The following is a 127,419-nucleotide window of genomic DNA, read 5'->3' as shown; positions in this document are numbered from 1 at the left end:
TTCTGTCTGCTTTCTACCCGTCACCTGGGAGATTAATTCACCTTTCAGCAGGACAATAACCTAAAAAAACAAGGCCAAATCTACACTGGAGTTGTTTACCAAGAAGACCGGGAATGTTCCTGCATTAGAAAACCTCCCTGGTCTTTGTGGTTGAATCTGTGTTTGAAATTCACTGCTCGACTGAGGGAACGTACGTATTTGTGGGGTCCAGAGGTGAGGTAATCACTCTATTATTGCACACAGAGTGAGTCCATGCAACTTATTATGTGACTGGTTAAACTTATTGAGGCTTGCCATAACAAAGGGGTTGAATACTTATTGACTCAAGACCTTTCAGCTTTTCATAATTCACTTGTAAAAATGTTTTGAAAAACATAATTCCACTTTGACATTATGGGGTATTGTGTGTAGGACAGTGACAAAAAAAATATTGATTTAATCGATTTAAAATTCATGCTTTAACACAACAAATGTGGAAAAAACTCAAGAGGTTTGAATACTTTCTGAAGGCACTGTAGCATTCTGGAATGAAACTTCAAATATGACTGTCAGATAAATTAGAATAGTATAAGAGATTGTGTGTGCTCTATTCCTTCTATTTCTATCTTCAACATGCAGTTTCAGATACAGCCCTGCCATTTGATGAAGGCAGCCAATCCAAAAGTTTCCGAAAAGTAGTCACTTCACGAGAAATGTAATCAAATGTTTTTTTTTTAAGTAGTTGCTTTCTCAAATCTGTTTTCAAATTGCTTACAAAAGTAGTTACCTTCTGAGATCTGTACTCAAATAGTTGTAGTCACCTCAAAATAAACTATTTGTTCCCCCGGAAAAATAGTTACTTTCCACAAAGCATAGTTAGAACTATAGTTATCCTATGACTCTAATAGCAACATATATCCATTATTTTTGTTTTTAAAAAATGCAGCACTATTCAAACCTTGTCTCAAACCTTATTGTATTAATTTGGAAAATGTTCTGTAATTCTCTTTCACTTTGAAAATGGGATGTATGTTGTGTAGATCTGTAGGAAAAAAAATCTAATTTAATCCCTTTTTAGATTTAATTTTAAGGCAGTAAAATGTGAAGACAAGTGCACTATGCACTGTATACAGTTGAAGTCGGAAGTTTACAGACACTTAGGTTGGAGTCATTAAAACTCGTTTTTCAACCACTCCACAAATTTCTTGTTCACAAACTATAGATTTGGCAAGACGGTTAGGACATCTACTTTGTGCATGACAAGTCATTTTTCCAACAATTGTTTACAGACAGATAATTTCAATTATAATTCACTGTATCACAATTCCAGTGGGTCAGAGGTTTACATACACTAAGTTGACTGTGCCTTTAAACAGCTTGGAAAATTCCAGAAAATTATGTCATGGCTTTAGAAGCTTCTGATAGGCTAATAGACCCCCACAAGTTTGGTTCATCCTTGGGAGCAATTTCCAAACGCCTGAAGGTACCAACTTCATCTGTACAAACAACAGTACGCAAGTATAAACACCATGGGACCACGCAGCCGTCATACCGCTCAGGAAGGAAATGCATTCTGTCTCCTAGAAATGAACGTACTTTGGTGCGAAAAGTGCAAATCAATCCCAGAACAACAGCAAAGGACCTTGTGAAGATGCTTGAGGAAACAGGTACGAAAGTATCTATTTCCACAATAAAATGAGTCCTACATAGACATAACCTGAAAGGGAGCTCAGCAAGGAAGAAGCCACTGCGCCAAAACCGCCATAAAAAAGCCAGTTTGCAACTGCACATGGGGACAAAGAGAATACTTTTTGGATAAATGTCCTCTGGTCTGATGAAACACAAATTGAATTGTTTGGCCATAATGACCATCGTTATGTTTGTAGGAAAAAGGAGGAGGCTTGCAAGTCAAAGAACACCATCCCAACTGTGAAGCACTAAAAATAAATCATTCTCTCTACTATTATTCTGACATTTCACATTCTTAAAGTAAAGTGGTGATCCTAACTGACCTAAGACAGGGAATTTTTACTAGGATTAAATGTCAGGAATTGTGAAAAATTGAGTTGAAATGTATTTGGCTAAAGTGTATGTAAACTTCCGACTTCAACTGTATATGCAGTAGATGGACGCAACGACAACATTCTCAATGATCTTTTCCTATTTCTGTCTCCCTTCCACCTTTTCCTCCATCCCCTCAACCCTCCCTCCGTCCACCCCACCCGACCCCTGACAAGAATGTCTCTCCACACCCGCGACACAATCCTCTGTTTGAAGTCAGACGAACACAACCCTTCCAGCGATCTCCCAATCTCTCCCTGTTGTCCGTCCGTCACATGTTTTTCAGTTTTCTTTTTGTTGCCCCTTTGTATCAAAGTGACATGCAATAACAGTAAATGGACTGACTGATCTGTTTATTATTTTGGGATGTTAAATGCTTGTGCATGCGTTTCGATGTTTTTAAAAACGTTTATTTTTTATACCATTTGTTTATTTCTGTGTTTACGTGACTAATGCTAATACTTTTTGGATTTATTTTTTTATTTTTTCCGTCATACATACATACATTCCAGACCATGAAATGCAATGCTTGAATTTATCATTTTAAAAATGTGTCCGTCCGTCCGTCCGTCACCCCGAAAATAAAAGCTCCCTTCAAGTAGAGAGAGAGAGATTGAGAGAGAGAGAGAGGGGAGAGAGAGCGAGAGAGAGAGGGGAGAGAGAGAGAGGACAGAGAGAGGAGAGGTAGGATCCTCATATACATCAACTTGTCCTGAAGGTGGCAGGGCGTTACAAGTACTGTGCCACAAACTTCTGCCTTTTCTACATTAGATGCTGTCTCCTGCCCTTGTCTCTGTCTGTCGTTTTAGAACACCTACTCATTCAAGTGTTTTTCCTTTGCTTTGACAAATTTGACGTCCGTCCGTCCGTCCGTCCGTCCGTCCGTCCGTCAAAAGTGATTCAACTCAAGTTTAAAACAATTCACGAATACAAATTATTACCAAGTGCTAAAACAATAGTCAACTAAAAGGATCTGTAAAAAAAAAAAAAGACTGTCTAACCGCAGGCACTATTACGACACTATTGGCCTAAAACAAGTGATTTGAAAGCATAGTGGAAATTCACCTGATAGCTTGAGGTTTTTGATAGAGGTGTGAATTGGTGTGAGCCTGTTCCTTCCACGGGCAAATCCCTCCCATCTGCTCTGCAATTTAAACTAGGAACAAATATGTAATGTTTTTTATTTTCGTTTATTTTCGAAATACAGTATATCATTAATTATTTGTTCACATTGTTCACCGATTTGTAATGTTTTTGTAATGTTACCCGTAATGTTCTCCTGAAGTTTGAGTGTCCAGTTTTCTGTCATTCTGGGAACATTCAATGTATTTTAGCAACTATTTATCATGTTTTGGCACTAGAGTTAGAACATTCCCTTAACGGCAAACAGAATTGACCCAGAATGTGGTTACCATGTTCCCAGAATACCCCATTGTTCTAGGCACTTTCATGGGATGTTGCATGAACATTCATGTGTCCAGTTTTCTGAGGGTTAGGAGAATATTCCATCAACGTCACAGAGTACAGAGGCCTAACGCACTTGATGTGTGGATCTCTTCCCTTATTGTGTGTGTGTGTGTGTGTGTGCGTGTGTGTGCGCATGCGTGACAGAGAGGTGTGTGTGTATGTGTGTGTTCAGAAGGGTGTGTGTGTGTGCATGCGTGAAAGAGAGGGAGAGAGAGAAAGAGATTAGGAGAAGAGGGCTGCAGGTAAAATCAACATAATCAATCCCCAGCACGTCATGTTGCTCTTGCCCTCTGAATTCCCAATATTCATCAGTTCTGAGAAATAACCTACTTGCAATAGCCTAAGTTACATAACAACCACATGGTGCCCCTTACGCACGCACACACACCTATGCACACACCAGTGTTTCAGCTTTCACTGTTCGCCACATCAGGATACGGATCTGTTCGTAGATTCCGGTTTAGACAGAATTGTGCTCGACTTTGGCCAACAACTCAACCGCAGCCCTGGTGCGACCATCCACTAGAGGCTGAAGCAAGGCAGAGCCAGAACTCAAAAGAACATCTAACGAATCTGTTCCTTCTACCAGCCACATACAGTTGAAGTCGGAAGTTTACATACACCTTAGCCAAATACATTTAAATACATTGTTTTTTCACAATTCCTGACATTTAATCCAAGTAAAAATCCCTGTCATAGGTCAGTTATGATCACCACTTTATTTTAAGAATGTGAAATGTCAGAATAATAGTAGAGAGAATGATTTATTTCAGCTTTTATTTCTGTCATCACATTCCCAGTGGGTCAAACGTTTACATACACTCAATTAGTATTGAGTAATTGGTAGTTGTGATACATTGAATTATAAATTAAATCATCTGTAAACAATTGTTGGAAAAATGACTTGTGTCATGCACAAAGTAGAAGTCCTATCCGACTTGCCAAATCTATAGTTTTTTAGCAAGAAATTTGTGGAGTGGTTGAAAAACAAGTTAATGATTCCAACCTAAGTGTATGTAAACTTCCGACTTCAACTGTATCAACCAACCACACACAGTAAATTACACTAAGCTATTACAAGAAAACACTGTATACAGTAGTATAAAGTATACAGATGATACTCAACCTGGTGAAGGATACAATATCTGACAATCTTGTAACCAAGTTGCGATGTGATGGTGTCATTAGATTGTAAGAAGCATTACATTACCTCAGTCATTTTGTTTGACATAGCAAACAAGCGAGGGAAACTGTCTACTACAGTCTGTCTGCAGTAGTTTGTTGGTGTGAGAATGAGAGGGTCTCCCAGCCCTGCAGCTCCAAATCTCCACTGAAGCACAAACACTAACAAAAACGCCATTGTGGAGCCTTTTAACACCACAGAACATCAGTGCTAACAGACATTGTCTTTGCCTTCCTCCAATATGTATTTTCACAATGATTATTGTATGGCACATACAATAAGTTAATGTTATCATGGCAACCAGAATGAGTTTTGTTATTATGGCACAGGAAATGAACTAAGCCAACCTCTCATGACCCTAAAGGGAAAGCAGCGACCTTAGAATGACCTGTCTCATACCTCCTGTTTGTCCTACTCTCTGATTTGGAAGACTTAAGCAGGTCTCCACCCTCCTCCAGAGGTTTGGATCAACCTCCTGAGGCCTGGTGTGCACACCATGATACATCAGTGTTGGAAATTCATGCAAATTCCCAGAGTGTGGAGAGAGAAGGGAAATGTAATCAATGTCATTCAGTATGTGATATCTTTAAATGTACGGAGAATTCAACCCACCATTGCCCTCTTGCATACTCATTGACACATGAGCCATTATTTAAATGTCTTCATCATTAAACCAATTATTATTCTTGGTGATGAGGAACTTAAAATCAGCAAACCACATCTTCATAGATACTGTAGATAACATGGATTGTGCACATATTTGTATACATATTGAATTTAAAAAAAGTTAGGCTCAACTTTGTACTCTCACTTCCCAAAGTCAAAAGCTGAATGATTCAGTCACCAACAGAGGTGGGAAAATATATTGAGAGCAAGATTGCCCTCAGTTGGTGGAACTAGGTTACTTCCCTGAAGAGTTTCAAAGGTGTATCAATCATTTGGTTTTCACACTGCTGTCAGACAATGTTTCAACACATTTTATATATAAAAAAAAATAAAACAAATTTGTATTTTTTCCCAGATTTATTTCAAATTTGGTTATTTTTCCCCATTTAATTTACTACTGGTACAGGTTTACTTACGTTATCAACCAATGTCTTCGATTGGCACATACTCTTCCCCACACACATGGCCTGTCATGCATTTACTAATCAAAGAAAACATACCATTACAAAACAAGAAATCATACAAATGTTAGAAATTTTACAGAGGAAGAATTAGAAACTTAACATAAAGATAACGGTAAAGGTAACCCTTTGAATTGGGCTCCACACGGTTTCAGAGCTTCAACATTGTTCAAATATACAACATGTAATGGCCAGGGGGAAGGAGCAATTGTGGTTTGTAAATGCAAAGAATACGACAAAGACAATGAGAGATTGTTTGACTCACATGGACCCCGGCAATGATGACTACTTCCCCTTTAGAGGAGCACACAGGTTGGAAGGGCTCATGGGAGTATAGACATGGGACAGATGAGACATGTATGAGACAACCCTTACAGAGTAACTTGACTATCCATAGTAAAACAATTTATTGTTCATCTCCAAAAAAATCATACAAAAGGGTGAAAACTAAACAATACAAGAGGATTCCAAATTTAAACATGAAAATGCTGCATTTACTCTGAGCAACACTCTTCCGCGCAATTTAACTCACACTAGACTCTTCCACATAAGGTGTGACGCAAGCACTCACTGTGGTGTTAAGCATAATGCCGTCATGTTTTTAGCGGGGCACAAAGGCACGAGTGTTTGTATGCACCTACAGGTTACTTTGCGCGAGTGTGTTTATTTCGTGTCTGAGTCTCAGAGGATGGACATTGAGCTTTGAGAGTGAAAATGTCGATGTTCCTTATTATAAATGAGTGCAAGAGCGGTTCAACAGACGTGTAGCTGGGGCAGCACGTGTGTTTATGTGTGTGTGTGTGTATAGCATGTGTGTATACTGCACACCATCATGTGTGTATTGTGGCGTTTACAGGGTGTCCAGCAGACTGTCGATGCGCGTCACCAGCTCCAGTCTCTTGCTAGCTAGGGTCTTCTCGTTGTCGATGTAGGCCTCCTTCTTCACCTTGCCTGCCACCAGGCGCTCAGCCTCTTGACAGGAGCGACCCACCAGGTCCTTCACCTGGCCGTCCAGCTTCTGCACCTCACCCACCTGAAAAACACAGTGAAATGTAAGGCTCAGCAGTGTACACACACAGGTAGATACAAATACTGTACACGCAATTGAATACACACACCTTATCTGCGAGGTCGGAGCCCTCTGTTTTGAGGCGGGCCTGCAGGGAGCTGATGTCGTTGGTGAGGGTGCGGTGGTCGGCCTCCAGGGTCTTGCGGCCGCTGTTCAGGGCCCCCGTGTCTCGGGATTGCTTATAGCGATTAACCACCTCGTCCATGTGGCGGTACAGACCTAAACGCTTGTTGACCAGAGTCAGGACCTGCTCTGTGATGGAGGCCACCTTCATACGAACCTCTGCAGCAGGGTCCTTGATAAAAAGATGGAGAGAGAAGGGGAGTGTCAGGAAGTGCATACAGGGAAAAAAAATGAACTTAGAAGGGAGTAATGACAGGAGAGTTAAAGTGCTCCTCATAATAAGAGCAGCAGAGTATGTTGAGGATGGAGTACCTTAGTGATGGAGAAGTCCAGGCGCACGTAGATGATGACTGTGAAGAAGAGGATGTAGAAGGCCCCCACCACCAATAAAGGCTCCTGCAGCATCAGGATCTTATTGAAGGTATAATGCACCTGGGGGATGAGAGAGAGAGAGAGCGAGACACTGAGGAACTTGCAACATCAATGAGGGACCTAATCTTACATTGCATCTAAAACGTTTCTCTGCAAGGGTTTCAGATGTAAAGCATGCAGATGCTGGGCCCTAGTGGTGGTGTATCTCTGGAGCGACTGCTTATAACAATCCTGTCATAGTAATGGCATACTCTGGTTAACTCATACAAACAAACTGCCTTCCTTTCTACCCAGAACCTCCCCCTAAAGTCTCCAATTCCCTCTTCCACTAGGGCCTAGCAGCTCACCACTATATCCTGGATGTGCTGCTCCACCAGATTGTTCTTAGAAGCCACCAGCACAGGACGACCAAAGGTGTCCAGGTAGGTGTAGTGCAGCTGGTCTGGAATGCGGTCAATGGGGTAGGGGGTTTCCACATGGATGTTCCTGAGAGGAAAAGATGTGGATCATTAGAATGAAACAGGAGATCTGTCCATTTCCACAGACACTAAAGGAGTGTGCACATGAACATCATGCATGCTCACCTGGCGCCTTCTGGCAGTATGAGTTTAACAGTGAGGGAGTCGATGACTTGGTCATCATATACATGGTCAACCAGCCTCATCTTCAGAGCATACTGATCCCCTGAGAACCAACGGGATGAATTCAAGCATTAGCATATAATTTTTTAGCTTTCGGGCCATTTCTCTTTAAAGACTTCTGGTTATTAATAGTCATGGTAATTTAGCCAACTCAACTCACCCAGAGTGTAGAGGTACTCATAGCTGGGCAGATTGTAGCCGATAATGTAGTGGGTCTTCCAGCCACCAAACAGAGGGAAGCGGGGCCGAACCTCCACCTCCACAGATTCTTCCAGAATCTGTAGGTGGGAGGTGGATATGTTGCCGATCTCATCCCGGTAGTACACATCCTGGGCTGATGCAGGAAGGATGGTCTTCGGGAGAGTGAGGAGATGCAGTTATTATACAATCTTAAGAAGTCCTCCTGCGAGCATGATTTGAAAATGCCCCAAGATCCATGGAAATAAAGGAGTCTTTAAAAATCAACACACCTTAAAGGATTTAACTGATGAGATGCCACTGTCAGACTGACGCTGGTAGTCATAACGGGAGAAAGGCCCTTTCAGGAATGCACCTGTGTGCCTCATGTCAATGGTCTCTTCCACAGCAATGTTTCCCCAATGGGAGACTTCGATGATGCGGGTGATGCTGCTAATGGTGAGGAAGGGTGTGTTGTTCTCATAATGGACCTTCATGGCATCCTAAAAAGAACAAAAAAAACACATTTCTCCCTTTGCTTCTAAACCAAATATGACTCCACTAAGCCAATGTCCGCTATTCAGCTGGCCCAAAAGTGCTTAAACCATTCAAGGACATGGCCTAGCGGTCTCAGCCGGAGCCTCCAGCACACGTCTACACATGTGTATGGTTAGAATCCAGCCTTCTACCCTTTGACACAATGTCCATCTTTCACCACTGTCATCCTCTTTATCTATCTATTCAATAAAGTCAGAAAATATACATAAAAATTATATTAAATCCAGTCAGGGACTTCAGAGACACTTTACCTCGCTGAAAGGGGCGACATCACGGAAGGGGCCATACTCAATAGCTTCATCGCTCTTGCTGGGGTTGCCCAGCTTGGTGTAGCTCTCCACAGTCTTAGAGGCGAGGCGGACGCGGGTGGTCTGGCTGCGGGTGGGGTAGGGGGAGTACAGGTAGTGGTTACCCTGGAACACCACCAGCTGACGCTCAGCCTGGGTGATGTGGGTGGGGAAGGGCCTCAAGATGTGGCTCAGGACAGTCTCCACCTTCACCCGCAGCTTAGCACCCACACCCAGACTGGAGGGTAACTGCACCTTGTAAAACTCCCCACTGTAAGAGGATTGCAGATAGGAGAGGGGTCAGGTCACCAGCACCAACATATATGGTTCTAAAAACAAAGGGACAAACTAAAACAGTGAGAGAAACTCCACTGGAAAAAAGGGGTGAAGTTTAACATGGTGAAAATGTGCATATCTACAAACTTTACAGTCTAATGACATACAAGATCCATGATAATAATAATGCAATATAATCTTAGTGAACAGGGATGCACAATATATTATAAACTTCTCACCTTTGACCTTGGATTGTTGTTTGCTTGAGCTCAAGCATGGCATCCTCCTCTTCATCACCCTTCACCTAGCAAAGACACGTTTACATGTCTGTCCATTCTGCTACAATTCAACTACAACTGGACATGAGGTGTATTCATTTACAGGCAGGAATGAGTGAGTGAGTATGCAACGGTGTGAATGTAGAGTGTTCATTCCCCACGGGAAAACAATCATTGTGTAAACAATCACTGATAGTTGCTAGATAGACAATTATTTCCCCTACTATCTGACATAAATTAAGGTCCCAGGCAATTTAAAGATATTGCACACAAAAGGGGGCTGTTCAGATCAGACACGGAAGTAGCTACCCTCTCAGCGCATACGTGTCATTTAGCCACTGACGGAACAAGTTGTGTTGCGGAAGTGCACCCGCTAGCCCATTCAAACAGTTCCACACCACCGTCATATAAATGTACTTATTAAAATGTTTTTGCTACAGCCCTTCCACAGTTTGGTAGATCCACCATTTAACAAAAGTGGACATTTACTAGCGATTAAGTACTGTAGCATCCTTACCTTGACTGGGCGAACCTGGACAAAGATGTTCATGTTAGCTAACTAGCTAATGTTATCCGGCTAGCTAATGTTAGTTAGCCAACTAGCTATCTGGCAAAATGTGGTTTACAGCAAATTCATTCTGAAATCACTTACCGATGCACCGACATAAGCTAGGTGGGGGGCCAGGTCGGGCTCTACCGCCAAGATAAAGTTATGTACCGCCGAGTCTCCCTGATTTGACAGAAGAATCTCTGCTGTTATCTTAGCAAGGTGCGTGCTCAGGTCCACCGTTCGTTTCACCTCCTCGTTCACCAGCCCGTCCGCAGCCACTCGATAACACAGTACAGTGATAAGGAGCAGATAAATGGGTGCGGCGAAGAAGGGGATGTTTCGCGCCATGGTTATGAAATTAAACTTAAAGATAATTTGCTTAATTGTTAAGTTGAAGCTAGAGAGGAAGAAAGGCCACGCACCACTTCAGGACCAAAGCTGCAGCCTTAAGGATGACGTTTCATTCAGTCCTCACGTACTGACGTCATGCTGTTCCGAACAAATACGGCAGAGGGAGACGTCTCTACCCTGTTATCAAAACTAATAAAGGTCCTTGGCAATTCAAAATCTTGCACACAAAAGGAGCTGTGTAGATCAGACACAGAAGTAGCACCCCTCTCAGAACATACGTGTAATTTCGCCACTGACAGAAGGTGTTGTGTTGTGGAAGTGGTGGAAAAAGTACTCAATTGTCATACTTGAGTGAAAGTGAAGATACCTTAATAGAAAATAACTCAAGTAAAAGTCACCAGGTAAATACCACTTGAGTAAAAGTATTTGCTTTTAAAAATACTTCAGTATCAAAAGTAAGTGTAATTCCTAAAATATACTTAAATATCAAAAGTAAAATAATAAATAATGTCAAATTCCTTATATTAACCAAACCAGACCACACGATTTTCTTTTCTTTTTTACGGATAGCCAGATCACACTCCAACACTCAGCCATCATTTACAAATGAAACATTTGTGTTTAGTGAGTCAACCAGATCAGAGGCAGTAAGGATGACCAGGGATGTTCTCTTGATAAGTGTGTAAATTTGACCATTTTCATGTCCGGCAAAGCATTCAAAATGTAATGAGTACTTTCGGGTGTCAGGGAAAATGTATGTAAATATATTTTTTTAAAGTAAATTATTTTCTTTAAGAATGTAGTGGAGTAAAAGTAAAAGTTGTAAAAAAAAATGATAGTAAAGTACAGATACGCAAAAAAACGACTTAAGTAAGGAGGATACCTTGTCAGTTGAACAACTGAATGCATTCAACTGAAATGTGACTTGAGCATTTAACCTCTGAATCAGAGAGGTGCGGGGGCTGCCATAATCAACATCCACGTCTTCGGAGCCCAGGGAACACTGGGTTAATTGCCTTGCTCAAGGGCAGAACGACACATTTTTACCATGTCAGTTCGGGGATTTGATTTAGGTAACTGGCCCAACGCTCTAACCACTAGGCTACCAAGAAGTTCTTTAAAGTCGAGTCGGAAGAGACGGAGATATCGGAGATGAAGGTCTGGGTAACTTGTAAGTCCTATAAGCCAACGTACAATCAATGGATAATAAAATAGACGAACTACGATCACGTATATCTTACCCATGGGATATTAAAAACTATAATATCTAATGTTTCATCGAGTCGTGGCTGAACGACGACATGAATAACATACAGCTGGCGGGTTTTACACTTTTTCGGCAGGATAAGAACAGAGGCCTCTGGTAATACAAGGGGTGGCGGTCTATGTATATTTGTAAACAACAGCTGGTGCACGAAATCTAAGGAAATCTCAAGGTTTTGCTCGCCTAAGGTAGAGTATCTCATGATAAGCTGTAGACCACACTGTTAACCAAGAGAGTTTTCATCTATAATCTTCGTAGCTGTCTATTTACCACCACAAACCGATGCTGGCACTAAGACCGCACTCAATAGTTCCTGTGCCCCAAAACACTAAGGTAATCTGCCTAAATAACTACTGACCTATAGCACTCACATCTGTTGCCATGAAGTGCTTTGAAAGGCTGGTCATGGCTCACATCAACACTATTATCCATGAAACCCTAGACCCACTCCAATTTGCATACCACCCCAATAGATCCACAAATGATGCAATCTCTATTGCACTCAACACGGCCCTTTCCCACCAGGACAAAAGGAACACCTACGTATGTGAGAATGCTGTTCATTGACTACAGCTCAGCGTTCACCATAGTGTCCTCAAAGCTCATCACTAAGCTAAGGACCCTGAGATTAAACACCTCCCTCTGCAACTGGATCCTGGACTTCCTGACGGGCTGCCCCCAGGTAGTAAGGGTAGGTAACAACACATCTGCCACGCTGATCCTCAACACAGGGGCCCCTCAGAGGTGCGTGCTCTGTCCCCTCCTGTACTCCCTGTTCACTTATGACTGCATGGCCAGGCACGACTCCAGCACCATCATCTAGTTTGCCGATGACACAACAGTGGTAGACCTGATCACCTACAACGATGAGACAGCCTACAGGGAGGAGGTCAGAGACCTGGTTATGTGGTGCCAGGACAACAACCTCTCGCTCAACGTGATTAAGACAAAGGACATGATTGTGGACTACAGGAAAAGGAGGACCGAGCATGCCCCCATTCTCATTGACGGGGCTGTAGTGGAGCAGGTTGAGAGCTTCAAGTTCCTTGGTGTCCACATCACCAACAAACTATCATGGTCCAAACACACTAAGACAGTCGTGAAGAGGGCACGTCAAAGCCTATTCCCCCTCAGGAGACTGAAAATATTTGGCAAGGGTCCTCAGATCCTCAAAAGGTTCTACAGCTGTATCATCGAGAGCACCCTGACGGGTTGCATCACTGCTCGGCCTCCGACTTCAAGGCACTACAGAGGGTAGTGTGTACGGCCCAGTACATCACTGGGGCCAAGCTTCCTGTCATCCAGGACCTCTATACCAGGCGGTGTCTGAGGAAGGCCCTAAAATTTGTCAAAGACTCCAGCCACCCAAGTCATAGACTGTACTCTCTAAAGCACGGCAAGCGGTTCCGGAGTGCCAAGTCTAGGTCCAAAAGGCTTATTAACAGCTTCTTACAGGACGGACTACAGGACGGTAGTCATTTAGGCAGGTTATCCTCGCTTTCTTGGGCACAGGGACTATGGTGGTCTGCTTGAAACGTGTAGGTAATACAGACTCGGTCAGGGAGAGGTTGAAAATGTCAGTGAAGACACTTACCAGTTTGTCCACACATGCTCTGAGTACACATCCTGGTAATCCGTCTGGCATCGCGGCCTTGTGAATGTTGACCTGTTTAAAGGTCTTACTCACATCGGCTACAGAGAGTGTGATCACACGGTGGTCCGGAACAGCTGGTAATCTCATGCATGTTTCAGTGGTTGCTGTTCAGTGTTGCTTGCTACAGACCCGGGTTCGATACCAGGCTGTGTCATAACCGGTCATGACCGATGTCCCATTGGCTCATCGCGCTCTAGCGACTCCTTGTGGCAGGCTGGGTGCCTGCAGGCTGACTTCGGTCGTCAGTTGAACGGTGTTTCCTCTGACACATTGGTGCAGCTGGCTTCCAGGTTAAGCAGACGGGTGTCAAGAAGCGCGGTTTGGCGGGTCATGTTTCGGAGGACGCATGACTCGACCAAAACCAAAGCATCGACTGCTGTCATACCTTACAGTGTAAGGGTAACTGGTCATATAAAAGTGGGTCACCTTTTAGCCAGGTACATTTCTATGGTAATGAATCCTTCAGAACTAACCTGCTCTGGAGCAGGCTAACTCGAGGCTAACTCCATTTATCCTGAATGAAGTGCCACGAGTACCAATTAAATCAGATACCCTCCCTCTCACAAAGATTGTGGCCCTTGATTTGAGGAAGACGACTGATTAAGTATTAATACATAAATAAAAATGGTGTACATTTTAAAAAATGTTAAAATACCTAGCACATGACACATTTAGTTATGACAGATTTACCTTTTAGGTCTGTGTGTAGCTAGGTACAACTAACTTTAGTTGAAGACGACCAGAATAGAGATGGATTATCTCTCAAGCTTTATTGACCCATGTTTAAATCGGCCAGAGGATTTTCATTTGCCTGGCTACCCAGACTCCTTGCCAAACGCAACGCACCAACCATTGACTTTAGTTTCTTCTCTGCAATTTAAAGTATGTATACAAGTAAAGTATGAGCAGCAGAATACTTTAGTGTGAGTCGTTATGCTATGTTTTCATAGAGGTGAATAACAAAAAATACTACTGAAGAAAGTCAATCCATGAGTTAGCTGACTTTCTAGTTTAGACACATGGGCCAGCCAATTTCCCGGATGCAAATTAAGCCTACATATGACTCTTGGAACAAAACACTTTCAGTGAAGCTTCCATTGAGAATAGTGTTTCAGTGGACTTTGAACCACGAAGAGATATCAATCAGAGTAGAAGCCAAGCAGATCTCTTGTGCCATAAAGTTCCAGAACAATGAATACAGGGAGTGACAGGGAAAACATTATTCCCCCTCTCTTGAGAGGCGGACCATGCATAAACCCCACTATGAACAGATGCCCACTTCCAACAAAAGCCCAAGAGACTGCAGGATGATCCCATTTCTGACAAAGATTGAGGGGACAGAGCCAGTGCATTGCTAGAACCAGGCAGGCAGTGGCATAAATATACAGACCTCTTGGCAGATGCCTTCAGTACACAACATGATCAAATTCTAATTTTAATAACTTGCATAATGCCTATAGCTAGCTGTCTGAACAAATGTTGTTGTTGATGAAAATAATGGTCCGAGATCCTTGGGACGTCCCTAATCGAACCTCTACCCTACCCATTTTAAATTTCAACTTCAATGAGGGTAGGGACGTCCCAATGATACCTAATTGCACGGACCTGAAAATACATCCCAATGAACCCTAACTGCACCGACCTGAAAATAAACCAGAATACAAAGAGGGCCGGGTTTAGGGCGTGTCTTCACGAACATCTGATGTCAAAGATCGCTGACACAGTTGTTTTGGAGGAAGTGACAAGAGACTGAAAACGAAAGAAATAGGCCCTCTTCAAGTAAACAAGCAGGGATTCCTTTCGCTTAATAATTGCTCTTACTTTGGAAACACAAGTGGTCACCTAGTAGTATTGAAAGTATATTGCGTTATAATTAAAGAGACGTGCGTCCTGACTGCAACTAAACCACCACTGGTGGCACCAGCCAGTTTCCGTCCGATCTCGGCAACTAGCTAGCTATCCAGCTAGCCTAGGTTGGGGGGCAGACAGACGCAATTGAATTCATCTGTTTTTCATCCAGCACGACGAAAGGCCCATTTTGACATTCTTTAATATACCATCCATTGGTTCTGGTTGATCAAGGTAAGAATTGTAGCCGATATTCTTTTTGTGCAGTAATATTTGTTTTATGTTTACCAATTAGCCTGCTAGTAAGACGAGACCAAGTACTGAGCTAGCTAACGGGTCGATTGTCCCCGCGTTGGGCACTAAAGTTAGCCACTCACTGTGCACTGTTTAAAGTCAGCTAGGTAAAGAATGGTTCTCTACTCTATTGTGTGTCACTCAATCTAAAGTTCTGTCCCAATTCACTGTGCAGTTAGCCAGTAAGCTAACGTTAAGTTGCATGTCAAATGGCGTTGCTAGCTAGTTGGCTAATGTCTGCGTTAACAGTATGCGTCCAGAGCCATGTAACTGTTTTTAGTATTACGTTTCTAAATTCATGGCTCTGTACACGTATAGATAGCTAAGCTATGTTCTAGCTAGCAATAACTAATATTAGCCAGCTAACTTACTAGCTAGGCCCTCCAGGGGTGAAGTTAGCTGACTAAACTTACTCAACTCCGGTTGGTTGACAACGTCATGCGCGCGCATCAATGTGGCCGGAAATTGTGTTATGATGCTGAAGTGTTATGATTCAGATAGCTGTCAACAATGACAAAAAGCTGTCCCATTGTATCTTGTGATTGATACCATGTTTTGTTTTTAGGTGTTTGACTTTCGCTAGCTAGTTAACAACTGTAAATTTGAGACAGGCGCTCATTGTGCAAATGTATTTGTTTTCAATAAACATTTTGAGAGTAAACTAGTTTACATGTTGTCAACAATCTAAGCCAACCCTGTCTGTTTTGTCCAATAGTTGGGAACGTGTCAGTTTTGTTTCTTAAACCACCAACCCGTCTATAGAGATCCTATTAAATTAGAGTATTCTAATTATATGATACCGGCTATGTAATATAATAGTGAACGTTAGCATTAGCAAACAAGCAGACAGTTTAGCTAGAGCTGTCATGCTAGTCAATTTAGCTAACCTGGTTGGTAAAATAGCTAACGTTAGTGTTTTATGATGTGCTCATCTGTAATCATTAGGTAGATAACTAGCCTAGTACTATGACTGTGCTAGCAATGATTGCACGTTGGCTAGTAATATTGACGGTAACGGCAGCTTTCCTAGTTGCTTTCTGCGGGTCCGGACGAGGCATCCGACTCTTCTTCCTCTACGTCGTTTTTCTTTTGCGAATCATTGGGATGTCTGCCCTGTGGGGTGTTTGGAGAATATCGTGTGAGCGAAACGGGGAGGGACCTACCGGAATTTGTCCAATATAAATTGTTTTTGTTGCAAAACGTTTTCCATTTGAAGTAAACTGTTTCCGTTTTGCAACATACCAAATGTTTTGCTACGCAATCCGACTAATGAATAGTCTAAACGGGATCCTTGGGACGTCACCCCAATGAAGATTACATTTTAAAATGGTTAAGGGTTAGGTAAGGGTATGGCTGTCCCAATGATTCGGGTAGCACTAAGCAATAAATCATTCTTAGTGTTGTTTTCTAGATAACCATGTGACCCAACTCGCACGAATGTCATGGGTTGCAGCCAGCCAGACCACAGTCAGAGAACTGCCCTATAAATGTTAGAAATTGATTTTAAAAAAAAAATGTAATGCTTCATTTAATGGTTCAGACTGAGGTTATTCCTATTTTGCCTCCATGTATCCATCTTCCACCCTCATAATCGAGTGGTCTAATGGATCATTTGTGTAGGTCTAAATCCCAGGTCTGGGTTCCTAGATGCAAGGCCCTGTGGTGCAATTTACTGACAAATTGAAAAATTAGTTCAGTTTGACTTTGCTGTACTATATTACACCAAATAACCTTATTATACCCATTTTAGTCTGTGTTAATACTGTGCTCAGGAAAATATTCACATTAGAATGTAATTGTCTGACATGCTGCAGTATTTGTTTGTGTGCTCTGAGCAAATGTAAGATTCAGTACTCAAAGCTTAGCCTAATGCAAACTGCACGGTCCAGTGTTGGCTCCCTTTGCTTTCAATAGCCCCTGATTGAAATGAAAGAGCAGAGGTAGTGGACGTTGACTGTCTTTTAAAGGTGCAACCTTTTGTTTCTATTGAGGATAGTATGAGACACTGAGTAACTAACTGCTTGTGCAAGAACTGCAGCAATGAAAATGTCTGGCTTGTTTTGAAATTTAGGCTGCCTATGTCATCATGTTTCTGACCCCGCCTGATAGCTTGTTTCCTTATTCCATGATCTTAATCGACCAGTCAGTCGTAGGGAATCAATACTATCCTGGTGTTTTCCATGCTTGTCTGCAGATTTTTTTGGAACCAACACCATTTTACTGTGAAACCAATAATGGAACTGATACTGTATGTCGTTGCTTTTAAGGATCGGAATATAGTGATGAGGAGGAGTTCCGTGGACCCTTCGTGTCCAGAAATAATTTAGCCATTCATTGTCAATTAACTTGTGACTCTGCTTGATTACTCATAAATAAAGTCATATTTAGGAAGGTTAAGGGTACAAGACTGTGTGCTCAGCTGGCTTTGTTGGCAAAATCACTACATTTTCGACGCCAGTGGATCTCAAAACTGAACTTGGATCCACGTTAAGTAGCAATGATATCCTATTCAATAAAACAATCATTTGTTTCTTTCCAGCAATTTTCTTAATTACATGATTGTACAACTAGCAAAGGAGTTTTGAAGTTGAGGGTGCAGTATTTATAAAGTTTAGCAATCTTAATGATTGATTAGTAATGCCTGACGAGTTCCTATAAATTGGTGTCTGTTACGTGAACTGATTTAAGATGGTTTTTACATTCTGAGAATAAAGTCACATTTTATGAGCTCCTGTATGCTGCTTCTGTCTAGTCTGAACTTTCCTTACACTTGATGTTCCACCCTCTGAACGGCACATTATATTACCGTCAATGCAGAATTCTTAAGAGGGCCCTCATTGTCACGTTGTGTTGCTTGAAATAAATTGAAGTTGAAATGAAGGTTGCTTCGTTTCAATGCTAGTGTAACCATTAAGGGTGAGGCTCCTTGACAGAGAGAAGCAGTGCTAATGGTGGCTCTGCACGGCAGCCTTACTGAGCCTAAATGTTGTGAATTTGTTATTTGGGGTAGATCTGGTGATGCTGTTAAGAGAATGTTGGTCAGTGAGAGCAAGAGATGCTTTATCAAGAAGAATAGTGTATTCCACTCTCGCTGTCTGTGGCTCAAGTCTCATAACTGGCCTTCACATGTTGAATCGTCTTCTGGTTTACGTTAAGCCTACATTCCTCTCCCAAACCTGCGTCCTATACAAGTGAAAATAGAGGAACATGTTGGAGGGGAAGGCAGAGTTTTAAAAACTAGTCTGTTTGTTGTTTCTTACTTAGTGAGGGACAAACTGTACTTGGTTACATTCCCAGAACTGTTCCTACTCCGAGCATTTCAACACACACTGTGCCAGATGCCAATCGCAACTTTTTAACGGGCCGTGGTTTCACATTTGATTGACAGACAGGTGGTATAACGTTTGACCTTTGGTCTGCTGTTATGCGTGTTGATGTGTATAGCCTACACGTGTTCCTGAATGTCTCTGTGTGCGGTCATGCCAGTGTCTTGTGTGTCGTAATCCCCACGACTGGACAACTAGCTTTGGACCACATGACTACGGTGAGGGTGAGCTGGCAGCTGGTCAAAGTATTCCATGGCACGAAGACGTGTTATAGTATTTACAGTAGTTGCCTATTATAATATTGCCTGCGTCATAGAGCATAAACAGCATTGCTTTTTAACCCTGGGGGGGGCGCAAAGGCCTGTGTGCCTGTGTTTATAGGCTGCTTCTATACTGTGTTTATCATGCTAACAATGAGGATGACCGTATGATGGTCATGTTAGCCATGCTACATGGTCAGTCCACCATTCTAATTGAGTGCGCCTTATATTTCCCCAGCTGTGGCACAATGACGTCTAGGAAGAAAGTACTACTTAAAGTCATCATCCTGGGAGACTCTGGGTGAGTGTCCTGTACCTTGCACAGCCACTTACACTTCTTCTCTGTTATCATAGGAGGTTACAAAATGTATGTGTTTACCAGTCATTCTGTCATATCTGTTGCTGACCTGAATCTATCTCGTCAGAGTTGGGAAGACCTCCCTGATGAACCAGTATGTGAATAAGAAGTTTAGTAACCAGTACAAAGCCACAATTGGAGCTGATTTCCTGACGAAAGAAGTGATGGTGGACGACAGGCTTGTCACCATGCAGGTACTGGGGAAGGGGTACTATCAAGTTGCATTACAAGTGCTGTGCTGAAGTACAGGTCAATGGGTAGGCCTATATTGTATTGTTCTTCATAAACATGTATGTTCCTCCCCTGTGCTCTGTCACAGATCTGGGACACAGCGGGGCAGGAGAGGTTCCAGTCTCTGGGCGTGGCGTTTTACCGCGGGGCAGACTGTTGCGTGCTGGTGTTTGACGTGACCGCCCCCAACACCTTCAAGACCCTAGACAGCTGGAGGGACGAATTCCTCATACAGGCCAGCCCCCGAGACCCCGAGAACTTCCCCTTCGTGGTGCTAGGCAACAAGATTGACCTGGAGAACAGACAGGTGGATCCAGATGTAGCGTTTGAGACCAGAGCATCTGACAGTAAGTAGCTTGTGTGTCCCTTCAGAGAATGACGGCTGTTTTTTGTCTGTATCTGACAGGTGACGACTAAACGAGCACAGGCCTGGTGTCAGAGCAAGAACAACATCCCCTACTTCGAGACCAGCGCAAAGGAGGCCATCAACGTTGAACAGGCTTTCCAGACTATTGCACGCAATGCTCTTAAACAGGTAGGGGGTCAGAAGGGAGCTTATGAGAGCTTAGCTGAATGCCGTGTGTGTATTGACAGTATTTTTATACTTTGTTTTTATTGAGGAACACAGGACCAATAAAGTAAAATAGAAGAACAACAAAAAATAACTGGCAGTTACAGTGAACATCATACCTTCATCATATTAGTTACATTGATGTCTTTGAATTAGACCTACAAAACCCATTTTTCCCAATATTCCTGACCTCTCCTCTTGTGTTCTTAAAGCAAAGGTCATACATTCCATGTGGTGTATTTCTTTTACAATGTCTATCCATTGTGTCACTGTGGGAGGGTCTTTTTGTAGCCATTTCCTAGTGACAGTAGGACCTTCAAGAGGTACTTTTCTCTATTGTGTAAGTTATCAGGTGTTTCACCCAAGTACAAAGAAATTAATGTTTGTTCTATGTCAAATCCTGTTATTTTTCCAATGTTAGATCTTATTTCTCCACAGTAAGTTTCGATTGCGGGGCAGGTCCAAAAGATATGAGTGATCCACCCTCAATAGACCGCATTCTCTCCAACAAGGATGTCGGGGGCCAGTCTATTTTGACTTCAGTTTAGGTGTTATGAAGAAACGTATAACATTCTTCCAACAGAATTCTCTCCATGACCTTGAGTTGGTGGAGCTTTGTTGAGTCTCTAATATGTTCAACCATGTTTCATCAGTTATTTCAATGTAAAGTTCCTCCCATTTCTTTTTAATATAGTTTGTAGAATGTTTCTTTGAGGATTGAATACCCAAGTAGATTTGAAATAGTTTTTTTGTTACTCCCCAAGTTGTTGTATTGACGTCTTGATTTCCATGCACGTTGGAAGCCACACAAAAAGCTTAACGTCATCTCGTCTTTTTCTCCCTTTAGGAGACAGAGGTGGAGTTGTACAATGAGTTCCCTGAACCGATAAAGTTGGACAGGAACGAACGTTCCAAGCCATCAGCGGAGGCCTGCAGCTGCTGAGGTCCTAGCAGACTTACTTTCGGCCCTGCTACCCTGTCTTGCCTTGTCTAACCCCTATGCCTCACTGTGTGCTCCCCTTTGCCCAATATTATCACTGGCCTTCGTAGATGCGAGTTCCCGCTCGAAAAGTATACTTTACACATCACACACTTACTCTCAAGATAAGTCTCCAAGCCCAAAGAACACCCAGATGGATAGTAGAGCATTTATTAACCTGATATCTGCTTAGTATTTCCCCCTTAACTGTCTCATGACAATACCTTTTTTTATAGACACCATTGTTTCCATGGCACCACCCAACCTCACACACATGCATACATACAGAAATAAAATCCTATGACATTTTAAAGGGGGGGGGTTAGTTCCAGTGGTAAAGGAGGTTGTGAAGGATCAGAATGATGAATTTATATATATATATATATATATATATATGTATGTATGTGTGTGTGTGTGTCATGCCAATGTACTGCCCAAAGATACATGTGTTAATTGTCTTGGAAGTGAACTAGCAAGTCCAACATACGAGTGTGTTGTTCAAGGCATTTTTTTTGCACTTTGTCATGTAGACTTATTAAAATCCTGTTTGACACCTCATTTTGGAGCCACAATAAAAAACACACATTTTATGTCGAGGCTGAAGAGGCAGTGTGGATTTTAACTCTACTGTCCCCTATCTGCCCGACACATGCTTTGTTTCTCAATTGGAAAAGTCGAGCAGCAAATTGTCAACATTCTGCGACCTGACACAAGGGGTAGAGAATCAAAGGGAGGACGTCCTATCGGATACAGCTGGGGGAGGGGACAGATATTTTTCAAGCATATAAATATGAGTCATTATTAGTTATTGCCTCATTTTTACACTGGCAACTGTTGCAAGACTTTATGTGCAAATCTTTAAGTCTGTCAATTGTTTTGCGTAGGCAAAAACCCTGCATGTTGTCAGTTTCCATGTCTGCTGATAGCTCAGGTGCTTGATATTTCTTTTAACTGATCAGATCTGTCTGTATATTGTTATTACTATGTTTAGAATTTGAATTGCATCAGAGGACCGAGAACACAACTTTTTATTTAAATTATACAAAAAATACAGGGGAAATCGGTTAGCATTAATCATATTAATGAAATGGCTTCATCTACATTGTTTGAAAATGGTTTTGGATTTCAAGGAACTGATAAGTCATTGAATAAAGAATGTGTGTGTTTCTGCAAGGAGAACATGTAAAGCATAGGTGACTATCAAGGCTCATACTGAACAAAAATATAAACGCAACATGTAAAGTGTTGGTCCAATGTTTAATGAGCTGAAATAAAAGATCCCAGAAATTTTCCATATGTAGAAAAAGCTTATTTCTCTCAATTGTTGTACACAAATTTGTTTTCATCCCTGTTAGTGAGCATTTCTCCTTTGCCAAGATTGTTTTATTTCATTTAACCAGGCAAATCGGTTCACAAATTATTTAAAATGGCCAAATCTGGACCAATTGTGCGCCACCCTACAGGACTCCCCATCACGGCCGGATGTGAAAGAGCCTGGCTAATCCATCGACCTGACAGGTGTGGCATATCAAGAAGCTGATTAAACAGCATGATCATTACCCAGGTGCACGTTGTGCTGGGGACAATAAAAGGCCACAAAAATATGCAGATTTTTCACACAATGTCAGATGTCTCAAGTTGAGTGCGTGCAATTGGCATGCTGACTGCAGGAATGTCCAACAGAGCTGTTGCCAGAGATTGACATTTTAGTTTCTCTACCATAAGCCACCTTAAATGTCATTTTAGAGAACATGGCAGTACATCCAACTGGCCTCACAACCACAGACCAAGTGAAACCATGCCAGCCCAGGACCGCCACTTCCAGCTTCTTCACCTGCCCGATCGTTTGAGGGTGCTGAAGAGTATTTCTGTCTGTAATAAGTCCCTTTTGTGGGGAAATGCTCCTTCTGATTGGGTGGACCTACACCTTTCCAGGCCCATCCAGGGCTGTGCCCCTACCCAGTCATGTGAAATCCATAGATTTGCACCTAATTAATTAATTTAAATGGACTGATTTCCTTCTATGATCTGTAACTCAGTAGAATCTTTGAAATGGTTGCATGTTGGATTTATATTTTTGTTCAGTATATAAATCAATAGTATACTCTTGGGGATACATTGACAGTTTTAGTTTTGCATGGGGGCACTCTGTATTTCTATTCTTCGGTTTACTGCTCGTACATAAAATGTCAAAATTGGTCACTTTCGAAGGCGGACACATGACAGAACCATCAAAATCTGATTTTTTTTTAATAACTATCTTTAACCATTACCAGACAGACATAACAATAATCAGAAACCATTTCCTCTCTTCCACATCAATCAACACACCGCAATATCAAGACAATGAGGTCTACATTTTTCAATCTGTTCCCTTCTCTCTTCAGTCAGTCAATGTTTCTGTCCCACTCAGTTGGTCCTGGGCTTCTTATTGGCTCCCTGCAGCCACTGTTGGAGAGGCCCTGCAGTCTTCATCTGCTTCTCAGGCCTGGTCTCTCTTGTGTGCCCCTCCTGTTTGACTTCCCCAGTGTCTGGCTCTTTCCTCTTTGGGTGCGTGCTGCTCTTCAGCCAGCCCATCATCATCTTACTGCTGGCTGAAGGCTTGGGCTCCTGGGGAAGGTGATGAGGGGGTAAGTGGAGGCAGGAAGGAACAAGTAGTATTGTATGGAGCTATTTATACATTTTCTCTTTAGGTTTTAAATCTAGATTTTTAGTAAATATGTGAAGTGTTCAGTCTGGGACCACCTTTCTAATGATCATGAGATATTCAATGGTTGGAACACATCATCAGACATCTCAAATATGGGTATGTAGTGAGGCCAAGCTGTTGTACCTTAGCTTGAAGATCCACTGGCTGCAGGCACTCAGGGGAGTTGTTTCGAGAGTTGTTGACAAATGAGGAGACAGGGTGAAAGGTCAGTGTATTTTTGGACTGAAGCAATTTAAGGGCATCTAATGACTTGACCTCACCAAAATCCAGCCATCTTCTGACCTCCTCTTCTCCATCGAGAATCGCTGGCATCCTGTATGTCAATCACAATCATTGGTAATTCTACATCATACACAAACTCTCATATACACAGAACATACTCTCTTTGAGTAAATTGAGTAATGCTTGAGACTGAGGCCCTTACCGGTCATGGATGCCTTGAAGATTAGGGGATGCATCCATAGTGATCACAGTGTAGGTGTAGAGGGGATCTCCACCACTAGGGGGAGTCCAGCAGTCAAACAGTCCTGCAATGGTCAGCAACCGCCATCCTCTCCACTCATGGTCTCCTTTGTCCTCCTACACAAGACAGACACACAGATAAGCAAGGTATATATGCTCAAAAGGCAATGCTCACATTATTTCATTACTGTAGACTAAAAACAGAGAAAGATCACAAATGGGTCAATGGAGTCAAAAAGGGTGTTTTTGAGGGGGGGAGAAATGGCAGCGGATGAGGGATATCATCAGTGTATTCAGACTCAAGCATCTTACTCTGAATGTTGTCAGTTTTCTGTGTTTGCTCAGTGATGCATGGTCCATGTGTGTCAGCAGCTCACCTCTTTCTGGTCTACAGAGCCTTCCTCAGAACTGCATGTCTGTAGATCCTCCTTACAGGGTGTTCCCTCATCCTGGTCCTCTGTTTTCACATGAACGGGTCCTTGAGTCTGGGGGAAATAGATGAAGAAGGGCTGCTTGTCTTTCTCCTGCCTCCTCCATTCATAAAAGCCATCAGCCAGGATGACACAGCGCTGTCCTTTCAACAGCGGATCCTGAAATGAAATAGTACACAAACATTCACTAATACACATGGAAACCGTTTGAGGATGCACGTTGTCCCTGTTGACAATGAGTTATGTGCATTCATGTGGAGATTAATCAAACTCACTCCACACCTTGTAGGACTTCTTCTCTAGCAGGCTCTCACTGCGACAGTTGTTGGTGCTATACTGCATCTTGTTTGGGTCATTCTCCTTGAACCAGGCAGGCACCAGGCCCCAACGCATCACTGCCAGCACACATTCATCCACTGGGGCATTCTGAGAGAAAAGGGTTGGATGGAGACCATCTGGTTAATACACACATCTTTTCCTCCAGGAAAGGTGCAAATGACACCCCCCAAAAGAAACATCCAGCCCTCCTGGCCAGGATCAGTTGATCTGCTTCAGTTGCACAACTTTACTTACCTTAACAAAATGTCTTTGGGACAACAAGACTGGGCTCAAAGACTGGGGGCTCTTGTTGTAGGAAGGTTGGTACTTAACAGAATCTCCGTCTTTCCACCTTGGCTGTCGACGCTGCCCTCCTCGGTCTCTGTACTGGGAGGCGCGGCTGACTTCATCTGCCGCCAGGGTGCATGCAGTCCTCCCGCACATCCTCAGCCCAGTCTGATGGAATAACAACAACATGAAGTCATGAAATGCATGCATTGGGTTTGCCAGTAGATACCGACCCTACCATTGCGCTTGTTTACACTGAGCTGAACTGGGGTCGGAACGCAATCATGGTAACATTATCTTGCCAGTGTGAGATATGGGTCGGAAAATGTACCTCAATGCAGGGATGAGATATGCCACTGTACTCCAAATTTGACCAATTTTATTTAACTAGGCAAGTCACAACGATACATCAAGAAGATTTAAAAGCTGCTTGTTTTCCCAGAAAACATGCTAGCTAGCAGTAGCCATTGCGGCCATTATGGAATGGCAGTGTCAGCCAATCAGTTTTTTTGTTGTTCAACGCAACATTCCATAATGGCTGCTGTGGCTATTGCTAGCTAGTATGAGGACGGAATGGGCAGTTTCCCAGGAAAACTAGCAGTATATCAATCTCGATAGAGCAGTGTGGATAGAGGTACAATTTGCAGTACAGTGACATCCCAGGTACATTTACCGACCAATATCTTGTGCTCTACCTGTCTTAATGTAACCATGATTGCTTTCTGAACCTAGCCAGCAGATCTGACCTGCTTGCTTACAGATGCACTAGGGTCGGACAGGCTTCATGTATAGGTTAAGACACCGCAGAGCTGGCTTGGAAAAAGTACCTTAATCCAGGGATGATAAATGCATTATACTCCAAATTGTACTATTAACCCAGCTGTTACACAGGGAAGATTGAACGACTGCTAAAAAAAAACAGCAGTCGTTCAATCTTCTCGGTTTAACAGTTGGGTTAATGTAACAATTCATAGTACAACGCAACCCCTAGATTGTGGTACGTTTTCCAAGCCATATCTTGCTCCGGCTCCACAGTGTCTTAAACTTCATAGGGATAGGCGTCCCGTCAACTGGACAGTTGTAAATCATTTAGCGCCGTGTGTCACGATCGCAGATTTTAGAGAAACAACAAATGTCGGTACATACAAGTCTTATATCAGCTGAAAGCCTAAATTCTTGTTAGCCTAAACTGCACTGTCCAATTTACAGTAGCTATTACTGCGGCGGAAAAAAATGCCATGCTATTGTTTGAGGAGAGCTCCTAACAACAAAACACTTTTCACAGCGGTAGGTTTGATAAATTCACCTCCGAAGGTGGAATGTGTACTTACATTCTGAAATCTTGCTCTGATTTATCATCCAAAGGGTCCCAGAGATAACATGAAGTGTTGTTTTGTTAGATAGAAATCATTTTTCATATCCTAAAAAAGGTCCATATAGCACGATCTGATTTTGTATTTCCACTCGTTCAATTTGCAAAGAAAGGAATCTGTGAAAACGTAACCCTAAACGTTGTTTCAACCAGTCAAATAACATTCACATTTATTCCTCAGAGATCCTAAAACGTAACCAGACTTCACTATATCATTAGGAGTGTAGTATATCCTATAGGACACCAAATTTGGTCAGTGAGCGACGCCTTCATGGTACGCCGATGACGTGGGCGGTCTTCACTTGATTGACTGTCACTTTGTCAAATAAGCACCAATCGGGGTCAAACAAAGCTAATGATCTGGGCTTTACGGGAGTATGCAGAAACCCAGTATATGTCGCAAAATGTTACTGCTAACCTTGTGCGACAGCAAGCCTTTTTCATTTGGACAAAAATATGGAGGAGTTACGAAGTTATGAAAACTGGGTGTTTTGCAAATGTTGAACTTATAATATGGCTACTAACACTGGAAAAGCTAAATCCAAGTATACAGATTTAATGATATTCTTGCAGAAAAATGTAATGTGAATGTAAATGTCTCCTTCACGATTTGCACAAATGTACCTGGGTGACTTCACACGTCATGTAGTTTGCTCATACTTCAAGTTATCCGTCTGAAACTTTGCACATACACTGCTGCTATCTTGTGGACACCATCGGAATTACAACCAGAGTGATGGCTAGATTTGGGACCTTGCTGTTGCATTTCAAAGATGGTGATGTATTTTCATCTAACAGATCTATTGTGTTATATTCTCCTACATTCCTTTCACATTTCCACAAACTTCAAAGTGTTTTCTTTCAAATAGTACCAAGAATATGCATATCCTTGCTTCAGGCAGTTAGATTTGGGTGTCATTTTAGGCGAATTTAGAAAAAAAAGGGGGTTATTCCTATTTAGCTTCATGTCCACCAGATATATCAAACTCTTCACGCTCCGGCAGAAGTTATTAATTGTTAATGGAACAGTCCGCAATGCTACATTTGGGATGCGCACTAGGCTGCGGTGCGTTCTGTGTACCGCATGCATTCAATATTTTCAACTCGTGACGTTGCATTACCGTGCAGTGGTACAAATGGAAGTTCATTATGCGTGTCACATGGCGGGGCTTGCACCATACTGAAGCCAAATTGTGATGACAATTGTGTAGTTAGAGAGGAGAAGATACTGGATGAATGACTGGAAATTCATCTCTGGTAAGAATGACAGACAATTCATCATTACTATACTTGGGTAGCCAACAGAACGCAGTACAGAATTAATACACACAGCACTTTTCAGTGTGTAATTTAGCATGCCATCACGCAGAGCAAGCTAGTGATTTGAAATCAGTACTCTATATGGGAACAACCAGTTCAATTTGTTGATGTTGCTAGAGATGAGTGGAAAGAATAGAAACAAACTAGATTCATTGTTGTAATATGCCGTTGTGCGCACCAGTCTCTTGCTAGCTCTGCCATCCTATGACACCATTAGGTCAACAGGATAATAACTTCCATCTGTTCTAATTATTAGCTTTGGTCAAACAGAGCGAAAATGGTCTTCTCTATGCTGCAAACTGTTCTGCAACCTTGCAAGGGTCATGATGTACAGAAAATGTGGGCTAGACATTTGGCAAAAACAACATATGGCAAAATGCCTGTATCTGGTGGACATATGGCATTAATCTACACAGGAAGGCTGTCAGACCCTAGTACAGCTGTAAGCAAGTGGGTTGGATCTGCTGGCTAGTTCCGAACCCAATGACAGTGCAGCTCGGTGTAAACAAATGTAACAGTAGATTCGGTATCTTCTGGAAAGCATTGGGTATGCGAACTGACAAACTAAACATTTTCCAAGGTGACTCGAGAAGCATTAGCTAATAGCTAGCTATATCGATCTACCAGTAACGTGAACTATCTCTGTTAGCTTAGCTTGCTAGCTACCAAGTCAACCATGCAACTTTATTTTCAGCTGCCTAGGAAGCCACGGTTCAACTTCAGATAGCTGACAAATCTTTCGATGCATGGTAAAAATGGGAGAACCAAATATAAGTATTTACATGGTGATTTACCGTTGAAATTTCTGTTGTTTCGGACTGGACTTCGTCTCGACTTGCCAGTCACTGCAACATAAGTCAGAGGGCGCGTTCAGATGGTTATTCTTCTTCTGATATCGTGGCGGTTACGCAAACAAACGTTGTGCATGTCGCTACCTACTGTGATGGAATATACGATCAATCATGATCTGGGTACATCTTTTCCTTCTTTTACATTGTACAGCTAGCTACATGTTCAATTATTTGGCATTTAATACACGGCAATGGGGATGGGACAAATTATCTGACATTTAAACTAAGGAATCTTTACTTTTCCAGGCAAAACCTTCTAACCTCAGCAGCACTGATAAGCGTTCACTTATTTGACCCTCTTTCCTAATGATCAACCTTTTGGCCTCAATGACTCTTCCTCCCTTCACATTTCTTAAATATCATCTATGGACATATATTGGGACCCCAGTGATGACTCCCCTCAACCTAGAATAAGCACCTGGGACATGGCTTTTAATATTATTCCAATTAATAATTAAGCACTTTCAGAATATTCTCTTGCTGACCCTGGCTACCACAAAATATGAACAATCTACCATTTCCAATGAACCGAGCTAATTTGACTTCACCCACCTCTTTCGCTACAGCATTGGTTAGTCAGATGGGGTGTAAATGAGGACCTGTGGTCTCAAACACCATCACAACACATTACTCTTGCTTCCTACCTTGAACCTCTATATACTTTCTTTACTATACACTCTACTGCTTTCTGTATCATGATCTCTCTTCTGTCTTTCCACTACTGACCAGTCCGCTCCTTGACCCTCATATTTCCACTCCATACAATCAGAACCAACACTCATATTCGCATTCCAGCACAGCTGTTGCTTCTCCAACCTTCTCTCCATTTCATCCCGACCAGTTGAGTTGGTTAAACGTTTTGCAACGTTATGTAGTGTGAAAGTAAATTGCACATCACATTGATATTCCCTCACAACCCTTTTCCTGATATTTATTTTTTCACACATTACGTTTTAGTTTCTCCATACTAGAGATACACTATAAACGTTAAATAAAATGTAAACAAAATCAACAATAGAACTTGGAAAATGCCAGTGGAAAACAATACTAGTTAGTCTCAGAAAACAAATGCCAGTAATGCACACAGAGAACCACATGAAATCATCATAAGCTCCTCTGGTGAGGATGGTCAAACAGTGAATACAGTGCACCGAAGGTTTAGTTAACATACTCATACAAGAATACACAAATTATCAAAAAATGCATGCCTCCATTTTCAACAACTATGACAATCATGCTACATCATTGCAGGTATTCACTGTACTTCCATTGGATAGTTATATAGAGTAAGAAAACGTGATAAAATGCTTATGGCCACTAGAGCATGGAAGCATATGACCAGACACACACACACACACACACACATATACAACAGTATATACTCATTGGCAGAATGAAACTACCCCACACCCACCCTAAATGATTGCCCCTCTACCCATCCAGCAGCTTGAGGATGCTGTCTCTTTCCTTCAGTGCTTTCCATGCCTGATCCTTCTCCTTCTTTGTCGGTGTGCGTTTCTTCTGCCTGGCAGCCATAATGCGACGGAAGCCCTCCATGACCTCATTATCAGACACCCGGACCCTCTGCCGCAACTCCTGCTTCCGCATCTCCTCCTTTGCCAGGCTGTAAGGAGGACGGTGAAGGGACAGTTAAAGTCAACTATGAGGCGTGTTGTGAATAATAGCCAAATCCAGTACTAGTTTTTGATGAGTGTTCAGGTACTGCACATGTGATGATGTGATGAGGTGAAGCAACATTATCATCAACGTAAGAACATCCCTCCTTTTAGGTCTTAAACCAGGAGCGTCAAAAGTGCCTGCTGGTTTTGGGGATTTTCCTTTCAATTAAAACCTAGACAACCAGGTGAGGTGAGTTCCTTACTAATCAGTGGCCTTAATTCATCAATCAAGTCCAAGGGAGGAGTGAAAACCCGCAGACACTCGGCCCTCCGTGGAATGAGTTTGGCACGTTTCTTAAAGTCATCAGCCAGTTCTTTAGGACCTTAAATCAACCTTATTGCTCATGTACATTTTACATTTCTCCCCTGCACTTTTCTCTCACCGGAGTAACTCCTGCTTACGGGATCTGTTGTGGGCACTCAGGGCTTTGAGTTCAGCCTGTCTCTTGTGGAGCTCAGCGAGCACCTCATCCTCGGAGTCTCCGCCTGCTCCGGGTCGCTCCTCAGAATCCAGCAGCCCCTGAGACATCAGCTCCTCCTTAATCCGTGCCTCGAGAGAGCGCGTGTGAGGAACACTAGGAAATAGGGAGAGAGGGAAAGTCAGCTGAAAGAAAGATCTAGTTGACTGATTGGTAAGTGACTGAGTGGCAGAAGAAGCAATCAGTGATTGGAATATATTGGTGTAATCTACAAAGCCTTTGTTGCTATTTAGCATTTTCCTACAGGGTATCTGTAGAGTGTATCCTACAAGGTTATAACGAGGTGATGTTAGTTTATGGAGGATATGCCTTTACCTAAAAGCTTTGCCCTGGCTGCGAGGTGAGGTCCCAGCCCCCTCGTTCCCTCCATCCTTCCCGGATATGTCAGGGATTGGAGAATCCTCCATGGGTGATATGATATTCTCCTGCAAGAAAGAAACAATACTTAAAGAATTTCAGCTCTACAGTTTAATTCTAAAGTATTCAAATCAACTAGTTATTTGCAGGGATGTATGCGTAAACAACAAAGCCTGAAATATGCGACCTCGACAAGAGCCTGAAGGAGCCGCTGTGTAAGAGGACCAAAAGGACAACCATCATCTGGTGGGTCGTGCTGGGACTCAGACTTTTTTAACAGGGCATCCACATCTAAGAGAATAAAATCCCTTGTGTCAGACATAATTAAACATGATTTTTTTCATTGATGATGCTAGAGGAAGACAAAACACTACTCATTCGTGAAGGCTCATCCACTCAATACATGCTGTATGTTGTTATGCCCATCTCATAGAGTGCCCTCACCTTTGGCATCTAATTCAGACAGTGGTCCCATGAGGCTTTTCTTCTTGTCGTTGGCTCGAGCCCCTTCCCGCTGTTCCTCCAGCAGATCCTCCTGAGCCCATCGCTGAGAGTAGTGTTTCCCCAATGCCGGAATCTACACAATACAATCAATACAATATTATTTATCTATGTTCTCTCCTTGGGGCAATGTGTAACAGAGGATGAGTCACAGAATACCTTCTATCAGATAGGCTAGTAGTGCTTGGGACCTGAGAGGCCAGCTACTATAAGTTTTGTCGTGTTATGCTCATTGCATTAAGGGGTAGGATTCAATATTGTACCTTGTAGTATTCAGCCTCATCATCCGGGGGCTTCAGGAGTTCTTCCAGAACCCGGATTTCTTCATTTGTGATGTCAGCACAGTATGGCTCTACTGATGCCCAAAATCTGGAAAACACAAGACACAAATACACTGGAAAATCTTGCACGTGGGACAATGAAAAACAGCCAAACACCGTCAGTAACATTAGAGCAGTGTTTCCCAACCCTGGTCCTCGAGTACCACCAACAGTACACATTTTTAATGTGACCCTGGACAAGCACACCTAATTCAACTTGTCAACTAATCATCAAGCCCTGAATGAGCCGGTTTCCCAAAAACATCTTAAGGCGATGGGTTCAAGAAGATGGCAGACAATGGAAAAAGGAAGAAACAAACATTATGAATAAATATGGGGTGGGAGATTGTACAAACCTTCTGAAGGATTGTTGAAGGAGAAGATGGTGGACAAGGGAAACAGAAGAAACGTGAAATATGTCCTGAGTGAATATGGAATGGAGGATCGGACAGAACTTCTAGAAGAGCTACAGAAGGAATTGAACACGACAAGAGTGAGGGTGAATCAATTGCGGTGCCAGGTGTAGTGATGACAGCTGAGAATGAGTTGAGTAGAGGGAAGCGGGGTGGTAGAGAGGGTTGGCAACAAGTGTAAAAAGAGGGATATTTGCTCTAGTAGCTTTGAACCTGAAGTACCCGTGGTGGAGACTGCTGAGTTCGGGCCTCGTTCCAAAGATGTAAAGGATGATTCTGGTCCAGTGGGAGTGAGATTGGTGGAGAGTGGATACTTGCAGTTTGGCTAAAGAGTGAAAGACCGTGATAAAGGAAACAAACAAAAAAGGGCTAAAGTTGTTCATGAGTATAGGTTTTTGGTTGGAGTAGGGTTCACTAACAATTATGCTTTTTGTGGGATCCGTTTGAAGTATCAATGATGGTAAGGGATGCATTGGGAAAGGTGGAGTTGATCAGAGGGACCAGAAGTGGTTTTGTTTTGATTTCTTGTGTGTCGAAAGAAGAGAAGGAAAGGGCATTAAGGATCGACAAACTATTGACTTATGAAGTAGAGAGTTTTGATTTTTGTAGCAGAGTACCTTTAAAAGTTGTCATCTCTGGCGTCGTATTGGATGTGGAGGCCTTGTGGTTTACGAGGAGCATACCAGGAGTAGTTGGAACACACCGGCTGAACCATGCAGTGGATGGGGATTAAAGAAGAAAGCCTTTCAGTATTATTAGTGTTTGAGGAAGAGTATCTCCCTTCAAATGTGAAGATGGTATATGTTAGATATACGGTGAGAGCTTGTGTCCAAGCTGGTGTTTTGCCGGAATTGCGAAAGGTATGGACATGTATCAAGTGTGTGTCGAAGGAATGTTGTTGAAGAATCTGAGAGTGTACAATGTTATTGTGATGGCAACCATCTTCCAAATTCCCCGGAGTGCCTGGTTAGGGTAAAGGAGTATGAAGTGGCAAGGGTCAGGGCTATTCAGCAGGTCTCCTACACGGAAGCACGTGAAATAGTTGAAGGAGCGAAGGGAGCTGAAGATATAGCGGTGGATACTCCGCAGACTGTGGAGATTCAGTGCTGTTCAACAGTTGAGGGAAACTGATATGCTAATTGTGAAGAAGGTTGAGCAGCTTTTAGCAGGTATGGTGTTTATCGGGCATTTGATTAATTGCACTGCATAAATGAAAAAGTCCAAGAAACTGCGGCTGAAAGGTTTTGGGGTTCCAGGATTTCACTGCCGAAACATTGCAAAAAATACTGTCCAACTATGCTCTTCCTTCCCAGGCCCCAGAGCCTATAGGGTTGGGCTTTGGCAGTTGAATCTGAATAAAGGTGTACATTGTGTTTTGTTTATTTTGTTCAGTTTTTTTGGTTAATTATTTGGGCTGATATACAGCCAAAACAGTAGGTGGCGGCAATACACCAATAGGTGTAGTTTGACATAACACTTTAAAGAAGAAGAAGCAGCCCTCAATGAGCTGTTTGTCCAGGGCTACAACAAAAATGTCTACTGTTGAGGATATGAGGACCAGGGTTGTGAAACACTGCCTTAGAACACTGTTTGTGTGAGATGTGATTGTCACCGACCTGTTGGGGGCATCATTCTTAGGATTACGGGGAATGTCCTGTGGATCCTCACTTAACTCGTACTCCTGGACTTTGGGCTGCAGATTTTTGGATTTAGGTCGTCCAGGACCAGGCCCAGGCCCGTGACTGCCCTTTCCATCGAGTTTCTGCTTCTTCGGTTTGTGACGTGATGAGGCTGAGAGGTCTGCGTCTTTTCCCAGCTTCAGAAAGCGCTTGTCCCCTTTCTTATCCTGCCAGTCTGTGAGAATCTGAGAAAAATAGGTACCAGTCACCAACAAAATGTAATTATCAAATAAGGATGACACAAGTATCACTTGTAGTGCCAGAAACACTATGGCAGCAAAATATCTTGCCTGTCCAACATTACAGATGGAGGTGTAGCAGCAGCAGGTAAGAGTAAGGAGGCAACTCAGGTTGTCCAATGACATAAAAGCTGCTCAACTGTTTAATGACAACATTTGAGATGTGCTCACTGACTCCTGCCTTACCTGCCTCTGTTCTTCCAGAGCTCTGAGACGGCGGCTAGCAGAGGACAGGAGAGTCTCCAGCTCCAGCTGCAGTGTGTCCAGCTCCTCAATACCGATGCCATCGTCCTCTGAGCGCCCGAGCACGGCAGTGTAGCGGGGGCATACCTTGACATGCTCTACTGGCTTAAAGTCATAGTACTTTAGAGGCGGGCAGTCCTTCAACTCACTCATCTTGATGGTTAGAGTGGGCTATGTCTATGTGGAGGAGAGGTCAAGTGCACCATTGGTCATACAAAAATGAACAGATATGAAACAAGTAAATTCTCTCTCACACACACACACACACACACACACACACACGATTCAACTATTAAAGTCAGGGCTGGTTGAATCAGGTGGGTGGCACTGCGCTGGAACTAAAGTCTGCACATCCTGTGGGTCCCCTCAGAACCAGGAGTGGCAGGATTAGAAGAAAACTAATCTGTCAATAAAGCAACCTTGGACCACTGCTCTGGAAAAGCTCCTCATATTAGTTTCAAGAACGGGGAACAACGTGGGTGATTTCCATTGAAGATAACGTGAACGCTGGCTAGCTTGCTGGCTTTAACACAGTATGCGCTGAATGACCGGTGCGTCAGAAACTAAACTGACCATTTACAATATCAATCAGAACCCCCAATGCAGCTGGACAAGACATTGGTTTGATTACAAATGCACCATGTAAATTGGCTTAATTTTGAATATTAACACAACACTATTTAACTTACCTCTGACCCGTAGACTGGCATCCATCATTGACTGAACCATCTACGGAAGAAGGGGGGTAAGAATTTTCAGGAACAGAGATTTGTGTTCAATTTTGAAAACTTGTAAATCGTTTTTCTGAGTGTTACATTATCTTCAATTGTTACTAATATTTTTGTTTCACTAATAACCAAGTAAAGAATAAAGAATGTCAGAGACACTAAATTGTAGAATGGTATCTCCGGTAAAAACATATATTTAAAAATGTATCATATTTGGGGATGTGTATTTACGGTAATGGGAATCAAGCGAATATTAAGGATCTAAATATTTGTATTTGTCACTCATGTTTATGAAGTTCTGTGTGTAATAATACAATAGTTCTTAATACAATTATTATAAAAAAATATCACTTGGCCTAAATTCTTATTTTATTTAACTCCCCCACAGTGAGGCCAACAAATGGATGCGTCCAAAGACGTTCAGAGCCCAGAAAGATGGTCGCAGCGACCACAAGGTGTCCACTAGTTACTGCAGCTACAAAGTCAAAATTGGCTATAGTAAAATTCATGAAAACATACATTTGCTGTTTGGTCATAATTTAAGGTTAGGATTAGTCATAAAGTTAGCAGGGTGGTTAGATTTAAAATCAGATTTTAAGAAGAGACATTTTAGAAAAAGGCGGGGTTTATGACTTTGTGGCGGTGGTAACTAGTGACGACCAGACCGAAATCCAATGAAAACGCTCTGTCAAAGATGATCTATTTTATTGACAAAATGGTCGATTGACCGCTCAAACAATGGAAATAGAGGCCAAAGGCGGCCGGTAGCCAGTTGATCCGCCCCGCACCATTCGTCCTCATCATTCAGATTATTCAAATTCAATCATGAAGTGTTTAGAGAGTGATTAGAAGGACAATAGAGCGCGCTGAGTACCATGCCATTAGTGAGGGCCGTAGACCACCATCCACGCCACTAATTTGCACAGTTTTGGATGGGATTACCATGAACTGTCAAAGGGAATTTGAATGCAGTCATGACTTGTGACTGCTGGTGTGGCGGTAATACGGTCACTGCAACAGCCCTATGATCATTGGATGTTATTAGGTAACATGTTTATTGTTAGCATGAGTGCTTCTTGTGATACATGGTTATTAGATACAGTCCTTTGCTCCAGTTCTATCCATTAGCATTCCTTAATGCATAGTTTATCCCATTCTATTGCACTCTGCACATACCTATGCAGTATATTTATCTCCTGTGTAGCATATTCATTATCTATCTGTCTCTGTACCTTTACATCCCCATGCACATCTTCATCAGTGTGTGTAAATAAAGTTCCCTGTGTGTGTCAACTCTTGGACTGCTTTATTCCCCTCTAACCGGGAGCGGTGTCAGTGAGTCACAAACCAGTAGAATACATAGACCCTGTTTTCTCTCTTTTCATTGTCTCGCTGGATTTGTGACTTTGCTGACACCACTACAGTATGGCGCCCACCTGCGGTCCAATGGAGTATGGCTCTGGGGTATCCAGTGGACTACTGCCATGTGGATTATACCTCCTCTCTGGAGCCATTGGGAGCCCTACGCCTGCTGACCGTGCAGCATGAACCCTATGGCCCCTCTTCTCCACCTGTGGGATATTACTCAGCACCAGGTGGGGCTGCAGTAACACCCCAATGTGTGGGCTACCAGGCAGTCACATCGCTGCATCCGTCAAATGGTTTTCCGTTTTTTTTCCAGTGGAGAACAGGAAACACTTATGATTCGTTTGGAGCAGAATATACCGTGTCTTCTTCGCATCTTGAAACAGCAAACCAGATCCTGGGATTCCTCCGGTCAGGGGCGCCCTCTCCGACCGCCTGCAGTGGAGGACATGAGACAGTCGTATGGAGTTCAGCAGAAGGACGCCGCTTCAGCAGCCTCAGCAACATTACCGACTACGACTGACTGTAGGGTGTGAGTATTCTGCCTCTTCGGCCACAGCATGGCTGCAACTGAGACCGGGCATGGACACGTCCTGTCCTTAGCTGCGACTGGTCATCTGGTGCTGCCTGCTATGGAGACTAAGCCCATGTAGTGTGGTTCTTTCTGCGTTGTGTACTTTTAATTAGGACGCTGCCACAACTGAAGGTCTGCTAGTGGAATTATTTTTATTTGCCCTGCCCACGAAGAGACAACACACAATATGTTAACCCTTGGCGCAGTCCTAGCTCTCAGGCACCTTGCTAGCCGAAGGTCAGGCAAAAGAGTGCCAAAAGGAAATAACAGGTGCTGCGTGCACACATTCAGTGCACAACAGCACACCATACAATACAAGTAACATGATACAGAACATAATTCGGACAAAATAAAGGACATACCTGCACACAAAGAGACAACACACATTATGTTAACCCTTGGCGCAGTCCTAGCTCTCAGGCACCTGCGCAAGCACATAGACACTCACTCAAACACTGTCCCAAGTACTCACAAGTTACAGTAGATACCCTAGTTAGCAAGCTTTGTGAAACTTGTTAACATAAATCTTTATATTATCCACATTGTAACAAACTTTTGGTAGCATAACAGTACATTGTGTAACATTATGACGGTTTTATATTAAACAATTTGAGCCAAGGACAACATACCTTGCTAGCCGAAGGTCAGGCAAAAGAGAACAATAAGGGGGTACAGAAATACAGATAACCCGCAATGTGCCAAACCAAAATATACAAAACTTTTACAATCACATGTATGTACAATATTGATATGAATAAGTGTTTGTACACCAAAGAAAAACATTAGCTAAGTAGCTGTAATTAAATTTTTAAAAATACACTGAATTATTATTATTATTATCAAATTATTAACATCCCCTCTTGACCTGGCCTATTTGAATTGGTCCTTGTGTGCAACTTGGTGCATAATCTAGGGGAACAACATCACACTGCTACACCCACACCAGATGTAATTTTCGACCCCCCCCCCCCCCCCTCACCGGTTTAGATTTGACATGGGCCCATCACAGGACACAGCAACAGCCCTGGGTCCTGTTCGGGGTATCTAGGATGACCCTGACCAGCGTGCACAGGACACAACCCCCGACGTGACTGTGGGGGATACGCCAGACTTCATCTGGGGTGACCACCCAGACCTTGCCCCCCAGTGACCTGTCCCAGGGGCACTACCTATTTCTGCACCTGGGGTCAGAGCTGGTCCACCATCTGCCCTGGACTCAACAACACTGCCTCCTGATCTGGCTTGGCTCTGGATCTACCGCCGGGGCCTGCTCTGGGGTTTGCCCTGGGCCCTCCTCTGGTTCCTGCACTGGGGGACTTGCCTGCCTCAGTTGGGGAACCGTTTGCTGTCGTGCCTTCTCTCCTCTGCTTGGGCACAGCCCTCCTCTGTGGGGGATCCATTGCTGGAGTATTGAGGAGTTTACATCAGTCATCAGCTAAATGAATAAGTACATCGACAGCATCCCCACAGTGACGGGGTCAATACATATCCCAACCAGAAGCCATGGGTTACAGGCAACTTTCACACTGAGATAAAGACTAGAGCTGCAGCTTTCTAGGAGCAGGACACTAATCGTGATGCTTACAGTAAATCCCACTACGACCTCCAATGAGCCATCAAACAGGAAAAATTTCAATACAGGGCTAAGATCGAATCCTACTACACCGACTCTGACACTCATCGGATGTGGCAGGGCTTACAAAATATCAGAGATTACAAAGGAGAACCCAGCCGTGAACTTCCCAGTGACGCGAGCCTACCAGATGAGCTAAATACCTTCTATGCTCGCTTCAAAGCAAGCAACACTGAACCATGCAAGAGAGCACCAGCTGTTATGGATGACTGTAGGATCTCGCTCTCCGTAGCCGACGGGAGTAAGACCTTAAAACAGGTTAACATTCACAAGGTCGCAGGCCAGATGGATTGCCAGAAAGCATAATCCGAGCATGCCCTGACCAGCTGGCAAGTGTCTTCACTCCTTTGGTTACGTTCAGTACGCATTATTTAACGTCGCCGTGACTCAGTCTGTAATACCTAATTTTTTCAAGCAAACCGCTATAGTCCCTGTGCCCAAGAACTCCAAGGTAACCTGTCTAAATGGCTATTGCCCCGTTGCACACACATCTGTAGCTTTAACTTATACGCAGGGAGTTAGGAAGCAGGTGCAGAAGGTGAGTTTAATAATAATAAACATGACTAAAATACAAAACTGGAGCAGTGTACTGAACGTAACCAAAACCAATACTGCCTGAAGACTAAGTCTTACTGAGGGCTATATGAAGGGAGAGTAACCAGGGTGGTGATCAAGTCCAGGTGTGTGCTATGATGGTTGCCAGGTGTGAGCAATGTGGGTTGCCAGGATCGGTGGTTAGTAAACCGTCAACGTCGAGCACCGGAGAGAGGGAGCAGGCGTGACAGTAGTCATGAAATGCTTTGTCCATGGCTCACATCAACACCATCATCCCAGACACCCATGGCCCACTCCAGTTCAAATACCTCCCTAACAGATCCACAGATGACACTATCTCTATTGCACTCCACACTGCCCTTTCCCACCTGGACAAAAGGATCACCTACATGACAATGCTATTCATTGACTACAGCTCAGCGTTCAACACTGTTGTGCCCTCCAAGCTCATCACTAAGCTAAGGACCCTGGGATTCAACACCTCCCTTGCATCTGGTCCTGGACTCCCTGATGGGCCGCCCCCAGGTGGTGAGTGTAGGCAACACTACATCTGTCATGCTGACCCCCAACATGGGTCCCCTCAGAGGGGTGTGCTTAGTCCCCTCCTATACTCCTTGTTCACCCACGACTGTGTGGCAGCGCACAACTCCAACACCATCATTAAGTTTGCAGACGACACGACGTTGGTAGGCCTGATCACCGACAAAGATGAGACAGCCTACAGGGAGGACAACAACCTTTCCCTCAACGTCAGCAAGACAAAGGAGTTGATTGTGGACTACAGGAAACGGAGGGCTGAGCACACCTCCATCCACATGGACTGGGCTGTTGTGGAGCAGGTCAAGACTTTCTAGCCTATAGGCTATGGATCATTTGACTGAGGCCACTCTAAATAGCCTGTTTTAGAATTAGTTGCTTATTAGGCTATAAAATGATGTGTGCCTGATGCCACCCCTCATCTTTGATCCATCCCTTACTGTTATCTATTGAGTTACTATTTTCTTACTTTTTAACTCTGAATTGTTGGGAAAGGGCTTGTAAGTAAGCATTTCACGGTAAAGTCTACACTTGTTGAATTCTGCGTATGTGATAAATACATTTTGATTTATTTTAGGTATCTGTACTTTACTTTAATATTTACATTTTTTACGACTTTTAATTTTACTTCACTGCAATCCTAAAGAAATAATGTACTTTTTACTCCATGCATTTTCCCTGGCACCCAAAAGTACTTGTTACATTTTCAATGCTTAGCAGGACAGGAACGTTTTAAATAAAAAAGGTGGAAGTTATACAAATATATAAAATTGTGCCATCTGATCATCTTATTATAAACTATTTGAAATTATATATACTTTTACTTTTGATATTCTACTTTTAGACTTTTATTCAAGTAGTATTTTTCTGGGGGACTTTTCTATGAAGGTATCTTTACTTTTACTCAAGTATAACAATTGAGTACTTTTTCCACCACTGCGTATCTCTTGCCTGCTCCGTTGTCTTAATAATTACACAGAAATGCTGTCTGACCCTAGTGCAGCTGTAAGCATGCGGGTCTGATCTGCTGGCTAGGAAGGTGGGAAGAGGCCAGATAAAGTGGGAACATTCTAGCTAGCCAATGATCTTTTGTAGAAAACATATCAAAAAAACTCGTAACAACCTAAGCATTATGAAACTTTTATTTGATCAAATAAGCCTCACATATTTAAAAAAAAAAAAACTCCTCACTTGGTCTGCTTAATCTGCGCAGACAGATTTTGGGCGGAGTCGACCCTCTCGCTTTGCCTCTTCTTCTCTGGCTCTGTTCGTTGTGATATAAGAAGTGTAAAATTTGCGGAAGAGATGTTGAATGCAGGCGTGGCACTATAACTTCCGCCTTCAAACCCAGAACAACAGAGAAATGGTGAGTGACTTTAATCATAAATACCGATGCAAATCTCTGATTTCAAATTCCTAGGTTAAAACAGTATATTTTTTCTGGGGGCTTGATAGTTGCACAGATTAATGTGGGCGGGACGGTGCGCACCAAAAAAAATCTGGATCAAAGCTGTTCTCAAACCAGTTGGACTTGTATACTTGTCTGATCCGATCCTTTTGATTATATTACATCTAGAACGCGCTGACACCACCACAACATTCATTGATTGTTCAATACTATGCAAAAGAACAAGGAGGCTAAATATGCTTGTAGTAACATGGTACTTCCTCTCTAGAGGTCTGGACAGCAGTCTGTCTGAGACGTAAAGGTAAAGCCTCAGTTGTGTGTGCTGAGAATGGGGGGGGTTTCTGGAAGATTGTCGTAATCATTGATCTGTAATAGTAGTGTTTCAAAATTAATCTCGTCACCCCCTCCCTCAGACAGCGACACTACGCCCATACCTGAATGCTGTGCGTGCCACACTGCAGGCCGCTCTCTGCCTGGAGAACTTCTCCTCTCAGGTGGTGGAGCGCCACAACAAGCCAGAGGTGGAGGTCAGGTGAGTGAGCTCTCTCGTGCTCTCTTCTCATAATGATATCATTAGTGTTATTTGTGACACACTGTCTTTTGTCATTACAGGAGTAGTAAAGAGCTCTTACTACAGCCTGTGGTAATCAGCCGCAATGACAAGGAGAAGGTCCTAATCGAGGGCTCCATCAACTCTGTGCGAGTCAGCATTGCTGTGAAGCAGGTCAGGGGTTATGACCCTCCTTCTCGCTTTCAATGTCACCCTTCCATTATCTTGATGTTGTGTGTTAAGTAGAGTCTTTCTCATACACTGAGTGTAAAAAACACACACAAAAACAACAACTTTAAGAACACCTGTTCTTTCCATGACAGACTGACCAGGTGAATCCAGATGAAAGCTGTGATCAGTTATTGATGTTACTTGTTCAATCCACTTCAATCAGTGTAGATGAAGGGGAGGAGACAGGTTATATATATATATTATCTTTAAGACAATTGAGACATGGATTGTGTATATGTGCCATTCAGAGGATGAATGGGCAAGACAAAATATTGAAATGCCTTTGAACGGGGTATGGTAGTAGGTGCCAGGCGCACCAGTTTGTGTCAAGAACTGCAACACTGCTGTGTTTTTCACACTACAGTTTCCTGTGTAAATCAAGACTTGACACAACTGTGGGAAACATTGGAGTCAACATGGGCCAGCATCCCTGTGGAATGCTTTCGACACCTTGTAGAGTCCACGCCCCAACAAATTGAGGCTGTTCTGGGGGGGAACTCAATATTAGGAATGTTTTGTACACTAAGTGTAGATTTTAAACGCCTTTGTCTGCCAATTAATAAAAAAGTGTGTTCAAGGGAAATGCTTACTGGTGCTCTGATTGGCTCCATCAGGCTGATGAGATTGAGAAGATCCTGTGCCACAAGTTCATGCGCTTCATGATGATGAGAGCAGAGAACTTCTTCATTCTCAGGAGGAAATCCGTTGAGGTGAGAGAGAGGAGTCAAGACAACCGGACACAATCCAGTTGGTGTTAGTATTGCTTCAGATGTTGTAAGACCTCTCTTCCTCCATCCTGTCATCTAGGGCTATGACATTAGTTTCCTCATCACCAACTTCCACACGGAGCAGATGTACAAGCACAAGCTAGTGGACTTCGTCATCACCTTCATGGAGGAGATTGACAAGGAGATCAGCGAGATGAAGCTGTCTGTCAATGCCCGTGCCCGTATCGTTGCGGAGGAGTTCCTCAAGAATGTAAGACCGCTATGTTTTTAGAGGAAAAAAAAAATCTAGATTCTAATGCATTTATAGAAATGTGGTCAAACCACTGGGAATAATGAAACAATTATGTTTGTCAATGGCTTCTGTTGCAGTTCTGAGGCGGTGTCATCGCATCCCTCTCACTTATCACATGACTTGGCCATGACCATGGATCTGTGAGAGAAAGGGCAGGCTCAAGGGCCCGATAGCAGGAAGAGGGTGGTGACGCGTACTGTGAGTGAACAACCAATCCATGGCGAAGACTATAGAAAAGTGACCAATCCAGTGTGGGTGTGGGGCACCCAACTGCGTCTCCCACGTATGTACTGTAGTCATAAATATTGATGACTGTATATAATTAAATGTTTCATTTTCTGCCTCTTAGAGCAAATCTCAAAACCAAGGCGGGTCCTTAAAAGTATTAACCAGGTTGATATTCATGACGGGGACAATGAGAATGTGTTGCAACTGAAACAGCCTGTATTGTTTTTATACATTCTTTATGTACACTTGTCTTTTTTTTTTTTTTTTTTTTTACAAAATATTAACCTGTTAAGTACGCTCATCATGGAGAGAGGAAAAACAAGATGTATGGTTACATTTTAGTACAAGACGCATCACAGATTTATTAAGCTGTCATACGATACGAAATGATAATGATGAATGATATAATCAAATAAAACTCATGACAGCTTGTTTGTACTTTTGAGTAATGGTGCTTGTGTGTTTCTCATACATTCTCTCCTTTTTGGCCACATCCTCAGTCATGAGGTTGAGTGTGCATACCATTTTGATTTGCACGTTGTCTAGTTCTATTTCTGTGGCACTAGCTGTGTTGGTTGAGACTAGTCTCTGCTAAGATGAGCTGTTTCTGTTCGTAAAGGACTCTGTATTATTTCAGTTGTGAGAAAGGGGAAGTGAATGTGTTTGCTGGCCCTAGTATGAGTGAGTCAGATCTTGCATGCTTCCTGGCCGTGTGGGCCTCTAGCTCAGACTGTGGTTGGAGTATTTATGGTGAAGGTGATTTTCCCTTCTTTCGTAAGCCTACTGCCAACGCGTATTGCATTATAGCCAATTATTTTAAGTTTATTTTCATAACACTTTGTTCCAGCATATTCATTCAACACTAGTGCTCTTTGGTAAGTTGTATGCAATTATGTATTTGGCTGATTGAGAAAAATCCACATTTCCAGAAAAAGATGAGGTCAATTGTAATTACCTCTTATGAATCTGAGGCATCTGTATAAAAATACCACATCTTTATTGAAGCTGTAAGAGGAGGATTCTTGACATTTTGAAAACAATGAGCAAACATTTGGATCCAATAGCAGCCTACATAAGCACCAACAATTGGATTTGCCCACATATGCACCTGCTGATTGTGTAGCCAAACAATACAAATATACTGAACAAAATATAAATGCAACATGTAAAGTATTGGCTTCATGAGCTGAAATAAGATCCCAGAAATGTTCCATACTCAGACAAAGCTTAACTTGTGTGCTCAAATTGGTTTATATCACTGTTTAGTGAGCGTTTCTCCTTTGCCAAGATAATCCACCCACCTGTCTTATCAACAAGCTGATTAAACAGCATGATGATTACACAGGTGGACATTGTGCTAGGGACAAAAGGCCACTCTAAAATGTGCAGTTTTGTCACGTAACACAATGCCACAGATGTCTCAAGTTTTTCAGGGAACGTGCAATTAGCATGCTGACGGCATCAATGTCAATTTCTCTACCAAAGCTGCCTCCAATGTTTTAGAGAATTTGACAGTACGTCCAAGCAGCCTCACAGCCGCAAACCATGTGTAACCATGCCTAGGGTTGCACATTTTGGGAAATATTCAGAGGTGGAAACTTTCAGTGGGAATTAATGGGAATATATGCAAATTAATAATACCATTTAAATGTAATGTTTTTTGCATTGGATATATTTACTATATCAGATGGAGACAGAACAAACCTTTTACCTTTAAGTAGACGTAATTGCAAATGATTAAATCCTTCCAATGGAAATAAACAATTTTTAGTTACGAATTTAACTTTAAATGAGATGACTCTTCATGGGATGATTTCACTGAACAACCAAAAGGAATATTGAATGATCCCCAATGATCCATCGCATCTCCCAAAAACATTTAACATCTGTAAAATGATAGTCTAGAAACTAAAGCTTTGGTTGTCTTCCTCTCAGACTTCTGTGTCTTCTCCCTGGACCTCAATGTCCACCTCTTGAACATAAGACTCTGAGGCCTCATCTTCACTATCACTTTCCAACCTTTGAGATTGGTGCGTTGTCAGGCTCAAAAAGCCTCAATTTTGCGTGGATGGCCACCAATTTTTCAACCCTTGTATTGATCAGCCTGTTGCGTGCTTTGGTGTGTGTGTTCCCAAACAAGGACCAGTTGCACTCTGAGGTGGCTGATGTTGGTGGGATTTGGAGGATGATGGAGGCAACAGGAGAAAGAGCCTCAGATCCACGAAGTCCCTTCCACTAGGTGGCTGATGCGACATGTTGGCACGACTACCATATTGCATCTCCATCCTAAAGCCCTTGCTTGGAAGTGAACTTCGCCAGACCGGCAAGAACCTTGCCCTCATCCAGGCCAAGGTGGCGAGACACGGCAGTGATGACACCATAGACTTGGGGTCCAACATGTACGCTGCGGCGTGTATGGACTTCAGGCAGAAGTCTTCATGCTTTTTGATATATTTCAGAACTGTAGTTTCCTCTGCTTGGAGCAACAGTGAAGTGGGCAGGGCAGTACAGATTTATTCTCTTACATCTGCAAGCAGAGTCTGAACATCAGACAGGATGGCATTGTCTCCCTCAATCTGTGTAATGGCTACTGCTATAGGTTTCAGGCTGCTTACCACTCTCTCCCAAAATACATAATCCAGGAGGATCCTCTTGATGGGGCTGTCCATATCGGCAGACTGTGACATGGCCATTTCTCCACACTCCAGACTCCTTCCCCTCCAGGAGAACACACCCCAACGGGTGTTGCTGGGCAGCTTCAATGTGGTGCTCTTATTCTTCTCACTTTGCATGGTGAGGTAGATTGCTGCTATAACCTGATGACTCTAAACATATCTAACTATTTCCTTGGCTCTCTTGTAGAGTGTATCCATTGTTTTTAGCGCCATGATGTCCTTGAGGAGCAGATTCAATGCATGAGCAACACAGCCAATGAGTGTGATGTGAGGGTAGGACTCCTCCACTTTAGAACAAGCAGCCTTCATGTTCGCAGCATTGCCTGTCACCAGTGCAAATACCTTCTGTGGTCCAAGGTAGAGGTCGACCGATTATGATTTTTCAACGCCGATACCGATTATTGGAGGACAAATAAAAAGCAGATACCGATTAGGCCAATTTTTTAAAATATATTCGTAATAATGACAATTACAGCAATACTGAATGAACACTTAATATAATATAATAAATCAATAAAATCAATTTAGCATTAAATAAATATTTAAACCTGTTCAATTTGGTTTAAATAATGCAAAAACAAAATGTTGGAGAAAAAAGTAAAAGTGCAATATGTGCCATGTAAGAAAGCAACATTTTAAGTTCCTTGGTCAAAACATGAGAACATATGAAAGCTGGTGGTTCCTTCTAACACGAGTCTTCAATATCCCCAGGTAAGAAGTTTTAGGTTGTAGTTATTATAGGAAGTATAGGACTATTTCTCTCTATACAATTTGTATTTCATATACCTTTGACTATTGGATGTTCTTATAGGCACTTTAGTATTGCCAGTGTAACAGTATAGCTTCCGTCCCTCTCCTCGCTCCTACCTGGGCTTGAACCAGGAACACATTGACAACAGCCACCTTCGAAGCAGCGTTACCCATGCAGAGCAAGGGGAACAACTACTCCAAGTCTCAGAGTGAATGATGTTTGAAACACACCCCGCTAACTAGCTCGCCATTTCACATCACATCGTTACACCAGCCTAATCTCAGGAGTTGATAGGCTTGAATTCATAAACAGCAGAGCTGCTGGCAAAACGCACGAAAGTACTGTTTGAATGAATGCTTATGAGCCTGCTGGTGCCCACCATCGCTCAGACTGCTCTATCAAATCATAGACTTAATTATAACATAATAACACACAGAAATATGAGCCTTAGGTCATTAATATGGTCGAATCCGGAAACTATCATCTCGAAAACAAAACATTTATTATTTCAGTGAAATACGGAACCGTTCCGTATTTTATCTAACGGGTGGCATCCATCAGTCTAAATATTCCTGTTACATTGCACAACCTTCAATGTTATGTCATAATTACGTAAAATTCTGGCAAATTAGTTCACAACGAGCCAGGCGGCCCACACTGTTGCATATGCCAGCAGCCTACCACCCTGCATACCACTGCTGTCTTGCTTCTGAAGCTAAGCAGGGTTGGTCCTGGTCAGTTCCTGGATGGGAGACCAGATGCTGCTGGAAGTGGTGTTGGAGGGCCAGTAGGAGGCACTCTTTCCTCTGCTCTAATTTTTCTTATCCCAATGTGATTGGGGACACTGGCCTGTGTAGAGTGCCGTCTTTCGGATGGGACGTTAAAAGGGTGTCCTGACTCTCTGAGGACATTAAAAGATCCCATGGCACTTATCGTAAGAGTAGGGGTGTTAACCCCGGTGTCCTGGCTAAATTCCCAATCTGGCCCTCAAACCATCACGGTCACCTAATAATCCCCAGTTTACAATTGGCTCATTCATCCCCCTCCTCTCCCCTGTAGCTATTCCCCAGGTCGTTGCTGCAAATGAGAACGTGTTCTCAATCAACTTACCTGGTAAAATAACAGATAAATACAAAAGATACCCTGACTCTACGTGCAATGAACGCAAGAGGAGTGACACAATTTCACCTGGTTAATATTGCCTGCTAACCTGGATTTATTTTAGCTAAATATGCAGGTTTAAAAATATATACTTCTGTGTATTGATTTTAAGAAAGGCATTGATGTTTATGGTTAGGCACACGGAGCAACAACAGTCCTTTTTCGCAAATGCGCACCGCATCGATTATGTGCAACGCAGGACACGCTAGATAAACTAGTAATATCATCAACCATGATAACTAGTGATTATGATTGATTAAGTTTAATGCCAGTGTGGGAGTAAATAGTACATATAGGATGGATATAATACGATAGAGCAAAGATAGGTGGACATCAGACCACAGGAAAAGGTGACACTTAAGTGCATCAGACAGCTGGATGTCTGTCCTATGTCTGTCCTTACTAGTCCTAATAAGGACAGACATACCAAAGAGCACACCAAGCTAAACATAAGTACGAAGGCCAAAGACATAGGCCCATAGGATAAGATGGGCATATATTATTTTTAGGACATGAAGGGGTCCTGCCACCATTATAACTTGACTGAAAGCAGATATGGGCGTTATTGGGCGTAAACAAGCAGAAAGCTTAGACTAAAAGATAATGGTGGCAGATCGATTGAGGGAAGTAACTTAATTTGCATGTGGGATGGACTCATATGCTGAATGTGTATAAGAACAGAGCCAGTGCTTAGGGTCTGTGGTTGTTCTGCGGACCAGCAAGGCTTCTGATATTTTGTATTAAAACCTTTATTGAATTCACAAGTTCTTGTAAGTGTTATATTTGTAAGACAATTTTCCACCACACTAGCTAGCAATTTACCTTGGCTTCTTACTGCATTCGCGTAACAGACGGGCTCCTCATGAGGCAGGTGGTTAGAGCGTTGGACTAGTTAACCATAAGGTTGCAAGATTGAATCCCTGAGCTGACAAGGTAAAAATCTGTCGTTCTGCCCCTGAACAAGGCAGTTAACCCACCGTTCCTAGGCCGTCATTGAAAATAAGAATGTTCTTAACTGACTTGCCTAGTTAAATACATGTGTAAAAAAAAAAATGGCAAAATCCAAAATTACCGATTTCCGATTGTTATGAAAACTTGAAATCAGCCCTAATTAATCGGCCATTCCGATTAATCGGTTGACCTCTAGTCCAAGGTCATTGATGACTGCCTTCAGCTCATCTGTTATGTAGAGACCGGTGTGTTTGTTGTCCCTTGTGTCTGGGCTCTTGTAGAATACTGGTTGAGGGGTGGAGATGATGTAGTTAATTATTCCTTGCCCACGAACATTCGACAACCCATCAGAGATGATTGCAATACAGTCTGCTTTCTCTATGCTTTGCTTGACCTTCACTTGAACTCTGTTGAACTCTGCATCCATCAAATGAGTAGATAAAGCATGTCTGGTTGGAGGGGTGTATGCTGGGTGAAGAACATTCAGAAATCTCTTCCAATACACATTGCCTGTGAGCAATCAGTTGCATACACAGCTCGAGCAAGACTTTTATCAGCATTTCTCTGACTACGTTCCTCCATTGAGTCAAAAAACTTCTGATTCCAGGAGGACCATGAGTTGTTGCTATCGATAAGGTGTCTGATTCATCATTTTCACCTCGAATAGAAGTAGAGGGACTTTTGTCAGAGGTTGCTTGTGAGCGCTGAGGGAACTTTATGCACATGACCAGATGATTCTGCATCTTTGCCTCATTTTTCACATGTGATTTAGCACAGTATTTGCAAATGTGCACAGCTTTTCCTTCTACATTAGCTTTAGTGAAATGTCTCCACACATCAGATAGTGCCCGTGGCATTCTCCTGTAAAGATTAGAAAGAAAATAGGGTCACACCTACACACTTTGCTTAAGGCAACTATTTACTAGTTAACAAAAAATTATGTATGTCATATAAAATATATTCACCCCACCCAGTATTGTAATCAGAACTTACCAGAAAGCATGTAGTCCTTGGCTCAGACAGTGTAGTAGTGTGGGCTCAATGGCATCTCATTAGTGTGCAAGATCTTGAGAATCAGCTGTACATGTGATGGAATAATGCACTGTGCATGCAGAGGGTTACAATTCCATTGAATTGGAGGTAGTTTAACCAAAATATGCCGCAAGACCAAGAATTGCCTTATGTGTATCCCATAAAAAAGGTTCACTGTTAAAAGCTAACTTTTTTGATGAATTTAAGCAAAAGTCCCAAAATTCCTGGGCTTAACGTCCCATGGAAAAAATTCTGAAAAATTCTGGAAATTTACCAGAAAGTTTCCGACCCTTTGCAACCCTAACCACATCAGCCCAGGACCTCCACATCCGGCTTCTTCACCTGCGGGATGTCTGAGACCAGCCACCTGGACAGCTGATGAAACTGAGGAGTATTTATTCTGTAATAAAGCCCTTATGTGGGGAATTGGCTGGGCCTGGCTCCCCAGTGGGTTGGCCTGGCTCCCAAGTGGGTGGGCCTATGCCCTCCCAGGGCTGTGCCCCTGCCCAGTTCTGTGAAATCCATAGATTAGGACCTAATGAATTTATTACAATTGACTGATTTCCTTATATGTTGAACTGTACTCAGTAAAATTGTTGCATGTTTCATTTATATTTTTGTTCAGTATAATAATATGATACATACAGGTAACTGCCAAAATAAAGGAAACACCAACATAAAGTGTTTTAATAGGGCGTTGGGCCACCACGGCATATTGTTTACATCATTTTCATTCGTGCCCTGTAGATGGGGGCATAGCCATGGTATTCAAAATAATGGCCTGCCCAGTATTTTTAAACATGACCCCAGAGAGGAAGAGGCGAAGCAAGAGGTTTTACTCCACCCAAAATCTGTCCACGAAAAATACATATATATTTCTTTATGGAGCTCAATTAGTGTTGAATTTGATCCACAAAAAAATGTAATTGCTAATTTGTTATGTATGGCTTATTTGATCGAATAAATGTTTTGTAGATATTACCAGCGTTAACATGGACATTTCCCATTGAGGGCTTCCACCATATTAAGTAGTCAACTGGGTGGGGATTCCTATGAGTTGGGAGCAATGAGCCAATGAAGAAGAAAATTGAATACTTTAAATTGAAGGCGCTGCCCATGCTTTCACAGACGCTATAATGGCAAAGATAAAGATTAGTCCTCTATCTAGCTCTATGGGCTGGTGTTCACAAGCAATCTGCCCTCACACTGGCTAGAATGGTCTCCCAACTGATTTCGCCTCTCGCCCGACTTCCTTCCATCTTCGAGGACATGCATTAACATTGTGAAAGCAGTCAATCAACTGTCTTGTCAATATAATTAGTAGACCATCTTTGATAACCCTAAGCATGATGGGATATTAATTGCTTAATTAACTCAGGAACCACACCTGTGTGGAAGCACCTGCTTTCAAAATACTTTGTATCCCTAATTTATTTGACAGTTACCTGTAGATTACATAACACATTGACATGAAAAGACAACACAGTGACACTTTTGAGGTTCAAATTAGACAAGTGATTCACACATTCAATACTTTCTGAAGAGTAACAGCAGGTTTCCATTGACAGGTTTATTTGACAAAAGCAACGTCGCATAAAAAATATTTGTGACATAATGGAAACGGCAGATAATGGAGACATTTTTGAAAGATCAAAAAATAAATAATCTGTTAGACGGGTGTACTTTTCTTTTGTCAAACTTGTTAGATTGCGACAAATGGTGGAAAGTGTTTTTGGAATAAATTATGATTGCCAAATAATGTAAAAGTACGCAGGGCACTTGATGTCAACACAACTATGAAGTTACACTCCACATTTAATTCTAAATGCCTACTAAATCCATTTTTCAATTATAAATATATTTATTTGCAGGATCCTCATCCTTACTTTCAAGAAGGCTGAATTTCTATGCCTTGATTTTCTGTTTGGCTGTTCTGTTTCACCATCCAATTATTTCAGATCTACAGGAGTGCAAGTTTCTAACCCTAACCCCCCCCCCCCCCTTTGCAATTATACACTTTTTGCCATGGGGCACAGAAAAAAAATACTGTTTTATAGCTCATCCCATGCTTTTGTTCACATTATGCCATGAGGCTGAAAGAAAATTTGGCAGTTAAGCACATTTCTTGCTATTCTACACATTTTGCTATCATGTTTTTTTTTTTTTACAGCACAGACCGATATGTTGGCACATGATAATTATTAGAATATGGCAAATATAGGTAAATTCTTGCATTCTATCAATGCTGACTTTTGCAGGCTACCTGAGACATGAAACCGATAGGTAGGAGAGCATACAGGCTGTCTCCAATTAATGGGTGTACAATTTGCCTAAATGGGTAATAGAAACACTTCAACCACTATTTCTATTCAATACTAGTTTTTTGTTTTGTTGGTGTGACATTACATCCTGCTGTTTTTAAAATCGACACTAGAACGTTCGATGGACACACACTATGCAGCGGGCAATTGTCTAATCTATTTTCCAATTGTCGACAAAAAAAAAAAAAAAAAAAAAAACGACTGGACAAGTTAATGGAAACAGATACTGAGGGGTTCATACTTTACAAAAAATACATTTCAGTCCCTTTCTCTCCTAGACAAGTCTGTCAGCTGTACGTAAAGCCTTAACACACAAACCAAACTAGTACCAAGGACTTATGCCTCTTCCTACCATGAGATTGGAGCAGTAATAGGTCAGAGTAATTCTGTGAATGCATACCCCCAAACCCTACAATGCAAGCAGAACGGTTAATTGTATTCACATTTCTATTCGGACCTCGAACAATTGGACTGAATGTGCTGTAGACTGAGAATTATACTTATGAAAGACAGGAGTACAGGCCAACTGGACTGAATGTGCTGTAGACTGAGAATTATACTTATGAAAGACAGGAGTACAAGCCAATGAGAACGCCAAAAGGCTCTGGATCCTCCAGGTCACATTGCTCTGAACACAGACACCAAAAGCAGATGAGGTTGTACTCAGAGGCAGAAGAAGTGGAAAACATCACCCCACAAAAAAAACATATCAGCTGAGTGGGTTGTTGAACAGATCACGTCCAGACTGTCCCACAAGTAATGACACATGTAGTGAAATCTGGGAGACAGAAGAGGCCCAACTTCAACCCGATTGGCTTTGATTTCAGAGGTGAGCTGGGACTGTCTGCAAGGCATCTTCTGTGGTGCGATGAATGTTGACGTTCTGAAAGAGGAACATACAAGGCTGACTAACCAAATCTGTCAATGGTATTTCAAAACAAGGGAGATGTGCTGGGGTTACCAATTAACCTACAGAAGGGGGGGGCTGTCAATTGCCCATCCCTAATCTAGGAAAAGTAAATTAGTGGAGGTGGGGGGGGGCATGTTCTGCAGTATGCTTTGTGGATGAAGAGAGTTACTGCTATGGCAATGGTTAACGTCCCAGGCAGACGGACAAGCAATGTTCTACCAACAGGCGTTTGTACAGAGTGAGGAATAGGCGTTCATTCAGAGGAAATTATTTCCAATCCAGCCTTTGCATACGAATAAGGTTGAAGAACAAATGCTATTTATTTGCGTAGCACAGTGGTTTATCAAGACATTTGTAGAACAAAAACATGATTTGATGCATTGATACATAAAATACAGCAGGACTGGTCAAGTAGATTTTATTAGCAGTCAGTAAACAGTGATGTGGAAATTACTCCCTGTCATATTCCATATGGAGCAGACCTTCACATTTTTATTAAAAAATATATGTTTCTCTGGGCCTTCTTCATACATGATTATAAACAAACATTTAATCTTACGTGATCAAATTAAAAATATATACTAAACTGAATTTTAAAAAATTATTAAATTAGTACTAAAAGAGTTTAAGACTCAGAGTCCAGGTGCAAAACACTACCTCAAATCAAGTAGACATTTGTGCAACGCAATGAACATTGACAGACACGCATTCAACTTTTAAACTAATTAAGACATCGATTCACAGCAACAGCCACACATGACTGACAAATATTCCAAATACTGAGCTTCCTCAACAGGTATTTTATTAGGATCCCTTCCATGAGACTAAATTAAAAAGATTATCCTAAAATTAAAATAAACATTTGAAATGAAAATGTGCTCTGGTTTGGAAATACAACATTGATTTGCAAAACCATGTCAATTGAGAGAAAAATATAATTTCAATAAACAGACAAAAAAAAAAGGACACCAGACCCTTACTTATAGTAAGGATATTCAAATGAACTGGATTCCAGTTAATTATCATTACTTTAATTGGATGCTTTGACTCAATCTGAGTAGAACAATCAGAGTGCTTTTGGGGGGAATGGAGTAATTGAGAACTAACTGCCTGATTGAAGGAGCAAATAAGGAGGCAGGGCCAGCGGGAGGAGTGGAAAGAAAGGAGTGTGAGGGATAGAGCGAGTGAGGGACACTATCTCACTGGTGAGCTGGTACTGTTAGCAAAGCCTCCTCTGCCATCCGTGACACCTCTACGTTCTGTTCAGCAATGAAACAAAAAGGTTGCGGTCAAACATCAGGGGAACAAAATGGATAGAATGGGAGGGAAAGACAGGATGTGATAAAGATGCACAGTACATAATTTAATTACCCAAGTTGATTCTCATAGTTACACTCCCCAAATTCTTCTCTACGTATACAATAAAGAAATGGCATGAGCATGATTCCTAATGACAGATTTCACCTGATGACATATCATGAATCATAGCGTTCTATCCCACAATCCTCTTACAGGTATATTCAGGTAGAGGGTGTGAAAAGGCGATGGACAAAGGTCACTACATGAGTCACTATCACCATCTTTACACACACATCTACAATAAAGAATCCACTCTAACCCCTACTATTAAACGCTCTTCTGATTGTGAAGCCATGGCAACCAGGACTGTTGAAAAGCACTACAGCTGCATTCAAATGCTCCTCAACAACAGGTTACTGAGTTGAGAGTTATCCGTCAAGCATAGCACATATTCCAACTTATCCATCAAATTAATTAATGTATGTATGTATGCATGTATGTATATATGTATATACCAACCTCTGGGCGTTCTCTGTGAGTGTTCACTGCATCCACATTTAGGTAGATGGACTCCACCTTACAGCCTGAAGACAGAGCCCAGAGAGGTGCATTTTTGCATTATAAACCACTAAATCCAATACTAAAATATTTATGCTATTTTGCAATTGATATTAACACAGATGCAGACAGGACTGGGTAGCAGTGGAAGGCCAGTCTTACCATAAGCAACTGGTGTGAGCTTCAGCACGGTGTGCAGTGGGCACTTCAGGTAGGGCAGCTCCTCTGAGAAACAACACACACGACTAAGAAATCTACTATAAAAAAGATCTACAAAGTGCGAAAAGAAACACCTTCCGTCCATCACTGTTATCCAGGAAAGACAACCAGACTGACCTGCTGTCTTATCAAGGAAGTAGGCCAGCAGGCAGCGCATGACAGCCTGATGACAGATGACCAGGACATGCTCCTGCCTCTCCAACTCCATGATGACTGGCTCTAACCTCTGCACCAGGTCCTCATAGGACTGAGGGGACAGGGTAACTGTCAGATACACCGATAGACAAAACAAGATACTAACTCACCCAAAAGGGCAGGGTCACAATAGGGTCTCACACACAAAAACTTCAAGGTAAAAATTAATGAAGAACAGAGCACAGACAAAAACTGCAACAGGAGACATTATCTTCAGTAATGGGTCTACAGTGGGAAAAACAAGGTAGAGCACTTAATTCTAATGTAGGCCCACATAACGATAAGCCATTAGTACTGTAGTAAAGGGTCTTAGACAACAATGCTCTCCCCCACTACTGAGTGGGAGAGACAGCCTCGCTGATCACCACCTCCATCTCTCTAAGTGGCAGCAATGGGATGGACTAAAAGTCAGAACACACCACTGATTGTTCATGCCAACTGAAAAACAGCCTGTACCCAGAGCCTGAAGCACAGACAGACAGGGGAGGAAGGGGGCTTTATTTACCTCGGCTCATTAGCAAGGTGTACATGGCCATTAGTCACCTGGATGTGGTTTAATGTCACAGTGCCAAATTAAACTACATTTGGACCGCATGAGCAAAACATTCACTTAGTTTCTCATCTATTTTGATGTAAATTCTCATTGTGAAGAACTACAGTGGAGCAGAAGCAAGTTCTCTCACACATTTCTTGGCACACATAAAAGTATCCAGGTTGGTAGAGCCCTTTCATAATAAATACAGTTGAAGTCAGAAGTTTACAAACACTTAGGTTGGAGTCAAAGCTTGTTTTTCAACCACTCCACAAGATTCTTGTTAACAAACTATGGTTTTGGCAAGTCAATTAGAACATTTACTTTGTACATGACAAGTAATTTTCCCAACAATTGTTTACAGACAGATTATTTCACTTATAATTCATAGTATCACAATTCCAGTGGGTTAGAAGTTTACATACACTAAGTTGACTGCCTTTAAACAGCTTGGAAAATTCCAGAAAATTATGTCATGGCTTTAGAAGTTTCTGATAGGCTAACTGACATCATTTGTGTCATTTGGTGGTGTACTGTGGATGTATTTCAAGGCCTACCTTCAAACTCAGTGCCTCTTTGCTTGACATCATGGAAAAATCTAAAGAAATCATCAAAGACTTAATAAAAAAAAAATTGTAGACCTCCACAAGCCTGGTTCATCCTTTGGAGCAATTTCCAAACGCCTGAAGGTACCACGTTCATCTATACAAACAATAGTACGCAAGTATAAATACCATGGGACCACGCAGCCGTCATACCGCTCAGGAAGGAGACGCATTCTGTCTCCTAGAGATGACATCAGTCAGGAAGTTAAAGCTTGGTCACAAATGGGTCTTCCAAATGGACAATAACCCCAAGCATACTTCCAAACTTGTGGAAAAATGGCTTAAGGACAACAAAGTCAAGGTATTGGAGTGGCCATCTCAAAGCCCTGACCTCAATCATATAGAACATTTGTGGGCAGAACTGAAAAAGCGTGTGCGAGCAAGGAGGCCTACAAACCTGACTCAGTTACACTAGCTCTGTCAGGAGGAATGGGCCAAAATTCACCCAACTTTTTGTGGGAAGCTTGTGGAAGGCTACCCAAAACGTTTGACCCAAGTTAAACAATTTAAAAGGCAATGCTACCAAATTGAGTGTATGTGAACTTCTGACCCACTGGGAATGTGATGAAAGAAATAAAAGCTGAAATAAATCATTCTCTACTATTATTCTGACATTTCACATTCTTAAAATAAAGTGGATCCTAACTGACCTAAGACTGGGAATTCTTACTAGGATTAAATGTCAGGAATTGAGGAAAACCGAGTTTAAATGTAGTTGGCTAAGGTGTATGTAAACTTCCGATGTGATTAAATGAGGCATTAGAGAATGCTCTCCTCACACTCACCTCTCCCTTGGGGTAACGGTAGCGGTATTTGTCCTGGTCCCTCATTGCAAACTCCAGAGGGTAGTGCTGCTGGATCTCCTCATACATCATCTCCTCACACACACCCTGAGGATAGCACAGAACACACCACTTCAGATATACAATCAGTATGGGGTGTGTTTGAGGATCACCGACATACACACAGTCACACAAGTGGGATTGCTGAGTCGAGTAGGCGAGTCAAGTTCTCACCGCGTCTATCTCGTTGAGAGCCTTCCACTGCTCGTAGGGTACAGACACTGCCTCAGCTGTCTGGATGGTCCTCTTCATCTGGCTGGTCCACACCTTCAGATCACTGATCTCCTGAGACTGGATGAACTGGTGCAGATACTTGGCAAACTGCCCAGGGAACAATCAACACAAAAGAGAGAAAAGAAAACATCCTCAAAATATGGAAACCTAGGGGCCTCCCGGGTGGCGCAGTGGTTAATGGCGCCGTACTGCAGCGCCAGCTGTGCCACCAGAGACTCTGGGTTTGCGCCCAGGCTGTCGTAACCGGCCGTGACGTCCGTGGGGCGACGCACAATTGGCCTAGCTTCATCCGGGTTAGGGAGGGTTTGGCCGGTAGGGAAATTCTTGTCTCATCGTGCACCATCGATTCCTGTGGCGGGCCGGGCGCAGTGCACGCTAGCCAAGGTTACCAGGTGCACGGTGTTTCCTCCGACACATTGGTGCGGCTGGCTTCCGGGTTGGATGCGCGCTGTGTTAAGAAGCAGTGCGGCTTGGTTGGGTTGTGTATCGGCGGACGCATGACTTTCAACCTTCGTCTCTCCCGAGCTCGTACGGGAGTTGTAGCGACGAGACAAGATAGTAGCTACTAACAATTGAATACCACGAAAATTGGGGAGAAAAAGGGGTACATTTTTTTTTTAAATTACATTTTAAAAAACGATTCCAAAATATGGAAACCTATTCAATATTGAAGAAAGAAAAAGTAGAACTCGTAAGGTAGAGGATAGTTAGCCGTACCTCCTTGCCCCTGGGTGAGAGCCCAGAGTCTCCTCCAATGCAGCCCTTGACGTTGAGGTCACTCTCTCCATGGCGACACAGGTAGATGGAGCGTGGCGTGATGTGGATGTTCATGAGGTAGTAGACAATCCTGCTCTGGATGTGGTCCTGGACCTGGTTCACCAGGTACCTCCGGCCCACATCCATGATCTTAATGTAGGACAGATGCCTGGGAGATACATGTCAGAGAGCTTTAGGAATCCCTTACTTTATAAAAGAGAGAAACCTCGTAGATACAACATGCATTGAAACCAGCTTTAAAAGTATTCCGGGTTTAAAAGGACAAGCAACACTGTTGTAAATGGGACATGAATTACTATTTGATTTACTGTGGATATGGACTGATATGTAATAAACATGATTGTATGTGGGAAGGGAAACAGGAGTTAACCATGTATGTTTAAGTAACATATTTACTTAAAGCTGCAATATGTAACTTCTTGGGCGACTTGACCAAATTCACATAGAAATATGAGTTATAGATCTGTCATTCAGATTAAGAGAAAGTCTAAGAAGCAGTAGATCGATTCCATGTGCGCCATTTCTATGCTTCCAGTTCTTAAGTTTCTTTTTTGAGTCTTTAACTTTCTGTTTTGGACACGAGCTTCAAACAGCTGAAAATGAAATATATTTGGTTATAGCAAATATAGTTCACAGCAGTTTAGATGCTACAATGACTCTACACTTTGCTTGCTTATTTGTCACAAACTGAAATTAGGCAACCTGTTATAATTTTTCCAACCAGGAAATGACAGAGCGATCTTTAAGTATACTGAATAAAAATATAAAATGCAACATGTAAAGTGTTGGTCACATTTTTCATGAGCTGAAATAAATATCCCAGAAATGTTTCATATGCACAAAAATCTCAAATTTGGTGCACAAATTTGTTTTAAATCCATGAGCATTTCTTCCTTGGAAAGATAATCCATCCATCTGACCGGTGTGGCTTATCAAGAAGCTCATTAAATAGCATGAGGTTGACCATGTTTGCCAGGGACAGGGTCTTCTGAAAAGTATTTGTCTGCAATAAAGCCCTTTTGTGGGGGAAAAACAAATGATGATTAGTTGGGCCTGACTCCCCAGTGAGTGGGCCTATGCCTTTCCAGGCCTACCCATGCCTGCACCCCTGCCCAGTCATAAGGAATTCATTAATTAGGGCCCAATTTCTTTATTTCAATTGACCGATTTCCTTCTATGAACTGTAACTCAGTCAAATATTTATATTTTTGTTCAATATAGTTTGTTCAATGTTGTAATGAAGTACTGATGTTCTTACTTTTGACCCGTTTAACTGCTAGCATAAAATGTCTGCCAGTCTTGAAGACTGAATTTGAGGACACAGTCATAATGTATCTATGACACTGTGATTCTGTCACAGCTTATGTTCTGACTTCCAACAAGCCTCTTGGGTTGGTGTTTACACACCATTCAGTGCTGTGTGACTAATATACAAGGGCCCATTAGACATTTGCTTTGCTTCTGCTCTGGTGGTGGTCTCGCAGAATTCTTGTAATAAACCAGATTAATTTTGATGGGATTTAACAACTGCACTCCTTTTTGTTCACCTGTAAATTCCCGTTACAACTGTAAAAACAACCACTTGCTAAATAAATAGGAGAGAACTCTTTGTTCCTCAGTGAGATAAGTTGCTCACCTGTCCAGAACCTCGTCCAGGGTCTCATAGGAGTTCTCATAACACTTGATCCTCTTCTTGAAGTCCTCCATAGCCTCCTCTGTGTTGCAGTTGGTGTAGTCAGGGCTGCCCAGCTTCACTTGCTGAGCAGAGAAAGAGACGAGATATAAGACTCATTGGCTCTCTCCAAAGAGGTACCTACAGGAACTGTGGAAGAGCACTCACCACAATGTTCTCTGCAATGACTTCAGGGTCTTCACAAACAGACTCTACAAAGAACACCTAGGAGAAAAGGGAAGATCGTAAACCCCCAGGATAGACAAGACATCAAGTTCCCAGTTGTCATCTATATTTTTTGCGTCTGTCTATTTGCTGCCACAAACCAATGCTGGCAGTAAGACCACACCCAACAAGCTGTACAAGGCCAAATTAAGAAAATGCACATCTAGAGGCAGTGCACCTAGTGGCCAGTGATTTGATGCAGGGAAACGCTAGAGCACCTTTACTCCATGCATTCAAAGCTCTCCCTCCATTTGGCAAATCTGACCATAATTATATCCTGCTGATTCCGGCTTACAAGCAAAAACTCAAACTGGGATTACCAGAAGTGGTCAGATAAAGCAGATCCTAAACTACAGGACAGTTTTGCTAGCACAGACTGGAAAATGTTCCGGGATACATCAGATAACATTTAGGTTCACCCAGAAGCGGCGCTCCTAGTGGCCGGGGACTTTAATGCAGGCAACCTTAAATCAATTTTACCAGATTTCTACCAGCATGTCAACCAGAGTAAAAAAAACAAACATTCTAGACCACACAGAGATGCATACAAAGCTCTCCCCCGCTCTCCATTTGGCAAATCTGACCATAATTCTATCCTCCTGATTCCTGCTTACAAGCAAAAACTAAAGCCGGAAGTACCAGTGACTCGCTCAATACGGAAGTGGTCAGATGACGGACGCTACACTACAGGACTATTTTGATAGCACAGACTGGAATATGTTCCGGGATTCATCCAATGGCATTGAGGAGTACACCACTTCAGTCATCAGCTTCATCAATAAGTGTGGGGACGACGTCGTCGATGCAGTGACTGTAAGTACATATTCCAACCAGAAGCAACGGATTACAGGCAACATCTGCATTGATCTAAAGGCTAGAGCTGCTACATTCAAGGAGCGAAAGACTAACCCAGAAGCTTATAAGAAATCATCCTATGCCCTAAGACGAACCATCAAACAGGCAAAGCATCAATACAGGAATAAGATTGAATCCTACTACACCGGCTCTGACGCTCGTCAGATGTGGCAGGGCTTAAACTATTATGGAGTACAAAGTGAAACCCAGACACGCAAGCCTACCAGATGAGCTAAATGCATTTTATGCTCGCTTCAAGGCAAGCAATACTGAAGCATTTACGAGAGCATCAGCTGTTCTGGATAACTGTGTGATAACCCTCTCGGTAGCCGATGTGAACAAAACATTTAAAACAGGTCAACATTCAAGTTGCTGGGCCAGACAGATTACCAGGACGTGTACGGAAAGCATGCGCGGCGTCAATACAGAACTATGAACAAATCCTACTACGCTGGCTTGGAGGCTCGTAAAAAACCCAGACGCAAGCTGTCAAGTGATGCAAGCCTACCAGACGAACTACATTCCTTCTATTCTCACATCGAGGCAAGCAACACTGAACCACGCATGAGAGCACCAGCTGTTTCAGACGGTGATCTTGCTCTCCATAGCCGATGAGAGTTAGAGCTTTAAACAGGTTAACATACACAAGGCTGTGGGGCCTGACATATTACCAGGACGCTTACTCAGCGCATGCACTGACTAGCTGGCAAGTGTTTTCACTGACATTTTCAACCTCTCCCTGACCCAGTCTGTAATACCTACATGTTTCAAGCAGACCACCATAGTCCCTGTGCCCAACAACACTAAGGTAACCTGTCTAAGTGACTATCGCCCCGTAGCACTCACATCTGTAGCAATGAAATGCTTTGAAAGGCTGGTCATGGCTCACAGCAACAACAACCCAGACACCCTGGACCCACTCCAATTTGCACACTGCCCCAATAGATCCACAGATGACACACTATTGCACTCCACACTGCCCTCTCCCACCTGGACAAGAGGAACACCTGTGAAATCCTTAATGCTGTTCATTGACTACAGCTCAGCATTCAACACCATAGTGCCCTTCAAGCTCATCACTAAGCTTAGGATCCTGGGCCTGAACACCTCCCTCTGCAACTGGATCATGGATTTCCTGACGGGCCACCCCCAGGTGGTGAAGGTAGGCAACACCACATCCACCACGCTGACCCTCAACACGGAGGCCACTCAGGTGTGCGTGCTCCTGTATTCCCCATTCACCCACGACTGCATGTGTATATAGCCGCGCAAGACTCCAACACAACGGTGGTTTGCCTGATCACTGACGATGAAACAGCCTATAGGGAGAAGGTCAGTGACCTGGCAGTGTTGTTCCAGGACAACAACCGCTCCCTCAATGTCAGCAAGACAAAGGAGCTGATCAGGGACTACAGGCAACTGAGGGCCGAGTACGCCCCAATCGGCGGGGCTGTAGTGGGGTGGGTCGAGAGTGTCAAGATCCTTGGTGTCCACATCACTATGGAATTGTCATGGTCCACACAGTCATGAAGAAGGCACAACAATGCCTCTTCCCTCTCTGCAGGTTGAAAAGATTTGGCATGGGCCCTCAGATCCTCAAAAATATGCTACAGCTGCACCATTGAGAGCATCTTGACTGTCTGCATCACTGCTTGGTATGGCAACTCATTGTCACCCAACCACAAAGTGATACAGAGGGTAGTGCATATGGCCTAGTACATTACTGGGGCTGAGCTCCCTGCCATCCAGACCTTCTATACCAGGTGGTGTCAGAAGGCGGCCCTAAAAATTGCCTAAACTCCAGCCCTCCAAGTCAGACTGCTCTCTCTGCTACTGCACGGCAAACAGTACGTCTGGAACCAACAGGACCCTGAACAGCTTTTACCTCGACGCCATAGCTAAATAGTGAGGTAAGTAGTTAACCAATAGCAAACTCTTGACTCATCACATACGCTGCTGCTACCATTTATCTACCCTCTTGCCTAGTCACTTTATCCCTACCTATATGTACATATCTACCTCATGCCCCTTCACATCGACTCAGTACTGGTACCATGTGTATATAGCCAAGTTATCTTTACTCATTGTGTAGTTATTCCTCTTTTCTCTCTGCATTGTTGGGAAGGGCCTGTAAGTAAGCATTTCCCTGTTAATCTACACCGGTTTACAAAGCATGTGACAAATAAAATGTTATTTGAGGTTGACGGGTGGGGTGTTCAACAAAACCTATGCATACGCAACCACAAGTCTAAAAACAAAAACAGGGTTGGTTCACACTATTGACAAGAGTGACCGACCGGTTCGATATTATGTAGAAACATTTAATAAATGGATAAAAGTAGACTCAAAGATATACAAATGTATCATACACTATAGTTGAGGAACAAAGGGAAAGTAATTATGCTTTGAAAGTTGATAAACTTAACCCCATTTTTGAGAAAAGTGCCCTTTAACTTTTTGGTACACCTACTTGGGAGCTCTTCTTTGTCTACACCCATTCAGCATTGTTCACACCCTCTTAAGCCCCCACACATCTCTTTAAGGATTCACATGGGAGGCCATGTGCTAAACAGAGCACGGTAGTGTACTAAACAACCAAAGATTAAGACTTAAGGCTGGTTAATGCTACGTCTATCGACATGTCTGTAGACAGTTGTCGCAGGGACATCATGAACATTGTCGTTATGAAAAAGTATGAACACAAAAAAACGACAGACTGCATGACATTAGCAGCCTGGTGGTCCAAACTAGCATAACTGGTATATTTTAAAACACATGTCAATCTAGCAAACCAGGCAACTAAAAGCAACTTCCTAACCAGTGTTTTTGTTAGTTTCTAGCTTGTTAGCTAGCCAGTTCAAGTTCTTAACTTTAGCTCATTTGTATTACAACAAAATCCTTATTTACAAGTTAATGGCGAGCTAATTGCAGAAAATAGCTTACAGTTGTGAGTGACAAAATTAAAGCAGGGCATTCTACCATAGTGTCCAAGCTCTAAAATGCTGTCTCATTGGCCTAACGTTATATCCTAATTTTACTTTGGTGCAGGTCATGTGGTTCTTCACATTACAGTCTAGTAAACACACTATATTAAATCAAATCTAAGTTTCTGACACATGCACAGGACACAATGTCTAAACGGCACAGTGAAATGGTTAATTGCATAGTGGAGTCATGTTTAGACACGTAGCTAGCTAAATAATGAACCAGAATCACAACTCATAATGTTACTACCCTGCATGAATCTGCAGGTAGCTAAAGCTAACCAACTAGCTAGGTTCAATGTTAGCCATCTAACTAACATTAGGCTATAACTAGCAATGGAAACAGCTCTGAGATATGATTATGTAGGATTATTCATACACGTAACATTAGCTAGCGAGCCAGCCAGCTAACGTTAGCTAGCTAACAGTACGCTTTAAATTGGTAATGAAAACGACTTTCATAAAATTAGAAACCTATAATATCTGAAAATGTAGCTGGCCAGACTCGCTTACCCGTATACATGGATGCTTCTCCTCTCTATACCATGGTTACCCTTATTTTGAAGATGTATAAAACACCTGTCTCCGGAGATTACAACAGCCTTCTATGTGTTCTCTTTGACTCCCTCCGCATTAATTGCAATCAAACGCCTGAATTTCCTCCATCTCCTTAGCAATCATACTATGCTTCCACCGATTTCAAAACTTGGTCCTCCAGAAATTGGAGCGCATTAGTAACACTTACGCAGTTCTTCGTGATATTTATATAAAATGTATATAAAGTTTTATCTGCGTTACCAAGGATTACCTACACATACTAAGCAGCTCATGTTATTGACAGAAGCGTACTACATGGCAGACCAATCCGAACTCATCGCTCTGCATGTCCAGCCCATCCATTATCTCACCCAATGAAGGCTAGCAGGAAGGTTCCTGTCTTTTTTGTGGCTAAACCAACTAAACTCGTAAATGTAACAATTTTATTTGAATTTACAGATGGCATACAAGCTTAAGACACATGAAAGTTCACGTTCTGCAAAAAAGCACATTTGATAAAAATGAATGTTTATGTTCAAATGCCTCTCCTGTGAAGTTGTGATGCACGACATACGCCTAGTTTCCTGAAACGAGCTAGAGTGCCTTCAGAAAGTATTCACACACCTTGACTTTCTCCAGATTTTGTTGTGTTACAAAGTGGATCTAAAAATTTTTTTAAAAAAGTGCAATACACAAATCGCTCTGCTATTTCCTGGTTGCTAAAATTCTAAGTTTGTTTGTTTTTTCACAAACTGAAATTAGGCACTCAGAGTGTAGAGATTCGTTGTACCATCTAAACCACTGAAATACATTTTCAATAACCAAAAATATTGTATTTTTAACATTAAAAAATGTTAATGAAATCTTGATTAGGTAAGTATTCAACCCACTGAGTCAATACATGTTAGAATCATATTTGGCAGCAATTACAGCTGTGAGTCTTTTGGGGTAAGTCTAAGAGCTTTCCACACCTGGATTGTACAACATTTGCCCATTATTCTTTAAAAAAAATTCTACAAGCTTTAAGGCTTGCCATATATTTTCAAGCAGATGTAAGTCAAAACTTTAACTCAGCCACTCAGGAACAGTCACTGTATTCTTGGTAAGCACATCCACTGTAGATTTGGCCTTGTGTTTTAGGTTATTGTCCTGCTGAAAAGGGGGATTCATCTCCCAGTGTCTGGTGGAAAGCAGACAACCAGGTTTTTCAGCATTTTTCCTGTGCTTAGCTCTGTTCCGTTTCTTTTTTTATCTTGAAAAACTCCCCAGTCCTTAATTACAAGCATACCCATAACATGATGCAGCCACCACTATGCTTGAAAATATGGAGAGTGGTACTCAGTAATGTGTTGTATTTGCCTCAAACATTTGTATTCAGGTCAAAATATTCAGTTTTTGCCACATTTTTTTGCAGTATTAGTTTTGTGACTTGTTGGTGGAAAGCTTCAAGTTCCTTAGAGTACACATCACAAACTGGACCACCCACAGACAGTGTGGTGAAGGCGCAACAGAGCTTCTTCAACCTCAGGAGGCTGAATAAATTTGGCTTTTACAGATGCACAAATTGAGAGCATCCTGTCGGGCTGTATCACCGCCTGGTACAGCAACTGCACCGCCCGCAACCGCAAGGCTCTCCAGAGGGTGGTGCGATCTGCCCAACGCATTACTGGGGGCAAACTACCCACTCTCCAGGACACCTACAGTACCCGATGTCACAGAAAGGCCAAAAAGATCATCAAGGACCTCAACCACCTGAGCCACTGCCTGTTCACCCCACTATCATCCAGAAGGCGAGGTCAGTACAGATGCATCAAATCTGGGATCAAGAGATAGAAGCTGTTTTTCAATCTAAAGGCCATCAGACTGTTAAACAGCCATCACTAGCACATTTGAGGCTTCTGCCTATAGACAGACTAGAAATCACTGGCTACATTAAGAAATGGAACACTAGTCACTTTACTAATGTTTACATATCTTGCATTACTCATCTCATACAGTAGAATAGTATAGAGTACAGTGTATCTTAGTCCATGCTGCTCTGACATCGCTCATCCATATATGTATATATTCTTAATTCCATTCCTTAGGTTTGTGTGTATGTGTGTGAAATTGTTAGATATAACTGCACTGTTGGCGCTAGAAGCCCAGCATTTCACTACACCTGCAATAGCATCTGCTAAACACGTATGTGACCAATAAAATTTGATTTGCAAACAGGATGCATGTTTTGGAATATTTTTTATTCTGTACAGGCTTCCTTCTTTTCACCGTTTTATTTATGTTAGTATTGTGGACTAACTACAATGTTGTTGATCCATCCTGAATTTTCACCCATCACAGCCATTAAACTCCAACTATATTAAAGTCACCATTGGCCTCATGTTGAAATCCAATAAAAAAAAAAGATTCAGGCACAACATTTGAAAAAAGTCAAGGTGTGAATACTTTCCAAAACCCTACATTTCATCTGCAAGTCTTTTAGAAATATGTATACATTTGCAGAATAAGCATTTGTTCCCTTTCAAATGCATTGTTACAGTTGTTGATTATCCTAGCCATGTTAGCATAGGCGTGACAAGAGTCAAAACAAGTGATGGCATCAAGAACAAAATACAACTAGCTGAAACAAGCCATCTATGATTCACCACACAGCAGCTTCTAGTCATTGTTGCTAACCATCTGACCGATCAGGATGAAAACAACTTTTTACCTTACGCCCACATTTTTGTTGTGACATTGTCAACCCACAAGCATGATCACCACCAACGACACCAACATTACCTTGAAGCCATTCTGCTCAGCAAACGCAGTGATGGTCTCTCTCCTCTCTCTAGTGGTGTTAGTCGCATCAAACACCTGGAGAAATAACAGAACACACACACCATCACTCGCGGTTCAGACTGAGAACCTGCACTGTAATCCATATTCAAATACGCAGTGCGATATCAAAGTACTTCATGACGGGATATCCCATCCCAATGTTAATGTGCACATAATCTGGCTACATTGGAGTTTCCAATGTGATATTTTTCTTCAAAGAGGGATTGTACACACAGCAACTTGGCCTCCATCAGCGAGGTACTGTCTGACATCATTCAGTGCTGCTGACGCACACTGCCTGCAAAGAAGAGTGGGGAAACTGAGTCAGAGGCAGCAGTGACAAGAGCCACTAATGGGTTAGCAAAGACAACTCACAGATGCTGGTTAAAAACAGGTACATAACAATATAATATGATATTGTTAGGCAATTTGGGGCATTCAAGGACAAGAGGATCTGATCAGTGTTTCCACAGCGGACGAGGAAAGCACTGGAAATGTTTCTTACTGTCTGATTTTCAGACCCTCCTCATTGTCTGGACGGAAGAACTCAAAGGACTTGTAGATCTTCAGACACTCACGCCGGTACTGCCCAACATTGAATTCTAAATGGGGGAAAGAAAAAAATAGTTGCATGCTTTACTTTTCTAGATACTATTGACTGTTCAGCGGCATTCTTACATGTCAGTGTGTGTGTGAGTGGATTGGATTACGGAAATGTAATTTCAGGTATAAGGGCTTAAAGTTGGTACCTTTGGTTGGCACGCCGATCCAGTTGAGATAGCGGGTGAGCTTCTTGGAGATGTAGGTCTTTCCTCTGGCCGGGAGGCCCACCGTCACTATCAGGGTGGGACAGTTGGTCATACATACTGCACATGGAAGAGAGGAGAAAGGGGAGAATAAAATGATTCTACAGGTTATTATAATTATTCTACTTGGACAGAGACTGCTACTGAAGCATAAGCATGAACAAACAGTGCAGGCTGTGGTAGGGAAGGGAAGGGCTTGGATTACTTTTTTCCTAAATGCTAGGACCATTTGGGCAATTACCTGGGCAATTCCACTGTGACACTAGGCAGGTGTCCAATAAACAAGCTTTATTCTACAAAAGCAATGTCGCAAAATAAAATCTTAGTGACACGTTTAACTGAAATGACAGATATTGGAGACATTTTCTAAAGAGTCACATTTTTATTCAACTGACAGGTGGATTTATCTTTATTGCGACAAATGTTGCCGAAATTGTTTTTCGAATAAATTATGAGGTACACGGGAACGTGATGTCATCATATAGCCGAACTATAAAGCTCTATACCACATTTTTTTTTCAACTATAATTTTTTTTATTTGCAAGACAAGGATTGTCTTGACTTTCAAGAATGCCTGAATTGTTTCGCCTTGCTTTTCTGTTTGGCTGGATGCAAACGTTTCACCTCCCCCCATTATTTCATATCTACAGAAAGTCTCACCATGGCACAGATTGTTGCGATATGTTGACATATGACAATTATTAGGATATGGCAAATAGTAAATTATTGCATTCTATCAATGTTGGCTTTTGTGGGCTACCTGAGACATGAAACAGATGGCGAGAGTCTGTATGCCCTCCTAGCTAATTTATTATGAGCAATTTTCCTAAATGGTTAATGGAAACACTTCAACCACTTCATTTTTATTCAACACTAGGTTTTAGTGAAAGTTGTATTTTACTTGCTGTTTTTATTGACAGTGTAATGGAAATGCAGCATAGCTGGCAATTGTCACATTTATTTTCTATGTGACCTTTCTATATAGACTAAAATCACTTGACAAGTTCATGGAAACAAAGCTAGTGTCCTGCAAGTGAACTAGTCTGATTAAATCAGGCCGTAAAACAATTAATTGGTAGGCTATATACAGCCTGAAACATTTGGCAAAATGGTGTAAATTTTCCTTACAAGCCAGTATGTTGAATAAAATAAAATTTGAACATACTCTACCGGTTGTCTGTGCAGCTTGTCCTTCAGCTGCTCACAATGAGACAATATCCACAGGAAAGTATTGCTTACCAAATTCTTAGAGAGCTGCTAGGTACAGTATATGGTTCAGTACCAAGGTAAAGTTTTATATTCGTTTCTCTCGTCAATAGCTATAGAACCAATCATGCCATGACAAGAAAACATCTATATTCTAAATCAGGGGAGGATGGAGAACAATCCACACCTCTTTAGGATTTCACATCTTCAAACAAAACAAGTGGATGGTTCTCCGTCCTCCCGATTCAGAATATATCATTTTCATGGCATGCTTGGTTCAATTGCCTAGCTATTCACGAGATAAAACTACAATTCAATTTTTTTTAAACTGACTTCACCCTAGTGCCTAACAAAACCAGTGGATATTTTGTCTTAATTAAGGACAAACCGGTAGAGCAAATTCTAATGTATTTTTATTCAACATTCTGGGTTGTATGTAAGGAACATTTACACACAAATGCTTCAGGCTGTATTTAATTGTGTATTACAGCCTGATCAAGCAGACAAGTGACCTAGTTTGCTACTAAATGCCTCGTTCAAAACAACTGGGAACTTGGAAATGTCCGACTTCGGTGCGGTTAAAACGACTGCGAACTTGGGGGGAAAACGAGCTCCGACTGCGAAAAATCCAACTCGGAAACTTGGGCATCTTTCTAGAACAGTTGTCTTTCCAACCAGATGTCACATCATGACATAAGTGATCCTTGTCCCCCCCCCCCCCAGAGTTTCCAGTTGTCTTGAAATAACCAGAATGTTCAACCCCTTGGGTTGATGTTGTGGGATCTGTTTATTTTACAAGTCGGGAGAAGACAGACACAGTATTCCAGATAAATTGAGAAGCAAATAACGATGATCTGTCCTGGAGAGGGGAGCCAGTACGTTATTTTATAACTCTATGGTTCAATGGGCTGTTAGAACAGTCAGTAGGGTCATGGACCTTAACTTCATGCGTAAAGTATCCTACCCTGCTACGAAAAGTAAAATGACCTTAATTTGACAAAAACAGAATACCTTCTAGCCATGACCAGTCAGTAATCAGACGCAGGCATCACGATCATCAATAATCGATTGCCAAGACTTAAGGTCACGCCATAAACACATTTTCTCCACGTCTTTCGGAAAGCACGGAAGTTGATTACGACACAATGACATAAGAGGATTTAGCTAGCGATTAATAAAATGCTATTTCACAATATACACTGCTCGAATATTAGAATGCGCGAGTCAACCGGCTTGCTGTCTAAACACGTCGGTAATCGTTATACGCACCCATTCTTTGACAAATGCGTTTATCAGGAAGGCCATTTTTACAAGGCAATGGCATCCAGATTTTCTTGAGCGGGTTTTGAGTTAGTTCCCGCGGCGTTGCAGCGTTTGATGGTCTTGCTTCCATTCCGACTGCCACGGAGGACATGGTGGCCTCTGCTACTGTGGCGCGGAGCCTTTCTTCTATTGGAGCGTTACAGGAGATCTGTCTCGCATCAGTGCTGTTTGATGAGGTCTGCTGGTGGTTGGCATAATGGACTGAGGAACCATTATGGTATGTGCCTACCATAATCTCTCAAAAATACGCGCATATATTTGCTCTGAAATAATGAAGTAACGCTGTTGCAGTAAGCATCAGAGTTGCCATTTACAAAATGCAATTACATTTTCCAACTTCCAAGTTTATACTGGGATTAATGGCGCACTACTCGACGTCATTATTCCCCTATGCATCGATGGTATTATTGTATCAAGCTACAAGCACGGACAATGAATAATTAATTGAGCCTGTAAAAACAACCTATCCGTGTAGGCCTGTTATTTATTTACATTTTTAAAACATTTTAATAAACTGATATGTAGTTATTACGGTAAACAGACTACAACGTAACGCAACCTTAAATACCCCAACCCTTTCCTCCAGGACCACCAGACGTTTCACATTTACATGCACACCAATCTCCCTTTATTATTCGGACTACTCAAGTATTCAGTTGCGTTGACGCATAAAACATCATATACCGTTTAGAAGAACCCATCATTGTCATCAACTCCTTGACTAATTGAATCAGGTGTGCCAGGTTAGCGCGAAAACAAAAATGTGCAACGTCGTGGTCTCCGCGGAGAACTGGGGTAAAGACAGCTTCAGGTTGGATATTCGCCTGTAGTTTTCCTTACATCCACCAACAGCAGTTAGGGACCGTCAACATATTTACAAATCGAATTTTTCAAATGTCAATAGCTCTTCAATCATTACTCCTAAAACGTTCAACACTGGTTGTAGCTAACCCAATGGCATACACACATTGCACACTTTTTTTTGTCGATTTACATCTCGCACTATTTTAAATTATTTACATTTCAATAGCTCTTTGGTCATATGACCTGTCTTCAAACAAGGTTCAGAATGTCCACTGACTACATACCCTTATGTAGTCAGTGGACTATAGTTATTCCATTGTACTGGATCTAATACATATTAGCATTTTACATTCATAAGTGTAATAATTTATGACATACTGTGAAAAACTCTTGGCTGCTGGCTCTGTCACTTTCAGACATGCACAGAGCAGACTGAAAGGGGAAGGGTAGCTCTTGACTTGAACCACAGGGGTTCTCTGTAAAGAGAGAGTAATCCAAAAGACAGACACACCCCTTGACTTGATTGATTGGCACCCTTAACCTGTATGCATTCTCTCCTGATTGGTCTCCGTGGTGCTTAGTCAATGGGAACTCCGTTGCCGGCCCCATCATAAAGTTCTTACAGTCTGACTAAAGTGCCAGAGGTATGAGGAAAGACATCCTCCTTTGTATTTATGGGAACAAATATTTTATATAACAAAACGCTCTACATTTATTCACTCTGTGATAGGGTTGGATCCTATATGCTATTTTTCTCCTGTAAATTGTTCAGTGCCTATAATTTAGGCTGTGTGTAGAATAGGGCATAAAAGGAAATTACCTATACTAGATTATAGTGATAAGGAAATCAGCATTCAGTTTTGGCCTATGTATTCATTTGCCTATAACTAAATCAGAATTCCATTAGGTTTATATTTTTAAAGAGAATACTTCAAAATGAGATGATCCTGCTATGGAAGACAACTGGGTGGACATAAAGTGGAAAGGGGTGAAATAACTCACACCATGCAGCAGGACACCTTCAGCTGCGGGGTCTTTGTAATGCAGGTTTGATAGTTAGATTTTCAATAATGAATGGTTAGCTGTTGTGACAATTTGGTCAAAAACAACAAAATAAAATTTGGTGTAGATGGCCAAGGAAGTTGTACAGAACTTCCCCAATATCCCCTCCCAATTTTTTTTTTAATTTAACCAGTTAGGCTAGTTGAGAACAAGTTCTCATTTGCAACCTGGCCAAAATAAATAAAAGCAGTTCGACAGAGTTACACATGGGAAAAAAAGTCAATAATACAGTAGAAAGTCTATATACAGTATGCACAAATGAGGTAGGATAAGGGAGGTAAAGCAATAAATAGGCCATGGTGGCGAAGTAATTACAATATAGCAATTAAACACTGGAATGGTAGATGTGCAGAAGATGAATGTGCAAGTAGAGATACTGGGGTACAAAGGAGCAAGATAAATAAATAAATACAGTATGGGCCATTTACAGATGGGCTAGGTAAAGGTGCAGTGATCGGTGAGATGCTCTGACAGCTGGTGCTTAAAGCTAGTGAGGGAGATATGCGTCTCCAGCTTCAGTGATTTTTGCAGTTCGTTCCAGTCATTGGCAGCAGAGAACCGGAAGGGAAGGCAGCCAAAGGAAGAATTGGCTTTGGGGGTGACCAGTGAGATACCTGGCGGGGCTTTACCTAGCAGGGACTTGTAGATGACCTGGAGCCAGTGAGTTTGGCGACGAGTATGAAGCGAAGGCCAGCCAACGAGAGCGTACAGGTCGCAGTGATGGGTAGTATATGGGGCTTTGGTGACAAAACGGATGGTACTGTGATAGACTGCATCCAATTTGTTGAGTAGTGTTGGAGGCTATTTTGTAAATGATATCGCCGAAGTTGAGGATTGGTAGGATGGTCAGTTTTACGAGGGTATGTTTGGCAGCATGAGTGAAGGATGTTTTGTTGTGAAATAGGAAGCCAATTCTAGATTTAATTTTGGATTGGAGATGCTTAATGTGAGTCTGGAAGGAGAGTTTAGTCTAACCAGACACCTAGGTATTTGTAGTTGTCCACATATTCTAAGTCAGAACCGTCAAGAGTAGTGATGCTGGATGGCCGGGCAGCAAATCGGTTGAATGAATGGTTAGCTGTTGTTCATTTAGTTTTACTTGCATTTAAGAGCAATTGGGAGGCCACAGAAGGAGAGTTGTATGGCATCGAAGCTCGTCTGGAGGTTAGTTTACCTCTGGCCCTTCTTTGGACACTGGGTTTACAGAATGCTGTCGTCTGCATAGAGGTGGATCAGAGAATCACCAGCAGCAAGAGCGACATCATTGATCACAGAGAAGAGAGTCGGCCCTAGAATTGAACCCTGTGGCACCCCCATAGAGACTGACAGTGGTCCGGACAACAGACCCTCCGATTTGACACACTGAACTCTATCAGAGAAGTAGTTGGTGAACCAGGCGAGGCAAACATTTGAGAAATTTTTTAATTGATAGAACCCTCACAAAAACACATGGATCAACTGTGAAAAGAAATGGCTGAGGATATACTAAAAAATGTCTGGTATGTAATGACATTTAATTCAAAGTAAATGTAAATGCTTTATTTCTATGTAGTTGTGTAGGACAGCCATATGTTCAGTTCATGCCTATGATTTCAGAGTTCAACAAGGCCAACAACTGCTTCATGTGTGACACTGATAAAGAACCTGGATGTGGCCCAAAGACTGACTGGGTTAGTAACTTTATTTAACCTGTTTATAATATTTTGACAAGTGACGGCATGTAAGACCATTTATGATATAACAAAGGATGGCCAATGTCATTCTGCATTGATATTATTTATAACGTGTTACGTTTTGTTTTAGATTGAATGTTATGCATGCCAACAGTGGTTCCATGTGCTGTGTCTAGGAATGAAGACAAGAGTTCAGAGTGAATAACACAAACTGGAAGTGATGTCTTTGTTGTTGAAAATGTATGCTATACCCCATCCAAACTGAAGAGGCTCTGAAATGTACATCAACCAGGGATAAAGAGAAAGTGAACACTGAAATGTTTTGTACTTATTTGAAGTAAAGTGTCTGACATATTGTAGACTTTTAATCTTTTCCAACTTCTGTTTAATTTGTCAATATCCCATTTTTCTTCATTGATTTTCTGGCCACCATTACTGCGGTTGCATGTTCAGTATTTGTATTGACCAGTAAACCCACCTTACTCTCCATCCCGGCTTTGGAGAAATTAATAAAACATGACTCTCGTACTTTGCCCTTTATGGTTGATATTAACGATGAGAGACAGATAATATCTCCTTTCTCCTATTGTGTACCACTGTTAAATAGTGTAAAAATAAAAAAAAGGGAAAATATATGTACTTAGAACTACCAATTATTATAGATAAATATTAAAGAAAAGGGTAAACACAACACTGGACTGAACCCCCTAAATTGTCAAACTAATATTAATGTACAACAATATAGAAGATACATGACTAGAGGTTATGCAATATGGGTGTATATCCACTGCATGCTTCTTAGGTATGTAATTGACATGACTAAGGAGCTATTGAAATGTAAAACTATGAAAAATTTACGTTACACTGCGTGATTTTACAGTACACAAACAAGAGTGTGCAATATAGAAGGCTAGTCTGTGAACATTCTGAAGTTTGAGTCCAGCAGGTCACATGACCAATGAGCTATTGAAGTTTTAAATTCTGAAAAATGAATGTAAAATCGAGTGATATGAAAATGGACAAACTAAAGGGTGTGCAATACATAAGGGTAGTCAGTGGACATTCTGCACCTTGTTTGAAGTCATTAGGTCACATGACCAAGGAGCTATTGAAATGAGAAAGTTTGAAAAATTCATGTAAAAACTTGAGATAAATTAACAAACCAAAGGGTGTGAAATATAGAAGGGCAGTCAGTGGACATTCTGAACTTTGTTTGAGTCAAGTAGGTCACATGACCAAAGAGCTATTGAAATTCAAATGTAAAAAAAGTTTGTACTTTGTTTACGCTCCATAACTAATTCAACTAGGAATACAAAATGCAGCTCACATTTCCACATGTTTATTAGCTTTGGAAAGTGAATTAATGTTCAAATCGTGGCTTATTTGGAGTCTGTGGCGCAAGCGGTTTGAAAGTGTGAATATTTGTAGAATATCCAACTTGAAACTGTCTACCTCGGTTTGCAGTGAGGGGTTTAAGCAGGTGTGTAGTGCTACGGCAAAAATGTGCACCCCCCTAGAATCCATGGATTTTCCATTTCTATGAGATAGACTCTAGGCTACTACGGACACAGTAAAGAAAGGTTGAGATGCCACCAAGATATACAAGGGCTCTAAAATACATAGATATTAGGGTGGAAAACAAATATGGGGGCACCATGTTGGTCAGAAAGAGATATATAAACACTTAACATTTTTTTCCAAAACACTGTTCTAATCACAATGGAGATAATTATTAATACGCTGATATGTAAATTGTAATGCTTGCATGACCTCAGGATACCAACAGATTCAGTAATTGTGAAGAACTTTGATCTCAGTTCCAAACAAAAAGGATGCACCCAAAGATTAGTATACCCTTTAATCTGTGGCACCCCTCTGCAATACAGGTAGTGTTTCTCATATTCATAAGATGGCAGCATTGGGTTAGCTAGGCTTAAGCCTTTGAAGCATTAATAATACATTAAACTGGATGGTGGATCAGAAAACTTGGTGATAATAATACACAATAACCAATGAGTGCACAATGTTCAGAAGTGGACACATAGTGGCTACACCTCAGTGATTATAACTGGCACCCAAGGGTCATAACAGTGATGAATATGATTGAGGTAGGCAGTGACACAACAACCAACCGCAGGATCAAGCAACTTCTCTAAAAGTTCATACTTCTTCAATTTAAAAAATGTCATGTTCCTTTTCCATTTAAACCTGCTCATGTTGCATTTTCTGACCACATTATTCTCTGGTATTGCAATGACCTTGTCTTGTGCTATGGTAACCATGTTTACAAATGCCATTGCAACCCCTTGGAAGAACACCAGTGTTGGTTAAAAAAATGTAAAAAAAAATTTAAAGCACAACTGACCACTGAGTTAATAGTTTTGGAGCGATGGCTACTGTAAACATATTAGTTACTGTGATACAAGCCACATTGAATTTGGCTATAAATAACAATTTACATGAGCTAATTACAGTGGGGAGAACAAGTATTTGATAACCTGCTAAATCGGCAGTGTTTCCTACTTACAAAGCATGTAGAGGTCTGTAGTTTTTATCATAGGTACACTTTAACGGTGAGAGACGGAATCTAAAACAAAAATCCAGAAAATCACATTATATGATTTTTAAGTAATTAATTTGCATTTTATTGCATGACGTAAGTATTTGATCACCTACCAACCAGTAAGAATTCCAGCTCTCACAGACCTGTTAGTTTTTCTTTTAAGAAGCCCTCCTGTTCTCCACTCATTACCTGTATTAACTGCACCTGTTTGAACTCGTTACCTGTATAAAAGACACCTGTCCACACACTCAAACAGACTCCAACCTCTCCACAATGGCCAAGACCAGAGAGCTGTGTAAGGATATCAGGGATAAAATTGTAGACCTGCACAAGGTTGGGATGGGCTACAGGACAATAGGCAAGCAGCTTGGTGAGAAGGCAACAACTGTTGGTGCAATTATTAGAAAATGGAAGAAGTTCAAGATGACGGTCAATCACCCTCGGTCTGGGGCTCCATGCAAGATCTCACCTCGTGGGGCATCAATGATCATGAGGAAAGTGAGGGATCAGCCCAGAACTACACGACAGGACCTGGTCAATGACCTGAAGAGAGCTGGAACCACAGTCTCAAAGAAAACCATTAGTAACACACTACGCCGTCATGGATTAAAATCCTGCAGCGCACGCAAGGTCCCCCTGCACATGTCCAGGTCCGCCTGAAGTTTGCCAATGACCATCTGGATGATCCAGAGGAGGACTGGGAGAAGGTCATGTGGACAAAGAGCTTTCTGGTCTAAACTCCACCTGCCGTGTTTGGGGGAAGAAGGATGAGTACAACCCCAAGATCACCATCCCAACCGTGAAGCATGGAGGTGGAAACATCATTCTTTGGGGATGCTTTTCTTCAAAGGGGACAGGACGACTGCACCTTATTGAGGGGAGGATGGATGGGGCCATGCATCGCTAGATCTTGGCCAACAACCTCCTTCCCTCAGTAAGAGCATTGAAGATGGGTCATGGCTGGGTCTTCCAGCATGACAACGACCCGAAACACACAGCCAGGGCAACTAAGGAGTGACTCCGTAAGAAGCATCTCAAGGTCCTGGAGTGGCCTAGCCAGTCTCCAGACCGGAACCCAATAGAACATCTTTGGAGGGAGCTGAAAGTCCGTATTGCCCAGTGACAGCCCCAAAAGCTGAAGGATCTGGAGAAGGTATGTATGGAGGAGTGGGCCAAAATCCCTGCTGCAGTGTGTGCAAACCTGGTCAAGAACTACAGGAAACGTATGATATCTAATTGCAAACAAAGGTTTCTGTACCAAATATTAAGTTCTGCTTTTCTGATGTATCTAATACTTATGTCATGCAAATTAATTACTTATCATACAATGTGACTTTCTGGATTTTTGTTTTAGATTCAGTCTTTCACAGTTGACCTGTGTGTACCTATGATAAAAATTACAGACCTCCACATGCTTTGCAAGTAGGAAAACCTGCAAAATCGTCTGTGTATCAAATACTTGTTCTCCCCACTGTATATAGACAATGTTTTAACCATTTCTAAGTCTAAGAAGATAAATCTATTTTTAACAAAGCAAGTTGTGGCTCCTTTTAGGTGAACACATTCACTCAAATGCTGTGTCTAAGCATTACAGGCATCTTCTCTCAAATGCCCTGACTGGCTGTGATAGGTACGTTTATAATACATGCCTTCTGTTTTGCAATAGACCATGGTTAGTGGGAAGGAAGAGGAAGCATTTCAAAAGAATGACCGTCCTAATAAAAATAAATAAAGACTACGGCATCCCTGTAAACAACTAACTTGCCATGTCAAAGCATGAGACAGGTTGCTACTCACTGTCCACTATGACAAATGAACGCACAGTAAATACTGTGGATGTTTTTCCATGACCTTCTTATGGATACTGCATGTGCCTTACACACACTAAATGCAGCTCTGCTACCCTTGTTGAGCAAATGACATTTAAACCTGCCCTGAAAGACTTTTGCCATTTTAGAATGATTGTGTGTGCATGCTGTAGTTGTATTTACATTATCTAACCAGTCCAACCTGATATAAATCTTATGTCAGCATCAATCTGGTTTAGAACAGGTTTTGACTTCCAACAGTAAGCTTTAGCCACTACGTAAATTCCTTGATGTCGCAATCTGCCCGGTAGGCTTCCTGGCAAGCCCACCTGTCATTCATAATCAGAGTCAAACCATTGGCTTAGCAGTGCCCTATGAGAAACAGAAGCAGTGAAAACACAATTTGTACAAAGTTGAGTCTTGCATTTGGTGCAGTTGTAACTCCAGTGAGGCTGTTTTCCAGGACATCTGAGGATATAATGTGAGGACCTTCTACACTACATTGTATCGTGAACAGAAAGTGGGTCTAACACAACCCTTCCCACATCTCAGATGTGATACACACTGAGTATACCAAACATTAGGAACACTTTCCTAATATTGAGTAACAACCCCCATGAAAAACCCAGTAGCGTTGCAGTTCTTGACCCAAACCAGTGCGCCTGGCACCTACGCGGTTCAAAGGCACTTACATATTTTGTTTTGCCCATTCACCCTCTGAATAGCACACATACACAATCCATGTCTCAATGTTTAACAATCCTTCTTTAACCTGTGTCCTCTCCTTCATCTCCACGGATTAAAGTGGAATTAACACGTGGCATATATCAGGGATCATAGCTTTCACCTGGTCAGTCAATGTCATGGAAAGAGCAGGGGTCCTTAATGTTTTGTACACTCAGTGTAGAAGCCACATGACGTAATAACATGGGGAAACTCACTAGCCTACAAATGCCAATGGGTATCAGTATCCTAGCATTTCTATCGTTGCCATAGAATATATTGATCATAACCGTTCCTCAAAATTCAGTTTACATTGCTTTTCATGAAACAGACTCCAAAGTGTGTGGTTAAAATGTATAAACTATTTTGCATAAATTCAGCACGGTCATTTCAAATCGGCCACAATAACCTCATGCATGATATTACATTATAACCTTCCTCAGGGAACCACCAGTAGCCTAATCCTGTTAGGCTATAGAAATGAATTGTCAAGCTTTGACCATATATTGCAAGCTACATTTACACTGCATCCTATGACCCTACCGCGTTTTGTGTTGAATAAATGAACGTGTAGGCTACGCATCTGTTGTAGGTCAGCTTCGAATTAAATAGCTGTTTATGGGAAATACATAACATATGTCAGTGTGGTCATTTCTCGTGGATGTCAGTCTTCAAAACAGATTGTATTATCGTCACTCTAAGGTATTTCTTCAGCGTCAAAACAACACACCGCCTGTGACATTGGCACTTGTTAACGTCTTCCGCAGATCCGATACTTCGTTATTCACAGCCCAGTTTTGGTCGAATGGATGCATTCATATTTTGAACCTTAATATCTAAAGTCCAAATTCCTTACCCGTCTGATCCAGATTCTGCGTGCTTTTGGAACGACTGCAGCCTCTCATCCTCCGTGTTTAGTTCTGATGTAGCCTACGTTGAGTGCGGGGCAATCACACTGAATGAAACATGGTGCAGCCAGTTGAGGTCTAGAGCTGTGTGATGAAATTGCTGAGATGCATGTTGACTATTTATGCACACACCCACTTCTGCTGAATTACTTCAGGGTGATTGCAAGGCTGACCATTCAGTTTCTCAAGAAAGATAACTAACATGTTGATACTTATTTTTCACTATTGTGTTTCAGTTTATGCCACGATTTCAAATGAGATCACAGACAGTCAGATATGAGTCTAAGACAGGTCACTGATGCTGTGTAGCCTACTCAACATACACTACATGACCAAAAGTATGTGGATACCTGCTTGTGGAACATCTCATTCCAAAATCAATATATGGAGTTAATATGGAGTTGGTCCCCACTTTGCTGCTATAACAGCTTCCACTCTTCTGGGAAGGCTTTTCACTAGATGTTGGAACAGTGCTGCAGGGACTTGCTTCCATTCAGCCACAAGAGCATTAGTGAGGTCAGGCACTGATGTTGGGCAATTAGGCCTGGCTCGCAATTGGCTCTCCAATTCATCCCAAATGTGTTCGATGGGGTTGAGGTCAGGGCTCTGTGCAGGCAGTCAAGCTCTTCCACACTTATCTTGACAAACCATTTCGGTATAGAACTCGCTTTGTGAACGGGGTCATTGTTCCATGCTGAAACAGGAAAGGGCCTTCCCCAAACTGTTGCCACAAAGTTGGAAGCGCAAAATCATCTAGAATGCCATTGAATGATGTAGCGTTAAGATTTCCCTTCACTGGAACTAAGGGGCCTAGACCGAACCAGGAAAAATAGCCCCAGACCATTATTCTTTCTCCACCAAACTTTACAGTTGGCACTATACATTGGTGCAGGTAGCGTTCTCCTGGCATCCGCCAAAACCGGTGCCAAGTTGAAATTCACAGAGCTCTTCAGTAAGGCCATTCTACTGCCAATGTTTTTATATGGAGATTGCATGGCTGTGTGCTCAAGTTTATACACCTGTCGGTAACGACGGGTGTGGCTTAAATAGCCGAATCCACTAATTTTAAACGGTGTCCACATACTTCTGTATATATTGTGTACATGTTGCAGACTATATATAGACTGAGATATAGGCTAAGGACTTCAAGGGAGTCCAAGAATACATTTATTTAAGTTTCCCCTGGGAGATTTAGTTTACCATAGTAGGAATCTGAATTAAAATATTCTCAGTGCAATAAAACTGAAAGTTGAACTGCTGTAAACCTAATCTGAACTGCTTTGTGATTTACATGGCCCATTGATTTAGTAGCGACCCTAACTGAGCTATATGGGTTAAGTGGACACACGCACACGCACACACACACACCTAACAATGTGACCCAGTTGCCCAGCAGAGATAACAGTGCAGCATGTGACCCGTCTATGTGGACTGAAAGCTATTTCAGTTGCTCTAATGATACCCTTATCAGCCCTGCCTTGATAATGGCACTAATTGTCAAGCACATGATGTTGTGTCTTGTCTCTACTCAACAATAATATTGGAGTAAATGCATTGTGACAAATGAAGAGAAAGGGATGAGGCAAAGATAAATGAAACCAGTGTTGGGGAGGAAAATGTGATGAGAAAGATGTGATGAGAAAGAGCGAGAGAGACAGAATTGCTGGTTATGTATGTGCAACCTGGACTCAGGGGTAGACGTAAGATAGTAAATGTAAATGTGTGACACTCCAAATAGTATCATATGTTACGTTTAGTATGGTACTTATTAATTTGTGGATGTCCATCATCGATTTTGTATGATATGTTATGAATTACAATTCGTATGATATGTTACAAATTGCAATTTGTAAAATGTTACGAATTCCAATTCGTACAATATGTTACGAATTTGCAAACCGTATGATATTTTGGGAATTCCAATTTGTTGTGGCTAACGTTAGCTAGGTGGCTAACGCCAACATTAGCTAGATGGTTAACATTAGTTAGGCTTGGGGTTAAGGTTAGGGTTAAGATTAGGGTTAAGGTTAGGAGTTAGGTCAAAGGGTTAAGGTTAGGGTTAGCTAACATGCTTAGTAGTTGCAAAGTAGCTAAAGCGTAGTAAGTAGTTGCAAAGTTGATAAAATGCTAAAGCTAGATGTTCACAATACAATGTTTCAAGTTTCTTGCAGACATGCCATGCGTGTGATTTATAGGATATTTATTTTGATTAAGACATTTTCTACCTGCAGGCTGCAATGTTTTTCTTTGTTGGTTTTATGTATGCTATGTTTATCCTACATAGTTGGCAATGACAATATAAGTTACTTTTGGAATTTTGATTAACCACATGATAATGATATTGAGATGCAAAGATTTTATTATAAATTAAACTGTTGCAAATTTGAAAATCATAACTGGCATGCAGATTGGTAGAAATGGTAAGATAAATTGACACTCCAAATTGAAAAGGTTGCCGATCAGTGGTGTAGACTATTACCAGCAACTTGAGGAGCTAAGGTCATCAGCAAGGGGGAGGATAGGGAACAGGTTTTTTTCTTCAGGTTAGGCTATGAGGCTATGTTGATCTCTGGCTCTCTCTTGAGTCATTTGTGTGTCATAATAATGCTATTAATCACAGTGTGTTTAAAGCCTAAAACAAGCTAATTAGCCTATATACAGTACAGGCCAGTTGATTTTATTAAAATACATAGGGTGTGTCTATGTACTGTAGTGAAAAATACACCTTTTAACATTTCGACCAATAGATTGGTTGAAAGAACAGGCGACTCTCGGTCGACCAAGATTATGTTTAGTCGGGGACAGCCCTAGTCTCACGTAACCACACCAAACGTAACATACCATACTAATTTCAGTGCCCCGGATTTACGTTTATTATTTTATGCCTAGTCTATGGCTGGTATGTGAGCACAAGATAGAGGGGTGGATAAATTAGGGGGTCATCATAATGCCAGAGAGGTAAAGAAAGCTAGAGTAAAAGGCCGATAGGGAGAAAGTTAGAAGATGAAAGAACAACAGACAGAGAGAGAGAGAGAAATAAAGATCACTGTGCATGAGAATGGCTTGACTCCTGTTCCTCACCACATTCTTTCCTAAAGACCATAGTGATAAGCATCCCCTTTCCCCCTCATCGGTCCCCCTCTTACTCCGTTCCAGATACTGTATCCCCTCTAACCCCCTCCCAAACTCTAGCCTCTGGCAGCATGTTGTGTCCAGGGCTGGCTAAACACGCTGTGTCCAATCCAATCACTGCTGGAGGCACCATAAATACCATCCATACCAGCCTCCTGCTCTCATGTATCTGCTGCCATGACTGTATTGAGTATGCTAGAGAGTGTTTGTGGGGGAGTTGTGGAGGAGCTGCTTTGAAGTGAAATAACAACTAACAAATGCTTTATAAAAGAGTTTGGTTTAGGGTTAGTTAGGCTAAGGTATTCTGGTCACACATGTTGTTAAGGAGTTGATAGTCATCATGCCAGTCACCATCTTTTACCCACAACAGTTTTGAAAGAGAAAGTCCCAGGTTTCATCATCCATTGTGACAGAGTACATTTGCAGTAGTGATTTTGAAAGACCTCCATGTCACACCTGAGGAGGAAATGACTCTCAGAGAGGAAAAATACATCTTCTCTCTTTTTTTTTTCTTTAAAAAAAAAAGTATTTTTGTTTCATCCAACAAAATGTAAAGGGTAAAACACAGGCTTTGAAGTAGGGCTAAATTAAGTGGCATACTATCTGTGAACTGTCACTCAGAACCTTCCTTTTATGCCCTAATTCCTCTGGTGTAGAAAGCCATATCTGAGAATCTGTCTGTGAAAATATCCATTAGAACAGAACAGTTGTGAGGTCATGATCTGTTTGAGCCACGTATAAGCATGGCCGATATCCCATATTGACAACAGTAAAGCCCAAAACTATTTTAACAACTAACTTTCCCATCCCATTCCCCAAACACCAGAGGGCAACAACCGTGTGAGTTGGAAGTAGGGGAAAGGTGCTTTATTGTGGTATATTCTAAACATACAAGGATGACCTTCCAGAGAAGAACTCTGAGAGTCAAATGGCTATGTTCCAAATAACAGCTCCATTTCTCCTATTTATAACTACCTCACAAAGCTTCATTAAGAATCCTTGTTCACAAGGAACAGTCAGTTATGTCCTTGGTATGATCATTACTCTGGTTTTACAGTTTGGAGATCAATAAAGGACAATGTCTTATTTCTTGGTTGACAGGTACACCAAGTAGACTATATTCTCTCCATAACCTAAAAATACACTTTTGATCAAATCTGTAGACAGTCCCAAGCACCTTTCAGTGACCTTAAATGGATGCCTAGTTTAAATAAAGGGTACATTAAAATAAAAATAAATAAACATAACAAAAAAGATAGAGTAGAGAGGCGCCGAAAGCTCTAGGCTCTACTGAAGTAGTCCTAAACCCACTAAACCCAAACAAAAACAAAGAAGTCATTTCTCAAGGCTGACACAAGTCAGCTTTCCACATCACAACATTGAGCCACCATCCGGTTACATAAGGCTGCCCTGATCTCACAAACAGGACAGTGACTGTTGTTCTACAGTATCTATCAGGGTAATATTACCCAGAGATTACCCTGGTCTGCATGAAGGACCTTGAAAAAAACAGACATTGTAGTAAAGTGTGCAGGCAAGCCTGTAGAAGTACCCGTTTTAAACTATAATTCCTAGCCAGCATTTAATGACATCCGGGTTAGTTGGGAAGAAGACTTATTTGAGGAAACTTGCCAGACAATTGGAGTTGCGTTTGATGCCTTTGAGCCAATTCTGTGTTAGTGAGACTGCCCTGACTCTGAGTTTGTGTACATTAGAATTCATCTATTTTAGTCCTAAGTAATTAACAGGACAAAGTCTTTCAAAGGTTGTTTTAATCCCTGAATAAAGGACTAAGACGTTGTAATAAAACAGCACGGATAACTTATGGGGCATTTCCACCTGAGACTTACCTCACACCAGTGTGTGGAGCAAGCATAATCAAACTTGGAGCAAGCAGAATCAAAGTCTCCATTATCAAGACAGTTGCTTAGGAAGCAGGTGTTAACCATAGAAGGAGTTAACCCATTTATGTAAATGCAGGCTGAAAAGTACCAGTGGCCTGAACTTGGCCCCAAGTCAGAGCAGGTTCGCTGAAGCCATGATCCAGTGAGACACTGGAGCCGTGCCTTGGAAGTAAAAAACAAAAGTTTGAGCATGAGGTAAGTTTCTTCCTGAGATAAGTCTCAGGTAGAAATTCACCACCAGAATGTGCTGGTTTCAGACAGTCCATGGTTGGTCTGTCTAGTTTCCTCATCATAATTTATATCATACACCAAAATGTTGAGAAGGTGTATGATCTGTGATATGTGCAGGCACGCAGTAGGCCCGAGACTCCTGCTCAGTTCCCTAAGGACTGCCACACAGAAAGAATATCAGCCCACAGCGAGAAGCACGAGATTGAACTTCACTCAACTTTCTAGAGCATTAGTCACCAACCGGTCGATCGCAATCACATTCCAAGTCGGTCGCCAAACACTTCTGTAAAAAACCCAATGATAAAGCCTTGTGTTCCTATTTGTTTTATTCATCCCGGGATGTTGGTGCCAAGTGCACCTGATTCAGCTACCCTGTGTGGCGGGTAGGCGAACTGTTGCCATTTTGAACTATTTAATTTGTCTGAAGGTACAAACTCTGCCTTCCCGCTGGCCGAGAGAGCAAATCAAGTGCACTATAGGCCTACCGCTGGCCAATCAGATGGCTCAGATTACCATGTCTGCAGTAACGTAGCAGACATAAAAGAAAGCTACAACAAAGTTGATACTGTGAGATTTCAAAACGTTTAAAACCATGAGAGAGAGACGAATAGAGCAAAGATATGCTGTTTTTATGAGTGAGTTCATGTTGAAGTTCTTACTCTTTGTATTCAACACTTTTATAAGCCATAAAATGTGTGTTCTTCCTATTTCCACTGAGCGCTACAACAAGCACTGCAGCAGTAATGATTGAGTGGGAAAGTGTATTGATATGCTTGATGTTACGTTCCCCAGTTTCTGTGTTTTGGGTTTGTTTGTGTTGTTTTGGGTTTGTTTGTTCATATGTCTGTGTGCATTTAAGGAAATGGCTTCCTGAATTCCCCCAAGCAGCTGATTGGTCAGCCCCAGCAGATTGGAGCTCTGATCCCGCCCTCTCATCAGGGGATACAGCTGTCTGCAATTACCAACTCCTGCTGCAGCTTTAAAAGCCAGTGATCATTTGTTAGGAGAGAGAGCTTCTTGGTTTGTCCTGTGTTTCGGTGGTTTTCTGTATAATTGTTGTGAAGTAGTTTGTAGCCGGTCCTGCAGACATATATGTATGTCAAATTGACTGTGTTTTTGATTATTGAAATTGTTCACTTTACATTAGTAATTATTCTGTTTTTGTTCCCAGGGGGGAAGGGGAAGGCACCTTGGGAGTGCTTAGGCAAGAGGCCTGCGGGCATACATATACCTGTCGTATGTACTCTGTCTATGCACACTAGGTAAGACCTGGGCAGACCACCCCCTGTATTTTGGTTAGTGCGCCAGGTGGTATTAAGAATAGATAAGTAGTGGGTGGGTGGGTGGGTAGGAGAGGGGACTTTTGCTTTGTTATTATTAGAGGCTTGAGGCTTTTTTTTAATATAGAGGAATATTTCACTTTCTCTGTTCATAGGAGGAACAACATGAATTTGTACATGAGGCAGAAATAATGTGGTGCGGTTTGAGTTTTCGCCATCAGCTGGAAGACTGTTTCCCTTTTTGGTCCGTGTCAGTGGAGGAAAGGGAGAGCGGAGGGATGCTGCTCTCTCCCTCCGCTGAGACTGACCATAGATTCAGGTACCATCGACCCAATAAAATAAAAGCAAATTATTTAAATGTATGCTCACTCAGCTGTGCCGCATAAGTAATACAACAACGGATCTGTTACCGGTGTGATCATATACAGTATCCTACCTCGAATTCCCAAACAACAATGCATTGGCAGGGCAATTGAAGAAAAGCCTATATGCAATGAAAATATATTGGGCCTATAGCTTACTGAACAAACCTCATTGCTACAGTACTGTTTTTAATTGGTTAATGTTGCATAGGCTTATGTTTTTTTAAGTAATGTAAAAAAGTCTAAGCGGTAGATCTCTGCTTGCATTTTGACTCAGTGATTTTAACTCAAAGGTTGGTGACCACTGTTCTAGAGTTTTCCCTGTTAACACAATGTTTTGCCTTTACTTTGGCAAATTTGATCGAATCAACGCAATATTAGCCACTTTCAATACAACATATCAAAATAAAATTAACTATGCAAGAGATTTTCTTGTTGGCAGAATGCATCGGAGTAGGATTCTATTGCATTGACATGTACTACCCAGCCCTTGCTCTACACAGACCAGTTAGGCTTAACCAATCAGAGCTGCAGTAGGCCTATATGCAAATAGAACATTGCCATATATGGATCTGTGCCATTTACTTTGAACTGGACTGTGTTTACAGTATGAGTGGTTCTGAGCTCGGTTATTAGCCCAGTTATAGATACTTTGTAGTAAGCAATAGGGGAGTATTTACTTCCTACAAAAGCACAAATCGTGTACATTTCGAGACATCTTTGAAAAGAGAGTCAGGTAAAGAGCTTTTGTTGTCTTAAAGGGGCAGTGTTGTATTTTGAGACGGGTTTGAATAAGCTAAGTAGCAAATAGGCAGAGGTTAGTATAATTTGTCTGATTCTCTGTAATAATGGTATTGGAATAATAATGCATTTTATTTTGTAAAGCAGTTTCTTGCATCAAACAACACAAAATTTTCAGTCACCTCCTTGTCTGAAGAACAAGTGGATAAACAGGTTAATGTCAGGCCCTGTATGTTTTTTCCCCCTAAAGTCTCATGGAATGTTGGCGTACATTGAACACCACACATTGGCTGCTACTGCAGGCTGAATGATAGAACAGCTATTTCCATGTTAAAATGTTATGGGATGCATTTTCTCCATTGTTTTTGATGGCAGGCCACTCTGGTAGGCCTACATTATGATCAAATAGCCACAGTAGATGACTTGGCCACTGTTAACTGTAAATTAAAGCGGGTACAGCCCAAGTGTTCACAGTAAACGCACACTGGAAGTTGCACAGAATTTTCACAACGTTCAAGTTTGTGTTCAGCAGACCTGAAATTTGCTCAGTGCTGAGCGTTTTTAGAGGGAACATTGGTTACAACACACATAAACACACAGGCACACACACAACAAACATACAGGAACTTATAAAGAGCAGATCCTGAATGACCTTTCAAAATAACACACACACTAACACACAATCAAATTAAAAACTTATGGAAGGCCTACAGTATGAAGGCCTGCTGATCTTGGCTGATAAGTGTTTCATACATTGTCATCACTTCATGTGTCCTTCAATTCGACTGATTGCTGAGAATCTCCAAATAACATTTCCCTGCTGTTTCCTAACAGTACCCCCTCCCTCCTTTATGCCTCCCCTCTTCTCCCTCTGTTGATTTAAGTATGAACACACTCCCCCTGATAAATCTCTTCTGCATGTTTCTGCCCAGACCTCCCACAGCCTTTTCCCCTCCCAGCTGTTCCAGGTGTGTCTTCTGGGCTTCCCTTTCTGTTCTGGCTATGGCTTCCCTCCCACCTCCAGTCTTTCACTGGCTGTTGCAGACGCTGCCTCCCAATTTGCCCCTGGCAGCGGCCTTCTTGCGTCTCTTGTTGAGCAGTGAGTTGCTGGAGGTGTCCAGGTCTTTGATCTTCACCTGGTCGTAGTCCACACGCATGGTGGCCAGAGCACTGGTCATCTCCTCCTACAGCACACAGAGAGGAAAGGGTTAGAGAGAAAAGGAGGGCCGGAAATAGAGAAGAGAGAGAGAAGAAGAATCAAAGTGAGGGCGGGTTTATTTAATGATAGATAGATAGATAGATAGACAGAAGATAAAGCTCTGCTCTGAATATAGCCTACAGCATAATAAATATGAGAGGAGGCAATAAGCCCTCTGTTTCTAAAAATGGCTTCAGATCAGACTCTGATGTTTGCCTCCCCCTTGTGGAAGGTCAACCACTCCAGAGTCATCTGGTCTGGGAGCAATTCCATTTCCATATTTTCACACCACAAAAGCACTGAAGCTCCACTCACATTTTGAGATATCTACGTGGGAAAACGTGTAATTTTCATTGTTTCAACTGTATTTCAAATATTGTCTGGATGTAAAGTCTATACATTCTATGATGCTGTTGATCCTGGGAAGTTCCTGGATGACCAGAGGTGTCAGTGTTAGTCTGATTCTGACCTTCACGTCGTCCCACATCTCTCTGTCCTCAGTCAGGACCCGTGTGGTGTGTAGCGGTGTGGAGGGAACAACCATGGACTGCTGCAATGACAAAACACAGACACGAATATATAGTGTGCATGCACTGTAAATGCACACACACACACACACACACACACACACACACACACACACACACACACACACACACACACACACACACACACACACACACACACTCACATTGATCCAGGGGTGGTTCATAAACTGTGTGATGGTCATTCTGTCGTTGGGGTCTGTCTTTAGCAGCTGATGGATCAACTGTTTGGCTGAGAGAAATCAATAAGAGGATAGAGGTCAAAACACACACAGACACACACCAGGCCCCAGCCAAGGCGTTGTTTTGGAATAAGGCACCAGTTGGTCCACATGAGCAGGAAGTCCTACCAGTGTGAATTCAGAGATTTAGCCATACTATCCCTGGCATTTAAGAGCTGCTAATCTGAGTTTATGTGCCTTGTCTATGTTTGGGTGTGCTTGTGGATGAGTGTTATGCTATAAAATTGACTATTTAGAAGTTTGCTTATGTTTGTCTGAATGAAAGGGATTTCTGGGAGTGACGACATTGGAGGGAATGCAGAGCTATACTAACAAATAAACAAAAGCCAGGGCTAATAGTCTAGTGCAGGGATCATCAACTAGATTCCCCCGCAGACCAATTTTGTTCTTGAGTGGATGGTCGGGGGGCCGGAACATAATTACAAATAATTTGCAGATTGCAAATTGACCGCAAGAAGCCCAAACAGATAACATATTTGACTAAAGCATAATAATATCAAACCTTGCTTACATTTGAATACAACCACATCTCTCTATTATGCCCAGGAATACTTGGGAAAAGATTTCCAAAATTAAAATAACTTTGATTTTCTGGTATTTTTACCGTATTTTATGTCCAACAAAGAAAATGCATCATTAGAAAACTTGGGGGGGGCCAAATAAAAACACCCGCAGGCCATCAATTGGGGAACCATTGTCTAGTGGAAGGATGACCCAACCCAGTCTCACCTTCCTCTGACACCTCAGCCCACTCAGGTTTGGGGAACTCGTACTGGCCCATCCTGATCCTCCGTTTCATCCCTGGAGAGATGGCCTGGCCCGTGTTAGAGTAGAACGGTGGGAAACCACACAGCCTAAACAGAAGACAAATGCGTAGATGTTTATAGTTATTAGGTTGCACTGACCATCAAACGATTATATAGTATGCATGCACTGTATATGCACACACACACACACACTACTCACAGGATATACATGATGACGCCCAGAGACCACATGTCACATGACTTGTCATATTTCTCCGGGCCCAAAACCTCAGGAGCTTATAAACAGAAAAACAGACAGATGGAAAATACAATTACTTGTCCAATATTATAAGCAGAATATAGTGACGGACAGTGCATTCGGAAGGTATTCAGACCCCTTGACTTTTTCACATTTTGTTACGTTACTGTCACACCCTGATCTGTTTCACCTGTCTTTGTGATTGTCTCCACCTCCCTCCAGGTGTCGCCCATCTTCCTCATTATCCCCTGTGTATTTATACCTGTGTTCTCTGTTTGTTTGTTGCCAGTTTGTTTTCTTTCGTCAAGCCTACCAGTGTTTTCCCTCTGTTCCTGTCTCTTGATTGTTCCTGTTTTCTAGTTTTCCCGGTTTTGACCTTTTCTACCTGCCCTGACCCTGACTGCCATCCTGTACCTTTGACCCACCTATCTGGATTACTGATCCCTGCCTGTGTCGAAGCACCTTTGGCAGCGATTACAGCCTGAAGTCTTCTTGGTTATGATGCTACAAGCTTGGCACACCTGTATTTGGGGAGTTTCTCCCATTCTTCTCTACAGATCCTCTCAAGCTCTGTCAGGTTGGATGGGGAGTGTTGCTGCACAGCTATTTTCAGGTCTCTACAGAGATGTTCAATCGGGTTCGAGTCCGGGCTCTGGCTGGGCCCCTCAAGGACATTCAGAGACTTGTCCCGAAGTCACTCATTGTCTTGGCTGTGTACTTAGGGTCGTTGTCCTGTTGGAAGGTGAACCTTCACCCCAGTCTGAGGTCCTGAGCGCTCTGGAGCAGATTTCCATCAAGGATCTCTTTGTAGTTTGCTCCGTTCATCTTTGCCTCGATCCTGACTAGTCTCCCAGTCCCTGCCACTGAAAAACATCCCCACAGCATGAGGCTGCCAACACCATGCTACACCATAGGGATGGTGTCAGGTTTCCTCCAGACGTGACTCTTGGCATTCAGGCCAAAGTGTTCAATCTTGGTTTCATCAGACCAGAGAATCTTGTTTCTCATGGTCTGAGAGTCCTTTACTGAGGAGTGGTTTCCGTCTGGCCACTCTACCATAAAGGCCTGATTTGTGGAGTGCTGCAGAGGTGGTTGTCCATCTGGAAGGTTCCACAGAGGAACTCTGGAGCTCTGTCAGAGTGACCATCGTGTTCTTGTTTACTTCGATGACCAAGGCCCGTCTCCCCCGATTGCTCAGTTTGGCCGGGCGACCAGATCTAGGAAGAGTCTTGGTGGTTCCAAATTTCTTCCATTTAAGAATGATGGAGGCCACTGTGGTCTTGGGGACCTTCAATGCTGGGAAATGTTTTGGTACCCTTGCCCAGATCAGTGCTTCGACACAATCCTGTCTCGGAGCTCTACGGACAATTCCTTTGACCTCATGGCTTGGTTTTTGCTCTGACATGCACTGTCAATCATGGGACCTTATATAGTGTGTGCCTTTCAAAATCATGTCCAATCAATAGAATTTACCACAGGTGGACTCCAAGTTGTAGAAACATCTCATGGATGATTAATGGAAACAGGATGCACCTGAGCTCAATTTCGAGTCTTATAGCAAACAGTCTGAATACTTATGTAGATAAGGTATTTCTAAAAACATTTTTTCGCTTTGTCATTATGGGGTATTGTGTGTAGATTGCTGAGTAACATTTTTTATTTAATCAAGTTTAGAACAAGGCTGTAATATAACAAAATGTTGAAAAAGTCAAGAGGTCTTAATGCTTTCCGAAGGCTCTGTAAATCTGATTGTTACACATATTCCTACAGTAGTTTAGTATTGTCACCCAGCTCGCACATGACGTTCTGAGAACCATATGTTTCTTAGAGCTTGGTGAGAGTGTGGTTGTTCTATGTTCACTTTGCATACAACCTTCCCACAACATTCTGGGAATGGTGCAGGACAGTTGCTTGGCTTTGGAACATTCTACACACATTTAAGGAACTTGACAACATTACATTATTTTCTTGGTATTTAATTAATTTAACAGAACGTTTCCTAAAAGTTCAATCATGGTCAAATTGAATTTAAATGTTGGTAACATTTAGGAATGTTCTCCAATTGGTTTGACATTGGGAATGTTCTCAAATATTACAAAGAACATTAAAGGAAAACTCTACCCAAAAACTATATTTTGTTATTTGTTTCATTTGTGCATTGTTGATATTGTCCCAAATGTATTGTATGTCAGCAAATGAAGTTTTCAAGATATGTAACTTTCAAAATACAGTAATCTGGCATGTATGATGTTTTTTGCATCATACAGATGTTCTCAGAACTTCCTTGCAACCTAAAAAAAATGAACGTTCCCAGAACAGGTGAAATATTCACTTCCGTTCTCCTAAACGTTTAAAAAAACATATGGTTTCATTCCCAGAACCAATGGAAAACCAAAGATGTACGTTCCCACAACTTCCAAGGAATCAAATATGTTAGCTGGGAACTTACCCACATAGTAAGGGGTGTAGCACGGGGTCTGCAGGAGGTTGTGTAGAGTGGTCTCCTTAGCGAAGCCAAAGTCTGTCAGTTTGAGAGTACCGTTGCTCTTCTGATGAGTGTACAGCAGGTTCTCAGGCTGAGGGAGGGAAGTGAACCGTATCTGTCATTAACTGTACGCATATTATTACTAAATGTATGGCAACTCTGTCATTATCTGCTGCTGTTATCTTTATCTGTGTGTCAGTGTCACATTGCTCACCTTGATGTCTCTGTGTGCGATGTTCATGTTGTGGAGAAACTCGATGGCCGTGCCAATATCCCGCATGATCTCTGAGCCCTCTAGATGAGAGCAGAGTTACACAGTCTCAGGACAACACTGTCAGTAACATTACACATATACAGTATAGTATGTCCATTCCCAGAAACAGACTCAATCCTTTTTCCTTGGCCCCCTCCACTCTGTGCCCCTTCACCTCTCTCAGTGAAAGCTTGGTCTCCTCTGGCCTGGATCCGGCTGAACAGTTCTCCCCCTTGCATACTGGAACAAGAGAAACACATACATTGAGTTAACATTGAGATGCTGTCATGGAGTTATCATTCGAAACACAACACTGCCTATAACTCTCCCAAATTAGACATTTTTCAAAAAGATGAACTCTGTTACTTGAATAAAAAGCCCTAAAACAATAGTGAAAACAGGAACCATTTAGATGAGGTTGATGTTTCGTGGGATAACATTAGACTGGGAACAGAACAGTCTGCTATGCACAAGCACTTCATCTGCCCCTCTGTCTTTCCATTTTGTCATTATACACATAAACATCCATACAGACTGGGGACTCCTCTATCCTCCTCAATGATCTTTGTCTTTTGAAAAACACAGTGAATCACCTTCTGTTATGTGGAAAGAATTGTTTATATGCTCTTTTGAGTGTGCGTGTGTGTATGCATGTGAGAGATAGAGAGAGTGAGCGAGAGAGTAAGGAGGAAGTGAGTAAGAGAGATTGATCCAAGTCAAACTCAGTTATAGAATATTCTCCTTCATTAAACTAGCTGAGCTTAGCGGAGCGTAGCTGCCCTCCTCTCAACCTCTCTGAGACAGGAAAGAGCTGACCACAAAGACAGATTACTTTACAGGGAGCAACACATGTCACATACACCCCCAGCTCTGAATCATCACACTCACTGTCTATGACTTGCCAGTACACTATACTCCCATTTCTTTAGAAATGTAGCTCATTGGAAATCAATGTCAGTATCTAAAAATTCCACATACACACTTGAGTTAATGCATTCTCACTGCTCCAACCATGTGTTCTTTATTTCCTTAAAACATGACTACGAGAGAATACTACAGTATATCAAGAGCGTCTGTGTCATCTCTGAGTACTGAGGAGAACCTGTGGTGATCTGTGAGGCACAGGTGGAGCCCCAGCTGTGGCCCAGGCCTGCCCACATACTTGGCCTGCATAGACATACCAAGGCCAAGTGACTGACCTTTCCATCAAGCCTAATGGTATCAGAGAGAAGCTATGAGGGATTGGCACTATGTCAATAGTTTATGGCTAGCTGCTGAAGACAGATAAATGGGACATGTATTCCCACATAGCAGAGGATTCTGGGTAATGTGGTCAAAGAGCTGACAGGACAAGATCCTACCATTCCATGATGATGAGCAGGCACTTCTTCCCATGATGCATGTTCTCGTACAGACTGAGAATACCAACGATGTAAGGCCCCCCCGACACCCGCCAGTGAAGCTCAACCTCCTGCCTCGCCTTGGGACTGTCATAGAGGATCTGTGTTGGAGTGAAGTGTGGGGAAGGAGTGGAGTATGGGAAGGGCAGAGAGTGAGATTGAATTACTTAATTTAAGCGAAACAATTGGCATTCCAACCAGGCACTCGTTCTGTCCTGAAGGGAATTGATCAATCATGACAAAAGAGGCTGGTTGGCCGCGCAGCCGAACCTGATCCATTTAAATGTCAAAGTATTAATCATGATGACACTTAACAACTCCCCTGATCTGCCTGACCTGTCCGTAACAGGACTTCAATGTTATCTTTTCCCTCTTTCAGTTCTCTACCACAGTGGGCCTGTTAAGTCATTTCACACACACACACACACACACACACACACACACACACACACACACACACACACACACACACACACACACACACACACACACACACGAACACACACACAGTAGATAGCTGGCAGGCCTTGACATAGCACCCGTCTTCCATTCCATCAGAGGGTATTTTTGGGTGCTGACAGTTACAGAGTGGGCTCCTGCTGGATACCATGCCGGCCCAGTCACAGAGCTGCAGCTGAGAACAGAACACAACACAGGCAGTCTGGCCACCACTCATCCTTTTGCCACAACCTTACACACGCTTTACCTCACTTTTTACAGCTTCAATTTCATGACAACGTGGATGGTGAGAGAAATGTGGAAGCTCCTGTACATACCTTTCTCTTGCACTTGGAGAAGGAGTTTCATCGAGAAAGTTGTGGTTCCAGAATGACTGGCAATAAACAGACTTTTGTGGTCTCATTCGATTATAGAAGTCATAACCGGAGAACCTGACTCCCTCACTTAACAATGAATGAGATAGTTTCTTGAACACAGGGAAAGTATGCAAAAGTTTGGATTTGGCTTGCTCTCATCGTATCCTCGTTGCATCATCCTTCCAAACAGAATGGCTTATGAGTGGCCAAGGCACATGCTGTAATGAGCAGCTAATTAAAAGACACAGGTGAAACTTCAACCTGAACAATCATAAACCCTTTTTTAAGACTTACAATGTTACCATAGGAACTAGGTTTCATATCAACTTCACACAAAATGAGGGATTCTTCATCTTTGAGTGTTTATATTGTGAATGAGTGTGTATTTATGTGTGTGTTTATCGTACACATGTGCTTAGTTGTCTTTTCTTTGGCATGAATTAGTGTGTGAGTGTATTTTCTTATATCTATGCCTATAGTGACAGTCTTTCTCTAAAGAGGAAGGATGGATGTGTGGTGAAAGTGGAAGTGAAGCGAAGGACTTCCGTTAGCCTCTTTAACTGATGTGTGTTTAAACTTAATCTCACAACCCACAGTTCCCAGGGTCACTATAAAAGAGTGGTCTTCATTTCTGTCCAGTATCTGTGAGAAAGAGTCTTGGCTACTTTATTGTGTTTTATGGGTTCTCATATGAAGATACAGATAGCTTAGGGCCCCATGCGCTTCATTTCCTGGACAGTGGATAAGAGCGTCTGCTAAATGATTCAAATGTAAATGTAATGTAGGCACAACTGGAAACGTTGGAAAACTTTAGTACAAGCCCTAAGTTCCTCCAGGAACAAAGGGGATTTAAGGTGCTACAAATGGGATTTTTTGAGAATATATATGTATCTTTTTTTACATTTCTGTCATTTCAGAAAATGTCCATAATATATCTACAGTAATAGTGGAATGATGTGTTGATGTGTGATATTCACCTCTTGATTTCTACCGCTGGGTCGGCTTCTGTTGTCAAAATGGGATAGCTGTTTTGACTTTGCGGCTGTGATATCTGGTGGAAACCAGGGCAAGGGGCCAATGTAGAAATCTCTCGGTCATTTCCTGCTTGATAGAATTCTATACTGTTCATTCAGTTTCTGCACTGAATAGTGTAGGAAATCATTGTTACATCTAAATAGCTTTTCACAGCAATTTTGATTTTTTACAGCTCTTTGAAGCTTGTCAGTGGTGGAAAAAGTACCCAATCATCCTTGAATAAAAATAATTATACTGTACCTTTATAGAAAATGACTCAAGTAAAAGTGAAAGTTACCCAGTAAAATACTACTTGAGAAAAAGTCTGAATATACAAAATATTGAATATAAGTATCAAAAGTAAATGTAAAAGTATAAACAATTTCAAATTCCTTAAATTAAGCAAACCAGACGGCACCTTTTCTTGTTTTTTAAATGTATGGATAGCCAGGGGCACACTCCAACACTTAGACATCATTTACAAACCAAGCATTTGTGTTTAGTGAGTCTGCCAGATCAGAGGAAGTAGGAATGACCAGTGATGTTCTCTTGAGAAGTGTGTGAATTGAACCATTTTCCTGTCCTGCTAAGCGTTCAAAATGTAACGAGTACTTTTGGGTGTCAGGGAAAATATATGGAGTAAAAAGTATGTTATTTTCTTTAGGAATGTAGTGAAGTAAAAGAAGAAGTTGCCAAAAAATATAAGTAGTGAAGTAAAGTATTGATACCCCCCAAAAAACAACTTAATACTTTAAAGTATTTTTACTTAAGTACTTTACACCACTGCCGAAAGTAAAAGGCTCAAGCATGAGTCTCCGCCATGTTACAGGGAAATGGGATGTGGTGGAGGCGGAAGACTTGCTTTGAATGCAGCCTAGTACTGTTGCAATCCATCTAGCTTCCACATAGGGGAGAAATTCTGAGAAATTCAATGTGGGCAAACACATAGACACACACACACACACACACACACACACACACACACACACACACACACACACACACACACACACACACACACACACACACACACACACACACACACACACACACACACACACACACACACACACACACACACACACACATATTCTCATAACAGACTTTCCAGGGTTCAGGTTAGTAGGTTAACTCTGCTACAGACAACATGTTTTTTTTACATTAAGCAGAAACTCTGAACCTTTGAATGCAGCCAATCCATATAGCAACCACATCGGTGAGAAAATCAACAGTCCCCCCCATCTTCCTCAAAACCAATCAGATCCTTCTCAGCCCATTTCTAACATAGCATTGTGTCCTGGTAGCCACAGAGGAAATGTCGTATTTTCCTTCATATAGCTCCATAGACCTTCTCACGCACACTGGCACATGCAGCATCAATAGCTTTACACGCTGCTGCAAATGAGGACGTTTAGAGACTGTTCAAGGTTGAGGGCAGTCTGGATATTGATGTGTGTGTCTCAGTAACAGAGCTTGTTTACCCTACCTTTCCCTTTATAATTGTTTCCAGCCAACAAAGCGGAGGTCATAAAATTGAGTAAATAGAGCTGAGAGATAGGCGTGAGAGTGCAGAATACATAATGAGTAGTTATGGAAGAACAGATGAAACTGGAGAGAACGTTAAGAGATACTACTGATATTAGGTTAGGAACCTTATCTGATGATCAATAGATAATAAGATTCCACTTGAAACTAAATGTAGCTAAATCTATAGTATTTACATATAGGCTACACAGGCAGACATTGTACTAATACCGATTTGTGGTAGGTAGCCAGGTATAATCCTGAAATATATATTAACCTGAACAGAACATGTTTTTACTATAAAGCTTATCATCACACCATTCTTCTCTGACTGATTAACTGGTTCAATTCTCATAACCAACTTTTCTAAGGCTGGGCTCAGAGGTCAGTCTAACTCTGCTACACGGTACATTTTTAGCCAGACACATATTGACAGATTTTTCACCTAGCCGGCACAGGGATTCGAACCAGCAACTCTTCGGTTACTGGCCAATGATATTAACCACTAGGCTACCTGCTGACTGCCACTACAGTCTCTCAAATCACTTTCATGTGAAACGAAACCATAGTATTTTAAGTGGGCCTCAACGGAAGCACAGATGGACCACAATCCTGCCAACCATGCCAAAAAGTTGTATAAGCCATGCCAGTGGTTTATAATATAATAACAACAACCACAAACATAAACAGAAGCCGAGGAAGCTAAAACTACATAGATGCAAATCCATGAAACGAGATTAATCAAAAAACTCTTTGAAAGAAGAAGAGCTTGGCTATGAAGAGAGTGAATTAGAGTTCCAGAATGAAACATTCCCCAGCCAAATAAAGGTTCTAATGGAACATACAGTGAATGGAATCTCAGGATTTCCTTCATGGAAGAACACTGGGTCTTTTTAGGCTATACTCAGACTCTTAGAGCTTGCAGCTTGACAAGTCTAAGACGAGAGAACCCTGATCGCTGTAATTGAATCAGATTAAAAGGATGGCTTCTCTTCAGGTCTAGTAGAGTGGATTAAAACTATACCCATCCATTACCCTTAGCGCTTAGGAGTGGACTTAATTATAAAGTGATGGAGCTGGACAGCTGTTCATCCCTATGACTCGTTCTGTCTATGGCTGTTTGTCTTGTGGTTAAAAACAAAGGACAAATCGAGTCGTAAATGTGTCAATTTTATACTTTATGCACAAGGCTCACCCAGGCTTATACAAACAGAGGCTGGCTTCTGTACGATCACAAAAACACAAAAGCAAACTCTGAAACACCACCACACCCCTGACAGAATATTTTCCAATCCACATTTCACACTTTGTATTTTATTTGGCATACAGTGGGTGGTGTCCATTCCCTGCAGTCAATATTGAAATGCTTTCCATTGGTCACATTCTCCAAGCTCATAAATTGGATCTGAGTGAGAGCCCTTGTAGGACAGCTTTGCCCTGTGGCTCCATGGGTAGTTCCTGGTCACTGTGACCAGAGAGGACTAGGCGAAGCGAGAGGGTCGACTCCGCTCAAAATATGTCCTTACAGATTAAGCAGACTTGGTCTGCTTAACAATTATAGGGTTAAGCAGACCAAGTGAAGAGTTTTTGTATGGGGGCAATGAGAGAGTGTTCATTTGGTAAAGATAAAAGTGAATTGCTATTTTGATAGGTGAGGCTTATTTGAGCAAACAGAAGTTTCATAATGCTTACATTTTCTATGAGTATATTGATATGTTTTCTACAAAAGATCAATGGCTAGCTAGGACATTCCCACCTGATCTCGCCTCCTCCAGCCTGTCTTTCGCCTTTGCGGACATGTATTTCCATTAGTAGAGCGGTCAGTCGACCATCTTGTCAATATAATAGATAATCTTTGCTGTGACCTGCTCTGGGTCCTCTCTGACAGTGGGAGTTATGATCAGGCACCTGGTGAGACACCCAGTTGTGATTGCAATTAAAATGCATAACACAGCTTCTTACCTGTAATAGGCAACTATACCAGACAATGTCAGTCAGCAGGCCAACTTTCAGTCCTCCAATTTAAAATGCTCATTACTTATCCACAGCATCCGTCAGTACTTGTACCCTAATTATCCACAGCATCCGTTTGCCAAATGGTGTTTTCCTGACTGATTGCACTCTGCTGTATGTTGTCCCAAACACTGAAAATAACCTCTAATAATAATAATTATTGTAAAAACATTTATTTGGAGGGTAGATCAGATTTAATATTGGATTGTGGCTTCCATCAATGTAATTGTCTGCATCATTTCCAATCCCCCATATATTTTTTTGTAAATATATATATATAATTTATATATTTTTAAAATTGATTTTCCTTTATTATTTTCCCCTAACTCTACCACCCCACCCCTAACTGGAGTAAACTAATGGACAACAACACTTAGGCTTCTACTTCCAGCTTATACATACTATATACATTTTAGGGACACGGTATATTTTACAATAGTTATCTTTTGTTTGTTTTTAGTCTCATCCTTCAGCTACACACAACCCCTCCCATCTCTGGTGACCATTCAGTTTGATTTCTATTTGCCATATATTTTTCAACTGTGCTGTGATGTTTCACAAAGGTTCTGAACCTTTCTATTCTAATAGTTTCTACAGATTGTAAATTAAAGATAACATTTTTTGCCAAGAGTATTATTATATTATTGATCGATTGACTATGATTTTCAAAATCACCCAGCAGTGCTGTCTGCAGAGTTAGCTCCAGGTAAATGGTGCAATTCCTCAGCCATTCCTGAACCTGTTACCAAAAACAAGCTACATATGAACAATACCAAAACAAATGATCTAATGATTCTGTCTCTTCGCAGCAAAATCTGCAGAGCTGGGATGGTTGTATCCCCCATATATGTATATGGGGTAATGGATGGGTATAGTTTTAATCCACTCTACTAGACCTGAAGAGAAGCCATCCTTTTAATCTGATTCAATTACAGCGATCAGGGTTCTCTCGTCTTAGACTTGTCAAGCTGCAAGCTCTAAGAGTCTGAGTATAGCCTAAAAATGATTGCATATATATATATATATATATATATATATATGACATTCTATTGGTTGCAATAATTTTTTATAGTCATTTAAATTGAAAAACTGTAAGTTTAAATAACCTCTAATAATTGAATGTGAATGACAACATAGATTTGAATTCAGGACAATTCCAGACACATATTACTCTTTTTTCTGCCATCCCCTGTAAAATGACCTGCTCCCTTCCCTTCTCCTATCGCTCTCTTCTCCGATTCTGTACTGTATCCAATCTTTTTATCCTGACCCACAGCCCCCTCTTGTCCTTTGTGTGTGACTGACTATATGCTCCTGGTTAGGAGATTCTGATCCGGCTGGATTACTGTAGGACAGCCATATGTAAAAAGGAGGATCCGGACCCAGAACAGGGCCAATAGCGACCACAGGTCCAGACTATTAAAAACAAAAATTAATTCAGTCGGAATTCAACTCCTGGTATCATATGAACACCCATAAAACATAGAAAATGTGTAGAATTGCCAGAAAAGAGCTTTAAAACTGCTACATTTTCCCTTCCTTCCATGGCAAAAGTGTAGGAAATTAGCTTAGAAACTGTATTTTCTTTCTCTGCCAACAAGAGGGATGTGAACAGTTTGGGATTGAAAGGGTTGCGCAGGTGGGGGTTTAACACTACGCCGATAAATAACATTATCCATCTGGACCTTTGCCACGAGGAAATGTCTCTGACCAGCCCTTTTCAAATAGTATTTGAGTACCCCTGCTGTAGGCAGTAAACCGCTGCCTCTGTAGCAGAGAACAGAACCAAAAACGATGACATTTTTCAAGGAACAGAACCAGAACCAGAACTGAGAACAAAAGTGATCTATACTGTTCCGGACCAGAACCATTATTTTAAAAGCATGGGAACTGGTCAATAACGTTATTTAACGTTCTGGGCATTTTTTTCCCGAGTTCCACAAAAAACTAAACAAAGCACCTACAGTATGCAAAGCCCTCACACAAAAACGTATTCCAGTGTTTGCCTGACAGCTGATCATCTTTCCAGTGTGTGTGTAGAGTGCCTGCCTCTCCCCCTCCCGCCGAAGCATGCATAGTCTGTTGTAGCTACAGACGTTACAATCGTGATTCAGAAATTAGGGAGAGAGATTTTTCATTAGAGAACAATGGATTAACTTTTTCAAAGCTAATTAAGGATACTATGGTTATTACGGTATTAACTACCCTTCTGTGTTACTAAAAGGTAAGACATGTTTTTATTTGAATTCTGATGCCACTCTGCACACACAAGCTTGTTAGCTAGCTAGCTGGTCTAGCTCTTGAAAACTCGAGGCGGCATTATGTGTAATGTAATGGAACAGAGATTCATGATCAAGGGCTATCTCTGGTCCAATGTTAGTTAAACCAACTCTCTGAAGTTCAAAGACATTCAAAGTTCTTTCATAGAAGCTGCTCCTCCGTAGGTATAATTCTGTGGGCCTAATTCAGATAATGCATGTCATAACAACAAGGTGCCCACTGCCCAATGCATGTGCATAGCTTGCCCGCACCATAGCAAGCTGCTCTATCCATTGGTGAAGTAATTTAATGTCAAACTAAATGTAAAAAATAATATATATTTCAAAGGTTTAAAAAGGAACAGAAAGGAGTGATATAAACCATGACTTTTTTTTGTTCGAACCGGTTCCGAACTTTATTTTGCTGGTTGGAACAGTGGAACGACACTAAAAAAATAATGGTTCTGTTCAGAATTAAACGATTGGAAAATAATTTTGGTTCCAACCACTGCACACGTGTAAATCAAAACCAGAGTAACACATTTGTTCTGAGCCTCAGCCTATCCCATGATCCCCCCCTGCCTGTCTTCCAGGAACCCAACCCCAGGAGCAGAGTCAGCACCTTAAAGGAAAACTCCACCAAAAAACTGTCTTTTGGTATTTGTTTCATACGTCCATTGTTGATACAGTCCTAAAATGTTTTCCATGTCAGCAATCAAGTTTTCAAGATATACAGTACCAGTCAAAAGTTTGGACAGCTACTCATTCAAAGGTTTTTCTTTAATTTTACTATTTTCTACATTGTAGAATAATAGTGAAGACATCATAACTATGAAATAACACATATGGGATCATGTAGTAACCAACAAAGTGTTAAACAATTCAATATATATTTTATATTTGAGATTCTTCAAAAGTAGCCACCCTTTGCTTTGATGACAGCTTTGCACACTCTTGGCATTCTCTCAACCAGCTTCATGATGTAGTCACCTGGAATGCATTTCAATGAACAGGTGTGCCTTGTTAAAAGTTCATTTGTGGAATTTCTTTCCTTCTTTGAGCCAATCAGTTGTGACAAGGCAGAGGTGTTATACAGAAGACAGCCCTATTTGGTTAAAGACCAAGTCCATAGTATGGCAAGAACAGCTCAAATAAGCAAAGAGAAACCACAGTCCATCATTACTTTAAGACATGAAGGTCAGTCAATACGGACAATTTCTTCAAGTGCAGTCGCAAAACCCATCAAGCGCTATGATGAAACTGGCTCTCATGAGGACCGCCACAGGAAAGGAAGACCCACAGCTTTCTCTGCTGCAGCGGATAAGTTCATTAGAGTTACCAGCCTCCGAAATTGCAGCCCAAATAAATGCTTCACAGAGTTCAAGTAACAGACACATCTCAACCACAAGTGTTCAGAGGAGATTGCGTGAATCAGGCCTTCATGGCTGAATTGCTGCAAAGAGACGTCCTTGGGCAAAGAAACATGAGCAATGGACATTAGACCGGTGGAAATCTGTCCTTTGGTCTAATGAGTCCAAATGTGAGATTTTGGTTCCAACCGCTGTGTCTTTGTGAGACACAGAGTAGGTGAACGGATGATCTCCACATGTGTGGTTCCCACTGTGAAGCATGGAGGAGGAGGTGTGATGGTGTGGGGGTGCTTTGCTGGTGACACTTAGTGGGTTTGCACTTAGTGGGACTATCATTTGTTTTTCAACAGGACATTGACCCAACACACCTCCAGGCTGTGTAAGGGCTATTTGACCAAGAAGGAGAGTCATGGATTGCTGCATCAGATGACCTGGCCTCCACAATCACCCGACCTCAACCTAATTGAGATGAGTTGGGTTTGGGATGAGTTGGACCGCGGAGCAAAGGAAAAGCCTCCAGCTAGTGCTCAGCATATGTGGGAACTCCTTCAGGACTGTTGGAAAAGCATTCCCCATGAAGGTGGTTGAGAGAATGCCAAGAGTGTGCAAAGCTGTCATCAAGGCAAAGGGTGGCTACTTTGAATAATCTAAATTATAAAATATATTTGGATTTGTTTAACACTGTTTTGGTTGCTACATGATTCCATGTGTTATTTCATAGTACTGATGTCTTCACTATTATTCTACAATGTAGAAAATAGTGTAAAAATAACAAAAAACCCTTGATTAATAGGTGTGTCCAAACTTTTGACTGGTACTGTGTAACTAAACTAAATGTATTATGTTGGCTGTATTTCTATATTTTGGAAGTTATATATCTTGAAAACTTGATTGCTAACATGAAAAACATTTTGAGACAATCTCGACAATGGACTAATGAAACAAATACCAAAATAACGTTTTTCGGTGGAATTATCCTTTAACTGATAGGCTAGTTGAAGGTCAATGACACAGCCAGCCAGCCAGCAGGGACATCCCCGACCTGGCTTTCGGGGCTTTAGCTTTAGCCCCGAATGATTTTGGGTCATCCCCGAATATGTAGAGCTGCTGGGATGGTGTAAAACAAAATTATCAACTGAATATGCCGCTTAGTTCATAGAGCTGTGGTTACTTGAAACTCCTGAAGTCATCCACACTTTATAATCAGCGGTATAGTGATGCTGTTGGGCAGCGGAGCGATGCTTCGCCACTTTTCAGTATGGTGCTGTGTCTCACACAATCAATTAATGATTAATTCGTTCTCTTGATAAAGGAGTGAATATAATAGCATATATGATGTTAGGCTACTGTTAGACCAAAAACACCACGTCATTTCTTATGACAATTTAGGATGATTGTAATGAAATGTAAAAAAAAAAAAAAAAAAAAAATCAACAGCGTGCGCCATAGGCTAAATATGCTTTGATTGAAACAAAATACAGGTGGCTCTGTTTAACTCCATCTGCTCTAACATTTGATTAAACATTAGTTAGGCTACTTAAATAATTTAACAAGATCAAAATGCATATTCCCAAAGGGATTGGGATCAAATTATTGTCATGCAGGTTGTTGGCATGCAAATGACTAGATGCTGATCCAGTAAAACGTTAATAATTTGCATTCACGATTGACAATGATGATGGCCTAATTTATAATAAGGTAGGCCTCATTTTTTGTTTTAGGATGAAAAAAATAGAACATTTTCTTTGAGCCACTAGGCCTATGTGTAGGCATTTGCAATCGTGCAATTTGGATGAGGCATTGTATGTAGGCCTATATTCTAAAATTATATTATATAATCGGCCGACATAGTCTACCAACTTTAAATCAGAAAATAGTATGTAATAATCATTTAAATTTTTTTGCAAAATATATCACGACACCACTTGTTTGCCTATAATAAATGTAACACCAGCGCGCTGCTTTAAGCCAAGCATGGTACATTGTCTTTTTGTTTTCACCGAATCTCAGTTTGGATATTAGATTACAATTAGGTTGGGAAATGTTAACTAAATTGGGTAACCATGAGAAAATACGTGATTAGATCGAAACACTTGTTCATTGACTTAATGGAATTATTCTACAGGCTACTGGCTGATATATTACTGTAACAGTAGGCCTAACTATGCAATAACCTCATATGGGGTTACTGACTACAATCCGTTGAATTAATAATAAGAAGTGTTGATTATATGGCCTTGGGGAGAGCACAGTACATGGAAGGGGTGCTGGAAGTGCTGCAAATAAATTGAAATACATTTGCCAAATTATATAATTAGCCTACTGTTGTCTGTATAGAAATGAATTAAATCATTGAAAATACTACACCAGAGAGCATAATTTAGCCACATAGGATCAGTAGCTTCTTTACAGCCTAGGCTACAGTCGGAACTCAGCTGATTGTTGAGATGTGGCTGTCGATGTGGCTGTCAATGAACAGTAGGCAGTAGCCAAAAGGTCTTTCGCAATATAAATACAAAGATGAGTGAGTGCCACTGTAAAGTTGGTGGGCTATAATTCCAACCCATAGCGTATCCACTATGAGTTGAGCCCTGAATGTTATGAACCTCTGGTGATACCCCTGCCAGCCATCACGTACACACATAGAATATGCATTACACACACATGGATACCGGTATACACTAGTTGCCCATGTTAATTACCGTGTTATAACACCACCATGGCTTTTCCTTGCTTTTCCTCAATAGAATACTTATTTACAATGTCATGCTAGTACTTGGCAAATGGTGAATGGGTTTGTATACTGTTAGAAAACATGGTTCCAATGGTTTTCAGCTGTCCCCTAGGTGAACCTGTTTTAGTTCCAGGTATAACCGTTTTGGGTGCCATGTATAACCCAAAAAGGCTTCTGCCATGAAACAACAAGTGTTATTTAAAGGGTTCTCATATGGAGACAGTCGAATAACCCTTTTATAGACATCATATTTTTTCTAAGTGTATAGGCAGAGATAAATCTGATAAGAAACTCCGATCAAAGTTCCTAAGTTAGTTTTTCTAGTTGATTTGATCTTCACTAGGGAATATGCAAGATCCCAATACGACCAAATGGAATCAGGACTCACACTCCGAGTGAGCAACAGCCTATTTCCATTGGTAGGTGATATTACCTTCAGTGCGCACTTCTCCCCCGTCTTCTTATTTGTGCATTCCAGAACCTTCCCATTGATCCCAAACCCAAGGACCTGACTAGATATCTTATAATCGTCTGTCACCGCGTTACGCTTTATCTCCAATTTGGGGAACTCCGGCAAGGGGAAGTGCGTGGAATCCGTGTCCTGTGCCGTACGCACTGCGCTGTCAATGGGGGCTGGCTGGGTTGAAGGTTCTGATGGGAAGTCTGGTTCTGGCTCAGCCTTCGGCAGTTCCGAAGATTTCTCCTTACCAATACCATTTTGTAGCATGGTCCCACAGATGCTGTGTCTCTGTGAGTGGTCCTCCAGGATGAAAAAAACGACCTCAATAGGCTAATATGATTCGCAAGTGAAATGACGCGCTTGTCCGTAATTTACGCCAAGCAGAAATGACTCCCAGACCCTGAAAAGGGCGCGCATTCGGTAGTCACTTTCTCTTGGCCAGTTCCTGTGTGCCTTGGGATGTTTAAAACAATAGTCCCACTATTAAAAAAGTTTGAAACTAAAAGTTTTCTATAACTTAAATTATTATATTCAAGTTCAATTCAATAATCCTGTATATCCACAGTGTAATATTTGTTTCACTAAAACATGTCCACATCTGAGTAGGCTATAGTAGAATGACTTCGGTTCAACTGGCCTCGTCACTTTCCAACGTCCTTTCGTTACATTCACACCGGCTTCTGACTGAGGAGCTTACGGAAACATTACCCTCTACTCAAGTCATATTTCTCTAGCGGCTGTCTTTTAAAGGAGCAGTACAGTTGACAAATAACTGGTAGTCAGGGTAGGGTTGAGTTGAATGGAATCAAATCAAAATGTTTCCCCTGAAGACTAACAACAAGTAGGATGGTTTCTATGCAATACATACTATCCACAGATGTCAGATTACTGTATATGTTAGATTACGTGTTTAAAATGACTGCCAGTGTTAGCTAAGCAAGCGATGCCTGCTTCAGTTTTCAAGGATATCCATCCCTCTATTTACACTACATGACCAAAAGTACATGACCAAAAGTTTATACACCCATTCAAATTAGTGGATTCAGCTATTTCAGCCACACCCATTGCTGGAAGGTGTATAAAATCAAGCACACAGCCATGCAATCTCCATGTACAAACACTGGCAGTAGAATGGCCTTACTGAAGAGCTCAGTGACTTTCAACGTGACACCGTCAGGCCTCGCCAGTTCGCCAAATTTCTGCCCTGCTGAATTGCAAGTGCTGTTATTGTGAAGTGGAAATGTCTAGGAGCAACAACGGCTCAGTAGCAAAGTGGTAGGCCACACAAGCTAATCTGGAGGTGAAAGAAACGCATACCTGTTTAGGTGATGTGTCGGCTAGCGGAGTAGAAGACTTGAAAAGGAAAAGGAGAGCTCTATAGGAGCTCAGATGCAATAATTGAATAACCTAATATCCTACATTTCGATAGACAAGCTGTCTTCATCAGCTCACAAGCTCACCGAATGGGACCGCCAAGTGCTGAAGCACAAAGCACGTAACAATCGTCTGTCCTTGGTTGCAACACTCACTACCGAGTTCCAAACTGACTCTGATAGCAACGACAGCACAAGAAGTGTTCATATGGAGCTTCAGGAAATGGGTTTCCCTGGCCAACCAATTGTCAAGTGTCAAGTGTGCCAAGTGTGGGCTGGAGTGACGTATCATGCTTCACCATCTGGCAGTCCAATGGATGAATCTGGGTTTGGCGGATGCCAGGAGAACGCTACCTGCCTGAATGCATAGTGCCAACTGTAAAGTTTGGTGGAGGAGGAATAATGGTCTGGGGCTGTTTTTCATGGTTCGGGCTAGGACCCTTAGTTCTAGTGAAAGGAAATCTTAAAGATACAGCATACAATTACATTCTAGACCACAGGACCCTATGTCAAGGTATGTGTGAAGGGCTGTTGGAAGTCAGGCACAGGAGAGCAGATATTTGGTAGCAAAACGGAGCCTTTAATTTGGCGAACCAAAAGCACATGGCACAAACGAACACCAAATACAAATACGGGTTGAACATAACCCAGCGCAACCAGCCTAACGTGCGCATATATAAAAACAGATAAACAATACCACACAAAGTCATGGGGGAAACAGAGGGTTAAATACACAACACATAATGAGGGAAATGAGAGCCAGGTGTGTGGTAAAACGAGACAAAATAAATGGAAAATGAAAAATGGATCGGCGATGGCTAGAAGACCGGCGACGTCGACCGCCGAACACCGCCCGAACAAGGAGAGGCATCGACTTCGGCGATGATACCCTAAGACCTGCAATTTGACATGTTTCGGGCTTCGACCCCTTGTATCATATAAACACACACAAGACATGGAAGAATGCATAGAATTGAAGGAAATTAGCTTTAAAACAGCAAAAAATATCCGCCAACAAGAGGGGTGTGAACAGTTTGGGGTCGCATGGGTTGTGAGCTGCGTGGTTTGTTATTACGTCGATAAATGACATTATCCATCCGGACCTTTGCCACCTCAGACATTTGTGTGACCGGACCTTCTCAAATAGTACTTGAGTACCCCTGTTCTAGATGATTCTGTGCTTCCAACTTTGTGGCAACAGTTTGGGGAAGGCCCTTTCCTGTTTCAGCATGACAATGCCCCTGTGCACAAAGTGAGATCCATGCAGAAATAGTTTGTTGAGATCGGTGTGGAAGAACTTGACTGGCCTGCATAGAGCCCTGACCTCAAACCCATCGAACACCCTTGGGATGAATTGGAATGCCGACTGCGAGCCAGGCCTAATCGCCCAATATCAATGCCCGACCTTACTAATGCTCTTGTGGCTGAATGGAAGATAGTCCCCCGCAGTGAAAGCCTTGCCAGAAGAGTGGAGGCTGTTATAGAAGCAAAGGGGGGACCGACTCTATATTAATGCCCATGATTTTGTAAAGAGATATTCGACGAGCACGTGTCCACATATTCTGGTCATGTAGTGTATGCGTTCCTGTGAGTACCTTGGCCTGCCACATGTCAAGTACTTTTTGACGAACAAGCTGTTGGCCATAAGCGGCAGTTCTGATGACCTCGCCACTAAGCACTTTCGAGCCTTCACTATATCACTGAGGCTCTGGGACACGACCGCTAACAACCGGGTTATACCTGAGAGAGTGAAGGGTGGATGGATGAGAATTAGAGAGAGATACTAAGGAGAATGGTGAATATGGGCCAGTAACCGAAAGGTCACTCGTTTGAATAACCGAGCCGAAAAGCAAAAATGTGCCCTTGAGTAAGGCACTTAACTCCAATTTGTTCCAGGGGTGCCGTACTACTATGTCTGACCCCGTAAAACAACACATTTCACTACAGCTATCATGAGAAAAAATATAATATAACTATAGAAGAGCTCTCTGATACGGAGGATTAGGATGGTAACTGGAACTGGCTTGAGGTTAATGGTGGGAGAAGAAGATGTGGCACTGACAAGACGTTAGGGACTTCAGCAGTGATTAATGACAGGGCTAGGTTACCTGATGACCTCCTGGATTAGGACTGTGTTCATGGACTCCTCATACAGGACTGGGTACTTAGTCATCACATCCTGAAAACTGATAGGGGACAAACAAGATGCATTACTAGCCCAGCCTTAATTAATTCAAACTTACAACACACAATAACTCAAAATCCCCATCCCCCCGTGGCGGGCTGGTGGGGCCGTGACCTTGTTTTGGGATATGTACCGAACTGATTAGTTAATAAGGTATGTTAGCATGTCAACAGAATGGCATCCTGAGCATTTCCTATGAGCTTTTGTTAACAAGAAGAATGTAACAAATGTTCTCTGTTAAGCTTCAACTCAAATCTGTTGGTCTTTGCAAAGTATAACATCTAAAACAGACTACAGTAAGAGCTATATACAGTGCCTTGCGAAAGTATTCGGCCCCCTTGAACTTTGCGACCTTTTGCCACATTTCAGGCTTCAAACATAAAGATATAAAACTGTATTTTTTTGTGAAGAATCAACAACAAGTGGGACACAATCATGAAGTGGAACGACATTTATTGGATATTTCAAACTTTTTTAACAAATCAAAAACTGAAAAATTGGGCGTGCAAAATTATTCAGCCCCTTTACTTTCAGTGCAGCAAACTCTCTCCAGAAGTTCAGTGAGGATCTCTGAATGATCCAATGTTGACCTAAATGACTAATGATGATAAATACAATCCACCTGTGTGTAATCAAGTCTCCGTATAAATGCACCTGCACTGTGATAGTCTCAGAGGTTCGTTAAAAGCGCAGAGAGCATCATGAAGAACAAGGAACACACCAAGCAGGTCCGAGATACTGTTGTGAAGAAGTTTAAAGCCGGATTTGGATACAAAAAGATTTCCCAAGCTTTAAACATCCCAAGGAGCACTGTGCAAGCGATAATATTGAAATGGAAGGAGTATCAGACCACTGCAAATCTACCAAGACCTGGCCGTCCCTCTAAACTTTCAGCTCATACAAGGAGAAGACTGATCAGAGATGCAGCCAAGAGGCCCATGATCACTCTGGATGAACTGCAGAGATCTACAGCTGAGGTGGGAGACTCTGTCCATAGGACAACAATCAGTCGTATTTTGCACAAATCTGGCCTTTATGGAAGAGTGGCAAGAAGAAAGCCATTTCTTAAAGATATCCATAAAAAGTGTTGTTTAAAGTTTGCCACAAGCCACCTGGGAGACACACCAAACATGTGGAAGAAGGTGCTCTGGTCAGATGAAACCAAAATTGAACTTTTTGTCAACAATGCAAAATGTTATGTTTGGCGTAAAAGCAACACAGCTCATCACCCCGAACACACCATCCCCACTGTCAAACATGGTGGTGGCAGCATCATGGTTTGGGCCTGCTTTTCTTCAGCAGGGACAGGGAAGATGGTTAAAATTGATGGGAAGATGGAGCCAAATACAGGACCATTCTGGAAGAAAACCTGATGGAGTCTGCAAAAGACCTGAGACTGGGACGGAGATTTGTCTTCCAACAAGACAATGATCCAAAACATAAAGCAAAATCTACAATGGAATGGTTCAAAAATAAACATATCCAGGTGTTAGAATGGCCAAGTCAAAGTCCAGACCTGAATCCAATCGAGAATCTGTGGAAAGAACTGAAAACTGCTGTTCACAAATGCTCTCCATCCAACCTCACTGAGCTCGAGCTGTTTTGCAAGGAGGAATGGGAAAAAATTTCAGTCTCTCGATGTGCAAAACTGATAGAGACATACCCCAAGCGACTTACAGCTGTAATCGCAGCAAAAGGTGGCGCTACAAAGTATTAACTTAAGGGGGCTGAATAATTTTGCACGGCCAATTTTTCAGTTTTTGATTTGTTAAAAAAGTTTGAAATATCCAATAAATGTCGTTCCACTTCATGATTGTGTCTCACTTGTTGTTGATTCTTCACAAAAAAATACAGTTTTATATCTTTATGTTGAAGCCTGAAATGTGGCAAAAGGTCGCAAAGTTCAAGGGGGCCGAATACTTTCGCAAGGCACTGTAAGCATCAAATATAAGTAAGACAAGTTCAAAACCGGTTTCTTGCTGGAGTAGAATTTCAGTGAGAGAGGACACACACACACACACACACACACACACACACACACACACACACACACACACACACACACACACACACACACACACAGCATAAAATAAGGAGTCTCTGAACCATAGAAAAATGCATACTCTTGCTAGAGGTATTTGTTTCAGCTGATAGTTCAAATGTATGTCATAAGAATGACATTTCAATGACAATAGGAACCAATTTGGAATATGTGCAGTGTATGTCAGACAGAGGACAAGGATGTGTAAAGCGTTACAGGGAGAGAAGAGAGATAAGTTACAGAACTGTAGACAGGAGAGAAGTGTATAAATAGTGGACAGTGGAGAATAGCACAAAAGGACCAGAGATAAAAGGGTAGGACATGAGAGTAGACAAAAGAGAAAGAAGGAGAGGTGAGATGAAAAGAGAAATACCAAAGGAAAAGTGGGAAGAAAAGAGAGCGAGAGCGAGAGAGAGACTTCAACACCTTGTCCTGGTACTCCTACAGGAACATCTTGAGCTGGCTGATATAGATGCACAGGTCACCGTCAATGAACTCATCTGGGATGAGCTCAATGGCATGACTTAATGCCATCTCCTATCCAGGCTGCAGAGCTTAATGACTTAAGCTCTACAGCCTGGATAGGAGAGAAGAGGAGGAGCAGGGGACAGTGTTAGGTGAGGTGTCTGGATATGATGTTTTCCACTTGAATTACACAATACAATGCACAGTATAGTATGGAAGTGGGAGGAGCCAGACCTTGGTGCAGGTAGTGATGAAGTCATCATTCAGGCTCAGGGAGGTCTTCAACAGGTTAGCCTTGATGCCTCTGGGAGGCTCTATGGTCATCTTATAGTCATTCTGGAGGATAGACACTGGGAATGTGCTGCTGGGGAGGCTGGTGAGCCCCCCAGAAAATCCTGGTGTACCTGAAGAGGAGTTGGCAGGTTTAAGAGTGACAAAGGTTTTTACATCTTGCTTTACTGAGTGTAGAAAACATTATGAGCACCTGTTCTTTCCATGAAATACACTACCGGTCAAAAGTTTTACAACAGCTACTCATTCAAGAGTTTTTCTTTATTTTTTACTATTTTCTACATTGTGGAATAATAGTGAGACATCATAACTATGAAATAACACATATGGAATCATGTAGTAACCAAAAAAGTGTTAAACAAATCAAAATATATTTTACAATTACAATTCTTCAAATAGCCACCCTTTGCCTTCATGACAGCTTTACACACTCTTGGCATTCTCTCAACCAACTTCACCTGAAATGCTTTTCCAACAGTCCTGAAGGAGTTCCCACATATGCTGAGCACTTGTTGGAGGCTTTTCCTTTGCTCCACGGTCCGACTCATCCAAAACCATCTCAATTTGGTTGAGGTCAGGGGATTGTGGGGGTCAGGTGATTGTGGAGGCCAGGTCATCTCATGCAGCACTCCCTCACTCCCCTTCTTGGTAAAATAGCCCTTACACAGCCCGGAGGTGTGTTGGGTCATTGTCCTGTTGAAAAACAAATGATAGTCCCACTAAGCCCAAACCAGATGGGCTGGCGTATTGCTGCAGAATGCTGTGGTACACATGCTGGTTAAGTGTGTCTTGAATTCTAAATAAATCACAGACAGTGTCATCAGCAAAGCACCCCACACCATGACACCTCCTCCTCCGTGCATCTGTTCACCCACACCGCGTCTCACAAAGAATTTGGACTCCAGACCAAAGGACAAATTTACACCAGTCTAATGTCCATTGCTCGTGTTTTTTGGCACAAGCAAGTCTCTTCTTCTTTTTGGTGTCCTTTAGTAGTGGTTTGTTTGCAGCAATTCGACCATGAAGGCCTGATTCACAAAGTCTCCTCTGAACAGTTGATGTTGAGATGTGTCTTTTACTTGAACTCTGTGAAGCATTTATTTGGGCTGCAATTTCTGAGGCTGGTAACTCTAATGAACTTATCCTCTACAGCAGAGGCAACTCTGGGTCTTTCATTCCTGTGGCGGTCCTCATGAGAGCCAGTTTCATCACAGCACTTGATGGTTTTGGCGACTGCACTTGAAGAAACTTTCAAAGTTTCCGTATTGACTGACCTTCATGGTGTGATGTGGGGTGGGCATTCTATGTTTTGTATTTCTTTGGTTTTGTCTGAGTGCGGTTGCCAAGCAGCTGTCTATCGTTGTCTCTGATTGGGAATCATACTTAGGTAGCCTATTTTCCCACCTATGTTGTGGGATCTTGTTTTTTGTTAGCTCTGTGAAGCTGGCAGAATGTGACGTTCGTTATTCCTTTTGTTGTTTTTGTTTGGTGTTCTGAGTATTAAAGATCATGAACACTTACCACGCTGCACCTTGGCCTACTTCTTCAGACGAACGTTACAGAACTTTTAAGAAGACACACCTGTTAATTGAAATGCATCCAGGTGACTACTTCAATGTCAAAATAAAATAAATACAAACACTTGAATGAGTAGGTGTGTCCAAACTTTTGACTGGTGCTGAATATATTCAGCTTTGCGTGTGTGTGTGTTCTTCTAGGTGAGCCCACCTTATCTGGGTCAATGTTGTCAATCAGTTTCTCCACGAAGGGCAACCAGCTGGGTGCCAGGTGGCAATTCTGGAAGAAGAACCACTTGCCTCTCTCCATGGCACTGTGTATCATGACCTCAGCCCTGGGACCCTGACGCACAACCACAACACACAGGACCAGTTACACAGCGGTCTCAAGATGATACCAACATGGACAGGTAAATACAATAGAGATCTCCAGGCTTAAGTTCAAACCTCATGACCTTGAGCCTGGGCCTAGCTCTTTCTCAGTTATTTCCCAGACTGGCTTGCACTCTTAGTGATGGTGAACGTAGCATTTCTTTGGTAGGGGATACAGGGAACAGAGTAGTCCTCTGGCTAGAAATAGACTGGTAATTCACACTGAGGTGGGGAGACTAAGCTATTCTTAGCATGACAAATGAGAGTTATCATTGGGAGGACTGATTCATAGTGGGCTGTCCCTTGGGTGTGAATAGTGAGTTTTCCCAGGCATTCCCCAGGCCCGGCTGACCTGCCCCTGGCCCAGGGAGATGGCACTCATCTTGTAGAACTTCATGACGTCAGCAAATTTAAGAGGTCAGAGGCTAGGTCAGTACCAGGGGAGAGGCAGACATATCTGAAGCCTGAGGGAGAGATGGAAGGAAGGAAAGAGGGAAGGTAGGGAGGGAGGAAGGAGGAAGGAGAGAGGTACAGTACAGAAGGGTGTTTGAGAAACATCAAATAAACAATGAGGTGAGCTACATTGGAGAAAGAAAATCTGATGAGCTCTGCAGTGATTGTAAATATTTAAACCAAATGGCTTTAGAATAAACCTGGTAGAAAAGTGTTTACACTGAGATGGATACAGGCCAAACCAAATATTAACCTTAGATGGCATTGACAGTGGCAATGAGGAAAATGCAACTTCGATATCGTCACTGTCCGGAAAGGCAAACGTGAAACAGTGCTGGTACAGCACCTGTGGCTTTATAAAGCGCTGACCCAGCTGAGCAGACACAAAGACCTGCAGGTTGTGAGTCATGTGACCAGCCCTCAGGCAGCGCGGGATCAACAGCTTCTGGAAAGAGTTCAGTTGGGTATTCATTCCCCTGGGACCTGCTCTCAACACACACACACGCACACGCACACGCACACACAGTCAGCTATGTGCATCATCTATTGACACACAGCAAACTGGAATGTGTTGTCTAGGGTTGTCACGATACCAGTGTCACGATACTCAGAAGTATAGTGGCAAGGAAACAAATCATGAAGCAGACTAAATTTCCAGAGGAAACAGTCATTATCTTGTCACTAAGATTTATATTTGTTTCTTTTCCATAAAGCAAGTTCTAAGAGGACCATAAAGTTTAGTCTGCTTGGTGTTTTCATTTTTGCCATGGAAAATCGGGTATCGCAATACTGGTACCGTGACAACCCTAATTGTGTCTATGAGAAATGTATGATTGCTCACTGCAGGGTTGGCCAGTTGCTGCTAGGGCCCTTCCCCTGCCAGCACATTTCGCCACTCAGACTGGCAGGGTGGGACACAGACAGAGTATGAGCATAGATACACTGTAAACACAACAATACAGACCAAACACCATCAGTTCCTCCTCTGACCATGTCGCTCTTGTTTTTGTTCATCAAGTGCACAGCAGGAAGACAAACATGAGCTTGCGCTTCTCAAACAGAGAGCGGCACGCTTTGCTGTACAGGCTTAAGTTGAAGAAGTCACTGCTGATGAACCTCTACTCCACCGTGTCTGGGAGGGACACACAGGGCCAACACAATGCAATTGGGAGCAGGTTATTAAGAGTGTACCAGGGCGTTGGATATACAGTGCCTTCAGAAGTATTCAGACCCCTTGACTTTTTTCACATTTTGTTACGTTACAGATTTATTCTAAAATGGATTTTAAAAGTCCTCATCAATCTACACACAATACCCTATAATGACAAAGCAAGAACAGGTTTTTACAAATGTTTGATAATTTAAAATGTGAAAAACTGAAATGTCACATTTACATAAGTATTCAGACCCTTTACTCAGTACTTTGTTGAAGCACCTGCCGTGACGTTGTATAAGTTAATGTGACGACTGTTGCTCATCGAATGATTAAAGTTTTCTAATTGCGTGAATAACTGAATCAAGCAATTATTAACTCATTAACCTGGGGCACCATGGGAAAAGTTGTTTTATTGAGTTTCTATTTCCTAAATTAACTCAAAGAATATCAGAATATCAATTTTACAACAGCCGCTAATTAATCAGTTACCTCTACAGTCTCGTTCTGAATGTCGCATAATCTGGGAATCTGCACGGACCCGGGTCTCACCAATGAGTTCGTACCACACCAATCTTAGTTGAGTATTTATTTACTAGAAAGCTAAAATGATGATAAAAGATATACATACACAAAAACACATTCTAGGCTATTGATTAGAACTTAGTATAACGGGCCAACACACTATGGCGCGTGTTACCCAAAATGTGGATTTAAAAGAGAGAGAAAAAGAGAAAGTACACGAGAGAAATATACATTTGGGTGAATTTGTCAGCTATGCTTATTCTAACCCTAGCCTTGCCCCAAACTGCAGGATATAATGATGTAATTACGTGGGGAAGGTCTCCGTGGATTCTCCGCGTGGACCGTTCAGGCTGCTCAATGACGCACTTCTCCGGCGCAACTCTTTGGTTGTCCTCATGATGTCAGTGTCCTTTTGGCTTAGGAGTCTGTTCTCTCGCCCTTGCTCTGGAAGGGCTCTTCTGAAGACAGACAGCTCTGTAGCTCAGAGCTCACAGCGTAGGAATGAAACAGTGTAGATACCATGATTCGATGGGGAGTGGAGGCTAGGTGGTTCGACTTGAATTCACCCGCTTAGACACAGCTACTCATCTGTAGCTTGGGTAGAAAAATATTTCTTTGTCTTCAAACTTGTGTTGCGTTTGGGTTCGTTGACTTTTTAGACCTCGGCTGCAGCTTGGGTCACTTTTTTTTTTCACCTTTATTTAACCAGGTAAGCTAGTTGAGAACAAGTTCTCATTTGCAACTGCGACCTGGACAAGATAAAGCATAGCAGTTCGACACATACAACAACACAGAGTTACACATAGAATGAACAAAACATACAGTCAAAAAAGAAAACAAAGTCTATATACAGTGAGTGCAAATAAGGTCAAATAAGGGAGTTAAGGCAATAAATAGGCCATGGTGGCGAAGTAATTACAATATGGCAATTAAACACTGGAATGGTAGATGTGCAAAAGATGGATGTGCAAGTAGAGATACTGTGGTGCAAAAGGAGCAAAATAAATAAATACAGTATGGGAATGAGGTAGATAGATGGGCTGTATACAGATGGGCTATGTACACGTGTCTGTGAGCTGCTCTGACAGCTGGTTCTAAAAGCTAGTGAGGGAGATGGGAATCTCCAGCTTCAGTGATTTTTGCAGTTCGTTCCAGTCAGTGGCAGCAGAGAACTGGAAGGAAAGGCGACCAAAGGAGGAATTGGCTTTGGGGGTGACCAGTGAGATATACTTAGTCTTATCTGTAAATTCTTCACTCACAGGTTTTATACCCTCGGATCAGAAGTGGGCGTAACCGCCTTTAGGGAAATTCTCTGGGTGTACCAAGTTAAGAGCAAGGTCTAGATTTTACTCAAATCCAATTTTAGACAACTAACTTCACATTTCATCTTTACCAAAATATTCTCTTTGATTTGGACATTTTCCATACAACGTACAATGTATAAACATCAGACATATACTAGGTAAACTGTTGACGTTACAATGTTTTCGTAATAACGTCATCTATTAACCTTTAATGACAAAACAAGGATGACATACATTTTCATATTCCATCTATCGTCATGACCACCATTGTGGCTGACGGAAACCATTGTTCCAAAGTCCCTTTATTTCATGTTTAATGTTCTGATGCTGGTTCTCCATAGTAACAGGACAAAAGGAATTTGTCTGTGGCCTAAGATTTACCATGGGCGTGAGGGGTCATTAAACCCCCACATCTTCAGACCCCAGATCTCTCCTCCTCTGTTGGGGTTGAGAGATAATCTGTAGGGTTGTGGTCTCCTGCAACCTGACCTGATCAGGACAGTCAAGACACACCTTGGGCAGCGATTACGGCATTGAGTCTTCTTGGGTATGACGCTTCAAGCTTGGCACACCTGTATTTGGGGAGTTTCTCCCATTCCTCTCTGCAGATCCTCTCAAGCTCTGTCAGGTTGGATGGGGAGCGTTGCTGCACAGCTATTTTCAGGTCTCTCCGGAGATGTTAGTTCGGGTTCAAGTCTGAGTTCTGGCTGGGCCACTCAAGGACATTCAAAGACTTGTCCTAAAGCCACTCCTGCGTTGTCTTGGCTGTGTGCTTAGGGCTTCTGTCCTGTTGGATGGTGAACCTTTGCCCCAGTCTGAGGTCCTGAGCGCTCTGGTGCAGGTTTTCATCAAGGATCTCTCTATACTTTGCTCCGTTCATCTTTCCATCGATCCTGACTATTCTCCCAGTCCCTGCCTCTGAAAAACATCCCCACAGCATGATGCTGCCACCATAATGCTTCACCGTAGGGATGGTGCCAGGTTTCCTCCAGACATGATGCTTGGCATTCAGGCCAAAGAGTTCAATCTTGCTTTCATCAGACCACAGAATCTTGTTTCTCATAGTCTGAGAGACTGTAGGTGCCTTTTTATTTTGCTCCTTTGCACCCCATTATTTTTATTTCTATTTTGCACATTCTTCCACTGCAAATCTACCATTCCAGTGTTTTACTTGCTTATATTGTATTTACTTTGCCACCAAGGCCTTTTTTTTTGCCTTTAACTCCCTTATCTCATCATTTGCTCACATCGTATATAGACTTGTTTCTACTGTATTATTGACTGTATGTTTGTTTTACTCCATGTGTAACTCTGTGTCGTTGTATGTGTCGAACTGCTTTGCTTTATCTTGGCCAGGTCGCAATTGTAAATGAGAACTTGTTCTCAACTTGCCTAACTGGTTAAAAATAAAGGTGAAATAAAATAAAATAAATACAATTTTGGCATACTCCAAGCCGCCTGTCATGTGCCTTTTACTGAGGAGTGGATTCCGTCTGGCCACTCCACCATAAAGGCCTGATTGGTGGAATGCTGCAGAGATGGTTGTCCTTCTGGAAGGTTCTCCCATTGCCACAGAGGAACTCTAGAGCTCTGTCAGAGTGACCATCGGGTTCTTGGTCACCTCCCTGTTCACCTCGCTGACCTTCTGTGATCCTGCAGCTACCGTTTCTTAGTAGAGTATTATGTTTATCCTTAACCACTGATTCCTTGTCTGGTCTCTTCTCTACACCTGGGTCCAACCTCATCACGTCACAAGCAGGGCCTCTGTGTTCTCTCTGCAGAGCTGGGCAAGAGTGAGACTTTGTGTATGTTGTATGCTGGACAACAACACACTGCATGCTTCTACACCTGCATTGCTTGCTGTTTGGGGTTTTAGGCTGGGTTTCTGTACAGCACTTTGAGATATCAGCTGATGTACGAAGGGCTATATAAATACATTTGATTTGATTTGCATTGACACACTAGAAGTGGTAGTAAATTATGAAATGCCTTTAGTTCTCTGTCCTCTGTTAAGGACTGGCTTTCACTTGGCATCCCTTACTCTGCCATTCCTGTCAGCCTTCTGGACCAGATAAAGCCCTTTCTCCTGGTTGTAGTCAAGAACATCAACAAACTGCCAACTGTATTCCAGGTTGGGGCTATTTGTGTCCTCTACAGAACCAGAGATGATGAGAGAACTGTCTCAAACAATGTTCTATTTTCTGAAGAATGATCTGGCACATTGTTCATTACAACAAACACAACCTTTAGGTTACCATAATTTATATTTGGGACATTCCTCTGTAAACAACCGGTTTAAATTAAGAGCTGTTCTCAAAGCACCGACTTGGTGGTATCTTGTCAGTGGAGGTCAGCAGAGCTTTGACAGGTGTGGGTTTGCGATCAGTTAATTCTTTCACATAGCTTAGAGCAAGCCAGTCTTGAGGAGTGTGACAGTCAAACTCCTCACTCTCAAACAGCTGGGAGTAAAAACCAAGAAATAAGAGTGAGTCAAAAAAGGACCACATTGTAAGTGTTTTATTAGAGGAAGATGAACAGTTGAAGTCGGAAGTTTACATACACCTTAGCCAAATACATTTTAACTCAGTTTTTCACAACATTTAGTCCTAGTAAAAATTCCCTGTCTTAGGTCAGTTAGGATCACCACTTTATTTTAAGAATGTGAAATATCAGAATAATAGTAAAGAGAATGATTAATTTCAGCTTTTATTTCTTTCATCACATTCCCAGTGGGTCAGAAGTTTACATACACTCAATTAGTATTTGGTAACATTGCCTTTAAATTGTTTATCTTGTGTCAAACATTTCAAGTTGCCTTCCACAAGCTTCGCACAATAAGTTGAGTGTATTTTGGCCCATTCCTCCTGACAGAGCTGGTGTAACTGAGTCAGGTTTGTAGTCCTCCTTGCTCGCACACGCTTTTTCAGTTCTGCCCACAAATATTCTATAGGATTGAGGTAAGGGCTTTGTGATGGCCACTCCAGTACCATGACCTTGTTGTCCTTAAGCCATTTTGCCACAACTTTGTCCATTTGGAAGACCCGCTTGCGACCAAGTTTTAACTTCCTGACTGATGTATTGAGATGTTGCTTCAATATATCCACATCATTTTCCTGCCTCATGATGCCATCTATTTTGTGAAGTGCACCAGTCCCTCCTGCAGCAAAGTACCCCCACAACATGATGCTGCACACCCGCGCTTCACAGTTGGGATGGTGTTCTTCAGCTTGCAAGCATCTTCCTTTTTCCTCCAAAAATAACAATGGTCATTACAGCCAAACAGTTATTTTTTTGTTTCATCAGACCTAAGGACATTTCTCCAAAAAGTACGATCTTTGTCCCCATGTGCATTTGCAAACCATAGTCTGGCTTTTTTTATGCCGGTTTTGGAGCAGTGGCTTCTTCCTTGCTGAGAGGCCTTTCAGGTTATGTCAATATAGGACGCGTTTTACTGTGGATATAGATACTTTGTACCTGTTTCCTCCAGCATCATCACAAGGTCCTTTGCTGTTGTTCTGGGATTGATTTGCACTTTTCGCACCAAGTACGTTCATCTCTAGGAGACAGAACTCGTCTCTTCCTGAGCAGTATGACGGCTGCGTGGTCCCATGGTGTTTATACTTGCATACTATTGTTTGTACAGATGAACGTGGTACCCTCAGGCGTTTGGAAATTGCTCCCAAGGATGAACCAGACTTGTGGAGGTCTTCAATTTTTTTTCTGAGGTCTTGGCTGATTTCTTTTGATTTTCCCATGATGTCAAGCAAAGAGGCACTGAGTTTGAAGGTAAGCTGTGGAATATATCCACAGGTACACCTCCAATTGACTCAAATTATGTCAATTAGCCTATCAGAAGCTTCTAAAGCCATGACATGATTTTCTGGAATTTTCCAAGCTGTTTAAAGGCACAGTCAACTTAGTGTATGTAAACTTCTGACCCACTGGAATTGTGATACAGTGAATTATAAGTGAAATAATCTGTCTGTGAACAATTGTTGGAAAAATTACGTGTGTCATGCACAAAGTAGATGTCCTAACCGACTTGCCAAAACCATAGTTTGTTAACAACAAATTTGTGGAGTGGTTGAAAAACAAGTTTTAATGACTCCAACCTAAGTGTATGTAAACTTCCAACTTCAACTGTACGTTTTAACTATGATTATGTTTGAGGATCTCACCTCCAGAGGCATGTAGTTCGTCTCAGGTGGGAGCGGATTCTCTGGTTTTGAGGCATCAGGAGATTGGAGTCTACGCCTTGCTCTGTCAGAAGCTGTGTAATGTTCAGATGCAGGCACTCCTGTCTGTGCCTGAGAGGAAAAACAACACATTTCAGATTGTTACTACACGCATACTGTGTGTATGTGTGTGTGTGTATTTAGCTGTGAGCCTCACAGATTTACACACCTGGACAGACAACTCAGGTTTCTGCTGGTGCTGGATCCATGTTTGTGTAAAGGACATTGCGCTGCTTTGCTTACTGAGTACCACTTCCTCCCGATTCGGCCCGTACCTAGCGTGAACTTGGGACTTCTGCCTTGCTAGCACACGTGACCAGCCTCCTGAAGTTTCAAACATCCATGTGCTACACTTGTCCCTCTTAACCAGGTTGTGCAGGTCAGACGGACTCCAGAAGGTGGTAACTGAGCAATAGAATACAGAATAAAGAAATTGTTATTGACCGAATATACCATACATATTTATACACACACAAATGTAAAGTAGCTGATGTATTTCAGTGTTATGTTCATTATCCAACAGAGGCCCTGGGTAACAGTCTACGCAGCAGGTTAAGATAAGGTTAGGATAAGGTTTGGAAACAAGTTAGGGTTAAAATGTTAAACATTTGAACTTTTGACGTTAATATGACAAAAGCTTGATCCTTTCTAGCATGACCGGAAAAACAAGCATATGTATGGCGTGCTCCAAGTTCATAAATCTCTATATTTTTGTGTTTTCAGAAATGGTGCATGCAGATGTTTAGTGTTACACTTAGGAAATGGCTATAAATGAGGCCCAGGGTACTTTCTGACATGGGGGGAGTTTGCTCCTCTGCTCTTGCAGTGGGGGTAACTTGTGTTCTGCAGGTTTGCTTGGGGTATGTGGCAAAAATAGCCTACAGCAAACCCATGGGGATGGTTTTGGTGCACTTGCATTTCTTCCATCTTCATCTTGTAGATATCTGCCTTACAAAATAAGCATCTAAAGTTAGTAGGTAGCTAGCTAAGCATTCCAGCACACACTGGAGGGGGTGGGGAAAGAAGTGCTATCTGGTTAGTAGAGACCCTACTGAGTATTCCCACCCCACTTTAGCTGAGACAGGTACAAAGGTTTTTACAAGCCAATATGCATCTAATGTACAGCAGTTTAGGCTCCTCAGAGGAAGGGGAGGACCATCGTCAGTGAATTTCATACAAATACAAATTGTGAAACAATAAAAAAAGTAATAATATTTAGATAGAACTATACTAAATATAGTCACGTCACCAAATGATTGATTAAAACACAGATTTGCAATGAAGGTCTACAGTAGCCTCAACAGCACTCTGTAGGGTAGCACCATGTTGTGGACAGCTAGTTTCCGTCCTCCTTTGGGTACATTGACTTCAATACAAAACCTACGAGGCTCATGGTTCTCACCCCGTTCCATAGACTCACTCAGAAATTAAGACAACGTCCAGAGAACGTCTTCAAACCTATCACAGCTCTTGCAGCATGAACTGGCATGTTGTCCATCCAATCAAAGGATCAGACAATGAATCTAGTACTGAAGGCACAAGGTACAGCTAGCTAGCACTGCAGTGCATACAATGTGGTGTGTAGTTGACTCATTAGAGAGAGAAAAATAGTTGAACAGTTTTGAAAAAATGTAATTAGGAGAAGCAAGAAAGAGAAAGACAGCTAGCTATATTTCATTGTATTTTACTTTTCACTTTCACTTAGCTAGTGAATGCAGCTAGCTAGTTTAGCCTACTCAAACAGAGAAGGGTGCTATGTTAGCTAGCTGGATATGGCTATCCAACACTGGAACTCTTCCAAGTCAAGGTAAGCTTTAGGTTTTAATTAATATATTGCAACCAGGGTTCACCGGGGGTAACTGCTAAACTGCTTGCTGACTGTACACTGTACTTCGTGATTGTAGCGGTTTACTAACACATTAGTTCTAGTAGCTATGTTGACTAGTTCTAGTAGCTATGTTGATGTTAGCTAATATGGTGACAACGATGTAGGCGGTGTGTAGTGGTTAGCGGTTATGATATGAAGGTTTGGCTTGGAACGTTTGTTTTCACCTGGTCACAGACAACTGATGTGTCGTGCACTGAAGTCCACAAACAAAGGTAAAAGGTAAAAGGAGGAGAGCGCATAGATGCATAAAGGAATTTTACAACGAGTAAAAATTATCATGCTGTTTCTATGTGGCTGCTATGAAAGTGAACTGTGTTTGCGAGTGATCAGGGTGGTATTCATTCTGCCGATTCTGTTGAAAAACATTTCTTAAACAGAAGCAAACAGAACGAACAAAACAATGAATTAGTCCAATTAGTCCAATGCTGTATTAATCCAATAGAAATGCTCATTTGCAACTGTTAGACTAATGATTACACCCTAGATCAGCTAGATGCAGGCAAGAGTACGTGTGCAAGGCGGTATTGAATGTGTCCCTGTCTGTAATCAATTATTTTCTCGTTGTAAACTTTCATTCATAGGCTAAGATATATATCAAACAAAAATATGAACGCAACATGTAAAGTATTGGTCCCATGTTTCATTCCATATGCACAAAAAGCTTATTTCTCTCAAATTTTGTGCGCAACTTTGTTTACATCCCTGTTAGTGAGCATTCCTCCTTTGTCAAGATAATCCATCCACCATCCAATCAGACAACTGATTCAACAACATGATCATTACACAGGTGCACCTTGTACTGGGGACAATAAAAGGCCACTCTAAAATGTGCAGTTTTGTCACACAACACAATGCCACAAAAGTTGAGGGAGCGTGCAATTGGCATGCTGACTGCAGGAACATCCACCAGAGCTGTTTCCAGATAATTTAATGTTAATTTCTCTACCATAAGCCACCTCCAATGTCATTTTAGAGAATTTGGCAGTAAGTCCAACTGGCCTCACAACCGCAGACCAGGTGTAACCACGCCAGCCCAGGACCTCCACATCCGGCTTCTTCACCTGCAGGATCTTCTGAGACCAGCCACCTGGACAGCTGAGGAAACTGAGAAGTACTTCTGCCTGTAATAAAGCCCTTTAGTGGGGAAAAACATATTCAGATTGCCTCGGCCTTTCTCCCCAGTGGGTGGGCTTGGCTCCCAAGTGGGTGGGCCTAAGCCCTCCCAGGCCCACCCATGGCGGCGCCACTGCCCAGTCATGTAAAATCCATAGATTAGGGAATAATACATTTATTTAAATTGACTGATTTCCATATATGAACTGTAACTCAGTAAAATTTGTGAAATTGTTCCATGTTGCATTTATATTTTTGCTCTGTATAGGATCCTCATGATGGGTATATGGAAAATTTGAGTAACATGTAGTAGCCTAAATCTATCAATGTAACATTGAGCTGGGTGAATGGAATATGGATAAAAGTAATCCAATATGCTGTAATAGAAATAAGGCCATGCATATAAAAACATTTGTCCTCCCTCATCTAATAAATGTCACCGAATGCCACTGATGAACAGTCTATTACAGTGAATTGCATTGGGGGCTATGGAGGGGACGGAGTGAAAAGCCAGCAGCTGGCCATGTGACACAGTTCTCCTCCAAAACTAACCATATTTGGTTAGTAGAGACCCTACTGAGTATTTCCACCCCACTTTAGCTGAGACAGGTAAAAGTGTTTTCTCTACAGCCCAATATTCTCAACATACCAATATTCTCAATATACCAGTATCAACATTAAATTGTTCATTATTGGTCTTAAAAAGTATTAATCTGTTTTCATAAATTACTC

At 42.0% G+C, this 127,419-nt stretch overlaps 7 protein-coding genes, 1 long non-coding RNA gene and 1 pseudogene across 19 annotated transcripts; 3 read left to right on the top strand and 6 right to left on the bottom strand.

Annotated features, from left to right (window-relative positions):
* Positions 1-6,200: 6,200 nt before the first annotated feature.
* LOC110527949 (dolichyl-diphosphooligosaccharide--protein glycosyltransferase subunit 1) lies at positions 6,201-14,055 on the bottom strand. Its single transcript, XM_021609590.3, has 10 exons — positions 10,251-14,055; positions 9,560-9,624; positions 9,009-9,315; positions 8,493-8,702; positions 8,183-8,375; positions 7,966-8,065; positions 7,729-7,867; positions 7,322-7,441; positions 6,936-7,181; positions 6,201-6,850 (listed from the first exon to the last, which is right to left on the bottom strand). Exons 1-10 carry the CDS (start codon positions 10,494-10,496, stop codon positions 6,668-6,670), a joined length of 1,809 nt encoding a protein of 602 aa, XP_021465265.1. The 5' UTR covers positions 10,497-14,055; the 3' UTR covers positions 6,201-6,667.
* Positions 14,056-15,089: 1,034 nt separating this feature from the next.
* LOC110527948 (ras-related protein rab7) lies at positions 15,090-22,590 on the top strand. The gene is made up of 6 exons (XM_021609589.3): positions 15,090-15,499; positions 19,384-19,446; positions 19,571-19,697; positions 19,823-20,041; positions 20,141-20,269; positions 21,153-22,590. Exons 2-6 carry the CDS (start codon positions 19,394-19,396, stop codon positions 21,246-21,248), a joined length of 624 nt encoding a protein of 207 aa, XP_021465264.1. The 5' UTR covers positions 15,090-15,499; positions 19,384-19,393; the 3' UTR covers positions 21,249-22,590.
* Positions 22,591-23,515: 925 nt separating this feature from the next.
* Positions 23,516-29,226, bottom strand: hmces (5-hydroxymethylcytosine binding, ES cell specific). 6 transcript variants are annotated; one of them, XM_090241094.1, is made up of 8 exons: positions 28,980-29,116; positions 25,461-25,661; positions 25,170-25,313; positions 24,834-25,046; positions 24,419-24,573; positions 24,255-24,307; positions 24,118-24,138; positions 23,516-23,894 (listed from the first exon to the last, which is right to left on the bottom strand). In XM_090241094.1, the coding sequence occupies exons 2-7, from the start codon at positions 25,647-25,649 to the stop codon at positions 24,119-24,121; spliced, it is 774 nt and encodes a 257-aa protein (XP_090097220.1). In that variant the 5' UTR covers positions 25,650-25,661; positions 28,980-29,116; the 3' UTR covers positions 23,516-23,894; position 24,118. The 6 variants fall into 6 exon arrangements, with proteins under 6 accessions (XP_090097220.1, XP_090097221.1, XP_090097219.1 ...); XM_090241095.1 differs by having other exon boundaries at positions 28,968-29,072; XM_090241093.1 differs by lacking the exon at positions 28,980-29,116 and adding an exon at positions 27,987-28,114.
* Positions 29,227-29,941: 715 nt separating this feature from the next.
* Positions 29,942-35,724, bottom strand: tada3l (transcriptional adaptor 3 (NGG1 homolog, yeast)-like). The gene is made up of 9 exons (XM_021609586.3): positions 35,636-35,724; positions 34,890-35,123; positions 34,402-34,649; positions 32,316-32,421; positions 31,996-32,128; positions 31,739-31,842; positions 31,510-31,619; positions 31,099-31,290; positions 29,942-30,660 (listed from the first exon to the last, which is right to left on the bottom strand). Exons 2-9 carry the CDS (start codon positions 35,097-35,099, stop codon positions 30,468-30,470), a joined length of 1,296 nt encoding a protein of 431 aa, XP_021465261.1. The 5' UTR covers positions 35,100-35,123; positions 35,636-35,724; the 3' UTR covers positions 29,942-30,467.
* Positions 35,725-41,421: 5,697 nt separating this feature from the next.
* LOC110527945 (actin-related protein 2/3 complex subunit 4) lies at positions 41,422-44,213 on the top strand. The gene is made up of 6 exons (XM_021609583.3): positions 41,422-41,704; positions 42,160-42,278; positions 42,359-42,470; positions 43,142-43,237; positions 43,335-43,505; positions 43,625-44,213. The coding sequence occupies exons 1-6, from the start codon at positions 41,651-41,653 to the stop codon at positions 43,628-43,630; spliced, it is 558 nt and encodes a 185-aa protein (XP_021465258.1). The 5' UTR covers positions 41,422-41,650; the 3' UTR covers positions 43,631-44,213.
* A 1,661-nt stretch (positions 44,214-45,874) lies between these two features.
* LOC149982551 (uncharacterized) lies at positions 45,875-46,759 on the bottom strand (annotated as a pseudogene).
* Positions 46,760-51,900: 5,141 nt separating this feature from the next.
* On the bottom strand, positions 51,901-81,090 carry LOC110527942 (6-phosphofructo-2-kinase/fructose-2,6-bisphosphatase 4). Of its 4 annotated transcripts, none has more exons than XM_021609582.3 (14): positions 80,755-81,090; positions 68,680-68,796; positions 68,436-68,532; positions 68,165-68,228; positions 67,892-67,966; positions 60,678-60,734; positions 60,474-60,595; positions 58,778-58,985; positions 58,001-58,147; positions 57,770-57,874; positions 55,770-55,899; positions 55,596-55,658; positions 55,395-55,459; positions 51,901-54,835 (listed from the first exon to the last, which is right to left on the bottom strand). In XM_021609582.3, the coding sequence occupies exons 1-14, from the start codon at positions 80,801-80,803 to the stop codon at positions 54,776-54,778; spliced, it is 1,359 nt and encodes a 452-aa protein (XP_021465257.2). In that variant the 5' UTR covers positions 80,804-81,090; the 3' UTR covers positions 51,901-54,775. The 4 variants fall into 4 exon arrangements, with proteins under 4 accessions (XP_021465257.2, XP_090097216.1, XP_021465255.2 ...); XM_090241090.1 differs by having other exon boundaries at positions 51,901-53,549; XM_021609580.3 differs by lacking the exon at positions 80,755-81,090 and adding an exon at positions 71,212-71,699.
* On the top strand, positions 71,053-75,330 carry LOC110527944 (uncharacterized). Its single transcript, XR_002474175.3, has 3 exons — positions 71,053-71,482; positions 74,728-74,801; positions 74,981-75,330. It is a non-coding gene; the product is annotated as an uncharacterized LOC110527944 (long non-coding RNA).
* Positions 81,091-88,569: 7,479 nt separating the features above from the next.
* LOC110527941 (MAP kinase-activated protein kinase 3) lies at positions 88,570-109,311 on the bottom strand. Of its 4 annotated transcripts, none has more exons than XM_021609579.3 (10): positions 107,746-109,311; positions 95,546-95,685; positions 94,360-94,424; positions 94,146-94,225; positions 93,896-94,022; positions 91,408-91,483; positions 91,171-91,295; positions 90,346-90,431; positions 90,054-90,204; positions 88,570-89,640 (listed from the first exon to the last, which is right to left on the bottom strand). In XM_021609579.3, coding segments are annotated over exons 1-10 (1,146 nt in total). In that variant the 5' UTR covers positions 108,040-109,311; the 3' UTR covers positions 88,570-89,638. The 4 variants fall into 4 exon arrangements, with proteins under 4 accessions (XP_021465254.2, XP_021465252.2, XP_090097215.1 ...); XM_021609577.3 differs by having other exon boundaries at positions 90,124-90,204; XM_090241089.1 differs by lacking the exon at positions 95,546-95,685 and having other exon boundaries at positions 90,124-90,204; positions 107,746-108,458.
* Positions 109,312-127,419: the final 18,108 nt, after the last annotated feature.

The sequence above is a fragment of the Oncorhynchus mykiss genome, chromosome 7 (assembly GCF_057628025.1).
Source record: "Oncorhynchus mykiss isolate SJ-2025 chromosome 7, ASM5762802v1, whole genome shotgun sequence".
In the NCBI taxonomy this organism is placed as follows: domain Eukaryota; kingdom Metazoa; phylum Chordata; class Actinopteri; order Salmoniformes; family Salmonidae; genus Oncorhynchus; species Oncorhynchus mykiss.
The sequence above is the reverse complement of the archived record's forward strand: the minus strand, read 5'-3'. Positions and strand labels throughout refer to the sequence as shown.

Bases quoted from the DNA above. Each gene is read 5' to 3' on its own strand.
- LOC110527949 (XM_021609590.3), bottom strand. From the start codon at position 10,496: ATGGCGCGAAACATCCCCTTCTTCGCCGCACCCATTTATCTGCTCCTT. The intron at 9,316-9,559 runs GTGAGAAGTTTA...ATCCTCTTACAG, and splicing joins ACAACAATCCAAGGTCAAAG to TGGGGAGTTTTACAAGGTGC. The intron at 7,868-7,965 runs GTGAGCATGCAT...TTTTCCTCTCAG, and splicing joins ATACTGCCAGAAGGCGCCAG to GAACATCCATGTGGAAACCC.
- LOC110527948 (XM_021609589.3), top strand. From the start codon at position 19,394: ATGACGTCTAGGAAGAAAGTACTACTTAAAGTCATCATCCTGGGAGAC. The intron at 19,447-19,570 runs GTGAGTGTCCTG...CTATCTCGTCAG, and splicing joins ATCATCCTGGGAGACTCTGG to AGTTGGGAAGACCTCCCTGA. The intron at 20,270-21,152 runs GTAGGGGGTCAG...TTCTCCCTTTAG, and splicing joins CACGCAATGCTCTTAAACAG to GAGACAGAGGTGGAGTTGTA.
- hmces (XM_090241091.1), bottom strand. From the start codon at position 28,013: ATGAACTTCCATTTGTACCACTGCACG. The intron at 25,314-25,460 runs GTAAGTAAAGTT...CTTTTCTCTCAG, and splicing joins CCCAAAGACATTTTGTTAAG to AATGCCCCAGTGGATGAATG. The intron at 24,574-24,833 runs GTGAGCTGCTGA...TGTCTTGTGTAG, and splicing joins GCTCTGTAGACCAGAAAGAG to GAGGACAAAGGAGACCATGA.
- tada3l (XM_021609586.3), bottom strand. From the start codon at position 35,099: ATGAGTGAGTTGAAGGACTGCCCGCCTCTAAAGTACTATGACTTTAAG. The intron at 32,129-32,315 runs GTACAATATTGA...TGTATTGTGTAG, and splicing joins ATGAGGCTGAATACTACAAG to ATTCCGGCATTGGGGAAACA. The intron at 30,661-31,098 runs GTGAGAGAAAAG...TCCTCCTTACAG, and splicing joins CGTAAGCAGGAGTTACTCCG to CCTGGCAAAGGAGGAGATGC.
- LOC110527945 (XM_021609583.3), top strand. From the start codon at position 41,651: ATGCAGGCGTGGCACTATAACTTCCGCCTTCAAACCCAGAACAACAGA. The intron at 41,705-42,159 runs GTGAGTGACTTT...CCCCTCCCTCAG, and splicing joins CCCAGAACAACAGAGAAATG to ACAGCGACACTACGCCCATA. The intron at 43,238-43,334 runs GTGAGAGAGAGG...CCTGTCATCTAG, and splicing joins TCAGGAGGAAATCCGTTGAG to GGCTATGACATTAGTTTCCT.
- LOC110527942 (XM_021609580.3), bottom strand. From the start codon at position 71,497: ATGGTAGGCACATACCATAATGGTTCCTCAGTCCATTATGCCAACCAC. The intron at 57,875-58,000 runs GTGAGAACTTGA...TGCTATCCTCAG, and splicing joins CTCTCAACGAGATAGACGCG to GGTGTGTGTGAGGAGATGAT. The intron at 55,900-57,769 runs GTGAGTGTGAGG...CTGTCCCCTCAG, and splicing joins ACCGTTACCCCAAGGGAGAG to TCCTATGAGGACCTGGTGCA.
- LOC110527941 (XM_021609577.3), bottom strand. From the start codon at position 108,039: ATGCTACAAAATGGTATTGGTAAGGAGAAATCTTCGGAACTGCCGAAG. The intron at 94,226-94,359 runs GTGAAGGGGCAC...GCTCTCATCTAG, and splicing joins CCAAGCTTTCACTGAGAGAG to AGGGCTCAGAGATCATGCGG. The intron at 90,205-90,345 runs GTGAGTGTGTGT...TTGTCATTGCAG, and splicing joins TGAACCACCCCTGGATCAAT to CAGTCCATGGTTGTTCCCTC.